This window comes from Oncorhynchus keta, chromosome 27 (genome assembly GCF_023373465.1).
Source record: "Oncorhynchus keta strain PuntledgeMale-10-30-2019 chromosome 27, Oket_V2, whole genome shotgun sequence".
NCBI lineage: Eukaryota > Metazoa > Chordata > Actinopteri > Salmoniformes > Salmonidae > Oncorhynchus > Oncorhynchus keta.
In genome coordinates, this window is record NC_068447.1 from 44,332,246 (window position 1) to 44,458,834 (window position 126,589).

Genomic DNA, 126,589 nt, shown 5'->3' on the forward strand with positions numbered 1-126,589 from the left:
GGGTGGAGGGACAACCAAAGGAAACCCTTATCCGTAACTTCAAAGCGAAATGCAGGTTAGCTTTTGTCATTCTGTCTAGAATTGTCAAATAGTGCTCTTTCTGTGATATTTGCTTTAAAGGAATGTGATTCTTCCTGATTAATCAAGGATTCCTGCTATTTCTCCATTCATGTTATTGAAATGCCCCTGTCCCCTAGCCAAAATTCTGATTCTGTTGTCCTGGTCACATTGCTGTTTTTTTTTTTTCCAGTAAAAGAAGATGTAGTTTCTTCATGCGTCATGGATGCTGTCCCTTCAAGACTGAGTGTCTCTATTGGCATGACCTGCCTCATGGCTACCAACCACCTCGCCGACGCAGATCAGCACATTCTGTAAATATTTGGCATCGCTTTTGCTTCACACACATTTGAACATAGATGCATGTAAACGGGAACAGACATTTGATATTGTGACCACTCAATGCATATCTAAATTTCAGATTTTTTTTTGTTGTTTCCTCTTTTCCAATAGCACCATGCAGCGAGTCTGGATGACTTGGGCAGCCTACAACTTCTTGACTATGTCATTGCTATGACTCTGCTGGATGACTTGCTGGATGATGAGGATGACGATGAGTTCCCCTTGTACCTGAGTGAATATGACGATTATGACCTATTCTGAGCACCACCCTGCTCCGAGGATTTGGTATGCAGTGATTGGCTAGGTCATCTACTCTAACCCAATTAAACAAGACTGCCATTTATTCACTCACTGTCTCTCAGAACTGAAGACCCTATATATATGCTGCATATATCTGCTTTCCTGGTGGGCAAAATAATTGTTTGAGGTATAGGCCCAGCACTTGCAGACCTGTTGCTTGAAGAACTGTACCGAAGGCTAGGATTACCACTGGTTCGCTTACTACGATTGTTAAGCCTCCCACACTTGATATGAACAGTCCTAACAAACCGCTAACCTTTTGGTTGGATCCAGGGCTGGTTGTTAGACAGGAAGATTGGTTCTTCTCTTGCTGTTGATGGCGTTGGTTCATTGCAAGTAGAGGCTGGGTTAATTGATTAGTTGGTCAATTGATGTGGTGCTCTGCTTTGGATTGCCCTCTGTTCCATTGGTTGGTCCTGTTGAAAAAAAATTAAAGTGTTACTTGCCATTTTGCACCATTTAGAAAGTGAGATTTATTTTTTATTTTTTAGAATGTGTAGTTTATATATTTTATATCTAAATTGGAAGTATACATTGCCTTGACCTAAGATATGGCGAATACTCCTATAGCATCATACAAATCTTGCCATGCCTCCGGGCAATACCTTGCCCTGCCCTGCTATTTGTCACCTGTCTGCTATACTTGAGTGGAGGCTGCTGAGGAGAGGACTGCTCATGATAATGTGCGGGGATGGTATCAAACATATGAAAACCATGTTTTTGATACCATTCCATTTTAGCCATTATGAGCCATTGTCCCCTCAGCAGTATCCACTGTACTTGAGATGCTTTACTGTACTGTTGACAGGGCATGACACTCCTGTTGACATGCTGATTGAAGACTAATGTCTGATTTTTATTACTTCTAACCTGTTTGTATTTGCACGCACAGAAAAGAGAATAAAACATAGTTTCACAGTTTGCCTGTTTTTATTAATTGATTTAGCTCATTCTGTCTAACCTGCTTCGGGGAATGGCCGTGTCTAACCTGCTTCGGGGTTTGATGACTACCACTGTATACTGTCTTGCCTTCAGTATGAATGTTGAACACATACACCAGTAACCAAATTTGACTTTAAGCCAATAAAGTTTGTTTACACAAGCAGCCCAAATTTGATGTTTTGACCGCTCTGATTTTGAAAAGATGTGACTTGGTAAAAACAACATCCCTATTGGGCTGCCTGTCTAAATACAGCCATTGCTGGCTTCATGTCACACTTGGTCATTGGGTTGATTGTTTTAACCTTTTCATACTAAAGCCACAATCCTATAGTGGTTGTCATCAAAACAGCTTGGGGTTGATGACTTGCACGTTTTCAAGTGTTTTGTATTGCGAAAGAGTGACTCACTTCTAATACATACAGTTAAATGGTTCCGTAGCCCCAGCCAGCCAGCAAGGGTTTGATGGATTCTCTTGGTTGTTGCTCTCTTCATGGGGGGCTACCAGTGCCCTCCAGGGTCTGTGGGTGTTCCGGCGACTGTCAGACCCGGCTCGCTGCATCCACACTCTTCTCGACACTTTGCCAGGCAGAAATATGCCGAAATGATGGGAAATTGGAGAAATGCGGTGATAGAAAAAGTTACCAATTGTCATACTTGCGTAAAAGTAATGCCTTAACAGAAAATGACTCACGTGAAAGTCGCCCAATAAAATACTAGAGTAAAAATATTTGTTTTTAAATACTTGTGTAAAGAAAGGCAATGTATAGAGTAAAAGTACAGCATTTCAAGCAAACCAGATGGCACCATTTTAAAAATATGTATTTTTAAATGGATAAAATAAATTCTGGACTGCCATGGTCACAGCATCACTCAGACATTATTTACAAACAAAGCGTTTGTGTTTAGTGAGTCAGCCAGATCAGAGGCAGTAGGGATGACGAGGGTTGTCCTCATAAGTGCATTGGAGCTTTTCCCTGTCCTGCTAGCCATTCAAAATGTAACCAGTACTTTTGGCTGTCAGGGAAAATGTATGGAGTAAAAAGTACATTGTTTTCTTTTGGAATGTAGTGAAGTAATAGTCAAATATTAACAGTAAAGTACAGATATCCCCAAAAATACTTTCAAGTGCTTTACACCCCTGGAGGAAATTACATGTCAGTTTGTTCCACTAAATCTTAATGCACATGTGAACAGCATTGAGTGGGCCTATAGCTAATATTTTCATTGTAGCTGTACACAACTATAGTATACTGTTTTACATTCACAACGAACAATCACCCTTAGCTATGGTCTTCTCCTCAGCAAACCAGTCACCTTCCAACTGAGCCTTTTATCCTTCCTCCACCTCGTACTTTACAGGACCAGTATTCTCCTTCTGCTAGAATGTCTCACGCAGGGGGAGCCTGCTCTGATTGTCCAGCTCCTGGGAGTCCCTGGCCCCTCATCACACACCAGTTCAGAGACAGACTGAGGGGACTATGCAAGCTTCTGAGGGGTGGTGTTAAAGCAATAGGATGGTGAACCTATAGATCCACAACCACCCTCACAGAGTGGGCTAGAGTTGGTGGTTGCACAGAGCAATAGCTGTGTGGCTCTGGACTCAACCTGAGGGGGACTCCGGATAGCAAAGAGGAAGATGAGTCTCTTCCCTGCTGTAGAGACCGAGAGGAGCAGCAGCAGTGTGGGGTCGGCAGTAGGAACGGAGGGTTTGAAAGGCCAGATAGTTAGTCGACAATCTCATCACAGAAGCCAGCAGTAGCAGTGAGTCCATGCGATGCCCTGCCTGAGCATGTAAAGGTGAGAGAACAAAAGGGCATTACAGCGTTGTAGTCTATATTCAGTCACATCAGCATTCTATTATCGTAGGAAATAGAAATCACGGATTAACTGAAGTTGATAGAATTTTCTTAGTTCATAAAACCATGCATTTGTTTTTTAATGCCTTTACCTCAGCTGTGTAGCTGACTGCTGGCGCCCACTCCTGATCTCAGTCACAGCACAGCAGCCACACTCATCAAGAACCCCCCCAATGAGAAAGGTCATGTTCCTCACCTCACAGTTCATTCAACATGGGGTGTCGAGCGGAGTTCGCCTCATAGCTGCATGTCAGGCTTAAGATGTTTTTCTGATGAAGGCCAATGGCTGGCAAAATGTCATGCTTTAAACTCTGAACTAATACAATCTACAGATTTGTAATTGTGTCTGAGAGAGTTGCACCTGTATTTTCGAGTTTTGTTCCACTGGTTTTCGGGCTGCACCTCAAATCACATTGGCTGATGCCAAATATGTATATAATAATAATAATACATGGGACTTAAATAACGTTTTTCAAGGACCTAAAGTTGCTTTACAATAAAACACAAACAACCAGAGATCAAAACAACGACAGACTAAACAGCATTTAGAAAAAAGACAAAAGAGAGAAGGGGGTACCAGTATAAGTGAATATGTACTGTATGTCTCAAATCCAATCCAATTCTAAATAACTCATTTTAATCTAATTTGTCACATGAGGATCTGAGGACCCATGCCAAATCATTCAGTTTCCTGAGGGGGAATAGGTTTTGTCATGCCCTCTTCACGACTGTCTTAGTGTGTTTGGACTATGATAGTTTGTTGGTGATGTGGACACCAAGGAACTTGAAGCTCTCAACCTGTTCCACTACAGCCCCGTTGATGAGAATGGGGGCATGATTGGTCCTCCTTTTCCTGTAGTCCACAATCATCTCCTTTGTCTTGATCACGTTGAGAGAGGTTGTTGTCCTGGCACTGTACGGCCAGGTCTCTGACCTCCTCCCTATAGGCTGTCTCGTCGTTGTCGGTGATCAGGCCTACCACTCTTGCATCATCGGCAAACTTGATGATGGTGTTGGAGTCTTGCTTGGCCTTGCAGTCATGGGTGAACAGGGAGTACAAGAGGGGACTGAGCACGCACCCCAGAGGGGCACCTGTGTTGAGGATTAGTGTGGCGGATGTGTTGTTACCTACCCTTACCACCTGGGGGCGGGCGTCAGGAAGTCCAGGACCCAGTTGCAGGGGGAGGTGTTTAGTCCCAGGGTCCTTAGCTTAGTGATGAGCTTTGAGAGCACTATGGTGTTGAACGCTGAGCTGTAGTCAATGAATAGCATTCTCACATAGGTGTTCCTTTTGTCCAGATGAGAAAGGACAGTGTTGAGAGCAATAGAGATTCTTCTGTGGATCTATTGGGGTGGTATGCAAATTGGAGTGGGTCTAGGGTTTCTAGGATAATGGTTTCTAGGATAAGCCTTGACCAGCCTTTCGAACCACAGAGACTATGGTGGTCTGCTTGAAACATGTTGGTATTACAGACTCAGTCAGGGACAGGTTGAAAATATCAGTGAAGACACTTGCCAGTTGGTCTGCGCATCCTCGGAGTACACATCCTCTATGTTTGAGGTGCTGCCCCTCCTGTGTCAGACTACTTCTCCCATACTGTTTCCTCTGGCATGTCTTTTCCCCCTATGAACCCGCCTCACACTGTCTAGTCACAGCTGTAACGCTACTCCAGGCCTACCTGCCTCGGTTCTCTGTCATTTTTACTAGGTACACCAATCTAGAAACAGGTCAGACCCCCTTAGCCTTCAGAACAACCTGAATTCTTTGGGGCATGGAAACATTGCTCAATTGGTATTACACCACCCAGCCTGTACCATTGACACCAAATAGGATGGGGCCATGGACTCATGCTGCTTACGCCAAATCCTGACTCTGCCACCAGCATGACGCAACAGGAACCAGGATTCGTGGGACAAGGCCAATGTTTTGCCAGTACTCAATTGTCCACTGTGATCACGTGCCCACTAGAGCGGCTTCTTATTGTTTTTAGCTATGAGTGAAACCCGGTGTGTTTGTCTGATGCAATAGCCCATCCGTGACAAGGACTGCCGAGTTGTGCATTCTGAGATGCCATTCTGCACACCACTGTCGTACTGCACAGTTATTGGCCTGTTTGTGGCCCGCCTGTTAGCTTGCCTGATTCTTGCCATTTTCCTTCGACCTATCATCAATGAGCTGCTTTTGATCTCAGGACTGCCACTGACTGTTTTTTGTTTGTCGCCCCATTCTCGGTAAACCCTAGACACTGTCGTCCGTGAAAAGCCCAGAAGGCCAGACATTTCTGGGATACTGGAACCTGCACGCCCGGCACCGACGATCATTTGCACATTTCAATCGAACAGTAACCGAATGCCTCGATGCCCGTTTGCCTGCTTTATATAGCAAGTCACGTCCACGTGACTCACTGTCTGTAGGAGAAAACCATTTTTGTGATTGGGGTGGTGTACCTAATAAACTATATATGTATATAGACATACAGTACCGGTCAAAAGGTTGGTCACACCTCCTCATTCCAGGGTTTTTCTTTATTTTTTACTAGTTTCTACATTGTAGAATAATAGTGAAGACATCAAAACTATGAAATTACACATGGAATCATGTAGTAACCCAAATAAGTGTTAAACAAGCTAAATCTATTTTATATTTGAGATTCTTCAAAGTAGCCATACTTTGCCTTTATGACACCTTTGCACAAAGAGAGAGGGAGAGGTGTCAGTCACTAAACCTTGAGTCCCCTGTGCTCGTGTCCGAGTCACCAATGGTCGAGTCACAAGTACCTATGGCAGAAGTGCTCGAGTCCTGGTCCATGTCTCAGTCACTGCGTCCACATTAACTCAAAATAAAGTTATTTACACAGTCGGATATATTGTAGTGGCAAGAGGAATTTAGTCAATAAATAGTTTGGTATCCATTTTCCTTTCTTTCTGTGCCGACAAATGGTAATGTTAAAAAGGTCCCGTTCGTTGCAAAAACGTTCTCGAATGTTGCATATAGAAATTCCATGAATGGAGCCAACGTTATTCCTTACTCTACATGTCAGAGAGGCATGTTTGTTTTACATAGCATATATCTATCTGAACGTTCCAAGACATTGCATCCAACTGAACGCTCCCCAGGTTGTTAGCTATAGCCTTCCAACGCAGGATAGAAAGAAAAAAACATAGCGCCTGTATTATGGGCCATATCTTTTGAACGGTAATCTCTCTATCCGTTTTGCTACAGAACCTGGATATAAAATGCAGTGGGGAAAGTGGAAGGGTTGAGTGAGACTACAAATTCAAGGACCGCCTACTTTTCTATACTCAAGGTAGAGAAAAACATAGCTTGACCGTTGTTTTATCATTGAACTCAATGCTGCTATTGTTTTTAATTTCATAAAGCAACTTGTGTTTCTTAACCAGACAAAATGTAACTAACTAGAAGGCTGGTGGTGACTGGTTAGCTACGGGTAAGCAAGAGAGTTGCCAGTGTGATGTGCATAATCGGAAGTGGAGCCAAAAAGCGAAGCCTGTCTGCCCAACAACATATCATACTCATTTGAGTGTCTTGGATTTACATTTACTATGTTATTATGTTACTATGTTTACTATGTTAGTCTATGAGACCAGGCTGCAATGCCCACACTCATTGCTTGCTCTCCTGCAGCTCCCCAGCTGACAGCCCTGATTGTTTGTTTTTACGTAACAACGCACACACGCCTAAGCAGTGATTGTGTGAGCTGACACACACACACACACACACACACACACACACACACACACACACACACACACACACACACACACACACACACACACACACACACACACACACACACACACACACACACACACACAGAGCTGGTTTAGGTAGCACCTAATAGGTACTGTACTTATCCTGGTCTACTTCCCTGACTGAGGATCTCATAATAGGATTACTGACGTCCTGAGTGTAGTCCTCTGAGACTGACAGAGCGAGTGAAGAGATCAATGGAGTAAGACAGATGGTAAGGAATTCTACTCTCTTTTTTTTTCTCTCGGAGTGATATGCAGATATGCAGTCTTGTTCTTGCCTTCTTGATTATTTGACATGTATTCTACTTTCTTACTTTGGCTTTGGTCCAAGGGACAGGGAACAGCTGTCTTTGGTCCCCATTCTCCAGTAGCATCGTTCTGCTGCTATGGTGCCGATCCATGCTATGCACCCTCAGGTGAGTCAGAGCATCTCTCTTCTGGCTATACAAACCCTCTGCTAATGATTCAGACTGTACCTAACACAGTGGGCTCATAATGTCCAAGTGAGTCAGGGTTTCTATTCTTCCAGCCTGATGAGGGGACACCTAAACAAAGTGACCAGCCGACCAAGATGCTAATCGTGCTAGACAGTGAGGACAGTGAGGACGGTATAGTACCTTAGTGTGCCCTCTCTAGCATTATGTCATTGTTGTTGTTGGGCGGATATCGTGTGTGCAATTATCAAAGAATACTTTTCGTAAAAAAGGATGGAAACAAGTGTTTTTGTAAAAATAGTGACGTGATATGAACGATAGTTTGAGCATCAACAGATCTATTGGGGACCATCCTAATGTTGTATCACTGTGAAGCGCAAGGCTCTGATCTGAGAATAACTTGGCATGTTGGTGTCTTTCATACAGAGGCCAGTTAGGAAGAATAACTTGACACGTTGATGTCTTTCATTCATAGAGTCCATTGAAGAGCAGCAGCCGGTTACGCCATGGAATGACCTGTGTATTATAGATCGCGTAGGCTTCACCAGGTGAGGTTTTATCCGTCAGTGTGACTGACGATAACCATCACTATATTGGTAAGGATCAAGAACAGATCGTCTCATCCCTAATCCAGACGTGTTGTTAAAGTCCTGCAATTGCCCCAGATACGTGTTTGGTAATGTGTTTGGTTGTCTTGAGCCGTTTCATTGTGTCTCTCTCTCCCTCTCCATCTGTCTGTCCCTGTCTGTCCCTCCCTCCCTCTATCACAGTGCTAAGATGTCAGAGGAACAAGTGGAGGTAAGGTAATCCGTCAGTAGTTCTCATTAACATGATGTTATGATGCATTGCAATCATAGGGATACACCTTGTGTGGGTATTGTGCGTACTATCGGATTCCCCCAACCCCAGTCCCCCCTTATGATGTTGTATGGTAAGCCTGTAACACCTTTGTTTCCCATTAAGGATCTATACAATTCTATTCTAATTTATTTGATTATTTAGTATTCTACTGTATTGTATTGTATTCTACTATATTATCTTCTATTCCCTTCTATTCCATTCTATTCTATCCAGAATGCGTTCTCCCAGATTGCGCTGGCCTTTCGTAGTGACCAGTACACCCTGAAGCAGAGGCTGCAGGCAGAGGAGCATGCTAGGAACCTGGCTGAGGAGAACATCCAGCTGGAGCTGATGAGAGGCCGGGAGACACTGGAGGTATTGGAGGAGGAGGGTGGATGGATGGGGTCACTGCAATGACGAAAGAGAAGTAATGGACGTTTCCCCTCTAGCCTGTTCCACTCACCAATCTCTGAGACCGTCAATCATAATAAATTATGTTTGAGCCAGAGTGAGTGTGAGTTAGTACCTATGAGTTAGTGTCTTATTTTTTCTAATGAATATTATGACAAGCGTCAGCAGCACTGTGTCCCTGACATTGAGACCAACTTTTTTATTGGGGGTGTAAGGCCTACAGCATACAATGTGTGTATTGTATATGAGGGTGTTTGTAACAGAATTTTGACTTGTCTCACTGTGTTGTCAGACTCTAAAGGCTCTGTGTCTGGACAGTATACGCAGTAAGATCCTCCAGAGACTAGAGCTGTGTCTGGATATACTGGGAGGAACAGTGGAGAGAATCTCCAACACAGCAGAGGTGTTGGGAGCTGTACATCAGGTAGTCTCTCTCACACAGACATTACTGTACAGTCTATCTAGCTCAAGACTTTGATTATGGATTGGATCAGCCACACATTATACCCCAATGACTGAATCAAAGGGAAAGGACACAATCATCACACTCGTCACTGATACTTTGAGACTTGAGTAGAATGAAGCTGCTATTCTTTGTGGTTCAGTACATGTTTATATACTCTGCCTACACATACTCAATGTAGCTGTACTCTGTATGGTAGGAGGCTCGTGTGAGTCGAGCGGTGGAGCTGATGGTGAGCCACGTTGACAACCTGAAGAGGCGTAATGAGAGAGACACAGAGCTGGACGAGACCAGGAAACTCAACAGGAAAATCCTCTGTAGGAACTACAGCGACCCTAGCGGTAAGTACCACCAGTGTAACTGTCTGGGTTCAAACTCTGATGTCTCGCACGCCACAAGACTGTGGTAGCCCGCTGTGCTAAAGCCTAGACTTAGATTTCAGGTCTAGGTTGTCGATGAGGTTACTTATCACGTAAGCATGGTTCACTGAACCATCAACGGTCTACCTGAATATGGCTTGGTATGTGATAGGCACAGATGCTGTTATCTGACTGGTGTATCTCTCGCTGCAGATGAAGGAGAGTTCAGGCAGAAGGACAATAAAACCTCTCAGCAGGTAGGAGCACTTCCCTGTCTTCATTCAGAGGATATTAAGAATTTGTTCTTAACTCACTTGCCTAGTTAAATAAAGGTCAAATAAAAATCAAATAAAAATAGATTCACTATGTATAACATTGTGTCATAATTGTTTTTATCTTGTTTTAACCTTTCCTGTCTCTCTTCCTTCCTCTCGTTCTTCTAGTTGCACATTGGTGCAAGTCGTCGAAGGGTCAGCATAGCAGTGATCAACAAACAAGCCCAGGTCTGCGCAGTTCAAGTCCTTCCTCTCCAAAGGCATGCACTGCACCCACGCACACCAACTATCTGCCTATTCTTTTGCCCCAGGAAAAGAGAAAATTGGAAAGAGGGCTGCGGAAGTCATTCTCATTAGATCATGGGATAGGCAAGAAGTCCCTCTCAACCCCATCTCCATCAATGGACTTCATCACAGAGTCCAACCCTTCAGTCATGGTCAACACAGAAGAGATGGATGTTCCCTTACTGGATGGCAGGTAATGTGGGTGTAAAGGACTTCACGCTGCTTGCTTAGCGAGTACCACTTCCTCCCGATTCGGCCCATTCCTGGCGCAAACTCGGGACCTCTGCCTCACAAACACACATGAACGTCCTCCCTCAAGCATATTAGCCTGATCGAGCCACCTCAAAAGCTAGTAATGAGGTGACCCAAGCGGGACACTTCAGGCTGAGGAGTACATTTCACACATCCCCGTGTGCTACATAGGAATATACATTATCTACATGCAAGGGTTAAAGGAAATTAGAATTTACTTCAATTTTCTCGCTGTAATTTTCATTTCATTTCATTAAAATTCCAAGTCAGTCTTTGAATTCAGAGAATTCAATTCCATTCAATCCCAATGTTAGGTCAAATCCAAGAATTCAATATTATCCCCAACAATTCCACAAATTCAAATGTAATTCCGTCAGGCTTTCAGGCTGATCAAGTCATTGTTCAGACAGCTTAGCTATACCGGAAATGAAATATAGAAATACAAGTTGAAATGATTTAAAACAAATACTATAGTCAATGTTTGATGCATTAATTCAATTACCTGGGATATGTAGAAATACTCAATTCCAATTCAATTCCAAAGATGAAATGTTTTACAATTCTAATTCCATGACATGAAGATTGTTGAAATTCAAATTGAATTTAACAAATTCTCCACTTCATGAGTGAATTCAAGAATTGAATTGAAATTTCAAATTAAATTGGAATTGACCCTAACCCTGCCACCAACCAAAACTTTTTTGCTGATTCAAGACCACATGAAGCCCCTGATGATAACAAACAAGCAGTCGCTGCTGATGTTCAGTCACCACCAGAACCAGACCCCACTCCAGTCTATACAGCACCCTGTCCCACTCTCACACACAAGCCAAACGAAGTGGACACCAAGAAAAACACGAGGTACAGTATAGAATTTACACATAAATAACATTTCCTGTAGCCAATTCTACACCTTATTTATATGCAAGGGGAAGTCCTCAGGACTAAATTATACTGAACAAAAATACAAACGCAACATGTAAAGTATTGGACCCATGTTAAAAGATCCCAGAAATGTTCCATACGCACAATTGTTGTGCCCAAACTTGTTTACATCCCTGTTAGTGAGCATTTCTTCTTTGCCAAGATAATCCATACACCTGACAGATGTGGCATATCAAGAAGCTTTATATGATTAAACAGCATGATCATTAAACAAAGGCGACTCTCGAATGTGCAGTTTTGTCACACAACACAATACACACGTTTTGAGGGAGCGTGCAACTGGCAAGCTGACTGCAGGAATGTCCATCAGAGCCGTTGCTCGTGAATTGAATGTTAATTTCTCTACCTTAAGCCACCTCCAACATCATTTTGGAGAATTTGGCAGTACGTCCAACTGGCCTCACAACCTAAGACCACGTGTATGGTGCCGTGTGGCCGATCAGTTTGCTGATATCAACCTTGTGAACAGAGTGCCCCATGGTGGCAGTGGGGCTATGGTATGGGCAGGCATAAACTACGGACAACGAACACGATGGCAATTTGAATGAACAGAGATACAGTAATGAGATCGTGTGGCCCATTGCCATGCCATTCATCTGCCACCATCACCTTATGTTTCAGCATGATAAATACACGGCCCCATGTCGCAAGGATCTGAACACGATTCCTGGAAGCTGAACATGTCCCAGTTCTTCCATATCATGTTCTTCCATACTCACCAGAAATTTCAGCAATTGAGCATGTTTAGGATGTTCTGGATAGATGTGCACGACAGCCTGTTCCAGTTACCGCCAATATTCAGCAACTTTGCACAGCCGTTGAAGAGGAGCGGGACAACATTCCACAGATCCCAATCAACAGCCTGATCTACTCTATGCAAAGGAGATGAGTCGAAGATACTGACTGGTTTTTCGATCCATGCCCCTACCTTTAAAAAAAAAAAAGAAAGGTTTCTGTGACTAACAGATGCATATCCCAGTCATGTGATATCCATAGATTAGGGCTTAATTAATTTATTTCGATTGACTTTTTGACTAATATGAACTGTAACTCAGTAAAGTCTTTCAAATTGTTGCATAAAACACCGGTTCTTTGCGTCAGTGAGTGGAGCAAAACTAGATTTTGTTTCCCAATAGGACTCGTAAAAAGCTTAGGCCTCAATCACACCGACAGCGTCATTGCATTTGGTTCACCAGAAGTACATTCATGAGTCAAACTGTATGCATAGACGGCTTGACAGAAATGGTAGCAGAATGTGAATGTTGAACTTTTGTTGCACATACATCCAGATGATGCTGCATCACATTTTGCCCAATGACACTAAGTGTGATCAAGGTGTTAGATTTGGACAATATCTTCAGGGCCTAGCGCTCAGCACAGTGTCTGCTGACAAATAAATCATAAACTCAGCAAAACAAGAAACGTCCCTTTTCCAGGACCCTGTCTTTCAAAGATAATTCGTAAAAATCCAAATAACTTCACAGATCTTCATTGTAAAGGGTTTAAACACTGTTTCCCATGCTTGTTCAATGAACCATAAACAATTAATGAACATGCACCTGTGGAACGGTCGTTAAGACACTAACAGCTTACAGACGGTAGGCAATTAAGGTCACAGTTATGACAACTTAGGACAGGCCTCTTTAGTAGAGGCCTTTCTACTGACTCTGAAAAACGCCAAAAGAAAGATGCCATGGGTTAGTCACATGTCTGTAGAACTTGTTCAGTTTATGTCTCATTTGTTGAATCTTGTTATGTTCATACAAATATTTACACGTTAAGTTTGCTGAAAATAAACGCAGTTGACAGTGAGAGGACGTTTCCTTTTTTACTGAGTTTAGTTATTGCAACAATCATTGTCTGATTATTCAATAATCACGTTGAAATCTCATAATATTCCGATATTCCGAATATTCTGATAACGTTCCAATCATCTGGCCAACACACAATAAATAAATAAAATAAATAAAACCAAACCAATATCGAGGAAGGCGTGCCAAGGGAGGAGAACAGCTACCAGCGAAGAGGGGCACACCTTGCCATAGACGGTTACAATTTGGGTCACAGTAGAATTTAGATTACACCACAGCCACTGCCCCTGTCCTCCCAAGGCACACCGGCCAGTACAATCATGAAGGGATCCCTCAAAACAAAAGGTAAAGCACAGCTTTTATAACTGGGCATGGCAGCCCTGCCATTAATTGACAATTGCCTACACCTGGCCCTGAGAGGGACAGCATTTTAACACATCAACAGTTAGACCCTGTTATACACATGTTCAGAGGTACAATAATAACACGACAATGGCACAATAACACAACAAGGAATTGGCTAAACAAGGGCCTTTGTTGTTGTATTCTAACATGGCATGTGTGTCTGTGAAAGTTCACCTTTGGATACTCTAATAAGGTGCAGACATAAAGGCAAGGCTGCGCTGGAGAGGACGGAGAGGAGGAAAGGGAACAGAGAGAAGACAATGACACACACCGACCAATGCATCACCGGAACGTAAGTCACTTATAATCAAATCAAATTGTATTTGTCACGTGCGCCCGAATACAACAGGTGTAGTAGACCTTACAGTGATATACTTACTTACAAGCCCTTAAAAACTTCTTCGGGATAGGGGGCAGTATTTTCACGTCCAGATGCCTGTTACTCAGGCCCAGAAGCTAGGATATGCATATGCGTGATAGTATTAGATACAAAACACTCTAAAGTTTCTAAAACTGTTAAAATAATGTCTGTGAGTATAACAGAACTGATTTGGCAGGTGAAACCCCCAGCACAATCCATCCAAGGACTTTTTTGTTGTTGAGGTCATTGTGTTTTCCAATGCTTTTCTATGGGAAACCTGATTTATTAGGGCCCAGATTGCAGTTCATATGGCTTCCACTAGATGTCAACAGTCTTTAGAAATGTTCGATGTTTTTCTTTTGAGAAATGAAGAAATAGTCCTATTCTTTCCATGTGTCACTCTGAAACAAATGTGCCAAATAAATTGACATTTTTGGGATATAAAGAAGGAATTTATCAAACAAAACGACCATTCATTGTGTCACTGAGGCATTTGTGATTGCAAAAAGATGAAGATCTTCAAAGGTAAGGCATTTATTATACCACTATTTCTGACTTTCGTGTCAAATTAGCCTGGTTGAAAAATGGTTTTCATGTTTTTGTATGCGGGGCGCTGTCCTGTAGTTTGAATTTGGTGCTCTGCAATTTCACTGGATGTTGTCAAATCTAATGGGATTCGAGCGTTAAGGGATCCCTATTAACCATCAATGCAGTTTTAAGACAAAGTAAAAAATAGATAAGTAAAACATTATTTAAAAATTTAAGTGCAGCAGTAAAATAACAATGGCGAGGCTATATACAGGGGGTACCGGTACAAATCAAATCAAATGTATTTGTCACATACACATGGTTAGCAGATGTTAATGCGAGTGTAGCGAAATGCTTGTTCTTCTAGTTCCGACAATGCAGTGATAACCAACAAGTAATCTAACTAACAATTCCAAAACTACTGTCTTATACACAGTGTAAGGGGATAAAGAATATGTACATAAGGATATATGAATGAGTGATGGTACGGGGCAGCATACAGTAGATGGTATCGAGTACAGTATATACATATGAGATGAGTATGTAGACAAAGTAAACAAAGTGGCATAGTTAAAGTGGCTAGTGATACATGTATTACATGTATTACATAAGGATGTATTACATAAGGATCGATGATATAGAGTACAGTATATACATATGCATATGAGATGAATAATGTAGGGTAAGTAACATTATATAAGGTAGCATTGTTTAAAGTGGCTAGTGATATATTTACATCATTTCCCATCAATTCCCATTATTAAAGTGGCTGGAGTTGGGTCAGTGTCAATGACAGTGTGTTGGCAGCAGCCACTCAATGTTAGTGGTGGCTGTTTAACAGTCTGATGGCCTTGAGATAGAAGCTGTTTTTCAGTCTCTCGGTCCCAGCTTTGATGCACCTGTACTGACCTCGCCTTCTGGATGATAGCGGGGTGAACAGGCAGTGGCTCGGGTGGTTGATGTCCTTGATGATCTTTATGGCCTTCCTGTAACATCGGGTGGCGTAGGTGTCCTGGAGGGCAGGTAGTTTGCCCCCGGTGATGCGTTGTGCAGACCTCACTACCCTCTGGAGAGCCTTACGGTTGAGGGCGGAGCAGTTGCCGTACCAGGCGGTGATACAGCCCGCCAGGATGCTCTCGATTGTGCATCTGTAGAAGTTTGTGAGTGCTTTTGGTGACAAGTCGAATTTCTTCAGCCTCCTGAGGTTGAAGAGGCGCTGCTGCGCCTTCTTCACGACGCTGTCAGTGTGAGTGGACCAATTCAGTTTGTCTGTGATGTGTATGCCGAGGAACTTAAAACTTGCTACCCTCTCCACTACTGTTCCATCGATGTGGATAGGGGGGTGTTCCCTCTGCTGTTTCCTGAAGTCCACAATCATCTCCTTAGTTTTGTTGACGTTGAGTGTGAGGTTATTTTCCTGACACCACACTCCGAGGGCCCTCACCTCCTCCCTGTAGGCCGTCTCGTCGTTGTTGGTAATCAAGCCTACCACTGTTGTGTCGTCCGCAAACTTGATGATTGAGTTGGAGGCGTGCGTGGCCACGCAGTCGTGGGTGAACAGGGAGTACAGGAGAGGGCTCAGAACGCACCCTTGTGGGGCCCCCGTGTTGAGGATCAGCGGGGAGGAGATGTTGTTGCCTACCCTCACCACCTGGGGGCGGCCCGTCAGGAAGTCCAGTACCCAGTTGCACAGGGCGGGGTCGAGACCCAGGGTCTCGAGCTTGATGACGAGCTTGGAGGGTACTATGGTGTTGAATGCCGAGCTGTAGTCGATGAACAGCATTCTCACATAGGTATTCCTCTTGTCCAGGTGGGTTAGGGCAGTGTGCAGTGTGGTTGAGATTGCATCGTCTGTGGACCTATTTGGGCGGTAAGCAAATTGGAGTGGGTCTAGGGTGTCAGGTAGGGTGGAGGTGATATGGTCCTTGACTAGTCTCTCAAAGCACTTCATGATGACGGAAGTGAGTGCTACGGGGCGGTAGTCGTTTAGCTCAGTTACCTTAGCTTTCTTGGGAACAGGAACAATGGTGGCCCTCTTGAAGCATGTGGGAACAGCAGACTGGTATAGGGATTGATTGAATATGTCCGTAAACACACCGGCCAGCTGGTCTGCGCATGCTCTGAGGGCGCGGCTGGGGATGCCGTCTGGGCCTGCAGCCTTGCGAGGGTTAACACGTTTAAATGTCTTACTCACCTCGGCTGCAGTGAAGGAGAGACCGCATGTTTTCGTTGCAGGCCGTGTCAGTGGCACTGTATTGTCCTCAAAGCGGGCAAAACAGTTATTTAGTCTGCCTGGGAGCAAGACATCCTGGTCCGTGACTGGGCTGGGTTTCTTCTTGTAGTCCGTGATTGACTGTAGACCCTGCCACATGCCTCTTGTGTCTGAGCCGTTGAATTGAGATTCTACTTTGTCTCTGTACTGACGCTTAGCTTGTTTAATAGCCTTGCGGAGGGAATAGCTGCACTGTTTGTATTCGGTCATGTTACCAGGCACCTTGCCCTGATTAAAAGCAGTGTGTAATATAGAGTATGTAAACAAAGTGGCATAGTTTAAAGTGGCTAGTGATACATGTATTACATAAAGATGCAGTAGATGATAGAGTACAGTATGTACATATATATGAGATGAGTAATGTAGGGTATGTAAACATTATATTAAGTAGCATTGTAAGTCAATGTGTGGGGGGGCTATACTTTGACTTTCTCTGATGTAACTACTATGGAAGTATATTGCAATTCAACATTTATTCTTCCATACCTTATTGCCATGACAGTGACACCCAGCTTCTCTTTTTAGGTGTGGCCCTATGTGCAGAGGGCGCCCCCTGGCCCCCTGGATGTGGCACTGCCGCTGGGTTGTCCTCAGTGTGTATCTGGTAGTGCTCTGCTGTGTGATACTACTGATCATCCTTTTCTGGCTCGGTCCTGAACGTCTGCTGAGAGCTGATGAGATTTAACACAAACACTTCCTGAAGGAGACAGACAAAGCACTTCCTGGTTCTGACCTGGCTTCTGATTGGTCATTGAACAGCTTCACCCAATAAACATTCCTGAAAGAATCACGTCTCAATTCTGTGATTAATCCGTTTAAGTATGACAATGTCACTGTGTTGTCTTTTTTGTGTGCAAACTTTCACATGGTGAGTTTTAAAATATGTTAATGATATTGTTATTGTGATATTTTATATTGACTAGAAACAAATGCCTCTCCAAATGAATCTCTCTAAAAAGAAATTGCACTTTGAGAATCAGTAATATAAAGCCTTTTTATTATAAATATACAAACAATATCAAAACTGATATAATCAACTGGTTAGTACCACAACAAAACCGCAATGCAGTGAAAACATCCAACACAATCATGCTTCAAACCAACCACTTAGAAACAAAGGCCTCTTAGATTAATATAAATGAATAGTTTAACAGGTTAACATTCAGCTTATTTCGTGTTATTGTTAGTGCACTACAGCTTAAGGAGAAACAGCAACTTTCTAGCATTTTCTAACACTATTTTCAAAAATAATATGAAAAATTATGTAATAAAATTCTAGTGAGAGTTACAGGAAACTGCCCCCCAAAAATCTATGCCAAGACGCATTGAAGCTGTTCTAGCGGCTCGTGGTGGCCCAACATCCTATTAAGACACTATGTTGGTGTTTCCTTTATTTTGGGAAGTTACCTGTATATTGTGCCTATACTGCTTGAGGAAAACTTCCTGTTACTCAGATATGCATGATAGTATTGGATACAAAACACTCTAAAGTTTCTAAAACTGTTAAAATAATGTCTGTGAGTATAACAGAACTGATTTGGCAGTTAGAGAAAGATAGAGAAAGAAAACAGTCTAGACATTTTATTTAAGAAATAAATGATTATATTAGGAAGGCCGTAATTTAATTTGGAACCTAGGTGAACCTTGTTGTGCAAATATGTGTACCACACACAAAGAGATTCTACAGTAAGCAGTAATCTTGAAATGTTATAGCCAGTTAAAAATCTATGAAACTTGTTACAAAAACTTAGCATATTTAACCTGTAGAAAATAATCAAATTGACTCACAATATCAACTTTCTTTTCAAAATAAAATAAATAAACTGGCAAAGCTCCTTACATAGAAATGACAAACTTTCTTTACATAAAGATTAAATAAAATACATACGTCACAAGTGGTAGAGCTAGGTGCTTATTATGGTACCCAACTATCCATGGAGCCAAGGTCGTCTTCTGCATTTTGTCAAGGACAGTTGTCCCTCATCAGGGACATACAGTATAATCTCACAGAGTCCATTGATTCAATAAATACAGACATACTCAATAGTTTAGAGGGTCCTTCGCTCCTCGTGTGTAGCATAGCATACTGCAGTAGGGCGACTCCCCCTGGTTACAGCCAGAGACATATACTGTATAGATATACACATATAATAATGCACCGTATGCAGTATATATGGCTGTGGTTACACCTGGCTAACGATCTCTAAGTCCTCTTCAACAAACCACTGCACTGGAGTTCCATCTGCAGCCCTCTGGAGGATCACCTTTTGGTGGGGACCCTGAAACACAACAACACATTCACGTTCCTTTAGTTCCATATCGATATGTGTTATTATATAAATGGGGGATGCTAGTTATGCTTAGATCAATGTGTGTTATGCTGGTGGATGTTAGAGGGCATTGTCACCTGCATGTAGGGCGGGAGGCGAGGGGACGTGGGGCTCTTTACTCTGAATGACCCCTGCCGCTCCAGGGAACCCGGGCGGGACTTCTGGAGCTGATTTTGGAACTGGTTCCGCTGGTGCCAGGATTTGAGCTCCTCTGACACCATCTCCCTGGGCTGCACCCGGGCGAGGTGTTTGGGGTACTCCCTCAGTGACGGGGTACGTACGAGGTGGGTGTAGGGGAGTGGGAGCTTCAGAACTCTCCTGGGGGATAACGGTGGGGGGCCCTGTCTCTCCTGCTGCCAGTGCCTGTGCTGGGGCTGGGGGGCCTTGGAGGGGGAAAGGTAGAGATCCCTCCCCAGGGGACTGTCCAGGTCCTGCGGGGAAAGAGGGGAACAGTGGCCTTCCTCCGCCAATCTCCTTCTCAAGCTGGGAGAGGACTGGTGCTGGTTGTTGTTCTTGTAAAATCTGGGGCTGTTGCAGCCATTGAACACAGGGCTGGTGGGACTTTTAGCTCCGTAGTGGAAGCCGTAGGGAGGAGGGCAGAGCTTGGGGATCTCGGTGGGTGCGGGGCCCTCCCTGTCTGTGTGATTGTCCCGGCTGGGGGAGCTGGTGTAGGAGGGGACAGAGTGTTCAGAGCTGCTGTCCTCAGAGCTGGACTGGTACAAGAGCTGGGGAGAGTACTGTGGAGACCGAACCAGGAACTCCGGCCGGCTGCGTGGCAACCTGGCACGCCCACGTCCTTCACTCAGGTCATGAGCGGGCTTACTTTTGGGAAGTCTGAGAAGAGGAAAATAGACATGGGAGAAAAAAAGTTAACAACTGTGATGCAATTTGTGTATGTCTCTCTCCCTATAACGTGCATTAATACAGCAACTTCATTATTACATGTATTAGTCCATGTATTTTATGAATATAATTGATGTTACTTATGACAAATCTACAACCAAAGTCCACAACAACAGACACATAAGAAGACACAATTAAGCTAATCAACACAGTCATGTTGCTATTGGTTTTGACATTCGGTGTTATGGTGTTGACGTTGTGTGTGCTGGTGATGACATTCTGCGTTATGGTGTTGACGTCCTGAAGCATTGGTTGTTTACCTGAAGGACTGTGAGTACTGTCTGCGTACGTTCAGCTCTGGAGTAGAGGGGGCGCTGGAGGAGTGGGTTTGTCCATGTCTCAGAGCCAGGTTCTTAATGGAGGGGAAGTGGGAGGGCAGGACTCTACTGTCTGCAGGAAACACTGGGGTCCCTACTGGACTGCTGCTCCGAAAAAGAAGGAGATAGAGATGGGGGCAGGGCAGGAGTATAACAACTGCTAGTTCAAAAGTACATGTAGTCAAAAGCAAATCACTTTTTATGGGGTTCTGAGCAGAATAAATATTTTAGCAGTGAAGTAGGGCCTGCACAGTCAGCTGCTCCACCTTTCTCAGCTAGCAATGAGGAATCAGCCCAGAAGCGTCCTAGTTCCGGGGGGTCGGAACTGATTGAATCGGCCCGGAATCAGGTGTTGAACTATATCGGGCCGTTTCTGTCTACCGGAATTCATCCGACTTTGCCGGCATCTTACCAGAATCCTCCTAGAAGCGGCCTGATGCTAATTTAAATGAATGTATACAAAATGTCCCAATTTAGTCATTTAACTATTATACATTTTAAACACACAAACATACAAACATCCACACATTTGTTTTTTTACAACTGTCTAGTCCCTTCACTGCAACTTTTTATTATTTTTTAAATATATTTATTTTACCTTTATTTAACGAGGCAAGTCAGTTAAGAACACATTCTTATTTACAATGACGGCCTAGGAACAGTGGGTTAACTGCCTGTTCAGGGGCAGAACGACAGATTTGTACCTTGTCAGCTCGGGGGTTTGAACTTGCAACCTTCCGGTTACTAGTCCAACGCTCTAACCACTAGGCTACCCTGCCGCCCCGTACCAAGCTGCACTGCTTGTTGACACAATGCATGCTTAAGCTGGAAGCCAGCCGCACCAACGTGTCAGAGGAAACACCATAACACCTGTTGACCGTGTCAGCGTGCAGGTGCCTGGCCCGCCACAGAAGATGCTACAGCACAAAGTATCAAAATACTAAAATACCACTTAAATAGGACTCTTAAAAAATGTCATTTAAATGTTCATTTTATTTTTTGATCACAGAAACAATGAGAAAACATGGAAAAATAAATAATGAAGTGTTAATTATATAAAGCAGCTCGTGTCATCATCTGCCAGAGAGTAGCCCCAATCGGCCCGAGCCCCAAGTAATACATTTGGGCCAGATGATAACTCACACAGGAATCGGCCCGAGCTCAATCCCGGCATGCCAGCCATAAGTAATACTGCCAAAGGCGGCCCAAACTCGGGCCACTTGACGTCGGCCGAGTCTGACTCTCAGCCGGAATCGGCCCAGATCCACTGTGCTAGCTGGATTATTAGTCCACAGGGTTTCAATCCAAAAAGGACGTGGACTCTTACCTGGACCTGCTGCTGCAGGCAGAGAGGGGTTTGTTGGGTCTTAGGTAGGGCTGGTCCAGGCTAGACTCTCTCCAGGGGGAGTTCTGGATGGGGGAGCGTTCAGGGTACTCCACACTGCAGTTGGAGCCCATACTGAAGCTCTGGGTCTGGGTCTGCTCCACACTGCAGCTGGAGACGAGGCTCTGGCCAGAGGAGTGTTGGAGACTGCCCTGGGAGGAGGAGGACTGGAGGGACAGGGAGCCCACAGAGGATTGCAGGAGAGGGTCTACAGACGCTGAGGGAGAGAGAGGGCCAGAGTCGACGTCTATGGATAGACAGAGGAGACATAATAGTAAGAGTCAGACATGATGACACTTTGGAGGTGTTGAATTGTATTGGCATTTCTACCGTGTTAGTTGATAACTCACCATCGTCCAAGGCCACTGCATCAGACAGGGAGCTGTCATCAGAAATGCACAGATCTGGCGACAGAAAGAGGATTTATTCAAGACTTTATTCAATTGGGGGATGGGGTTGGGCAAATTATCAAAATTGTAGCGTAATTCTTATGAAATGTACTGCTTATGTGATTCAATAACAAAACAATTGTGTATTAAAAAAAAGAGAATCCATCCAACCTCCATCGGACTGAGTGAGAAAGGCACCTAACCTGCCTGCAGATTGCAGAGCCCAATGTGTCCAGATGGGGGCAGAAGTAGCAAATGCACAGCACTCACCTCCGTGTTTGGCTGAGTTATTCTTCTTGTTAGTTGGTGGAGAGGAGCACTCCTTCCTGATCCTGTGCTGAAACACAGCTTCCTGTAGATCCTTGACTTTCTTCTCCTCCCTCTTGTACTGCTGCAGCCTGCTCTTCTTCTGTGGTTTAGACAGATGATCCTCCACTGAGAGTCTACGAGCTGCCTCAACGATCTGGAGCTGCAAGGCCAGGTCAGCTTCTAGGGCGTGGAGTTCTGAATCCTGGGGAGAGGGTTTTTATCTTCGATCAAGGTCAAGAACCCAAATAACAGGATAAAAAAAATCCCCTTTATCTCCCCAATTTCGATCTTGTCTCCTCGTTGCAACTCCCCAATGGTCTCGGGAGGCAAACCGCATTTCTTAACACCTGCGCGCTTAACCCGGAAGCCATCCGCACCAATGTGTCAGAGGAAACACCGTTCAACTGACGACCGAACGAGGTCACCCTGCAGACGACAGAGGCCCACCACAAGGGTTGCTAGAGCGCGATGAGTCAAGTAAAGCCCCCCTGGCCAAACCCTCCACTAACACAGACGACGCTGGGTCAATTGTGCGCCGCCCTATGGGACTCCCGATCACGTCCGGTTGTGACACAGCCTGGGATCAAACCCGGGTCTGTAGTGGCGCCTCTAGCACTGCGATGCAGTGCCTTAGACGGCTGCGCCACTCGGGAGGCGCAGGAAGAGCAATTATTTACATTTTTTACAAAAAACTTAGTGGAAACTGCAATACATGAACTTCGTACTGAACCTTGCAAGACATTGAGAGATGTTGCTACACCTGGCTGCATTTCAAAAGAAACCAAACCAAACCAAACTGAGTAGCCTATACTGTACCTCTCCATCCTGGTGTATGAGTCTGTCGTCCAGTTTGAAGGACGCTCCTATTCTCCTGCGAACGCGAGGGGGCTTTTCATCAGGCAGTAAAGGGTAGTCTGGCGGCAGTTTTCCTGTCAGCTCCTGTAAATAAAGCAAATCCCAAATCAAGTCGATTTGTTCGTAAACACACACTTCTTATATCTTAACCATCAACTCTAAATGTAGAAGAGGTGATTTGGAATCACATTCTCATGATCACGTTCCCAAATATCACCTCAAACTCTGAGGATGTCCTTTTGTTCTAATGGGTAAGACGCTGTGTTGACTAGATCCCTAATTCCAGTGTGACTACTCACAGCCTCTCTGATGCAGAGTTTTTTGATTTCCAGTAGACACAGTTCAAGTTTCTCCTCCAGAACCTGATGCTTCAGCCTCATGGCCCGGGTGTGAGTGGTCAAGTCCTTGACCGGCGACGTGGGGCTGTCGGGACCTGCATCACACATAGGAGATGATGTTAATGGGGCGTTTAAACCAGAGCACAGGCCCCCATTATAGGCATCACATGGTGCCACATTTGGAGCTTATCTCACAAAATGAACGATCATTATGAATTATAATGTTTTTTCTACAGATGTAGGATCTTAATTTGATCACTCGGTTGCAGGATAATTTTTATGCAATTTAGGAAATGTACAATTTATAGCTTATTTGAGGTTAAAAAACGCTTCTAAAGTTTGTCATTTCCATTTTGACATTTCAGACTGATTTTACCCTGTGAAAAATGTATCAACCTCTTCAAAAATGGTTAATGCATTATAATCCATATAATAATTCACATTTCCTGTTGCTGCAGGATTATTTTCATGCTGTAGGAAACTGGCTCAAATTAAGATCCTACATATGTAGCTAACCTACTAGATGCAAGATGGCGCCGACAGAGATGGTCGACTCGCTTCAAGTCCTTAGGAAACTATACTATCACTAAACTTCTAGCTCCTGAATTTATCTCTAAAGTTCAATATTTGCACATACAATTGTAAAAACATCTTAAATATTTAGGTCTCAGCATTAATAACATGTTCAGTGCTTTCCATAAAGTTTATATCTGCACCTAGACCTAAAGTTCAGCATTGTTGATGTGTTAAGCTCCTACCAGAGTTGAGTATGATCCCACTGTCAGTGTCACTGATCTCCTCTTTATCCATCATGGCTGTTGGAAGGTCTTCTTTACAGTGTTAAAACAACACCTGTTGGAAAATAGTTAAATAGTTTCATCAGATTGTATAAATCATCATTATTCACACAAAAAAACAGATCCAATGTTTAGATCACTCAGGAAAGTGAAAAATTGCTTCACCTAAAAACTATTACAAAATATTGCACAATCATCCGTTGCCACCCCTGATGCTAAATGGCTCTTTAAACACTGATTTAGTCCCCACTCGTGCTACCCCCATCTCCCTCTTCTCTCTGCTTCCATCCTCTTCTCCCCTGTTCTCCTATTACAATAGGCAGCAGCCTCCATGCTTGACTCGGCACATGTGCGAGGGGTCCAGGGGTTAATCCAAAACCGGGTGCCATGGCGACGGTCACAACACCCTTCTCCGGGAGGGTGTGTGTGTGTGTTGTGTGTCGCCGTGAGGTATGTCAGAGGGTGTTTAAAGGAACGGACCCGCAAAAAGCACCCGGAAGAAAGCAGATGGCTGCAAGGCAAGGAAATTAACCCTCTCATGGACTGCACCTGTTCCCCCCTCCCAAAGTTTCACACACACAGACGCACACACACCAGCTCTCCATTCAATCGGTGTCCAGAGAAACAACCCTCAAGGGGCTTTTGAAGTGGAAGAATGTCTCAATGCTTAGCCTGTCTCTGTAGCATCAGACCGCTCACTTAAAGCCACTGGAGATTCATGATTTGGCACATCTCTGATTTCACTGACACATTCTCACACTGTAGAACACATAAAAAAATGTGTATGTGTGCAACTCATGTTTATGGACGATTCAATAATCTGCCACTTTATATACTGTAGGTCGTCCATGAAGCTAACCCAAGAGTCTAAAAGTGACTTATAAAGCCCAGCACAGGGGGCAGAATAGCAAGTTGAAAATCATGTTTGGGTTCTACAGATGTAGGATCTTAATTGGATCACTCTTTTGTTTCTGATCATTTTCCTGCACATCCGGAAATGAAAACTTGTCGTCTATTCAAGGTTTAAAAAAGCTTCTAAAGTTTGTAATTTTCACTTTAAAATGTCAGACTTGCCCTAACAAAAAATATCCATGAATTATAATCCACATAATTTCCAGTTACTGCAGGATTATTTTCCTGCTGTAGCAAACTGCCTCAAATGGAGATCTTATATCTGTATAGCAGGAGAGTAAGTGAAGGCTGACTCATTGACAGACGTGATTCTCATGTCATCTGACATGAGTTGGGGGGAGTTGAGGAAGTCAACTAAGGATAAGACTAGAAAAATCTATATTTAGTTTCTAGGTGAATAACTTTATTTTCATTCACGTGTCTGTCATCAGTTGTAGCTGTACCTTTCCTCTCCTCCACATTGCAGCAGATCACAAAGGACTTCTTTATGGCAGCTAACGAGATTATAAGATATCATTGCCATCCCTTGTAACAGGTCAGTAGTACAAGTATGTGTAGGATGGCACCCTACTCCCTGTATAGTGTACATCCTTTGACCATAACTGGTCAAAAGTCATGCGCTATCTAGGGAATAGGATACCATTTCGGACACACCAGAAGACGTTTATAACACAGGAAATAACTTCCTTCAGACCGAGCAACTATTGGGGCTGCTGACATGCATCTTCTGTATCTATGTCTAAAAACACAACTTCAGTATGTCAACGGACAGAAGGAGCTCATGTAGCTCATGTCTCTATTCACATTCAGGTCATGTAGACTTACCCGCTGTGTGTGACCAAGTCCAAGTAATCCACTGGTCCTATCTAGAGCAGTGATGTTTAGAGATGGGTATCAGGCCTGTTCCTGTAGGGATCATGAGAAACCCCTTGCCAGGATGTTATGGTGTTGAGTCCCACTGGCTGGGTAGGCCTATATCGCCCCATCCTCTGTCCATTCAGCAGAGTAACTCATGTGGACTGATGCAGCTTTGAGAAAGCCAGAGCAGCACAATGAGTGAACAGCATGCTATAGTCTAGCGCTGTTGGCTGAAAACACAGAGGCAAACAAAGGCTCCACATCCCCTGTATCCAGCCACCAGTCTGCATAATCTACTGTGGGTTCAATAACTGCTGACACCTCTGGATGGGCTGGATCCAGCTCCAGCCGAGGAGGAGTGGTGGTTTGCTTGGCCCAACAGTGAGACAACAGAGCAGGAGGAGCGGGGAAAGGAACAGAGCAGTGGCTGAGATAGGGGCCTACAGTGAGACAGTGGAAGGAAGAGGAACTCTAGCCTTGACTGTCAACTGATATGAGCAGAAACAGAGCACATTCAGAGCATGTGATTTTCGATTCCAGGCTAGAATACCTCCTTTCAAAGAGAGGAAATGAACAGGTCTGAGTCTGAGTGGGTGAAGTGAGGTAGGGAATTTAGACTCCCTGACGCAGCCACATGAATAATATAAAACTGAGACGGCAACAGGAACACAGGAACTGGCTAATCAGACGCAGGCAGAGGCAGGGTAATGTGGTATTTTGCCCACTTACACCCCATAACTCTCCTAAGACATTCACAATGTCTGTGGTTACCTGGAGCCTATATCTACTGAGTGGGTGGGTGGAAGAGTTGGGTTGGGATACAGCATCATTCAGGACCTTCTAGAAGTTGTAAACTTATGCCAAAACATACAACATTTCCCATATAATCGTTGTATGTGAGCACTGACAACATAGGGTGGGGAAAGAGTGCAAAACATCGGAACTCTTTTTTTTGTCACATGCACCGAATACAACAGGCGTAGACTTTCCCGTAAAATAATTTTACTTAAGAGCCCTTTCCCAACAATGCAGAGTTAAAAAGTAAGAATGTTTTTAATAAAAATGCGCTAAATATAAAAAATAGGAAATAGTAACACAATAAATTAACAATAATGAGGCTATATACAAGGAGTACCGGTACCATGTCAATGTGCAGGGGCACGAGGTAGTATAGGTGATTAAGGTAATACCCCAACATGTAGGTAGGGGTAAAAGTGGCAATCAGGATAGATAATAAACAGGGGTCAATGTAAATAGTCTGGGTAGCCATTTGATTTACTGTTCAGCAGTCTTATGGCTTGGGGATAGAGGCTGTTCAGGAGCCTTTTGGTCCCAGACCTGGCGCTCTGGTACCACTTGCCCTGCGGTAGCAGAGAGAACCGTATATGACTTGGGTGGTTGGTCTTTGACAATTTAGGGCCTTCCTATGACACCGCCTGGCATAGAGGTGCTGGATTGCAAGGAGCTCGGTCCCAGTGATGTACTGGGCCATACGCACTACCCTCTTTGCGATCGGATGCCGAGCAGTCAATATGCTCTCGAGGGTGCAGCTGTATAACGTTTTGAGGATTTGAGGGCCCATGCCAAATCTTTTCAGCCTCCTGTTGAGAATAGGTATTGTAGTGCCCCCTTCACTACTGTGTTGGCATGTCTGGACCATGATAGGTCTTTAGTGATGTGGTCACCGAGGAACATGAAGCTCTCGACCCGCTCTATTACAGCCCTGTCGATGTGAATGTGGCATGCTCTGACCTCCATTTCCTGTAGTCCACTATCAGCTCCTTTGTCTTGCTCACGTTAAGGGAGATATTATTGTCCTGGCACCACACTGCCAAGTTTCTGTCCTCCTCCCTATAGGCTGTTTCATCGTCATTGGTGATCAGGCTGTCGTGTCGTCTGCAACCTTAACGATTGTGTTGGGAATTGTGCGGGCCACGCAATCGTGGGTAAACAGGGAGTACAGGGAGTACAGGAGGGGACTAAGCACACACCCCTGAGGGGCCATGGTGTTGAGGGCCAGCGTGGCGGATGTGTTGTCGCCTACCCTCACCCGCTGGGGGCGGCCCGTCAGGAAGTCCAAGATCCAGTTGCAGAGGGAGGTGTCCAGTCCCAGGGCCCTTCGCATAGTGATGAGCTTGGAAGGAACTATGGTGCTGAACCCTGAGCTGTAGTCAATTAACATCACTCTTACGTAGGTAGCCTTTCCCAGGGCATTGACATCCTCATATTGACCTTAAATATTGCCATAGTCTTCATACTGTATACAAGTATGATTGTTGAAAACATAGGGTGAGGACTGAGGAGGGGTGAATTTGAAAATCAACAAATCACTCCATTGGGTCAAGAATAGCCAATTAGCTCAGCATTTCCTGTAGCAGTATTGCCATTACCTTATGCTCCACCCTATAGCACATGACTTCATTGCTGTTGTCATAACAAGCTAATTACACCAGTCCTGTGATGATGATCACAGCAAACGATGACAGCTATCTAAGGAGTTTCTCAGGATAGTAGCTTACGGTTACACCCATCCTCATTCCCCTCTGCTCGCTGGACCATGAAAATGAAGCATCTAACGGGAAACAGTTTGTTTATAGGAGGACAGGATGATGGCGAGGATTCACTGTCTGTCTCCCAGACTTTCCCTGTTATCCACCATCCAATCCCATGAGCCTCTGGAAGAGTGTGTGTGTGTGTGTGTGTGTGTGTGTGTGTGTGTGTGTGTGTGTGTGTGTGTGTGTGTGTGTGTGTGTGTGTGTGTGTGTGTGTGTGTGTGTGTGTGTGTGTGTGTGTGTGTGTGTGTGTGTGCCTCTGGGATTCTCCTGGAATGTAGCCCACCACCACCATTGCATTACCACTGTGGTCGGGTCTAGGCTGCTGGAATTACCAACGGGGGCTAGCTACCCTAGGAAACAGTGAGGGATGCCTGTGTGTGTATGTGTGTGTATGTGTGTGTATGTGTACGTGCGCATGTGTGTTCAACTGAAACTAAACCAGGCCTATGTGAAGCCTGTAATTAAGATTCTCTAGGGTATGCTGATACTATGGAAGAAACCAAACGACTTTACAGTATGTCTGATTTCAGAGGCTGGTCAACAGCCAACATCCATTCAGCAAAATAGATCCATTCTGTTCTGTCTGTATATATATACAGAGGGAATGGAGATAATGAATCAGCAGACTGATTATTGATCATCATTGATCTAAATGAAACTCCAATCCAATGCCCATCAATACTATATATAGTTAAGAACAAATTCTTATTTACAATGGCGGCCTACCCCGGGCCAAACCCGGACGACGCTGGGCCAATTGTGCGCTGGCCTATGGGACTCCCAATCAGGACAGGATGTGATACAGCCTGCATCCGAACCAGGGACTGTAGTGACGCCACTTGCATTGAGATGCAGTGCCTTAGACCGCTGCGCCACTCGGGAGGTGTCAGAAGGGTGTCATCATTATTAGAGGCTTAGTTTTCCAATGGAGACAATAATAAAAGTTACAGTAATGAGCAACACATACTTTCCTGGTCCCTGGAGGTGGAGGCCATATTCTAGCCAGACACAGCACCTCTGTTGCAGACCAAAGACAATATAAATACAGAGACCTAAGCAGAGATCCTCCATTGTTCTCCAAGATCAAGACATATGGCTTTCTTTGACTCTCCGGGCCTCAAGACGAGTTAATAGTGGTCAACCCCTGTAAATGATGGTAACAGGATGTGTGACTGGCTGACTAAGCTTCTTCGCCCTTTCATAGTATCTCAGGTTCTTTTCCTTTACCCTACAGGTAATTTTGTCAAATCATATGTGCTTGTCACAAGTAAACAATTCAACTTTGCAAGTGCTGAAGCAGAATTAACACTGAGGTGTTACAGGTCAGTGGGAGTTGTTTGTCAACAATTTCAAATGGACAACATTCTTGTGTAGTGGCAATGGATGAAAATGACACCATTAAACCTTTTTCAGACAAAAGGCTTGTTATGTGAGACCATTACATTAGCTACTTGTGTCTCCTCTTCCTGTGTTAAATAGCCTTCAACATGTGGCAGGATCTACTCATCATTGTGTCATTGAAATGACTAGTGTGTTTAGACTCGACACACTCTCGCTGAGTAATATTCCAGGACTATTGCAATTTTTATTCTGGGAAGTAAAACGTTTAGCATTTGTTTAGCAATTGTCACGACTCACAGTTTATCAGACAAATAATAACCACGTAAAATAACAGGATGTCTGAGAGTGATTCATCTAAAGTAAAAAAAAAAAAAAGTTTGATGTCTGAAATAAAGCACACTTTTCAGAGTTGAAAAAGTCCTCCTCAGTCACTCAGAACTGCAATATAACATGCAATATAACATCGAATTATACTTTGTATACTTTGTATCAGTGTATCAGTGGCCCATAGTTTATCCCCGTCTACATCGTTTCATACCCTGTCACTGTAACTGTATTCTCATTTTCCCATATAACAACAATACGTTCATAAAATGCGAATGTTTTTACCTTCTAAACGCGTTGGTCCAGCAATCCTGAGGACTTCACAGCATGTCGAGTCTTTCTCAAGTCAGATGTGTGATGGGCATTGGGGGGCGGCGTTCCGTTCTCTGGTGGGACATCTGTCCTCAGATCATACCATTATCTGGAAAGAGAGAGGGTTGTCTCATTTCAGCTGCGGGTTCAGTTTCCCAAATGCAAATGAGGTGTACGTGGATCAACTGTTGTGAGTTGTGAATTTGACAGACTTCTTATTTTACGTGGTATCGTTTCTTAACGATTAAATTTTTTTAAATAAATGTAACTTTATGTTGGTTAATTCCCCCTATCTACAAGGAACATTTTCAATCGAGAGCATTTTTTTCTTCAGACACGCTTTGCCCCATTGACACAGCACACGACACTCGGAGGGGGGACATTTATAGTAGAGAATGATAGCTGGAGGAAAGAAAAGTTTGGGGGAGAGGCAGAGGCGAGTGCCGGTGGACAGCTGGCTGGTAGGAGTGTGATGGAGCCTGTCGCTTGAATAATAAATAGCATTAGACTTTACAGCCCACTGACTTGAATGCGTGACATGCATCCAAAATTTTACAATGCTGAATTTAGACTAGTTGTTTTCTCAGATAGGCTATTAGCCAGCCCTACAGTTATAAATGAGTAATATAAGCATTTACTTAGTCACCCAAGGAGAATTATGGATTGTAGAATACATTTAAATTAAATAAGCAACCCATGTTTACCCCACCCCCAGACCCGCGGACATCCCTTTACTGCCGGGAGGGGAGAGGAAGAGCACGTCGTTATAGCTACCCCTCCCCCACCCCTCCAGATGGCCAGTTTTTTTGCTCATCCCGTGATGGAATGAAAAGATCAGCTAATTAAGTCCTATTGCCATGTGAAAGACCGCAGTGAGAGGGAACTGTTGAACCCGGGAGAGCTACCCAAGTATCGATTCTCAAAGTTGTTTTCCCTGTAGATTCTAGAACAAGGGTTATTGAAAAAGGAATCATTGCAATCCTGGAAATCTTTATTGTCTTCTTGATAAACACATTGCTTAAAAAGAAAAGGAGCAACAAGAACAGGCAAACAATTATTTCAAACGAATAGGACTAATACCATCTGTCATTGGTGGTTTAGCTATGAGTGACAATGCTTTAACGACAAAATCGAGAGTTCCAGTCACTGTCATGTGTCCAATAGTGGAGTAACCTATACTTAATTTATGGACTTTGAAAGAAATAAACAAACCCAAAAATGAACACACTTAGACGTTGACACTATGCTGCTGTAAACCAAGTGATTGACTTGAATGCAGATTTCAAAACAAAGTGTTCCTAGTAAAATAATACAATATACTTAGAAAAATAATGACTCTATTCATAAAGAACAAAATATTTGTCCTGAACATACACATAATTTACAGTAGACCTATGCGCTTTCACTCACATTCTCTACATGAAACCTTTCACTCACATTCTCTACATGAAACCTATTGACCAGTTCCTACATTGCTTTATATTTCACACGTTTTCTTATTTGATTCTTTATTAGCTTTTTTCACAAAGTATAAACAGTCCAGCAAGAGATGCATATCAGTCCTAGTAGTAGTCTTTTCAGTAACTTGCTGCAGTGAAGTTGACCCTCATCATATAGCTGTAGGTTATGGGGCACAGTGGAGGTTGGTGGAGGGTGAAACAGGAGGGTGGTTGCATTGTAATGGCAGAACCATTGTGGTGAGGGAGGCGTAGAAGTGCAGTCTTTGGACTCTTGGGTGTAGAAACGGGCCCCAGCCAGAGCCTTTGTGGTGGGAGGCTGCGGGGGGTGATGGGAAGGGACAGAGCATCATGTGGCCTTCATTGCCCAGACACCTGTGTGCGCCTCAGGTTGTCCTTCACGCGAACAAACTCAGGGACACCTTTCTCCTGCTCCTCTCGACGCCTGATCTCCTCCTGCTCATACTGAAACACAAAAGTAGACTCATTTCAGACACTTCATTTGACATTTTATTAATTGAGCAGATGATCTTATCCAGAGCGACTTACAGTAGTGAGTGCATCCATTTTATAACAACTTTTTCATACTGGTGCCCCATGAGAATCGAACCCACAATCCTGGCGTTGCAAGCGCCATGCTCTACCAACTGAGTCACACTGGATCCAGTAACTTTTTTCTTCTCACACATGGTCATAGCCTATTTTTGTAAATACCCCATTTGTTTATCCTCTTACTGTTAACTACATAGTGTGTGTGTTTCTGTGTGTGTGTCTGTGTACTACCTCCAGCAGTATCTGCTGTCTCTTGCGTAGTTCAGTCTCCAGTTCTAAAGGAGGCCGTAGAGCCAGTTCCTGCTCTCTATGCTGCTCCAGCCTCCTCTGTTCCAGGACTCGCTTCAGCTCAGGCTTCTCTCCCGGTAACAGGCCTCTAAAAGGAGGCACAACAGACAACATATTCACACTACTGAGCCAAGCAGAGGTGTACTGTGCCGGCCTGGTTTGCATCCGACATAGTTGCGAGACCATGCAGGCACAGCTTGCTCTGTGCTGTGCCAAGCGGTGCCTGCATTTCTGTCTACAATGTGAAAAGAAAATATCAAAGTCAGAAGAGTACGGATCGAGTTGGGATGGTTGCGTGACAAGGGTATGACATACACCATCCTCAGGCCTCAGTGTATAACATGTGAACTGTAATGTCACTGTAATGTCATTACAAGTATGCATGAGCCATGCCATGAGGCAGACAGAGCCATAAATATACATTAAAATGAATACACACACTACAACTGGGAATAAAAGCACCATCATTTAGTTACCAATATGGTTTTATCCCACACACACAATTACACTACATGGACAAAAGTATGTGGACAACTGCTCTTCGAACATCTCATTCTAAAATGAGGGGCATTCAAATGGAGTTGGTCCCCCTTTGCTGCTCTAACAGACTCCACTCTTCTGGGAAGGCTTTCCACTAGATGTTGGAACATTGCTGCGGGGACTTGCTTCCATTCAGTCACAAGAGCATTTGTGAGGTCAGGCACTGATGTTGGACGATTAGGCCTGGCTTTCAGTCGGCATTCTAATTCATCCCAAAGGTGTTTGATGGGGTTGAAGTCAGGGCTCTTTGCAGGCCTGTCAAGTTCTTCCACACCGATCTCGACAAACCATTTCTAGATGGAACTTCCTTTGTGCACGAGGGCATTTTCATGCTAAAACAGGACAGGGCCTTCCCCAAACTTGCCACAAAGTTGGAAGCACAGAATTCTCATTGTATGCTGAAGCGTTTAGATTTCCCTTCACTTGAACTAAGGGGCCTAGCCTGAAACCATTAAAAACAGCCGGAGAACATTATTCCTCCTCCACCAAACTTTACAGTTGGCACTATGCATTGGGGCAAGTAGCATTCTTCTTGCATCCATCAAACCCAGATTCCTCCGTCGGACTACCAGATGTTGAAGCGTGATTCGTCACTCCATAGAACGCGTATCTACTGCTCCAGAGCCGATGCTGGGCATTGTGATCTTAGGCTTGTGTGTGGCTGCTCGGCCATGGAAACCAATTTCATGAAGCTCCCGACAAACAGGTATTGTGCTGACATTGCTTCTAGAGGAAGTTTGGAACTCGGTAGTGAGTGTTGCAATCGAGGACGATTTTTACGTGCTACGCGATTCAGCACTTGGCTGTCCCGTTCTGTGAGCTTGTGTGGCCTACCACTTCGCAGCGGAGTCATTGTTGCTCCTAGACGTTTCCACTTCACAATAACAGCACTTACAGTTGACTGGGGCAGCTCTAGCAGGAAAGATATTTGACTGACTTTTTGGAAAGGTGGCAATATGACAGTGCCACGTTGAAAGTCCCTGTGCTCTTCAGTACAGGCCATTCTACTGCCAATGTTTGTCATGGCTGTGTGCTCAATTTTACACAACTGTCAGCAACGGCTGTGGCTGAAATAGCAGAATCCACTAATTTGGCCATGTAGTGTATCTGCACCATTAATTTTGTTTATGCATTGGCAGATGTGATCTTTCTTAAAACTATTGAGATGTACAGTGCATTCAGAAAGTATTCAGACCCCTTGACTTTTTCCACATTCTCTTACATTACAGCCTTATTCTAAAATTGATTTAACATTTTTTTTTTTACCCCCACAATTACAAAGCAGTGTCGCTGCACAGCTATTTTTAGGTCTCTCCAGAGATGTTTGATCGATTTCGGTGCCTTTTGGCTAACTCCAAGCGGACTGCCTTTTACTGAGGAGTGGCTTTCATCTGGCCACTCTACCATAAAGGCCTGATTGGTGGAGTGCTGCAGAGATGGGAGAACCTTCCAGAAGGACAACCATCTCCACTGAGGAACTCTGGAGCTCTGTCAGAGTGACTATCAGATTCTTGCTCACCTCCCTGACCAAGGCCCTTCTCCCGCGACTGCTGAGTTTGGCCGGGCGGCCAGCTCTAAAAAGAGTCTTGGTGGTTCCAAACTTCTTCAATTTAAGAACGATAGAGGCTGCTGTGTTCTTGGGGACCTTCAATTCTGCCAACATTTTCCTTACCCAGATTTTTGCCTCGACACAATCCTGTCTTGGACAATTCCTTCAACCTCATGGTTTGGTTTTTGCTCTGACATGCACTGTCAACTGTGAGACCTTATATAGACAGGTGTCTGCTTTTGCAAATAATGTTCAATCAATTGAATTTACCACAGTTGAACGCCAATCAAGTTGTAGAAACATCTCAAGGATGATCAATTGAAACAGGATGCACCCGAGTTCAATTTCGAGTCTGAGTGAAGGGTCTGAATACTTATGTAAATAAAAATGTCTAAAAATCTGTTTCTGCTTTGTTGATATAGGGTATTGTGTAGATTGATGAGGGGGGGGACAATTTAATCTATTTTAGAACAATACTGTAATGCAACAAAATGTGAATAAAGGGAAGGGGTATGAATATTTTCCAAATGCACTGTATAATATAACCTTTAGTCTATTTCTGTGTATATTGTAAGTATATGCGAGTCTTTGTTTCAAGTTGGTCCTTTGTAACTCGGTAGAGCATGGTGCTTGTAATGCCAGGGTAGCCGGTTTGATTCCCGTGACCACCCAATCGTAAAATGTATGCACGCATTACTGTCGCTTTGAATAAAATTGTCTGTTAAATGGCATATATTATTAACCAACCGTTTGGTGCTGAGCAGTAGTTCGCGGTGCAGGTCGTGGTGGCTGGGTGTCTCCACAGTGGAGCCATTCAGTTTCACCCTGGGCGGCTGCTGGGACTGGGTCTGAGTCCCCTCCGGGACCTCACTAAACTCTGTAGATTGCCGGGACAGGGGCTCTCGGCACACATAGTTCTCTCCAGGAGAGGAAAGTGTTCATTATTTTTCATATGATTTGGCACAAGTCTAGCCTGATTCTTGCCAGCTCTGTTGCTGTCAGAAAATTCCATAAGGAATTGACAAGAGAGCAAAAATGGACAGGCACTCAGGTTAGCACAAGTCAACTTGTACCATCAAATCTAGATCATATAATTCATGAATTGAATCAGTACTAGGTTTTACTACAGATATACCTTTTCGGTGGTGTCGAAATCCTGGCCGCTGAGGAAGCACCTGAAAGGTGAGGGAGAAAAGAGAGGAAATCATTCATTAACTCAAGCAGAGTATAACAAACATTGCACTGCATGTGGTCCTGTGATATGATGCAGTAGGGAACAACAGCCACACCACATGGTACCAAGGATACGGGTGTAAAACAGAGAACTGATGAAGACACTGTCAATGAGCCACATAGTGGAATCTCTTTCAACGTTTGCTCCACATGCTATTTGATCACCATCTCCAGAATCTGCTATGAAACAGTAGGTGTGTGTGTGTGTTATTTTCCTATAGTGCAAAACAATATCCATCATAGAACACCTTTTAATCAAACAATATGCTATGTAATCAAGTCGTCCCTTGGTTAATCAAGCTGCTTGTTGATTTGCCCTGTGGGATCTAGGTTGTGTAATTACATAGGTGCTACAAGAGGAAGTGCCATCCTTGGCTCTTAACGCATGTCGTCTGTATTTACTCAAAGCGCTATCGCACAGAGGGAGCCGATGGCTGACGACTGAATCATGTAACGCGTCTAATCACCCTTTCAGATCGTCAGGTCTTATCAAATGTTTGGCTCCACCCTCAAGGTTGCCAAGGTTTCCCTGGCCCATTCTCAAGCTCATCATCACCACAGGAGCTTTAATGTCATCGTGATAACAATGCCATGTTAACTATTTTATGGCAAAAATAAACAAATATGAGAGATCGTGGTACATAACGATGGATGAGTCGTCCTTCTCATTATACCCTGGAGGCCGATGAAAAGAAAACACCAAGCTATTAGAACTGAACAACTTTTGCACCTTTTTAAACCATGTAATAGCCTTATTATAAAACTTGTTTAAGTCTTTATGAAGGTGAATGTATCGTAAAGTGTTACGATTGGAAGTACAGAAATGGCTACCACAGCTGGTGAGAGAGAATCAACTCATCATAACAGACTGTCCCTTCTAGTACGCACACAGCAGAGCACATGCCTCTGCCAGCCACACCCAGTAGTTGAAATCAACTCTTGTTTGGAAGTATGCCTCATGGATAGTATCATATTAACCAGAGGGCAGATGGCAGACTGCAGTTGTTGTGACTGGCCTTTCACTAAGACAGACAAAGTCAAAACCCATCTTGTTCCAGGCCACAGTAATGTCAACACTGCAGGTCTAGATTGTCTTGCGTGCTGGACTGATGGCTCTGCACACATATGTTGGAGACAAGGAGGCTGTGGGAAGTGACTGCTATTGGTCCTGCAGCCCATCAACTACCCAGCATGCCCTATGCTGTGCCAAGTTGTGCCTGCATGTCTGTCTATTGCTGCTTTTCAACTTTAACGTCGGTGTTACAATAGTGTATACACCCTTATGTTATACTACGGAAATTGTGTTTCCATAGCTAGGGCTGACAGTGAGGACCTGTGAAGAGAAGAGTCAACCTCTGCATCATCAAAACAGTTGCTTTGTAAGGTGTTAAAGTTCTTAAAGTTCACAGTTAGCCATTGTTATGTAAATTCCAGCTGAAAAAGAATCAGTGGCCTGGCTTTTGCCCCAAGTGAGAGCATGTCTGACGGAGCTATGGCCCAGTGCGACACGGTTGCAGGTCCACGTAGATGGAACTAGAAAAGTCTGAGCCTTTTGGGTGAAACACTGGTGTAAATCCTGCATGGAAATGTGCCATATAAGACATGTCACTCTATATTAAAGACGGTATGGTGCCAAGAACTATCCTCTCTCTCGCTCCCCCTCCCTCCCGCTTGGAGCCAGGTCCCAGCAGGGTGTTGATCTGGAAATGGAGGATTAAGAGGACAAAGCCAGGGACGGAGACTGGGACAGATCCAAAGTTAAGGATTGCGTGAATGCCAGTCGCCATCCAGACCAGTCCAATCTGGTCTACTGGTCTGTTTTCTCCCAAACCATTCAGGCACCGTTGCCGAGGGGGCATATGTGTTCTGGAGTCGGGAGATTAGACCGCTACATCAAACTCTGACACACATCATTCCATTTCATATCATTGTGCTAAATCACAACAACTATGTATTCATTTCTTGAGGGGACAACCTCTTAGATTGAATTTGTATCACTATATCATCAGTTTATGGTCAAACCAGTTCAATAAGAAGTTTGTCCCTTGCTAGATTCAGATGACCCATTTTTGACAGCCCACTTGGCCACCTTGTGGCCATTAGTGGTAACATTATTTTTTATTGTATTGTTTAATTTAACCTTTATTTAACTAGACAAGGCAGTTAAGAACAAACTCTTATTTACAATGATGGCCTACCCTGGCCAAACCCTCCCCTATGCCGGATGACGCTAGGCCAATTGTCCTTCCACACACTGTCTGTAATGGTCTATTACTGACTAAATATAGACACTGTAAAGTTTTGCTCTGCCTTGAATATAACCCCATAAAACATTTCAAATCCAGAAAGCAATGCTGTCCATCCATTGGACTAATGCATAATGAACATGGAATCCAATCTGTAAAGGACATTATCAATCATCATCATCACAGATCAGATACTTTTCTGTGTTGAACAGAATCAGCTGTTAACCATAGAACTAGAACATAATTATATTTCTGTGGTCACCACCACCTGTGACAGGTTGCCAACAGACAACCAGACATGACCGTTGAGCCTCCAGTTCAGACAGGAAGACGATAATTCAGGAAGACGATAATGAATAGACTCACTTTCTTTGTGCTGTATGACCCTTCCATGGCACGATCGCCACAGTCCCCCATTTCTATCAAGCTACAAGATCCCCCTCTCTCTTATTCAATAGTCCATTGTCAAATGCCACACACCTCGAGACAGACGGGTGTCTGCTTCTTTCTGGCTTCCGAATCCAACATAGTAGTGTGGTCGCTGAGTAGAAGACTGTCTGTAGGTTACAGTTCAATGTCTTAACCTACCAGTTGTCAACACACAGTGGTAGTAGGAAACCCCTGTAATCCCGTTACGCTATTCAAGATTATGGTGCATCCCAAATGACACCCTTATTCTCTATATAGTGCATTCCTTTTGACCAGGGCTCTTGTCAAAAGTAGTGCACTACATAAGGAATAGGGCACCATTTGTGACGCAAGCTAAGCCTCACCACAACCCCCAGGGAGTGGGACGTCAGATTAGCTAATTGCCGTGGACATCAATGCTGCTTTTAACCACTCCAAATTACAAATGTAATGTAATGCAGAATAAACAAGCAGAGTTGCTCTGCTGCTTTTAAACCAAGATAACATGGCAGTCCTCTCAGCATCTTTGGGAATCTACTCCTTGACAGCTGAGCCCTTTAATGCTGTCTAGTAAATCTGACAACATGGTCTAAGGCCTTTATGCTTTCAAGTAAATTAATTAATATATGGTTGCTATTACTGTAGGGTGTTTTCAATAAGTCTAATACTGGAATGTTACACGAACCAACAGGCCGGGGGAGTAAAAGAGTGATAGAGTATGCTTGCTTGCTACTTTAGATTATATATAGGATTAGACATTCGATTTCCCAGACACAGATCAAGCCTAATCTTGGACTAAAAAAAACATCACAAATTGAGATTCTCCATTGAAAGCGCTTTTTAGTCCAGGACCAATCTGTTAGGAAAACCATTCCTAAATGTAAATAGAGAGAGGTGGATTTTCCCACACATGGGGTGCATTTTAATAGTCTAAAGTGGCTTCCTCTTATTGTCTCCTTTCCTCACAGATCTGGAAACATCACATAGGTCCAGTTTAGCTCTTCAAATCAGTGCAGAATGCAGATGGAAGTAGAAAAGGAAAAGATTCCACTTAGAGATGCACCATTATTGTACCAGATATGGAATAGAATGGTTTTGCAACTGGCTTTCATGTACTAGTATGTCTCAAAAGCCATCAGATCTTCCTACTACTCAGATACATGTAAACAAAACAAATACAAATGTCGTAGCTGCCTACCTTTGCTTCCAGCATTCCTTCTGTTCCTGTGATGCTGCTTGCTCGTCGATCCATTAGTCCTTCCTTTCCAGTAGCACTCAAATCGACGTATTTCGAGCTCCACTGATCAGCCTGTTTACAGAAGTCGCTCATGTATAACTACTAAACAAACGACAAGAAGCATACAGATACGTTACTGATTTTAAAAGCTTTGGCAGTAACCACAACCTGTGAAAATGGCAAACGGTATGCGACGCTTATTTCGGCATCATGAAACAAATGGAAGTACAGTTGCTTACTAACTTTAGTTAGCAAACTAACTTTAGCCACCAGGAAGTTCAGGTGTTGTTAGCAAGACAACTAGCTAAAGTTAGCTAATGTGGAGACGTGGCTCACAGCACAAGCCATTAATGTCAAAAGCCCTAAATGATATTCAAACTTGCTTGAAATGCACAATTCGGTAACTTTAGCTCATTTCAAAAACTGTACAAAACAAATATGTGAAATGTATACATCAATTTGCTATAATGCCACATCTACTATATTTCTCTGAACAGTGTATTCATTCGATGGTTTACTGGTGTTCGGCTTGCTGTTCATCTGCACGTGTGCTTACCTGAAGAAAGTGCCTCGAGTGAAGGGCTGGCTGCTGGCAGAGAAGAGAGGGGTCTGGGGGGTGTTCTTCAAAGGTATTTAATAGGAATAAGATGGTGCCTCCCAAAATAACATGCCAGAGATTGATAATTAGTCAACAGCGTTAAATCAGACACCCCTAAACGTATGCTTTCTGAAAGAGAAAATTAAGCATGATTTCATTAAAAGTTAATGTATATCACTTGTGCATTTTGCACAGACACCTCCACTGGCTTTTCTAATGAGTGTGAAATGTGATGTTTTTTACAACTTGATATCACCTTGATTGTCTTTGTTATTGGCTCAACAGCATCTGTGATTGGGACCAGACTTCACCTGACAGTGGCTCTATCCTGTGTGACCATGGCGTTCTATGTTCTCTTTCTAAAATGACCAAATAGGAGTCTGGACTGTCGAGTCTGGTCCCAGATTTGTTTGACAATGACAACAATGGATTTGGCAAGACCGCACAAACAAATCTGGGACGAGGCTACATGGACACTGCCGCTGAGCTTGGAACCAATGAACAATGTGGCGAGAAAAGAGGACGGGGCTACACGCTTTTGAAATGTGGTCTTCTGTCTGTCAACACGCCACACACCCTTCACTTTCTGAAGTGAGATGTTTATTTTATTTGGAACGGTGATGAAAAAGACACGGACTGACACAGAGATCAACAACACGAGTGTCCCCCTGTGTGCAGTCAATGGTCAAAATGGGGTGGTTGATTTATCTCTTTTTGTTAATAGAGTTTTGAGATTTTATGTGGGGGGTTTTTGCAAGACAAATGGTACTGGTGTAAATATATTCCAAGTGCCTTGTCTTGTTGAATTTACTGGCAGTTACTTGAGTGAAGAGTGAGGCTTCACCATTGTGTGACTAGTGTTGTTGGGGTTCAGGACTTTGGACTAATGTACCTACACAGGACCAATGTATAATATAGCCATTCATTTGACATGAAACATGACACTAATGATCTGAACCACATCTTAACATTTGCCAGTACTTTGTCCCTTATTACAGTGATGCAAAGTGTATATTTTTCTAAGATGTGGATGAGGGTGAACATGGAAACAAAGTGTTTCAAATATATCACAGTAAATAAATGCATTTTAACAATTTATAAGGTATTTATATATATATGTACATTACCAGTCAAAAGTTTGGACAGGACAAAGCCTTTATTTGAGTTCTTTATTTTTTACAATTGTCTACATTGTAGAAGAATAGTGATGACATCAAAGCTATGAAATAACACATGGAATCATGAAGTAACCAAAAAAGTGTTATTTCATAGTTTTGATGTCAATACTATTATTCTTCAATGTAGAAAATAGTTCAAATACAGATTTTTTTTTTAAATGAAGGCTACTGTACTTGAAAAGTTCTTGACATTTTCCGGATTGACTGAACTTCATGTCTTAAGGTAATGATGGACGGTCATTTCTCTTTGCATATTTGAACCATAATATGGACTTGGTATTTTACGAAAAAGGGCTATCATCTGTATACCACCCCTACCCTGTCACAACACAACTGATTGGCTCAAACGCATTAAGAAGGAAAGAAATTCCACAAATTAACTTTTAAGAAGATACACCTGTTAATTGAAATTAATTCCAGGTGACTACCTCATGAAGCTGGCTGAGAGAATGTCAAGAGTGCAAAGCTGTCATCAAGGCAAAGGGTGGCTACTTTGAATAATCTAAAATATATTTTGATTCGTTTAACACTTTTTTGGTTACAACATGATTCCATAAAGAAAAACCCTTGAATGAGTACTAGTCAAAATGTTGACTAGTACTCTGTATGTTGTGTGGTTTATTATAAACAAGCTAATGTAGGCCTACTCATTACAAGGCATGCCCACATTACCATTGATGGCCACACGAGGGCACGCTATTATTTTACTCCAACCTTTCTTTCCTCCGAGTTCCCATGATTCTCTGCGCTCTATAAATTCAACAACGCGGTAGTACTGTCAGTTTTATTTGAATGGTGTTATGTTTGTACGTGTTGTGTGCCTGTGCGACTGAATGAGTGTGTGATTGTTTTAGGTTTATAGTTCTACACAGTGGTCTGATTTGATCCGGTTGGGGTTTGACCTTGCCCCGATTCTGAAATGATAGAACCCGACATGCGAGCTCCTGAGGCAATGAGCATGTCATAAATTGTGGTCAGAAGTGATGACTCGATCAGATATACTAGTGCCGAGGAGTTTTGTAGTTTTACCTCATTCTCCACACTGGCCAATGAGTATAACAGCGATTCTGATCTGCTATAAATTACTGCCTGAGACGATAATTAACACTGTTGTAGCTTCTTAGCCAACGTTTTCTGGCTAGCTCGCAAGCCAACCCTTGTCCAGGCAAGCTAGATCAAAAGTGCACAATTATTTTAGCCAGATAATGGAGTTAAGGACAAAAGTATTGAGCGTTTATGGAGAGAAGGGAAACACGTGTGCCAGGTTAGTTTTATAACAGAAATTCAGTGGCTCTACTGCTTCATCTCAATTTTTTTTTAAAGCCTGGGTGGCAACAAACATTTGATCAATGTGCAACCAAACAAACATTTTGATGTTATAAGGTTCATACTTTCACACAACTGTTGGCTTCTGTGCTGAAAATGCAACCACCACTCAACTATGCTGTCAAAGTTAAGGAATGCTTATATTTTAAGATGTTTCAGCGACTTGAATACTTAAATATAGTAATGATCTTGTGTAGGGGGGTAGTTCACTGGAAGTTCAGTGATGTCCATCGCCCACTGAGTGAGTTGTGTGACAGTATTATTAGGTGGAGTAGAATCCTCCGTCGTGCTTCCTAGAGTATCCCCTGTTAGTAGAGGCGTTGTGATGAGATTCTGTGGAGACAAAAAAAAATACATCTTATCATACATTGTTAGGGAAAATGCCCTGCCTAGGCTAGTAGAGAACTGATTTCACTCATACCTGGCCAGGCCCAGGGCTTTTACAATTAGCTCAGAACTAGGACAACAATCTTTTAGGAGTCCCAGTAGTTATGGCAATGGTCAAAAAGCTCTTAAAATAACCAGTCACAAGAAGTAGCTGAGATGACGATAGATGTTCCTTTCACAGACTACCTGATTATAGATTGGATTTCAGTCCTACTCATCCTCTTCTTGCCTGCGTGTATTCGCTAAGTATTCGCTAATCAATTATTTATTGAACAAGTCATTAGGGTTGTATTGAAATCTTACCGATTGTTCCCTCAATGCTGTAGATGGAAGACTTCTGTGAGTTCATCCATACTTTAACTTCTGTCTTGGTTTCACACAAGGGCGCTTCATGTTTTGCACGGTTCTTCAGAGTCCTCCTGCAGAGTTAGTTTTACATTAGTTGAGTTAATCTCTTCCCGCAGCTTCTGTTCGGCACCCTATTCCCTATATAGTACAATACTTTTTGACCAGAGCTCTCGACTACAGCAGCACCACAGTTGAGCATCCCCCCCGTTCCATCACACTCACCCATGGTCGTCAGTAAAAGTCTCCCTCTGGTATAAGGTCTGGTTCTTACTACTGAGGAACTCTTGGTGGTGGTCATAGGTTGATTTCAAATGGAAGTCTAGGCTGTCTTTAGGTGCCTTGGTTGGGAGAGAGTGCAGTAATGTGATAGGTGATTGTTCTGTTTGTACATGTAAATTCTGAATTTCTTCAGTTTCTGTAAAATGTGTGCATGAATCAGTCAAGTCAAATACGTTTATATTGTACTAGCTAGCTGAATTTGGCTAGTACAACTTATTTTCATGTTGTCCTTTGTGACAAGCTAATAATAGGCATAGGCCTATTATAGATAAATAATATTAGCCTACCTGCCGGTCATGATACCGGACATTCCTCCTAATGCTGGCTAGAGTAGTCCTGTCATTTAGACGACTCCACGGTTCGTCATTTTGAGCTATGTGAGTTGGTTTATCAAATGGCTCTTTCTGTTAATTTGGAAGGAAGAATGCATAGGCTGATCAAATAGCGGAAATCACGTAGGCCTACTTAAAAGTAAAAACATATATATATATATATATATATATATATATATATATATATATATATATATATATTTAGGCAAAAAAATAGCTAAATATCATGAGTGCTAGAGCTGCAATTTAGGCCTACCTGACATTGCCTTGCCCCAGTCAATGAGTAGTCGTTCTCAGTTTTAGGAAAAGGAAAGGGATCTCTCGTTCGTGGCATTATAAAAGCTCGAAATGTTACAATGTTGAGGATGATAAACACATGCTCTTGCCGAATTGTATCCCCTTGTTTGTCACACTAGAATGTTGACTAACTCACCATGGTTGCTAGGCGATTCATTGTGACATCTCACATCCACATATATAATTTATTATATTATTCCTTATCCTTTGCAGAAATGTGAGTTTACGAAAGGTTTAGGTTTGCCAATTTTGACTAATGTAATTTATTGAAGGTATATAGCAAGCGCTATTCATTTACACAAAGCCATCTCAAAGCGATGTGAAGCATCAACAAAAAAACAAGCATTTTAAAAACAACATAATTGATAATGAGTTGATGATTAATGACTAGGATATTATTTATGGCAAGCAATATTGTAATGAAAAATAAATATAAAAAATGAGTGTACCCTGTAATATCACGTTCATGTTTCCTACTATGTAAACCCAACCAATTGCCGTGTCTTGCCAGGGGTTTCCAGTCCACTAGTTACAACAGCCACAAAGTCACAATTGGCTATATTTCATATAAACAAAAATGTGAAAAAAACAATTGCCTAACATTTTTTGTCTAATCCCTGTTTACCAAACAAATGGGGCCGAATAAAAATGCACAAGGCCTAAATTCAGTTGACAATATCGTGCACTTGTCAAAAAGGGCCGCGCTATCCGGATTCATTGGGACGTCCAAACCTCCCATTGAGGTTGACGTTTAAAAGGGTTAAGGTAAGGGTTAAGCCGTTAAGGTTAGAGTTTGATAAGGGTAAAGGGTAGGGGTTTAGCATATGGACGTCCCAAGGATCCCAGATAGCACTAATCATGTCAAAAAGCACCTGTGGAGTGCGGTAATGCCTGCAAATACCCCGGAATTTTTGAATGAGAAAGATAATTGATTGTGTCAGTAAAATATACACAATCATGCTGACCATTAATTGAATAATAAAAATGTAACGAGCATTTTATTTAATTATTTTCAGAGCGCTATCTAGAGAGTGAAAGCGCCTGCGCCTCATAGGTAGACTGCTCGAGGATGCTGCCAGCTGTCGTGGCATACATTCAACCTCCGCCCCGCATGAGTTTCACCTCCAGCGTGGAGTGGACCTGCAAGCTGTTAATTGTAGCCTACCTGCTGCTCAAGAAAGATGACAGCTTCACACAGTTTTCTTCACCTTCTTTGGCTATTTTTTGTTCAAATTTATGCGTCCAGTGATTTGCCCATATGCAAAGAGGTAAGGAGCATGGAACGATAAGTTGCCTTTTTAACATAATTGTGACTAATTGACTGTATTTTCACCCATATGGCTTAACAATAACACAAAGTGCACTTCATTAGGTAACCTAAACAAAACCTGTTGCATTGCTTGACATAATTGTACATTTATTTTGTATAACTCGGATTTCAGATAACTTAACTAAACTGTAACGTTTCTATTAACTAGCTGGCATTTTCTACAGAATAATTGCAAACATTTTCCTGTAGTTTTCAATGCCGTCTTTTAAAAATACATGATCCATCATTTTATGGTCCATTATGAAAAGCATATTGACTGATCAGTTGGAGCAGAACTCATTCATATTGACATACACGTTGTCTGATGTAGCCTACGTCTCAGTTAGTAACCTCTGAATTTGACCTCCATAAATGCACTACACTGTTAACAACGAGCCATCATAAGTGAAGATGATCTAGAAACCTGATCGTATTTGAAGAAGTACCCTTCACACAATTAGTAGGAATATTTTATGAGTAATAGACGTTTGCTATTGTAGGCTTTATGGAAATATGATGCAAAAAGCAATGAGTTATCAGAACCATAGAATTCAAAACAGTCACACATGGCTGAATGGCCAGTTATAGGACAGAATAAATGCAAAGCTGTTGGTATGTCTGTTAGAATTCTGATGTAATATTATGGTATTTCAAGATAGTGGGGGTCAGGTGTTTTTTTTAAACTGTTTTATCACACTTTAAAGCATGGGGGGTGGTGGGAGAAGGAGTCTTGGTGGTAAGAGGTGCTGAACTGTACCCCTAGACCTAATCAACAGCCCAACTGTTCTCTATTTATTTTATTTTAAGTGCTGAGGTCAAATGTAATCATTTTAAAACTATGTTGGAACAATCATCAACCCCACACACACATTCACTCTGAGGAAGCCTATACAGAAATGAACCGGAAAAACAATAGATGCCTCATTTTCTACTTTCCTAAAGAGTTTGTCAATGTCATGTTAACTGAATTCAGTACTGCAGAGCTCCCGTACTCAACAGACAGACTGCAGGCCGGATCTGGACCAAGAACGAGGTCAATACGGACCATGGGTCCCAAATAAAATTAAAATTAAATAAAAAATGTATTTGTCATACACACGTATTTAGCAGATGTTATTGCGGGTGTAGGGAAATGTTTGTTTTGGGGGGGCGAACTCAATCGGGCTTCCACCCCAGTATCATATGAACACACATAAGACGTGGCGAAATGTGTAGAATTGTAGGAAATTAGCATTAAAACTACAAAATGTTCTCTCTGTCAACAAGAGGGGTGTGAACAGTTTGGGGTCGCATGGGTTGTGAGGTGGGGGTTTGTTATCACACTGATGAATGACAATATCCATTCAGACCGTTCTTTTCCACCTAGGAAATCTGTGAGACCGGACTGTCTCAAATAGTACTTGAGTACCCCTGCTGTAGAGGCTTCTGCTAGCAGCATTTCTCTTATGGACATGTGTTACACTGGTATGGCGTCAGTTAGTTTGGTGTTGCTTACATAGCCTTTATTAGTCATAGTCAGATGCCTGTGTGTGTTCAACAGTTTTCTGCCGTAAGCAAGTCCTTAGTTCTCCAGTTAACAGCTCTCCTGGCTGTAATCTACTTTCTCTTCTTACTATTTGCATAACTACTGTGGTGTTTGATAATGCCTAGGCATTTCTTGTATCAATAGCGTTGTCGCTGGGGTGTGAATGGAGAGCTGATATGCACCATGCTTGCTGGTATTGGAAGTTGTCACCATATATATGACCCATACATTATTCCTTGTTTGGGTTAACAAGGCTACATAAAGACTTCATAACACATTCTTAAGTCATACGTAACACATTCATAAGCTGTACACATTTCATGAATGCTTAGCAAAATCAGCTGGAGCAAAAACAGTTTATAGTAGAACTAACATCCCCAAGTGACTTGGCATCATGATTAGGCCCATGTAAGGACAATGTGTTCCAGGAAACCTACAGCCACCTTTACCTCAAGGTGAGAGAGCTTAGAGGCAGATTAAGTTGAAGGGACACCATGGCTGACTGATTCATCAGAATTATTTGTTTTCTGACAGAACCTGTGTGTGTGTGCCTGTGAGACCATGAGGAGACAGGGTCACAATGTCCCGTTGCCACGGTTTACTCATGTTTTTATGAACAAGGAGTATCAGATTCGAGCCAGGCAGAGCACATCTTCAATTCATGAATTTTCATTTTATCCATCAACGGTTCACTTTCACTCCCTCTCCCACTCTGTCTCTCTGTCTCTCTCTCTCTTCTCCTCCCACTCTGTCTCTCTGTCTCCCTCCCCCTCTCTCTCCCTCTCCCACTCTGTCTCTCTGTCTCTCTCTCTCTTCTTCTACCTCTCTGTCTCCCCCCCCCCCTCTCTCTCCCTCTTCTCCTCCCACTCACTCCCCTTATCTCTAAAACAAAAGCTAATGTAGCTGCACTAACAAAAAACAGAAGTGTGTTAGAGGGAACATTTGTCTGCTGGTTGTTAACTATTAATCCTACATGGTCCAGAGTGGGGGTTAGGCTTACTCTGCAAAGTGGTCTTGTTATACAGTGCAATACTATTGAACAGAGTCCTATGGGCCCTGGTTAAAAGTAGTGCACTAGGTTGGGAATAGGGTGTCATTTGAGACGTAGCCCAGTAATTCTTGACATATGTGGCCCAATGGCCTATTTAGATGCCTTGACTTTCACCCCTGTACTAGCCTTGCTTGTCAGGACTCACGCCACTCCACAGTGGCTATGAGAAAGAGCCTGAGTGCCAGTCCCATTTCTGCTGTCTTGCCAACCCCTTATGGAATTATCATGTCAGTGAGTGACAAGGAGTTGGAATGATAGTACAAACATACTCTATCTGGGACCAGGCTAGGAAGAGACCGTACTCTTCTGTATATTCTCAGTATGCATTTTATATTCTGCTTACTGACTCACTGCTTACATCTTCTAAGTAAAGAGTACTCCTACGATGACGTTATGATGGGAGGGCTACACCTACAGCAACCTTTGTCGAAGGAAGACTTAACGTTTACTGTTTCTTGTTGGCACTCTATCACACCTATAGCAAAGCCACTTGAAACAAACAAGACATCTTATGTTTCCTGCCCTCTGTCTGTAGTTGTAATGACTCACTAAGAGATGATTGCGATGAGTTGTTGACAGAAGGGTTGGCCTGGTCTGTAGCTTTTCCATATTTTTCCTTGGCTACTAAACAAGTCAATAACCCCAAGGTGAGGGAGATTAAGACAACAGGTGAGGCAGCAGCCTCTTTCTTGACTGCGCAAATATTGATCCGATCCTTCTATTTGGAAAGGGGGTTGGTCTAGTTTAGAGGGAAATTGGGCTTAAGGTAATGCATTATGTTGAGAAATCATGTGTATTGGCCAGTTATAACATTTTTAAGTCAGTTAAATCAGTCAAAATGTATTATTTCACACATTTTAGACTCTCTGAGCATGATTACAATGGTAAAATGGTCCATCAAAATGAATGTGAGTTTATTTAGGAGTTGACTTGAATATACTCTGAATGGATATCTGTGAATTAGGTCATAACCTGTGTGATGTCATCTTCCAGAAAGTCCCAATACACTGATCTCCAACTAGTACACTCCACCTACTTCTCAAAAACTAGTGTCACCATTAGAGGACTACCTTGTGAGCATTTCATCCATTGTTCAGGCTCTATACACAAAGTATATATAAATACCTGAGAAGTGTGAGTCTGGGTGTGTTTTTTCTTGCAGTCCGACTACCACTTTGAGTATACAGACTGCGATGTGCTGGGGTCTCGATGGAGGGTGGCAGTGCCCAATAAACCAGACACATGCACAGGCCTCCCTGACCCTGTCAAGGGCACACAGTGTAGTGAGTACCCTACCTACCTACCTACCTACCTGCCTACCGACCTGACCTACCCTACCCTACCCTACCCTACCCTACCCTACCCTACCCTACCCTACCTACCCACCCTACCTTGCTCTACTTTCATACCATGTACTAACTATACTATATAACACCCATCCCTCGATCCAATATCACAGTCATAAGTATACCCTTATTACAACTCTCTACATGCAGTACACAGTTTCAAGGTAATTCTCAGTCTTTCTCTTGATACTTCACCTTCTCCCTCACCTCCTTTTCAAAACGTCGGAGTTAAGTAAGGAGACCATTGGAGGACGTTTTCTCCTCAGAACCTATGACGTTTTGAAGAGGCGGGGAGAGAGGACGTGAGGAGCAAAGAAAGGACTATTGAGATGCACCCACAGTGTCTTCCTGGCCTGCACTAGTCTCATCCCTCTCTTCTCCCCCCCAGCGTTCTCCTGCAGCGAGGGGGAGTTCCTGGACATGAGAAGCCAGGAGTGTCAGAAGTGTTCTGGTGGGACCTACTCTCTGGGGACAGGCGTGGCCTTCGATGAGTGGGACAGCATGCCGGCTGGCTTCATCTCACACGGGATGAACATGAACATAGCTGACATCTACACCAACTGCTCAAAGTCAGTATCTCTCTCTGTCTTGCTTACAGCTGGTATGGCAAGAGAGTAGTAACTCTTCATCTCAAGCTTCGGTTATTTTATGGCCATTTACATCAGCCTGGTCCCAGATCTGTACAGCCAATTCCTGTTGGCAAGACAGTACAAACCGATCTGGGACCAGGCTACCTTTCTACACAGCCGCATACTGTTTAGTGCATTGGAAGCCACCCCTATTTTGGTTCCTATTTATCTCAACCTTTAGAGCTACTGTCTATTTCTAACAGTATTTGTCTCTTTTGTCTTCCACTATAGCTCGACCTGGATACCGAAAGGCGACTACATTGCCTCGAACATAGATGAGTGCACCTCTACCTTGTCCTACGCGGTGAGCCTGAAGAAAGCAGGCACTGTGTCCTTTGAGTACTTCTACCCAGACAACACCATCTTCTTTGAATTCTACGTGAGTGTTGCATGTTCTATGTTTTAAGTGTTCTATGTGAGTGTTCCATGATGATACTCTTCATTCATTCCAATGGACAGGGCTACGTGATGTGCTCCTCAATCGATCTCCATCATCTCCGTGCTATCTAAACGAGTAACTGTAATGAACTCAACTGTGTGTCAGGCAGCAATGTTATATTGATCTCCTCGCACTGTCTTGTCCTCCGTCCAGGTTCAGAATGACCAGTGCGAGTCCACAGACTCTGAGGGTCGCTGGATGAGGACCTCAGAGAAAGACTGGACTCCCCACAATGTGAGTCTTACTAATACAGCCCCCACATTTCCATACACTGAGCATGGTGGGGTGGGTGACCCTAATCTCAGAACCTTAAACCAAATCTTATCTGCGTGAGCTACGCTAATGTCTATTAACAAATTAAGGGAGTTTATGTATGACCCCGACGGTTTCTCTCACTCTCTGTCCAGTTGAAGCTGAATCGAGGCAACAACGTGCTCTACTGGAGGACCACGTCTTTTGCACTGGTGGGCAGTGCTGTCAAACCTGTGCTGCTTCGCAACATTGCTGTCTCAGGTACTATACAGCAGTCATCAATGTCATCATTAGCAGATTGCCCTCGCTTGTTTATTTAGGCTTGATTATGATACCCCGGCAGGAATATTTGAATCATTAGTCAAAACATTTGAGCAATTTGTAGACCCAACACCTAGCAAACTCGTCAAGAGATTAGGATCTCTTGGTGTAACGGTTTGACAGTCGCTGGACCGAGGTTTATGTCCCGGTTGGGGCCACCCCTCAAAAGTGCTGCAATGTGAAAAACTGTAAAGCTAAGATGCACACCTCTTCTTACTCTCGTTTCTGTTAATCATTACTGATTGGTAATCGTCCTTCTCCTCCAGGGGTTGCCTATACGTCAGAGTGTTTCCATTGTAAACCTGGGACCTACAGCGCCAAGCCAGGCTCTGCTCACTGTACCCCCTGCCCTGCTGACTCCTACTCCAACAAGGGAGCCACGGTGTGCCAGCAGTGTGAAGTAGACAAATATGCAGGTATGCTTGCATTCTAGCACCAACTACGGTACCAGTCCAAAAGTTTAGACACACCTACTAATTTTTTACAATTTTCTACATTGTAGAATAATAGTGAAGACAAAAACTATGAAATAACACATATTATTGAATCATGTAGTAACCAAAAACGTGTTAAACAAATTAAATATATTTTAGATTTGAGATTCTTCAAATAGCCACCCTTTCCCTTGATGACAGCTTTGCACACTCTTGGCATTCTCTCAACCAGCTTCATGAGGAATGTTTTTCCAACAGTCTTGAAGGAGTTCCCACATATTCTAAGCACTTGTTGTCTGCTTTTCCTTCACTCTGCGGTCCAACTCATCCCAAAACATCTCAATGAGGTCGGGTGGTTGTGGAGACCAGGTCATCTGATGCAGCACTCCATCACTCTCCTTGGTCAAATAGCCCTTACACAGCCTGGAGGAGGGTTTGGGGTCATTGTCCTGTTGAAAAACAAATGATAGTCACACTAAGTGCAAAACAGATGAGATGAAGTATCGCTGCAGAATGCTGTGGTAGCCATGCTGTTTAAGTGTGCCTTGAATTCTAAATAAATCACTGACAGTGTCACCAGCAAAGCACGCCCACACTACCACACCTCTTCCTCCATGCTTCACAGTGGGAACTACACATGCCGAGAATATTCACCTACTCTGCGTCTCACATAGACACGGCGGTTGGAACCAAAAATATCAAATTTGGACTCATCGGAGCAAAGGACGGATTTCCACTGGTCTAATGTCCATTGCTTGTGTTTCTTGACCCAATCAAGGCTTTTCAGGTTTTGTCGATAGTTTTGTCGATATAGGACTCGTTTTACTGTGGATATAGATACTTTTGTACCTGTTTCCTCCAGCATCTTCACAAGGTCCTTTGCTGTTGTTCTGGGGTTGATTTGCACTTTTCGCACCAAAGTACGTTTATCTCTAGGAGACAGAACGCGTCTCCTTCCTGAGCGGTGTGACGGCTGCGTGGTCCCATGGTGTTTATACTTGCGTACTATTGTTTGTACAAATCAATGTAGTACCTTCAAGTGTTTGGAAATTGCTCCCAAGGATGAACCAGACTTGTGGAGGTCTACAATTATTTTTCTGAAGTCTTGGCTGATTTCTTTTGATTTTCCCATGATGTCAAGCAAAGAGGCACTGAGTTTGAAGGTACTGCTTGAAATACATCCACAGGTACACCACCAATTGACTCAAATGATGTCAATTAGCCTATCAGAAGCTTCTAAAGCCATGACCTCATTTTCTGGAATTTTCCAAGCTGTTAAAAGACACACTCAACTTTGTGTATGTACACTTCTGACCTACTGGAATTGTGATATAGTGAATTATAGGTGAAATAATGTCTGTCTGTAAACAATTGTTGGAAAAATGACTTGTGTCATGCACAAAATAGATGTCCTAACCAACTTTCCAAAACTATAGTTTGTTAACAAGAAATGTGTGGAGTGGTTGAAAAATTATTTTAACGACTCCAACCTAAGTGTAAGTAAACTAGATATTTCTCCCTGTTACAACCACTTGAATAGTGGATTGCTCATTTGCAAGTCACCACACACATTTGTAATTTATGCGAATATACTGTATATGCTCTTGGTTCAGTTAAATGCACAGGCTGTGTGGTTGGTTGACTTAGTCTAAGTGTGTATGGTATCTCTGGATCTTAATGGTGGTTGTGTTTTTCTCCTGCCTCCTGGCGGTTTTCCCCTGGGTCGTGTTCAGTAGGGTACACCGTAACAAAAATTTTAGCAACAGAACACAAATATCTGTTTTGTTATTGGACAAGTTCATGCACTATACCACTCTGTTTCGAAATGTGACTGAACACAACCTACTGAACACAACCTTTGTTTCCTTTGTTCAAACTCTTCTTCCAGAGGCCGGATCAGGGAGCTGCAAGCGGAGGCCTGCATGTACCACCAGTGACTACTTCTACACACACACCCCATGTGACTCCAAAGGACAGGTAATACTATGGGAAAAGTAAATGAGAAAGTAAATGAAGCTGACTGACAATGCTGTTCTTATGTGAGCAGTCAGTTGGTTTTTCATGGCTCGGGTCACTGCAGTGACCACCAGCTGCAGTTGGTATCAGCTTTCCTTACATATTAATTTCCTGTTTAGCCCTGACAGGTTCTATTCAAGCAGTATGTGCTCAGTCATGATGATTATCCATAATGTAGCATATATACAGTACCAGTCAAAAGTTTGGACACACCTTCTCATTACAGGGTTTTTCTTTATTTGTAAAATGTTCTAAATTGTAGAATACGAGTGAAGACATCAAAACTATGAAATAACACATATGGAATCATGTAGTAACCCAAAAAGTGTTAAAAAAAATAAAAATAAAAATTATATTTGAGATTCTTCAAAGTAGCCACCCTTTTCCTTGATGACAGCTTTGCACAGTCTTGGCATTATCTCAACCAGCCTCATGAGGTAGTCACCTGGAATGCATTTCAATTAACATGTGCCTTGTTAAAAGTGAATTTGTGGAATTTCTTTCCTTAATGCTTTTGAGCAAATCAGTTGTGTTGTGACAGGGTAGGGGTGGTATACAGAAGATAGCCCTATTTGGTAAAAGACCAAGTCCATATTATGGCAAGGACAGCTCAAATAAGCAAAGAGAAATAAGGGCAAAGAGAAATGACAGTCCATCATTACTTTAAGACATGGTCAGTCAATCCTGAAAATGTCAAGAACACAAAAACATGAGGACCGCCACAGGAATGGAAGGCACAGAGTTACCTCTGCTGCAGAGGATAAGTTCATTAGAGTTACCAGCCTCAGAAATCAGCAATTAACTGCACCTCAGATTGCAGCCCAAATAAATGCTTCAAGGAGTTCAAGTAACAGACACATCTCAACATCAACTGTTCGGAGGAGACTGCGTGAATCAGGCCTTCAAGGTCGATTTGTTGCAAAGAAACCATGACTAAAGGACACCAATAAGAAGGAGAGACTTGCTTGGTCCAAGGAACATGAGCAATGGACATTAGATCAGTGGAAAGCTGTCCTTTGGTCTTATGAGTCCAAATTTGAAATTTTTGGTTCCAACCGCTGCCTTTGTGAGACGCAGAGTAGGTGAACGGATGATTTCTTGCATGTGTGTTTCCCACTGTGAAGCATGGAGGAGGAGGAGGTGTGATGCTGTGGGAGTGCTTTGCTGGTGACACGGGCAGTGATTTATTTCGAATTCAAGGCACACTTAATGGCTACCACAGCATTCTGCAGCGGTACGCCATCCCATTTATTTTTCAATAGGACTATGACCCAAAACACATCTCAAGGCTGTGTAAGGGCTATTTGACCAATAAGGAGAGTGATGGAGTGCTGCATCAGATGATCTGGCATCCACAATCACACTACCTCAAGGAAAAGCAGCTAACAAGTGCTCAGCATATGTGGGAACTCCTTCAAGACTCTTGGAAAATAATTCCAGGTGACTACCTCATGAAGCTGGTTGAGAGAATGCCAAGAGTGTGCAAAGCTGTCATCAAGGTAAAGGGTGGCTACTTTGAAGAATCTCAAATATAAAATATATTTTGATTTGTTCACCACCTTTTTGGTTACTACATGATTCCATATGTGTTATTTCATCATTTTTATGTCTTCACTATTATTCTACAATGTATAAAATAGTACAAATAAAGAAACATTCTTAAATGAGTAGGTGTGTTCAAACTTTTGACTGGTACTGTACATTGATGTGATATGTGGTTATTTTACCTCACTTAGTTGATTACACCTATTATACATGAATACGAGTGTCTTGCTAAATGAGTCAAATGTAAATGTAATTCATAACTCTTGCTGTGTTTCTTAGACCCAGCTGATGTACAAGTGGATCGAGCCAAAGATCTGTAGTGAGATCGTTGAAGGGACCGTGGATAACAGTACTGGAGGAGCGGTGAAGCTACCAGCCTCTGGACAGATGGAGACCTGCCCTCCCTGTAACCCTGGCTTCTCTGTCACCAACACCTCAGGCTGCGAACCCTGTCCTCACGGATCCTACTCCAATGGAACAGGTGGGAAAACCCCTCCTCAACGATTGATGAAATGTATTCACGGAAATAGACATTATTGTGCTATGTTTTGTGCTAGGTGCTAACTTACGCCAATGTTTTTATGCTGTCTGATCTTTTGTCGCATTAATTATTTACTTAATCCTCTATGTCCCCTTTGGGACATAAGACCACTTTGGCACAAATGTAAACCCATTTTAACTGTAGCTCTCAATCCCTCATGTCCATATCCAGCCTGTGCTGATTGCTTGAGGGCCGCTGGTGGGCAACAAACCCTCTACTGTCTCTTTATCCAACACTCTCTATCCAACTCATACTCTATGTGCAGCCTGTGCAGAGTGTCCTGTCGGAACAGAGCCGGTGGTGGGCTTTGAGTACAAGTGGTGGAACAAGATGCCTGACAACATGAGGAGCTCTGTCTACAGCCGGGAGTACAGCGACTCAGCCAGGAGCACGGGCAAGGGACTCGAATACCTTTTTCGCTCTACTGAGGCAAACCAAGCCAAGTTGTAATGGGCTGGCCTAGTTATGAATAGGCAATAGTTACAGTGGACTCAGGAGCACTGGTACATATGTAGAGGACTCTAATACCCTTTTTACACTGTCACGCTGACCCGAACCGCACTGTGGTGATTTTGGTGTGTAACCAGGACAACTGGTACAGCTCTGCTTGGCTCGGTTTGGCTAAATTCAGCAGTGTGAAAAAGGCCTACTTTTGAATGAGCAGTAATTTACTTGATCCTGAGTGTTGCATTGGACGTGATGTGCACTCTCTGTTGGTGGTCTGTGAAGTTATTGATTGTTGATCTGTTGTTGTGACTGGCAGGATGGGAGGTGGCAGGAGAGTACATCTACACCACCCAAGGGGATCTGGACTCTGACTACATGATGCTCTCACTCACTGTCCCTGGATACAGGTCGGGCTCACAGGGTCAATCTGTGGAAGTTACAACAAACACCTGAATGAAACTGCTTATGAATGGGTTATGTATGAGTTATGAGTTATGAATGTGTTATAGAGTCATTTTACATAGGTACCCTTCTAAAAAAAAGGGTTACCCTTGAATTGAACATATTTGCATAATTACTGTATGTGTATTGTTACAGTATATGTGTTGTACAGTAGGTGTCATTGATGCGGCTGTAGTAAAAAATAAAAAATAAATGTAAATAGAAGTTACCTTAAGTGTTTTCTGTCTCCCTAGGTTGCCTCACTCGGTGGCTAAAGATGAGGAGAGGAGTGAACTGTCACGGATCTCCTTTGTCTTTGAGACCCAGTGCACCGCTGATTGTACCCTCTACTTTATGGCGGTGGGAGAGAATATCTAATGCCACACTTCATGCAACAATTTAAAGTATTTGTAGTCACATAGTGCATTTTGGTTCATCCGTATTCAAGACCTACAGAGTTGTAACATTGATGTAAACAAAAATACATATTCTGTGGCCCTTATGGAAAATGGATGAAATATAAGGGTTCTTCTTGTTCTTTTCCCAGGGTTACAGTGAGAGGACCAATGACATGGTGGAACACTGGAGTGGCACGACCAGGAAACAGTCCTACTCCTACCTAGTGAAGAGCAACAGCACCGTCAGCTTTACCTGGGGCTTCCAACGCACCCAAGCCTACAGTGAGGTGAGATAGATGGACACAGACACACTCAACACACTTAGATCCATGGAAATTTCAGCCGTTTCATTGCCGAGCTTTCCATCACAGAAAGTGGACCTTTACCTGAGGGTCAACACGCCCCATGTCTTCCGAGACACTAACACATCTCTGCCGACAATGCATCTCTGCATGACTCAACTCCGCAATAACATTTCAGCCCCTTACGAAGGAGTGATGTGTGTGTTTGACTAGTGTGGCATAGCCTTCCATACTCTGTGAGTACTGTCCCTAACTTCTCCTCAGGTGAGGCAGTACAGCGGCGACTTTGCCAAGATGTACACTGTCCAAATCACCAACGTGGTGGGTGGTGTGGCCTCTCAGTGTCGCCACTGTGCCTTGGGCTCCGGGTCGGCCTCCGAATGCGTCCCCTGCCCTCCGGCCCACTACATGGTCAATGGGACAGGCGTGTGTAAGAGCTGCCCTCCCAACACCTTCATCAGGGCTGATCAGACTGTAGGGGAGGCAGCCTGTATCCACTGTGGACCCAATACGCACAGCAACAAGGTAAGGAAAGGGATCGACGACAAACTGAAGAACTGTTGTATTCGTGCATTGATCAGATAACGTAGGCCTGCGCGTAACGGTTTATAGCTGGGAACGGAACACAAATCAAAGTACTAATAAAGATCAATGCATCATTGTTGCATTTTTAAAGCCTGTGTTACACAATACTTATTTATTGTGTTTTGAAGGTGTGCCCATGATAATGCATTTCATTGTTTCCCCGATAATGGTATTGCATTTGTGTCCATGATAATGTATGGTAATAATGTCCCCCCCCCCCATCCCCTCACAGGCCCACTCAGCCTGTGTTAGCGACTGTAGACTGGACCTGCAGTCCACCGGCGGAGGAGAGGTCCTCCAATATGACTTCACTCCCCTGGCTAACATCACCAGCTTCCAGAGCAGCCCACGCTTCACCAGTAAAGGCCTCCGATACTTCCACCAGTTCAGGGTCGGCCTCTGTGGAGAAGAGGTACGGGCTGATGGATGCATATGGTTATATTTAGAATACACCTTTGGTCAATCTCAAAATGATTTTCCTCGCTTCTTTGCATCCTCTCTTCATACCTGATCAAAATGTCAGAGGAGAGCTTTGGAGAAGATCTCATCTTTCTATCTCCTCGAATGCTCTTCTCGCTTCCCTCTGACGCAAGGAAATAGGACGCAAGGAATGAAGAAAAATACCTTTGAGATTTACCCCTTGAAAACAGTAACGATGGCTTCACAGAAACTCACATTAATGGTGATTCTCTGTTGTGACCCATGTAGGGCAGAGAGGTGGCGGTGTGTGTGGACAACGTGACAGAGAGCAGGAAGGAGGTCAGAGGTTACGCCTGCCAGTCCACTGTGGTGCCCTCTGAGGTCAGAGGTCAGAGTGTGGTGTCATCACAACCCTTCACTATCGGTGACACACTCATTGGTAAGAGATCAAGCTTTACTCCATGGTGCATCCCTCTCAAATAGCAATGGATACACACCAAAAATCACCTAGCTGGGCTTGGGGACAGCTTTGCATGAAGCCAAGCATGCACATTAAATGACTATTGTCCATTTGCTTTGTTGGGTAACTTTACCAACTGATCATGATCAACAGGGTGGTGTACAGAAAACGCTGTCACCATTTCTCCTCTCTTTCTTTAACATGTTCTGTTTCTGTCTGAAGGGGTTACCTCTGACACATCTCTGGATAGCATTGCCTCCCTTGAGAGCTCTTTCATTACCAAGTCCAACCTGCCTGATGTCATTTTCTACTACAGGTATCATCATCAATCTGGGTTTTCAAATCAAACTAATCTGTTAGTGTTCCAGGGGTGTTGTATACTTTCAAGCCAGTACTTTTGAAATGTTAATGCAGAGACATTCTAGGTGTTCTAGTGGTGGCTATTTTGCTGTTCTACAATAGAGTACTATCCCAACTCAGTACTATATAACCTCTCTTTATCTGCCACTGAACTCTGTATTTAGAAGTCATATTATGTCCACCGCAGGTCCAGTGAAACAACACAGGCATGTAAAAAGGGAAGGACGACTACCATCAGACTGAGATGTGATCCTACAGTGACAGGAAAAGACCAGATTACACTCCCAAGGTATGGACTACTCTACATGACGAACTGACTGAAGGAAGCTATGGGGACTCTCAAAATGTGGCTGAACTGACAGACATGCTGATATTTGTACAGAGAGTGACTTCCTGTGGAATAATGGTGGAACTACAACTACTACACCACCTCAAATAAAGACTTGCTATATTACAGCTTAGCCTTGACCCCAGCTGTACTGTGTGATGTCTGGCAGACTACAGTGTGCTAAGCTCTCCCAACCCCGAGTAAGAGCAGAGCGCCAACAGTTGCTAGGCGGATTTTAACATTTGATTCGGTCTTTGTTGTCCTGTCCAGTAAATGTTCAGAGGGGACGTGTGACGGTTGCTCCTTCCATTTCCTATGGCGGTCTCTGTATGCCTGTCCACTCTGTACAGAGAGCCACTACAGAGAGATAGTCAGCGCCTGTATTCAGGGAATACAGGTAAGATAGTACATTATTACAGAGTCCTTGCTTTCTTACACTCTTCTTTTCTGGCTTTGGGGCATACGGCTACAAAAAGCTTCTACATCATGCCAGACAGTCCTTTGCAGCTTTTCGATTCTTAACTAGGCACGTTGTCTAATGTAGACTTGCGATAACACTATCAAAACAGCCAAATTGTACCAATGTGTATGTGTTTGTGTGTCTCTCTTTCGCTCTCTATTTCAGAGAACCACCTACGTGTGGCAGCAGCCCCTACAGTGCACTGGTGGTGTGTCCCTTCCTGCCCAGACGGTCAGTGCCTGTGTGACCCTGGACTTCTGGCTGAAGGTCGGATTGTCCACAGGGACGGTCGCTGCCATACTGCTCATCAGCATCAGCTGCTACTTCTGGAAGAGAACTCGCAAGTAAGATACAGTCTGTCTATGTGTGTGTGTGTGTGTGTTGTGTACACCTGTACATGCATGTGAGGAGTGACAGGAGTCTATTTGTGTGTGTGTGTGTGTGTGTATCCGTGCACCAGTGACGGTGTGTGGTTTTTCTCCCCTCCACATGCAGGCTGGAATATAAGTACTCCAAGCTGATGATGACTGCTGGAGATAAGGAGTGTGAGCTGCCTGCTGCAGACAGCTGTGCCATTATGGAGGGGGAAGATGCAGAGGACGACCTCATCTACCTCACCAAGAAATCCTTCTTCACGAAGATCAAGTCCTTCTCCAGAGAGGTGAGGCCAAAAAGGTGGTGATGTGATGTTTTTTTTTTTTAAAGACAGGAGTCCTCCTTATACAGGGAACTGGACACAATATCTATATCACTGTATGTGGTTTGTATACATATTTTGCATTGCAAAGATTTTTTTGTTATAAAATGCCTGACCTGTGTCTGTAATTCTGTAACTCAAAACTCCAAGAGACATTGAAATGGCAATGGAAAGTAGTATATAACTTAGTTACTATCTTATCCATGAATGTTTTGATCACTCTAAAATGAGAACACCTGTATTTGATGTGTTTCCACAGAGATCATCAGATGGATTTGACTCTGTTCCCCTGAAGTCATCATCAGGTTTGGAGATGGAGATGAGCTAGAGCGAGGATTCCCAAATGTTTTTTTTTTATGCCGCAGCGCCCTAACAATGATAAGGCTCTGGTGGACCCCCCCCCCCCAATTTGGAAACCCCTGAGCTAGAAGAGTACCTGAAACCTCATTCAACCTCTGGATGAAGGAACACATATGGGATGTAATAATTATTCATTGAGTTGAAATGTAAAGAGCGTTGCAGATAGAAATGTATTAAATAGAGCTGACGATTTCCTGGACCCCATTCTACCTGTTCTACACAATTAGGGTTACAAAATTCCCAGGTTTTCCAGAAATCCCAGGTGGAAGATTCCTGGAATCAGGAAGGAATAAGCAGGAAATCTGGGATTCCTCCAACCAGGATTTCTGGAAAACTTGGGATTTCTGGAAAATATGGGGAAAGTTACCAGAATTCTGCAACCCTATACACAATACATTTCTATTGCAATGTTCTGCAATGTTGCACCATCCTGAACAGTATGAATGTGGCTCCCCTCACTGCATAGCACCAATGGACAAGAAGCATATATTCTAAACCAAACAGAAAGGAATGAATGGAACAGCCGGAACATGATGGAAGTCTTTATAAGTTCAGAGAGTGATGAACAGAGCAAACATTTTGTTCAGAAACACTCAATTTAAACCCTCAACATCTCTGGGATGTTGCAAGGACTAGATAATGAGAATATGTTTTTTATCTGAAGTTATGTATTTGGTCATATCAAAACAAATGCTTGTTTCCAGGGGGAGAATGCATTTCTAATGAAATCGTGTTGGTGTTTTGGTGCTAATATGGACCGATTTGTTGCTCTGCTAATAGCAATACAGTTTGCAGCCATGTAGTGGGTACCTGATCTTTTATGGTGAGATTTATTTTCCACAATATTTTAGATATATTTTCACGAAACATGTGAACCTGTGCTTTTGTTGAATTAATTATGTCTTACAGTAACGTGTGCATTTTCATTATTAAAGGCCATTATGGGTCTTCCTTATGACAATACAACATCTTTAAAATATATATATTTAAAAATAAATCCAACTGTCTGTTGCCAAAATTACTGTATTTTATTTCTACTCCACTACTGGGGTATAGTTTTATTTGATTTGGAAATAGAGCCATTTACTTAATGTTTGATACATGTTTCATTTATTGAATCTTGAAAGTAATTTTCTTAGCATTAAATTCACTGTTTGTCTATGCTCTTAAATAAACTTATAAAAAAGGTTCTGTGAAAAAAAGACGTTTGTCCAAAGACATTACAGTATGAAGATATGCAGAAACTCCATCTCCCCGATAACGCGTGTAAGCGATGTCATGGCGACGTTGGATGGCTAAGCTCATGCGCAGAATCACGTCACCGTCTAACGGTCTCGCGCCGAACTTCGCATGTGTAGGCCGTCAAATCAACGGCACTTTTTTCCATACAAAAATTGTGTCAGTTTATAACTTTCAGAGGATGGAGTAATAAAATGCTCCACTACTTAAGGCATTGGCTCGAATCTAGGTTGTGCCTTTAGATTTTGAGAAAAGTAACAACTAAGGAATAATTTTTCACTTCTCAAACCCCAAACTAGTCCGTTTGGTTTGTTTCATAAGCGTTCCCGGAAGTCTCGTAATGTTGAACCTCTGGGGTTAGAAACTCTGTGGTTTGTCCTTTGAGCGACTAGAAGGATTTGGATCTCATTTCGCGACATTTTGTTGTTGCAGCATAGGAGCACGGGCGCGCTGGGTATGTAACACAGTGAAATCCCGGGAGCCTGAACGCACATCGGAGTAGAAACGCTTTCTCGCCGTAATTTAAATAATTGTGCACCTTGCTACGAACGAACATTACATCCAGCATCTACTGAAGTTGATAGAGTTCCCGAGCGTTTTCATAAACAAGCTAGTACAGTAGTTAGCGAACTCACGTTAGTTGCACGAGTCTAGTTGACACCTTTAACCAACAAAAAGCAGAAGTCACAACTTGCAGTTTGAGGGTTGTTCTGCAGGAATGTCGCTGAAAGAAAGACCCACGTTTTATCGGCAGGAGGTGAACAAGACGATTTGGGAGGTACCAGAACGCTACCAGACGTTGTCTCCAGTCGGGTCCGGGGCCTACGGATCAGTTTGGTAATTTACACGGTTTTTGTCCAATGTTTGCGCAGAGCTAGCTATTCATTTCTACGAGGCCTGCATAGACGCCAAAGTTAGCACGCTAGGTAGTTACATTCAGAATAGAACGCTGCGCGACCATGGGCCCTTTCTATTCTCGAACTGTGTCAGCGAGAGCGGGCGGGCATGCGAACTTGCCCCAACCAGTCTGTGTTCACACAATAGAATAACATTAGTCAGACGCACCATTCGTTTATGTTGCAGCATGGCATGTTTCCATGTCCCCAGCCACGTTTACTAGCTAACTGTTACGTGCACGATTTAAATGTGTCCAGTTACTTTTATAGATAAACGTTGTAACGTTATCTGAATAGCAACATTCATTTGAAACGTATTCAAGTATTGAAAATATGATGCAAATTGATAGCCACAAAGAGTTGGAAACTAACCGTTATTGTTGCTATCTTAATTAACATCCCAATTGTTTTTCTTTCTGATGTGTACGAAGTGTTTCTGTTATGTTCTATTCTACTTCATCCAATTGGTTGGGAAATGCATTTAGACACAATGCTTTCAGTTTTGTAGTGGATCTCGTTGTAGCTTAAGTGGCTAATTTACATCTATTGTTAAACCTCCACAAAGTGATGCCACTTAATTCTGTATGAGATGGTGACTCATGTGCCCAGAATAGGTCAAACCAAACTACTTTAAGCGGGATATATGGCTAATTGATTTACTGTCTTGACTAGGTGCATATCGTACTCCAGATATCTGATAACTACGTTTCCGTTAATGGGCGTTGCAGGTTACCTTATACAAAACGCTGCATAGATGTCTCAACTATAACCTGGTCTTGGCAATGCTGTCTAAATTCTTGATTTTGGCAAAAGGGCATCTTATAAATGTCCATTGCAGGTGGTTCTACAAAAACCAGAGGAAACTACGTAAGATATTAAATCAATGTTTTGTATCTAGTGAGAAATATCTCTTGCGTGTGTGTAGTACATCATACAATGCAACCAAAAAAGATGTCATCTACTTCTTCACGTGGCAGTGTGCATAGAAACAACTAGTTCCTGCAAAGATGTGGGAAATGCTAGATCTGCAGCAGCTAAAATGGGAGGCACCACCTCTAGCGATATGAAACATAACTACAAAAGATTTGAAATCTTTCTTTGGTTTTTGTAGACGGACCTGCAACTGGACACTGAGATTTTATAAGATTCCCTTTTCCCCAAATCGAGAATGGAGATGGTATCACCAAGAGCAGGCTAGTTGAGACATCTATGCAGCGTTTTGTATAAGCTAACCTGTAACGCCAAGTCATTTAAACATAGTTCGCACACATCTGGCATACAATCTGTAGTTATCTCTTGCTCCTTAGATATTGAGGAAAGGGGATGGTGTCTGTCTGTCTTGACTTTCTTTTTAGATGAGAAAATGTTATATTTAATCTTTATTTAACTAGGCAAGTCAGCTATGAACAAATTATTATTTACAAAAATGGCCTACCAAAAGGCCAATATAAATATAGGACAAAACACACATCACAACAAGAGAGACAACACTACAAAAAGAGAGACCTAAGACAACAACATAACAAGGCAGCAGCACATGACGACACAGCATGGTAGCAACACAACATAACAACAACATGGTGCAAACATTATTGGGCACAGACAACAGCACAAAGGACAAGATGGTAGAGACAACAATACATTGCACAAAGCAGCCCCAACTGTCAGTAAGCATGTCCACGATTGGGTCTTTGAATGAAGAGACTGGGATAAAATTGTCCAGTTTGAGTGTTTGTTGCAGCTTGTTCCAGGTGCTAGCTGCAGCGAACTGAAGAGGAGCGACCCAGGGATGTGTGTGCTTTGGGGACCTTTAACAGAATGTGACTAGCAGAACGGGTGTTGTATGTGGAGGATGAGGGCTGCAGTAGATATCTCAGATAGGAGGGTGTGAGGCCTAAGAGGCTTTTCTAAATAAGCATCAACCAGTGGGTCTTGTGATGGGTAACAGATGACCAGTTTACAGTGGAGTATAGAGTGCAGTGATGTGTCCTATAAGGAGCATTGTCTCCATAATCTAGCATGGGTAGGATGGTCATCTGAATCAGGGTTAGTTTGGCAGCTGGGGTGAAAGAGGAGCGATTTAAGGATAGAGGAAACCAAGTCTAGATTTAACTTTAGCCTGCAGTTTTGATATGTGCTGAGAGAAAGACGGTGTACAATCTAGCCATACTCCTGTGTAATAACACCTGTGGGGAGAGGGATATTCTTTTTACCAAACCACGTGACCTTTGTTTTGGAGGTGTTCAGAACAAGGTTTAGGGTGGAGAAAGCTTGTTGGACACTAAGAAAGCTTTGTTGTTTAACACAACATCTGGGGAGGGACCAGCTGAGTATAAGACTGTATCATCTGCATATAAATGAATGAGTGCTTCCTACTGCCTGAGCTATGTTGTTGATGTAAATTGAGAAGTGTGGGGCCTAGGACCGAGCCTTGGGGTACTTCCTTGGTGAAGGGCAGTGGCTGAGACAGCAGATTTTCTGACATTCTACATTAGACTCTTTGAGAGAGGTAGTTAGCAAACCAGGCCAAAGACCCCTCAGAGACACCAATACTCCTTAGCCGGCCCACAAAAATGGAATGGTCTACCATATCAAAAGCTTTAGCCAAGTCAATAAAAATGGCAGCATAATACTGCTTAGAATAAAGGGCAATGGTGACATCATTGAGGACTTTTAAGGTTTCAGTGACACATCTGTAACTTGAGCAGAATCCAGATTGCATACCAGAGAGAATACTATAGACGTCAAGAAAGCCAGTCAGTTGGAAATAGGCGTGTGGGGGGTCCGTTTGAATGACATCAAATTTCTCTTTCCCATCTCTAGACTTTTGACATCTGTTTTACCATTTGAATTCACTTTTACTGAAGTGCCAGCCTGTTCTCAGATCTGTTTGTGCTTATGCCTACTCCGTTGTCAAACAAAGCATTGGCGTGACAATTCCATAAGGCGTTGGCAAGAGAGAACAAACAGACTGGGACCCAGTCTTGTGAAGTACTGGTAGGCATATGTTGTTTACTTGAAGAACAATTTAAGTACTATGACTGAGATATGTGGTTGTCCCACCTAGCCATCTTAAGATGATTACACTTACTGTAACTCGCTCTAGATAAGAGTGTCTGCTAAATGACTCAAATGTAAATGACGACATGACTGTGTTGAGGTTTATTTTACCTTGGTAGGGCCAGGTGAGCCCATGGCATTAGGTCTAATCTTCTAAATGACTAAACTAATGTTGGCCTATTTTTTTTTTTTTTTTTACACAAATGTTTCCTGTATTACTGCTGCTGCAGCATAATCCATCAAGGATAATTTATTCAAAGGTTTCCTTTCCTTTTAAAATGGGCCTAGTAGTAACCAGTATTACCTCCCAGAACCTGCTATGGCATTAGTTTCATCTGCTGGATTGTTGTTGTCTAAGTTAACATCTGGTTGTTGTTTCTGTTGTGCTCCCCACAGCAGGTTGCGGAGCACAACAACACCACTGTGCTGCTGCTAGGCAGAAAGGATTAACTGTTGACGGTCGGATTAGTGCTGTTGGGTTAAAAAAAAAAAAGTGCCCCGGATATCCGATCAAGGGACATTTTTATATTGCGTAAAATTTTTGCTTCTGTTTATTCATAACGATTTCGTCCTGTTATGTGGGCACCACAGCTCGCATACATACAACTTCATCTAAATGTTTTGCTTGTTGCGGCACTGGGACTCCTCACCTCCTTGGCCACAAGCGTTTGTGCACCTCTGCTTTGTACTATTAAATGTGTACAGCAGCTGACTAGCTTGGGTGCCAGTCTGTTAATGCCCTCTTGCCAACTTCTTATGGAATTGTCAATGGCAGCTATGGAGTTGGCAAGAGAGCACATAAGAACGCACATATCCATTATAGCAGCTGACCACTCATGACTGGTTAGCAGAAATTCAAAGGAAGAGGAAGTGAGAGGTAGGCTTCCCTCTCCCAGAATGTCTTTCAGCCAGGGTGAATCTCTAAAGTCTTTGGGTCGTCCCTCTCCTCGCCTCAAGATGTCAGGAAGAAAGTAGAGCATTGGAGGAGAAGATCCAAGGTGATTGTCTCCAATGTATTCCTCACTTCCCTCTAGACTTTTTTGGAAGGCAGCGAGGAGAGATCGACGCCACAAGGAATCGAGGGAAAGACTATTGAGATCTCCCCTGGGGAGAGACGTTTGTCCCCCAGCCTGTCAGCCATTTTAACAGAACGGCTGTGTTTTCTTTCTGGTAATGTATTAAGAAGGGGGCAGAGAGAAGGTACATCAGGACACTAGGAAACACCTATTGAGATAACCCCAGAGATCCTCCTCCTTCCCCAGCCAGACTCGCCATTTCAGGTTGTGTCCCAAATGTCACCGGTTACCCTTCATAGTGCACTACTAACCATGGGCCCTGTTTTTTTTTTTTTTTGCCATTTGGGATGCTGCCTTAGTCTGAGGGATGACATTTTCTGTTTAGCTGATGTCAGTTTTTCCTTCTTACGTCAGCACCTCTTACATCACTTTATCTGGTTTCATGCAAACTCAGCCTTTTAGTGAGCCATTTTAAAGTGTGTTTTTCTTGTCTTCTTGGAAAATGACAACCTGGCTGCAACAACTTGTTTTAGGCTGTAGCCTATATGTCTAAAGCAGGGCTGTTAAATTCTGTTCCTGGAGGCCCGAAACATCTCTGTTTTTTGTTTCTACCTGGTAGTTAATTGCACTCACTTGATGTCCCAGGTCTGAATTAGTCCCTGATTGGAACGAGATGATGAAAAACAACTGTTTTGGCCCTCCAGGACTGGAATTAAATAACTCTGATCTAAAGCCTACAGGAGAAGTTATGGGAGGAGGAGTTATGTTTTGTCACATGCTGCATGCTACTGATAATACTGGTAATTTCAAATATAGCATATTATCAGTAAGGATTGTATTTATTTTCAGATGCAACATTTTGGGAGTGATGAATAGTATCTTATCCTATTGTTGTAGCCTAGTTGTTGCAGTAACTTAAACCCCTATCACGTCTCCTCCAGCTCGTCGTATGATGAGAAGACCGGTCTGAAGATCGCAGTGAAAAAGCTCTCCCGGCCATTCCAGTCCATTATCCACGCCAAAAGGACCTACAGAGAGCTACGTCTGCTCAAGCACATGAAACATGAGAATGTGAGTTTCATCTCTCTTAACTTCTTGTGGGACGGTGGCATCCCACCTGGCCAACATCCGGTGAAATTGCAGAGTGTGAAATTCAAACTACAGAATTATAAATATTTTACTTTCATAAAATCATAAGTGTAATACATCAAAATAAAGCTTAACTTCTTGTTAATCCAGCCGCTGTGTCAGATTTCAAAAAGGCTTTACGGCGAAAGCACACCATGCGATTATCTGAGGATAGCGCCCCGCATACAAAACCATGAAAAACATATTTCAACCAGGCAGGTGCGCCACAAAAGTCAGAAATAGCGATATAATAAATGCCTTACCTTTGATCTTCTTTTGTTGGCACTCCAAAAGGTCCCAGATACATCACAAATGGTCCTTTTGGTCGATAATGTCCTTTATATCCATAAAAACTCAGTTTAGCTGGTGTGCTTCAGTCAATAATCCACCCAGTTTCCCTCCATCAAAATGCATACAAAATTAATCCCAAACAAGTCAAACAACGTTTATAATCAAACCTTGCGTACCCTAATACGTAAATAAATTATAACATTTAAGACGGAGAATCGTTATTGTCTTTACCAGAGAAAAATACCAAAGAACGCGCTCTCTTCCACATGCTTAGAAACACTAGAGCCAAAATGGGAGGCACCTAGAAAAACTAACATTTTTCTGGCTAATTTTTCCAAAAACCAGCATGAAACTCTTACTAAAGACTGTTCACATCTAGTGGAAGCCCTAGGAACTGCAATCTGGGAGAATTTCACATTATAATAAAAGTGACACCCATTGAAAACAGTGGTAGGATTAATTTTTTTTTTTGTGGGGGGATGGTTTGTCCTCAGGGTTTTGCCTGCCATATCAGTTCTGTTATACGCACAGACATCATTTGAACAGTTTTAGGAACTTTAGTTTTTTCTATCCAAATCTACCAATTATATGCATATCCTAGCTTCTGGGCCTGAGTAGCAGGCAGTTTAATTTGGGCACGCTTTTCATCCGGACGGGAAAATACTGAAAATACTACCAAGAGGTTAAAAGCTGCAGAACTGTTTTATGTTGCTGCTGCGATAAGTCTAGGAATATGTTGGTTAAAGTATTCCTCTGCTCTAGTTCCACTTCCCTCTTTGTCTTTGCTCCTCTCTCTGGAGCTCAGTCCTCTCTCTCTCTCTCTCTCTCTCTCTCTCTCTCTCTCTCTCTCTTAAAAGCAGCAGAAGTATGTTGGCTATATTAATCATAGTATGCAACTGTGCTGCTGACTGAGATCTCAACTGTAGGAATTTGTTGGCTGAAGTATTCCGCTGCTCTAGTTCCAAGTATTCCAATGCTCTACTCTGCTGAAACCAATTCATTGTGGAGTCATGAAATAATTTGGGAGAGCTGATACAATCCTCCTTACTTTGTTGCGTTGGCCTCTGTGTTTCAGGTGATCGGCCTTCTAGATGTCTTCACACCTGCTACTAGTCTGGAGGAGTTCAATGACGTGTGAGTTGAATTGAAACTCTTAAGGCCTACCGATTTTCTTTTATCTACTGTATGTTCCTTTATTATCCCTTCATAACCTTCATTCACTCAGCCAATGACTATTGACAGAGGATCAGTGCTTCACTTGAAACACAATGAGTACACAAAGTGCCTTTTCCCAGCAACAGAGTAAACAAAGCCTGCTCTGCCTCGGAAACACCAGGGGTACCTGTGGTACTATTTTCAGTAGTACTACCACATCTCCCTTCCCAACCTTGGAAATAGTTACTCACTGGGTGCCTTGGCTTCAGGCATTTACTGTTTGTTGATGTTGAAAGTCAGTGAGAAGAGGAAGTGGACAGATTGTTCAGTGAGTCAGTGCTGGCCGACTGCCTCATGTTTGTACTATGTGTGTGTGTACTGTGTGTGGGTGCCTGGCTGAGTGAGTGTCACACACAAGCCTAGACCTGTTGTTGCCTCTGCTGAAGGAAAATGTGCAGGAAAGGCCTCTCGTTTCTACACTTCCTACTATTTACCACGTTTGGCTCGACAATGAGAGCAATGGAGTTGGGAAGAACACAAATCGATCTGGGCCAGGCTAGCTCTCTGGCAGCTCCACCATCAGAAGAGGCAACTGAAGTGTGCTCTCAGCCGCCCCACTGTCCCAGATTAACAACCCGGTTCCACAGAGGGGGGAGAGAGAGAGAGAGAACAAGAGATGTTAAACAATGGGAGGGTTGCAGTGGAAGAAGTTCCTCTTACACAGAATAATAAATATTAGGGCTGTCCTGACTTAATTAAAAAAAAGTTATTGATCAACCGATAGTGGTCTGTTCTTTAGACTAATTGATTGGTCAAAATTTTAAAACATATTTTCCATGTATAGACATCCAATGTGTTTTAATATAATCAACTATACATGCATTTTGATGCTTTAAGGGCACTATTTGATGAAATAAGACACAAATGACTCAAGTGAGCCAGAGATGGAGAGAATCCTTAACCTGTCATTTAATTGATGATGACCACGATTTTGAGATTCAAAGATGTTAATCAAAATTCTATTCAAATCTAAATGAAAATGATACAAACCTTAAATAACAACTAAATGACAACTATGTAAAAATAGCCTGTAAAGCCTACAAATAAAAACAAAGCAGCCTTCAGGTAGAAAATATCCTGATTTAAAAATATATATTTAAATCCTATAACCCACTTTGGGTGTGCATGGCTTGTCTGCATGGCTTGTCTGCATGGCTTGTCTGCATGGCTTGTCTGCAAAGCTTGTCTGCAACTAACTTGGAACATTGTATCAATTGTTAACTTTGGTTCAACTGGAAGCTCACACTAGCAACATTGTATAAAATATTCTGGACCCTTAGTTTCCTATGCCAGTGAGCTCAGGACAGAGACAGCTGTAGGCTATTTGTGCAAGGGATAAGAAGTAATTAGGTGTTTTATGATGTTTGCAGTGGATCAGAGTATTACATTTTTCCCTTTCACGCTGAGTGGTTTTCAAAAGGGAGAGAGCTGGAAAGATTTTTCAAATACATTGAGGAACTATTGTCATTAACAATGGATGTAAAAACAGACTTTATTTGTTTGCTGTTAAGGATCTGCCATGCTGATCCTCAACACGGTGGCCCCTCGGGTGCATGCTCAGTCCCCTCCTGTACTCCTTGTTGACTCGTGACTGCACGGCCAGGCATGACTCCCAACACCATCGTTAAGTTTGGCGATGACAACAGTGGTAGGCCTGATCACCAATGACGGTGTAGGGGGGAGGTCAGAGACCTGACCGTGTGGTGCAAAGACAACAACCTCTCCCTCACTGTGATCAAGACAAATGATTGTGGACGACAGGAAAAGGAGGACCGAGCATGCCCCCCCCATTATTTTCGACTGGGCTGTAGGGGAGCAGGTTGAGAGCTTAAAGTTCCTTGGTGTCCACATCACCAACAATCTAACATGGTCCAAGACAGTCATGAAGAGGGCATGACAAAACCTATTCCCCCTCAGGAGACTAAAAAGATGTGGCATGGGTTCTCAGATCCTCAAAAAGTTATACAGCTGCACCATCGAGAGCATCCTGGTGGGTTGCATCACTGCCTGGTATGGCAAATGCTCGGCCTCCGACCGCAAGGCACTACAGAGGGTGGTGCGTACGGCCCAGTACATCACCAGGGCCAAGCTTTCTGCCGTCCAAGACCTCTATACCAGGCGGTGTTAGAGGAAGGCCCTAAAAGTTGTCAAATATTCCAGCCACTTTGGTCATAGACCGTCCTCTCTGCTACCGCACGGTGAGTGGTACTGGAGCGCCAAGTCTAGGTTCAAGAGACTTCTAAACAGCTTCTACCACCCCCCAAGCCATAAAACCCCTCAACATCTAATCAAATGGCTACCCATACTATTTGAAAAATTCCCCATCGGTCTACACACAAGACCCCATAATGACAAAGCAGAAATAAGGTTTTTAGAAATTGTTGCAAATGTGCTTTAAAAATAAACACCTTATTTACATAAGTATTCAGACTCTTTGCTATGAGACTCAATTGAGCTCAGGTGCATCCTGTTTCCATTGATCATCCTTGAAAAGTTTCTACAAATTGATTGGATTCCACCTGTGGTAAATTAATTTTTTTGGACATGATTTGGAAAGGCATACACCGGTCTATACAAGGTCCCACAGTTGACAGTGCACGTCAGAGCAAAAACCAAGCCATGAGGTCGAAGGAATTGTCCATAGAGGTCCGAAACATGTTTGTGTCGAGACACAGATCTGGGTAAGGGTACCACATTTTTTTTTGCAGCATTGAAGGTCCCCAAGAACATACTGGCCTCCATTCTTAAATGGAAGAAGTTTGGAGCTACCAAGATTCTTCCTAGAGCTGGCCGCCTGGCAAAACTGAGGAATCCGGGGAGAAGGGTCAGGGTGGTGACAAAGAACCCGATAGTCACTCTGACAGACCTCCAGAGTTCCTCTGTGGAGATGGGAGAACCTTCCAGAAGGACAAACATCTCTGCAGGACTCCACCAGTCAGGCCAGATGGAAGCTACTCCTCAGTTAAAGGCACATGACAGCCAGCTTGGGGTTTGCCAAAAGGCACCTAAAGTTATTTCAGGCCATGAGAAACAAGATTCTCTGATCTGATCAAACCAAGATTGAACTCTTTGGCCTGAAAGCCAAGTGTCACATCTGGAGGAAACGTGGCCCCATCCATATGGTGAAGCGTGGTGGTTGCAACAACGTGCTGTGGGGATGTTTTTCAGCAGCAGTGTCTGGGAGACTAGTCAGGATTGAGGGAAAGATGAACATAGCAAAGTACAGAGAGCCTTGATAAACACCTGCTCAGGACCTCAGACTGGGGCGGAGGTTCAGCTTCCAACAAGACAACAACCCTAAGCACACAGCCAAGACAACACAGGAGTGGATTAGGGACAAACCTCTGATTGTCCTTGAGTGGCCCAGCCAGAGCCCGGACTTGAACCCGATCGAACGTCTCTGGAGAGAACTGAAAATAGCTGTGCAGCGACGCTCCCCATCCAACCTGACAGAACTAGAGGATCTGTAAAGAAGGGGAGAAACTCCACAAATACAGGTGTGCCAAGCTTGTAGCGTCATACCGAAGAAGACTCAAGGCTGTAATGGTTGCCAAATGTGCTTCAACAAAGTACTTAGTAGAGGGTCTGAATACTTATGTAAATGTAATCTTACTTTTTTAATAAACTTTTTTTCAATCCATTTTAGAATAAGGCTGTAATGTAACATAATGGGAAAAAAGTCGAGGGGTCTCAATACTTTGAATTCACTGCATATATTTGATATTGCTTGACTAAAAACAATCTGCCAGTCGCCTAATTAGGATCTTGGCTATTTTCTTCTCATGCATATCTGTGTACACAGCACGCATGCCTGCAGGACAGAGGAGCACAGGGAGGGGTTTTCTAACTGCTGTTCATAAAAAACCCAGTATGCAGGTACTGTAGCTGTGATTTCCCCTAACCCAGCTCCAAGAATGTGACTCAAAAGACTGTTCATAGCTCCTCTTTTACCCCTAGATAGATAGATGGAGGGAGAGCAGGGGAGGGGGGAAGAGACAGTGGGAAAGTTCCATGGATTAACAGGGATGAGAGCTCACTATTTATATACCTAATTTTCCAGGCCTCAACATGAACCCTTCAGCTGGAGCCCCCCCTTCCCTCTCCCTGTTTGTGCCTTTGAAGTAGCTTGGTCTCAGATCAGTCTTTGCCAACAGTTGGCTAATATAGGAGGAGGGCACTAAGGAAAAGTCCAGTTTAACCAGGGAGTTATTTTAAGATGTTCCTCCTGTGTGGGAACAGTGCAGCATTCATCTATCAGTGGAACAGCAAACTAGCTAGACTAGAATGAAGCCTCCGTGCTCCTCATATTTTTTGGCTCATATTTTTTTCCCTCCAGAAGTGCTTACCACTATTTGGAGCTGTTTAAACAACTATGGGATTAGATTTGAATGACAAAAATAAGTGGAGTTAATGGGATGTGTGTGTGTGTGTGTGTGTGTGACATTATTTGTGGATGGCTTGCCCAGCTGGGGCTTCCAGAGGAAAGGAGTGTGTGTGGGGAAGGGGGCGACTCAACCAGTATCAGCTGACTCCGTGGAGACATATGGGAGAACATTGACATGGTGGTAAATCCCTTGACGTATAGACCACGACAAAAACTGATGGGGTTTGGCTTAACTTGTAAGCTGTATTTCGTCTGCAAATGTTTATTGAAAACAAGTTGTTCCCAATAAGCACATCTCTCAAATACATTGTTAAAGTTGAAGAGAAGAAGTAGCAGGAGCGCTTCAGGCATTCCACAACAACTAAACGTGCTCTTAGAGGAGAATTGTAATTGAAACGGAAAAATTCTAACCACAAATGGGTGTTTCAAAGTTAAAATGCCTTTAATGTCAGACCTGATGAAAGGCGCAAGCCGATGCGCGTCGGTGTATTTCAATGTCTTAGCCCAGACATGAATGGTGTTTATACTTTCAAACCCACTGGACTTGGATTGTTTATGCCACTTCGCACCAATTTGTGGTTATTTTTCCTTTTGCTTTTCAGCATTGCTACAGTTGTTGGTTCGCTAGCTAGCTACTTTTGGCCATATTAGCATTGATGTGACGTGTCAAAACGAGATGGTATCAAGAACAACGTACAACTGGCTGAAATATGGAAACGTGAGAAACAGATGCATGTCGTATACAGTGGAGTAGTTTTGTTTGAGCTCCTGTCTGGTTCTGATTGGCAGGTACCTGGTGACCCACCTGATGGGGGCAGACCTCAACAACATAGTCAAGTGTCAGAAACTCACAGACGATCACGTGCAGTTCCTCATATACCAGATCCTCCGGGGATTAAAGGTGAAACGCACAGACACATACAGACAGACAGATCCTCTGGGGGTTAAAGGTGAAACCACAGACTTCGACTTTTTTAATCATGCTTTAAGTAACTCAAAATAACTGAAAGTAACTGCCATTCACAGTGTTGTGTACATTCCCAGCAGACAAACGTATACAATTTAAGTCGTAATTATGTCATTTAAACCAGTTGCTGGTCATACAAATGTCATTTTACCCAGTTTCGCCTGTTGTGATGTACCTCAGAACCACAGACCTCTCAGTTTAAACTTGTGATTTGTGTCTCCTAATTATTGATGTAATCTAAAGCCTTTGCTCTTCTTTCCCTCTCTCTGTCTCCTCAGTATATCCACTCAGCAGATATCATTCACAGAGTGAGTCTCCTCCCTTTTTAATTCAGTCCGCTCTGCTATGATTGAGCCCACAATGGAAAAAGTCCTTCTCTGTGTCTGACGCTGTGTCTTGTTAATTCATATAATATTATGAAATATATGCCATTTAGTTGACTCTTGTATCCAAATAAACTTAGTCATACGTGCATACATTTTACGTACAGGTGGTCCCGGGAATCGAACCCACTATCCTGCCGTTGCAAGGGCCGTGATTTACATTAGCGCATGTCCGGGGCAAGTAAAAAGATATATATAGTTGTACAAGTAGAATATGGATTGAAGTAAATAGAAATACAATCACAATATCAAACAATTAATCCCATCAGATTTTTATTAGTGTCCCCCGCATACTGTTCTCAATCTCTGCCGAGCGCATCGGAGTGGATTCGTGCCTTGTATTGACAGGCACCGCTTTGGCTGGCGCAAAATATATTGTAATAATGATATTCTGTAGTCCTATATAATTGTTTTAAAAAGTTTGTTTATTTTATTACCTAAGCTGTTAATGAGCTATGCATTTTATTTATCGCACGCACGCGCACACAGCCCAGTTGAAGCGGAATATCAACTGTTGGGCGTCAAGAGCGTGCAACTCCTCATACAGCTTTGATTGCTGCGTGTAAAAAAACATGTTATAATAAGCCCAGTCACCGCGCAAACATTCCTAAATGCAATTTCAGGAAAAGTCCACAATCACAGTTTTGATGGCAATTATTGAAAAGAGCGGGATTCCAGCTTTCCAGTGCTGTACAATTTATTTCTCAACTGCATAATTGGCAGCGTTTTAGTCTGTCTGGTATGACGATTTAAAACAAAATAGTTACGCGTGAAACTCGTCCATTCGATTGCGTAAACGGTAGGCCCATATTCACTGTAAAATTCACACAATTAAACTGACTTTATAAAAGCACAGTGAAAATCTATAATTTATTAGTGTCAGTGGGAGTTTTTCTTTTATACATTAAACAAGCGACTAGATGATATTTTAAAGTCTGATCTAGCTAATGATTAGCCAACAATGCAGATGTTTTTTAGATTCATTTGGGATCCCCTCGCTTTAGCCATGTAGCCACTATGCTGCGTCAGGCGATAATGCTTAATTGCTAAAATGGCACACCAGCCTGATAATATGGACGAAGTATCAATATGTTTTTGAGCTCATTTCTGTAGGGGAATATTACATTTGAAACGGTTTTGTATGTTAATTAGGCTGTATGTCATCAACAAGGGGGAGGATTTTATTTAATTTTTCCTAACAATCAGTGAAAATATAAGACTTGATGGTTGGTTATAATATAAGGTACTTGCCTACTGCAAATGAAACATGAAATATATATATATATATATATATGCCATTTAGCAGACGCTTTTATCCAAAGCGACTTACAGTCATGTGTGCATACATTCTACGTATGGGTGGTCCCGGGAATCGAACCCACTACCCTGGCGTTACAAGCGCCATGCTCTACCAACTGAGCTACAGAAGGACCGCGTGCATAACACGCTTTCTTGTGATCCTGGCCCGTGCCAGTAGTTTTGACTTGGTACTGGCCTTGTGGTGCCACTGGTAAATGTACCTGAATGTCAAGCCCTGCTGTCAATCGATCTCTTCTGAAACTTTAATATTTAAGCCTTACAGGGTTAAAGATAAACATGTCTTAGTTAGGTACCTTGCTTTGATGTGTCTTACCTTAGCCATTTGATCCAGGATTCATTGAACGAGGGAATTATTTTATAAAGACAAAGCATTTTGTTGGTATTTGTAACGTTGCAATATTTTACATCCTCCAGGAGAGCTACTGGGTGTGCAGGCTTTTATCTGAACCCAGCTCTAACACACTACATTGTAAAAAGTCAGCTGCTCAACATGACCTTGATAAGCTGACTCGGGTGTTTCAGTAGGGCTGGATGAAAACACCCAGTAGCTCTCCAGATGGAGGGTTAACCACATGTTTATATAGTAGCCCAACAGTGCAGTTATTCTACTTTGTGGGGGTTTAGTGCCTTGCTCAAGGGTACAATGGCATGGGATTATACCTGATTAGACCAGTAAGTGGTTCCTTGCATTGTACAACACAATTATCAGTCACCATGTTGGCTCATGGTGTTACAGACCATTTTATTTTTGGACAAGTGACTTGAGCTTCCAGACAAGTAAAAAAAAAATCCATCATACTTGTCAGAAGGAGGTACAGTTTATAAACCAGTTTTAATTGCTTCGCTTTCACATAGAGGATTCGGGCCCAGGCTCAATCCTTAAGCAAACACCCTAAATGGCAGAGGAATTCAAATCATAAACAGGACCTCTGATTTAGATCATGACTGAGTCGGTGATTCAGGGCTGCTGTTCAGAAAGAACTGATCTGAGAATAATATTAGAGTAGATCAATTAGAGATGTATTCGTCCTGAAGAAGCACTGTAGACGGCTCTGCAGAAGCACTTCTACAGATCATGGTGGTTTGGTTTTAGCGAATCTAGACTCAATTGAGAAAGCCCATTCAGATCTGGCCTCGTCATATGTAGCTCAGCTGTAATACGTCTTTATCTCCCATCACTCTAGGACTTGAAACCCAGCAACTTGGCTGTGAATGAGGACTGTGAGCTGAAGGTAAGGGAGTTTATTATAGGTCCGCTCATTCAAACTGGGTTCATCATAAATAGTCCAGACAAGAGTTTCAGTATGCCTGAGGGGAGTAACCAAGCACTATCTGATGTAACATTGGCGGTGACGTTTTCTGCAAGGAGAGAACAGTGTGTGCCTTCTGTGTAGTTTCCTCAGGGTAACCATCTTGCCAGGACCACATGGTTTTGTTTTGTCTGTCCTCCTCAGATCCTGGACTTTGGGCTGGCGCGGCACACTGACGACGAGATGACGGGTTACGTCGCCACACGCTGGTACCGGGCACCAGAGATCATGCTGAACTGGATGCACTACAACATGACAGGTACAGTCGGTAGAGCCTCTGAGTGGTTTAGACAGCCTGCATCTGCTCACTGCAGACACGTTTACCAGTTACACATTTAGGTTACACATTGTTGATGTACTTGTGATCCTGGGCCAACGATCCTACCATGTGGATGTCATAATAGCAGAACACTGTAAATGGACACACCGAACATCTTTCTCCTATATGTTATAGTAGACATTTGTTATTACTTTATCTGTTATATGGACATAATGATCACCTATATGTTACAGTGGATATTTGGTCTGTGGGATGCATCATGGCTGAACTCCTCACTGGCAGAACGCTGTTTCCCGGTACTGACCGTATCCTTTCATTGCCCTTACCTCAGTTACCCTACTATGGGTCTAATATGAGTGCCTATGCCGAAGCCCACTCCATTCGTGAGTATGCCTGGCCTACCCACTCAACCACTGTTTCTGTCATTGACACAGTGTTAGTGGTTGGTGGTGAGATTCCCACACAATAATATGTCCTTGCTGAATCACATCGGATAGGACCAGAGTACACACAGAATCATGCCACTGTGTTTGTTTGACATATGCATTTCGAACAGCTTTTTGCAGGTCCAGACAGTAGCAGAAGATTGCTGACAGTGCGTGTCCTAAACTGTGTTCTAAGCTAAAGCTCTTCTATGTTCCTAATTTGCTCTGCACAACTAATCCCTCTATGGTGCCTCAGGTGCTTCTTCTCCTTTCAGCTCTGTTCTGCCGCTCTCCCTGCAGCATGTATTGTAGAGGGTCTCCTAGTTCGTCAGTTTCTGTGGCCACACTCATTTCTACCTCTCTGAACTTGGTCTCTAAAACTCTGTTTTCTCTGGCGTCCACGCCTGCTTCCATTGTCTGTTAGATGCCAGCCACCTCCTCTTCTTTTACACAGTAACCCTAGAAAAGTCTGGCCTCGTGCACCTTGGAGCAAATGAGAAGTATTTTTAAACATCAACGTTCTAATAAATACGTTTCATATATGCTATCAGGAAAGTTATCCTTTGGTTCTACTTCAGACCGTCAATACGGTTGACAGTATGGATTATATCCCGCACGCTCCACGCAGGTCGAGTAATAATAACAGCACGGTCACGCCGGTGACGTGACGCCATGGGAGGACGGGCCCCAGAGGTTCATATTAAATCGTAGGTCAGACCACACACGGTCTATTATTATTTTCTCGCAAAGTTAGCTTTAGCGGTATTGCGCAAGTTGACTGAGCTGCTGTTCAGTTTTTTTGGATCTTCTTAGGTCCCGGTAGGGTAAGCTAAACTCGGTGTGACTTGTGTGTATTGTCAGTCTGTTACCAACAGAAATATGCGCCCTCTAAGGCTGTGTGACAGCTCTCGCCCACCTATCCCTTTTATCGGAGGATATCGTGCTTCCTTGTCTTGTACTGACTTAGCCCACCAGCTATTGTGTGTTGGCCATCATACTCCGGTGCTAACAGTGTCAAGATATCCTCAATTACCATGCTCGTTATCGAGGCCACCGGGCACTAGTCGTCCCTCGACTATTACATGGGTCATTTTCCCTAGATAACCGCGTCTCATAGCGGTTCAGCCCTGTGGTTGTAGCTCGGCTCACCAGAAATTATTTTGCGGTTGCTGTACAGCTCTCTACTAGTGATGCACCAATATGACATTTTTGACCGATTTTAAAAATTCTAGTACAGTTAAATAGTTAACACACACACATGGATGCAGCGGTCTAAGGCACTGCATCTCAGTGCAAGAGGCGTCACTACAGTACCTGGTTCGAATCCAGACTGTATCACATCTGGCCGTGATTGGAGTCCCATAGGGCGGCGCACAGTGGGCCCTGCCACGTCCAGGTTTGGCCGGTGTAGGCTGTCATTGTAAATAAGAATTTGTTCTTAACTGACTTGCCTATTTTAAATAAAGGTTACACACACTACACTGACCAAAAAGTTATTTTGTTGGTATTTGCGTATGTCCCCATTACCAGTAAAACATAATCAAAACCTATTTCTTTCACTTACTTGCTGTGCTGTTTCGTTCTTCATTTGTTCAGTCATTTCATTCTCAACCAGGATTTCATCATACATGTCAAGCAGTGAAGTTTCAGCTCTGTCTGTCCGTGGCCTCTCTTCCTCTGTGCGCACTGTCACTGTGTCCGTTTCCATCTTGTCCAGCTGTGTATGTAACATTTCACATAAACCCTGTTTCTTGTCTGCATCGAAGTAGCGGTTCTTGTACGTAGCATCTAGCATGGCGGCGACACAGTAAAGAGAGAGTGCCCCGAATCGCTTGTTCACATCCTGTCTCGGCTGTTTTGTTGAGCAGGTGTTTCAATGCCATGACAGAGGGTATCACATCTGCTGCAGGCACAGTTGATGAGCTTATTTCGATTCAGTTGTTTGAATGGAACTAGCTAGTGTGTTCAAGTTTCAAACATGTTCTCAAATTCCTTTGAAATGGAAGCCGCGGTATGAGAACCAGCACATTCCTGAGCATGCAATAAGACTTCCCTCAGTGCGAAATCCTCGTCGACCCACTCTGCTGTCAACTCCGCATGCTCATGGGGCTGACATCGCTGGTCCAAATGTCAGTTGTGAAGCTAATAGCAGTGACGCTATTACTGTGTAACTCCGGGAAGGGCAGCATCTGAAAAATAGCGCACTTGGTGGTGTGTACCAGTGCTCTACCCATCAGCGAAAGCCAACATCACCCACGACAGAGAACGGTTGATTGTCAAGGGCAATGAATTGGGGATAGTGAGACGCTAGCGTCTCAAGCGGCCAATAGCCTCGGGAAATGCAGAGCGCCAAATTCAAATAAAACGCTATAAAACTCAAACTTTCATTAAATCACACATGCAGGATACTCAATTAAAGCTACACTCGTTGTGAATCCAGCCAACATGTCAGATTTTTAAAATGCTTTTCGGCGAAAGCATGAGAAGCTATTATCTGATAGCATGCACCCACCTGAACCAGTTGTAACCAAAAGAACTAGCGTAGCAGGTGCTACACAGGTGCTACACAAAACACAAACATGTCCTAATACGATCAGACAATACAAGCCATTCATCTCCCAGGTAAGGTGAACGAGGTGGTGGATTCCTTGTCACGATAGAAACTGGCCCTGGGGGAATGGAGACTTCACTCACGAGTAGTGAAGATGATATGGCAGCGGGTTGGAACAGCACATGTGGACCTGTTGGCCTCAAACTTCCCACTGCTCCATCTACGAAGGAAGGCAAACGACCTAGGTGTGACCTTATGGCCCAATCCAGACTTTTTGCCTAAGGTTTTATCACCCCATATCAACCAAGCCATTGAGCTGGCGGCCTAGTGCCCCCCTCCTTTCCAGAATGCGAAGGAGGAGTGAGCAAATCTCCTGTGTCCAATCCGTTCCCTCCAACGCTATATGCAAGCCTCTGAGCACCACAGGAAGTCAGACCAGGACTGCGTTTCAAGCTCATAAAAGACACACCCTCCTCCACTTACCCTCGCCTTATGCCCTTGGAGGAATCCCCGTGGCCATCTTAGTCGTTGGTCCAAATGATTAGCCAAGCAAGGGAAGTTTGCAGCGTGAGACCCTCGGCCCTCGTTTTTTTGATATAGTTTGCAAGTGTACAATTGATTGTACATCCGCTAAGAAAAGTCAGCTAAACTTAAAACCAACATTTAATATGGAAAGTCAACAAACAAATGTAAATAAGAGAAATTGTGCTACTAATGTACATGACAGCTCAAACACGTATGATAAAAGTAATGATATCTTTTGGAAACGTTAACTTGCGCACACAGCTTTCCCTGACATCACGCTTATACATTGTCATTTTCCATTTACCTGATATAGTGGGATGGCTAACATGCGTTACTACCATACCCTGTTCAAAGGCACTTAAATATTTTGTCTTACCCATTCACCCTCTGAATGGCACACATACACAATCCATTTCTCAATTGTCTCAAGGCTTAAAAAATCTTATTTAACCTTTCTCCTCCCCTTTATCTACAATGATTCAAGTGGATTTAATAAGTGACCTCAATAAGGGATCATAGCTTTCACCTGGCTTCACCTGGTCAGTCGGTCATGGGAACGAGCAGGTGTCCTTAATGTTTTGTACACTCAGTGTAGTTTATACAAGTATGTTACATTTGATTTATTCAATGTCCCAGGGTGGTTTTTATGACTGTTCTTGGTTCCGGTGTGCCAGGCTAGCTCAATCAAGCACAGCTCAGTTATTTTTAAGACGACAAATACTGACCTGAAGACAGGTCAGTAGTTCTTGCCGGTTCCTCTCCCCTTCCAGCTCCTGTTGTTCCTTTACACGTGGTACCTGTTAGACATTGATCAGTTGAAGCTAATAATGCTGCTCGTCGGGATGCCAGAGCCTGAGCTCTTGCTGAAAATCTCTTCAGAGTCTGTGAGTTATACACACAGTTACTATACTGCAAGGTCATTTGTTGCTTAATTTACAAACATTTGATTATTTTTTTATTTTATGTATGAAGTGTGTTCTTATAAACTTCAACACCAACTACCATTTTTAAAGCATGTTATGTTTGTTCTCATCCTCTCAAATCTTTCTTTGTGAGATGGGGTCAAATGCAAGACCCGTTTTGGATTTGAATACTGATTCTTCACTTGCATAAATGAGCATACTATGTTCAAATTTCGCGTTTTACTGCTATGATTGATTAACTTGTCTTTTTCCTGACTAATTGAAAATATTCTCTTCTCTACCATAACCTGAAGCATGTTACCAATCTGCCTTACACACGCCTATACAATCTTACCCTCTTTTTTTGATTTTCTTACCTTCCCCTCCAAAGATGGGACCTTATTGCAGAGCCTCTTAGGAGTTGAGCCATACCATATAACTCCTATAGGAAACTGTGTTAGACCGCTGAGCTAAAGCCTAGGCCAGAGAGCCAGGCCTTAGCTCAGGGAGCAAACGCAAGTCTTCAGGTCTTCTATTGACTGGGAGACTGTTGGCCCGCTGAGCTAAAGCCTAGGCCAGAGAGCCAGACATTAGCTTGGGGAGCAAACGCAAGTCTTCAGGTCTCCTATTGACTGGGAGACTTAGCCCCCTGAGCTAAAGACTAGGCTATGCATTAGCTTGTGGTGCTAACGTGAGTCTTCAGGTCTCCCACTGACCAGCTGCTTGTTAATGTCTCTGCTATACTGCTGTCTGTACTGATACCCTTGACCCATACCTGATAGATATAAACCAGCTTCAGCAGATAATGCGTCTGACAGGAACGCCCCCAGCCTCTCTAATAAGCAGGATGCCCAGCCACGAGGTGAGCAGGACCAAATTATTCAATACATTCTCTATGGGGCCAACCCAGGATTCAAACCTGGGTCCTCGAACCTGCACGCCACAAGACTGTTAGCTCCGGGATTGGGGTAAATTCAAAGGCATTTCAGGAAGTAAACTGAAAATTGCAATATGAGTTGACCGAATTGACCCCAACCCTGATTAGACCAAACCACCTCCCTTACATCTTGCCGAGAGCAGAGCCACACGCCCAGGGCCACAATATTATAACCTCCTAAGAGGATATTTGCCTCCACAGGAAGTAGACAAACATACAATACATGTTGCATTTGATAATTTGGAGTCATATCTTTTTTTTTTTTTTTTTAGAGTTGAAGTTTTCTATTTTCTACTACCCACACACCTTTACTATAACCACTGAGTGGTTGCTGCACGTGAATGAAAGTCCAGCAGCAACTACTCTCTTGCCTCGTAATGTTTGGTTTGCCAAAAGAGTGTTATAAAGCATAAATATACCTAACATTGCATACTAACAAACATTTTGCCTGATCCAGAATTGGTTTGAATTGAAACACTCAACTGACTAGTGGTAAGGGAAGAAGGTCCTGAAAATAGCAGAATTGCAGTTGCTACATTACATAAAGCTACATAAGTACTGCAACCAAATAAATAAACACTACTCGGTTATAAAACTCTTTCTTCTCCTACTGCTTTCTTTCAAATCTGCAATTAAACCCTTGTTGCTTATAATTCATCCACACTTGCCAATGTTGTCATGATCAAGTGACAGGACCAACATGGTTCTGAATAAATCTACTCACATTTCTTCTGATGAGGGCCTCTCTAATCCTTGTTCTCGTCCCAAATAGCACCCTATTCCCAGTGAATAGGGTGCTATTTGGGACATGCCTGATATGGTACCAACTAGTGCTAATTATAATTATATTCATTATTACTTTCTGAATACAAAATGAGTGGCCACTTTCCCAAACCAAGATTAAGACAACTTGATCATGATTTTTTTGCCCAGAATAAGTAGCATTAATCTGAGTTGGGAAACAGGTCCTATTAACCAAAAATAAAGGTGGGCATCTTGTGGCTCCCTATTCCCTACATAGTGCACTACTTTTGACCAGAGCCCCATGGGACCTGGTCAAAAGTAGTGGATTATATAGGTAATGGGGTGCCATTTGGGGTGAAGCTGTGCTTGTGTTTAATCACCCTTAGTGGAGTTGTCAACAACCAGATGCATCCAGTTTTAAGCGATCTTTAACCTAGCTTCCTTTTCTGCTGAGAACTGGATGTGGGAACTATGCTCAGGTGTTTATTTTACTGTTGGTACGCTAGGTTAGGGTTCTATTGACCTCTTCCTTCCGATCTCTTCACACCCGTTGGTTGACAGGCGAGGAACTACATCAACTCCTTGCCACAGATGCCCAAGAGGAATTTTTCTGACGTGTTCATCGGTGCCAACCCACAAGGTAATGTTGGAATCATGATCCTACACTCAAAACACTTGGTCACATATAAGTTAGACCTGAAGATGTAATCAATTTGTGATGATAATGAAAGAAAGGAGTCACCACCTGATGACCTCTTGTGGCCATATTCAAAAAGCATCTTACAATCTTTATTCAGTATGATCGAAAAGGCAAAACTGGTCCTGTAACAGCACTCCTTCACTGAGACTTTGAATATAACAGCATTCCTACACTTCCACTAGTCTGGCTGACATCCAGCTCTTAGAGTCTTCCTGACCTGAGACGCTGCTTTGATGTGTCAGCTTGAAACGTTGATAATGAAGGGGCTGTACCTTCAGACTTCAAGGCGGCACTCTATTACGCTGGTTGGATATCACTGCTTTGAATTAAACAAATCATAATCTTATTGTTTTACATAGGACTGCACAAGCCCTTCCGCGTCCAGTCGGCCCTTCCGGGATAAGCAAACACACAGCTAGCTAACGCAAAGCTTCGAAGTAGGAAAACATTTTCAAAATGTTATAACAACCCTTCTACACTAAAACAAATGACATTAGAGAACTGCAACCTGGAGTTTTGGCTCAGGTACAGCAAACTAGCTCAAATTATATTGCGATATTGTTAAAACGGTACTATATACTATATATAGTCAAAAGTATTATCCCTATATGTAACTAGTGATGGGGGGGAAAATTATCACTATTAGCTAGTATCGCTAACATTAGCTAGCTTGCTATCAACACGAATTCAGTTAGCTAATCAAATGTATGTTTTAATGATACATAAACTAGTTATCTATTTATAGGCTTTACATTACCGTACCCCACTGAAGTTATTCATTTTTCTTCTTGGATGTCCTCTGTTGACATACTAGGGCAATGATGTGAATCACCCATGTATTCTTGGGTGTAACGGTTCACCAAACCCACATTTCGGTACATATTGTGTTTTTGGTTTAAAGCAATGTTTAGCATTCACAATGTTCCTCGCATTTTCTGTTGTGCCAGGATTGTTATCTTGGGCCTCTCAAGTTTCCACTCTGATGCATTTATAACCATGTGTGAGTTGGGAATTTACCAGCAAATACCAGTTGGATCAATTCATGTAATTTGCATGGATTGCATTTTCGAAATTATGTTTTGTTGCATTTAACTGCAGAAAATGCTGTTAAAGGTAATTTCCTTAGTGACAACGGAGGCATGTGGGAGCAATTTCCTCAGGATGATATACGAGTTGCCCGCTAGTAATTACTAGTTGGAGGGCCATTCTAGTGGATTCTTCCTTCAATGCCAGATGGGCACTTGTGACTCATAAAGGGGGTGTGTCTGTAGCATGGTACTTCTCCCACTCTGGTGTGATGTGATGGGCTGTCGCTGTCACATAAGCGCAATACAGGGTGCATTTTTTTTTGGGCCTGGTCAGAATCAGCTGCTTGAATGCAGTGGGGAGAAAGTTAATTTGCTTTTCTGTCTTGCTCCGGTATGCGGGGTGATGTCGGCGTAAATGTGTCAACATATGTGTGTTGGCAGCTGCATAAGCTATTCTCGTTGACTGTGGTGACATACTGGTAACATTTAATCCTTAAACACTCTGTCCATTGCCGTTGTAATCTACTGGGAAACCAGAATGTTCCCAAACTGGAGATTTTAAACAATGATGGAGGATCGACGAGTTGTGTGTTCCGAGATGCTGTTCTGGGCACCACTGTTGTACTGCGCTGTTATTTTCCTATTTGTGGCCCGCCTGTTAGCTTGCATGATTCTTGCCATTCTCCTTGAATTGTTTTTGCACACTAGACTTCTGCTGAGTGGACACTGTCGTGTGTGAAAAGTCTTCATCGATCTACACACAATACCCCAATAATGACAAAGCGAAAACAAGTTTAGAGATTTTTGCAAATGTATAAAAAATTAAGAGCTGAAATATCACATTTACATAAGTATTCAGACCCTCTACTCAGTACTTTGTCGAAGCACCTTTGGCAACTATTACAGCCTTGAGTCTTCTTCGGTATGACGCTACAATCTTGGCACACCTGTATTTGGGAGTTTCTCCCATTCTTTGCAGATCCTCTCAAGCTCTGTCAGGTTGGATGTGGAGCGTTACTGCACAGCTATTTTCAGGTCTCTCCAGAGATGTTCGATCGATCGGGTTCAAGTCCAGGCTCTGGCTGGGCCACTCAAGGACATTCAGAGACTTGTTCCTAAGCCACTCCTGCGTTGTCTTGGCTGTGTGCTTAATGTCGTTGTCCTGTTGGAAGGGGACTCTTTGCCCTAGTCTGAGGTCCTGAGCGTTATGGAGCAGCAGGTTTTCATCAAGGATCTCTCTGTATTTTGCTCTGTTACTCTTTCCCTCGATCCTGACAAGTCTCCCTGCCTCTGAAAAACATCCCCACAGCATGCTTCACCGTTGGGATGGTGCCACATTTCCTCCAGATGTGACGCTTGACATTCAGGCCAAAGAGTTCGATCTTGGTTTCATCAGACCAGAGAATAAGAATATTGTTTCTCATGGTTTGAGTGTCTGTGCCTTTTGGGGAAAACTCCGGAGCTCTGTCGGTGACCATCAGGTTCTTGGTCACCTCCCTGACCAAGTCCATTCTCTCCCAATTGTTCAGTGTGGCCCGGCGGCCAGCTTTAGGACGAGTCTCGGCGGTTCCAAACTACTTCCATTTAAGAATGATGGAGGCCACTGTGTTCTTGGTGACCTTCAATGCTGCAGAAATGTTTTGGTACCCTTCCTCAGATCTGTGCCTCGACACAATCCTGTTTGGTAGATCTACGGACAATTCCTTCCACCTCATGGCTTAGTTTTTGCTCTGACATGCACTGTCAACTGTGGGACCTTATATAGACAGGGTGTGCCTTTCCAAATTATGTCCAATCAATTGAATTTACCAGAGGTGGACTCCAATCAAATTGTAGAAACATCTCAAGGACGTTAAAAGGAAACAGGATGCAGCTCAATTTTTGAGTCTCATGGAAAAGGGTCTATATACTTATAAGGCATTTATTTTTGTAAACCTATTCGCTTTGTTATTATGGGGTATGGTGTAGATGGATGAGGAAAACATTAATTTGATCAATTTTAGAATAAGGTTATAACGTAACAATGTGGGAAAAGTCAAGTGGTCTGAATACTTTCCGAATGTACTGTACATACACTATATACAATCTAACATTTCACAACAATACACACATCTAAAAGTTTAAAAAATGGAATTAAGAAATACATAAATATTAGGATGAGCGATGTCTGAATGGCATTGACTAAAATACACTGTTGTCGTGACCCTACTTTCATTAATCTGATGACTGTTTGTCTAATCAACTAAATTTGTTTAATTGTTACCTGATTTTAAGTTTTTCGAGAGGGAAAAGGAGACCCCTATCGTTGATACATTTTTAAACTGTTCTCACAGTAATCATATACTTTGCACAAGAACCGCCCCCGTTTAAAGTAAAATCATGAAAGTATTTACTTGTGAATGCCTTCGTTCACCGTTTTATTTCCGTCGGATCCAGCCCTCCTTAGGAAGGGTGATGGGTTGGCCTTTCAGCGGCACGCTTGTAAGGCTCCCGATTGTCCAAAAGGAGTCCTGTTCTCCCCCCTTCCCGTCTGTTGTTCACTCTGGAAGATGCTCCTTGGAAGATAGGCTAGCCAGCCGTGTCGATGGTTACCACTGGGTGATGAGAGTAACGTACTACAGTGATTTGAGAAGAGTAGTACAGAGCACCCACTTATATATTTGCTTTTCTAGATACTTAGGACAGCTAATCAGCTGTACCAGTAATTGACTGAGAGGTGAGCTTCTCGTCTCTTCCTCGTGTTGATATTCATATTTCAGACCATTTTAGACATGGGCTGCAGCTCCCTGTCTTTCCTGGTCTGGGAGGTGAGTTTATTTTCTTCACCTCGTGTTGAGGTTCAAAGTTCCAACCATTTCAAACGTGTAGGTACTGCTTCACGTTTTTCTGGTCTCATGTTAATTTCTTTACCAATACTTTTATGCACTCTGAGAGACAAGGACGGTTCCATCAGGCTTACCTCGGTGTGGCTCCCTACTGAGTTTATAAGAGACAAATTATTTTATGGCTCCTAAAAATAGTTTTTCATATTTCATATACAATGTTAAGGACGGCGACTTCGTACATGTAGTGTAAACTTTTCAATTTACATTATTTCCTTTTTAACCTTTTTAATGATATCACAAAATTACCACCTATATGACATTAGTTTTCAATAGATCATCTCTGGCCATTCCCCACGTTCTTATGTTAGAAATATGGCTCCTAGTAAAGTAGCCAGCCGACATGGGCTACAAGGGATGCCTTCGCAACATGGGTTATGTTTTAACTCTGTCACTCAAATAATGTGGCCCGATGCCACTTTTGAACATCATGTGCTCATATATAGTAATCTCATCTTCTTTCACCAAGGAACACACTTCTCTAAGCTTGCTGAAACTCGCCTGAAAGGTTTTCATTTTGAGCCCTAACCTCTACAGAAAGATGTTAGCGCTGACTGTTGTAAAAGGCTATAAATTCTTAATTCCCATTCAGAATAAATGTATAATTGTTAACAATATAAAGATTTTGAAGCACATTTGATTACTATGCTAGTTCTTGTATAAGAAAATGTTGAGGTTCCCATAGTTTAATCCAATAAAAGTACTTTTTGTAGTGTCTCTTTGGCAGTTATGCTTCCTGTCACCCAGTCATTCATGATGCTGTTCCATCACTTTATTTAGAATATTCGATATCTTATAGGCCTATTATGCGAACAGTTCATGCAAGCAAACACTTCTTATTCATTACATTTGTTCAAATACAAAACGTTCATTCACTGGTGCATCATTATGATTTTACATTCCGACATTACATGTATTCATCTCAGTGCCATTCTATACCGTATAAGTACAGTTCTTGGTCTTCTACATACCATATGTAGGTCATATGGACTTCATCCACAACAATTCCAACGGTTTTGGAGTTCTATAGGACTGAGGCCAAAATATCTCTCCCCGTCTTCCCCAACCAGCTCTCGGGACTTTCGAAAGACAAGGTCGCATGCACCATTCCATATCACATTCTTGTCTTCCTCCACAACCAATGCTCTGAGACCCAGGGCTTCTGCCTCGTGGATTTGGTCCTCCATCCACCACAGCCTTTAGCGGGGAAACGACTGTCAGAATTGGACACTGTTTTCCTAGGTTCTTGAAGACTAGAACTAGCTAGCTAGTGCTGGTAAATGAGGCTTTCCCCCTTGGCAAGACTGCCAATACACCCTCCCTTTGCACAAATGCAAACATTTTAAAGTTGCTCCTATTAAATCACTAAATTGGCTGTTACTGTGGCAGTGCCGTCTCTTATCTCCCTGTAAGAAGGTGCCATCAGAGTTTTTAGTTAGCTACCTAACTTTAGCTTGGCTTGTTTACCTTTAGTGGGGGCGTTGCAAATTGACGAGGAAGCGTGGGGGACGTTGCGCATGCATAGAGAACCAATCAAAAAGTTACTTGGTAGTGAGTGGAAACGCCAACCCGGATGCTTCACATTTATACATCCGTTGAAATATCGGGCTCGTTGTTCTATCGGTGTCCTTATGCTCTCCATTCATGGTCTGTCTGTAAAAAAACACCTTTCCAGCAGAGGGCAGGCCATGCCTGTCACTGATCCTAATCTGAACTGACCATATTGATGTTGTTCTTCTGCCTGTAGCTGTGGACCTGCTGGAGAAGATGTTGGTTCTGGACACAGATAAGAGGATAACGGCTGCCGAGGCTCTGGCCCACCCCTACTTCTCCCAGTACCACGACCCCGATGACGAGCCTGAGGCTGACCCCTACGACCAGAGCTTTGAGAGCCGTGAGCTGGAGATCGAGGAATGGAAACGTATGTAGAATTAAATGTACAGGAATCATTATGAGATTATTAACGAGGTCATACATGCTCAGCAAGTGCATTGCAAAGGCATCACAATGCATTCATTATACCTGAATGCTTTCAAGGATAATTGAGCTTTTTTTAGGACCATCTGTTTTATGTAAATGGAATGTTATAGAAGGGTACAGACATCATTTTTTGCGATTTCACTTGTTTTTGAGAAAAGTACCCCAACCATCGACTCATTTCTTTGTTGTGCGGTATGGGGCTCTAAAAAAAACATGAACAAAGGCTCCAAAAACACCCAAGTACCTCCTTTTAGAAACAAAGGCTCTCAGTATAATGATGCAGATCTTAAGATGTTGATAACATGAAATTGTCGTTCTGAACTTTATCCACCACATTGTTTCATTTTGTTGTGGAATAAGTTCGGAATGACACAATTTCATATGTACAACATATTAAGATCTGCATCACTATACAGAGTGTTTCTGTTTCTAAAAGGATGTATTTGGGTGTTTTTGGAGCATTTGTTCATGTTTTTTTCAGAGCTTACTTACTGCCTGACGAGGAAATGAATCACTGTTGCAGTAAGTTTCTCAACAAGTTAAATCTCAAAAAAGGTGTCGAGACCCTTCTATAACATTCTATTTACATAAATTTTTGTTTAGGTTTGGTTGTAAAAAAGCGAACTTCTCCTTTTTAAGAACACTGTTACAAAATGTTTTGTCCATCTTGCAAAATGTATTTTTATCTGCTCTGTTCCCAACACCACAGACGGAACAGAAACACCCACAACACACATTTATCTCTCTTCTCTCTCGTCTCCTCACAGGGTTGACCTATGAGGCCGTGTGCGATTTTGAGCCACCTATCTTTGATGGAGACAACATGGAATCGTGATTGGAAGATGTGATTTCTACAAGCCCCTCCCCCTCAGCCCCTACAACTTTATATCACTTTGAGGTTCCCGCTTATCATACGACCTTTGGGAAAACAATATCATCCGAGTGCCTACAAACATTTGTCTTTTGTTATATTTTTTAAGCTGGCGCTCTCTCTCCCCCCAATCTGACTTGTAAATGTGTTGCAAGGGAAAAATAACTCAAATGGCCTGGTCCCAGATCTGTGTTGTGGCATGACACGGCCATGGGAGTTGGCTATTCAGCACAAACAGATCTTGGAACATGCAAAAACTAAAATGTAGGAAAGGAGATTTTCAAGGACTGAATATCTGTATTTACTACAATTGTATTTTCAAGGCAGAAACAGAGGCAAGCAACAACCAACCACTAATACCATTATTTGTCCATTGCTGGAAAATGTCATGCTTCTGTTATTATTCTGTCTATATGTATGTTTTAATTGGCACCCTATTTACTATATATAGGAAATAGGGTGCCATTTGGGATGAAACCTATATTTCAACTACACGGATCAAAAATATAAATGCAACATACAACAATTTTAAAGATTTTACTGAGTTACAGTTCATATAAGGAAATCAGTCAATTGAAATTAATTCGTTAGGCCCTTATCTATGGATTTTGCATGACTGGGAATACAGATATGCATCTTACTTTTTTATATATAGTGTATGCGGACACACCCGTTGCTGACGGGTGTATAAAATCAAGCACACAGCCATGCAATCTCCATAGACAAACATTGGCAGTAGAATGGCTTTAGTGAAGGGCTCAGTGACTTTCAACGTGGCATTGTCATAGGACGGTGCCACCTTTGCAACAAGTCAGTTAGTAAAAGTTCTGCCCTACTAGAGCATCCCCGGTACAACTGAAGGGGCTGTTATTGTGAAGTGGAAACGTCTAGGAGCAACAACGGCTCAGCCGCGAAGTGGTAGGCCACACAAGCTCACAGAATGGGAGTGCTGTAGTGCGTAAAAAACTTCTGTCCTTGGTTGCAGGACAGACGAGTTCCAAACTGAGTTTGGAAGCAACGTCAGCACAAGAACTGTTCTTCAGGAGCTTCATGAAATGGGTTTCCAAGGCCGAGCAGCCACACACAACCCAAAGATCACCATGAGCAATGCCAAGCATCGGCTGGAGTGGTGTAAGCTCGCTACCATTGGACTCTGGAGCAGTGGAAACGCATTCTCTGGAGTGATGAATCACGCTTCACCTGGCAGTCTGACGAACAAATCTGGGTTTGGCGAATGCCAGGATGACGCTAGCTGCCCCAATGCATAGTGCCAACTATAAAGTTTGGTGGAGGAGGAATAATGGTCGAGGGTTGTTTTTCATGGTTCGGGCTTGGGCCCCTTAGTTCCAGTGAAGTGAAATATAGCATACAATGACATTCTAGACGATTCTGTTCTTCCAACTTTGTGGCAACAGTTCGGGGAAGTCCTTTCCTGTTTCAGCGTGACAATGCCCCCGTGCACAAAGCAAGGTCCATACAGAAATGGTTTGTTGAACGTTGTGGAAGAGCTTGACTGGCCTGCACAGAGCCCTGATTTCAACCCGACCGACCACCTTTGGGATTAATTGGAACACCAACTACGAACCAGGCCTAATCGCCCACATAAGTGCCCGACCTTACTAATGCTCTTGTGGCTGAAGGGAAGCATATCCCTGCAGAAATGCTCCAACATCTAGTGGAAAGCCTACCCAGAAGAGTGAAGGCTGTTACAGCAGCAAAGGGGGGACCAACTCCATATTAATGCCCATGGTTTTAGAATGATATTGTGTCCACATTTGCCACATTCTTTTGGTAATGTAGTGTAGGGGCGTGGATCAGAACCAGTCAGTATCCGGTGTGACCTCCATTTGCCTGCAGTGCGAACACATCTCCTTCGCATAGAATTGATCACGTTCTTAATTTTGGCCTGTGAAATATTGTCTCACTCAATGGTTGTGCTTGATATTGGCGGGAACATTTTCAGCCTCCAGGAATTGTGTACAGATCCTTGTGGCATGGGGCCGTGCATTATGCTGAAACAAGAGGTGATGGCGGCAGATGAATGGCATGACAATGGGCCTCAGGATCTCGTCATGGTATCTCTGCATTCCAATTGCCATTGATAAAATGCTGTTGGGTTTGTTGTCCGTGGTTTATGCCGGCCCATACCATAACCCCACCGGCACCATGGGACACTTATTCACAACGTTGACATCAGCAAACCGCTCTCCCACACTATGCCATACACGTCGTCTGCGGGTTGTGAGGTGTGTTGGACGCACTGCCAAATTCTCTAAAACGAAGGAGTGGCTTATGGTAGAGAAATTCTGGCAACAGCTCTGGTGGACATTCCTGCAGTCATCATGCCAATTGCACACTCCCTCAACTTGAGACATCTGTGGCATTGTGTTGTGACAAAGCGGCATATTTGAGAGAGTGGCCTTTTGTCTCCAGCACCTGTGTAATGATCATGCGGTTTAGTCAACTTCTCTATATGCCACACCTGTCAGGTGGATGAATTATCTTGGCAAAGGAGAAATGCTCACTACCAGGGATATAAACAAATTTGTTCACACGATTTGAGAGAAATATACCTTTTGTGCGTATGGAACATTTGGGGGGGGATCTTTTTCAGCTCATGAAACATGGACCAACACTTTTTACATGTTGCATTCATATTTTAGTTCAGTGTAGTTTTTTTATATTCCTCCTTCAGAAGTTTTTGATATTATTTTGAGACTTCTATGGCTTATCACTGTGACATTCAAAAGAAATGAGATGCTGAATTAAACGTCCGGAAAAATATAGCTGTGTACTATATGATTGAATCATTTTAATAGTGTATATCAATTGAAATGTGGAATACAGACTGTCAGTCCCGCAATGCCAATCGCAGCATTAGTGTCACAGATTTACAGGCGCTTCAGAAATCCGCTTTACTCTATCAGACAGGCTGGGTCTCAAATGGCACTTTAATACCTATATAGTGTAGGACATTTAGTTTTATTTAACCAGGTATGTTGACTGAACACATTCTCATTTACAGCAACGACCTGGGGAAACGTTTCAATGGGATGAATGAGCCAATTGGAAACTGGAAATAGTTGGTGACCATGATGGTCAGAGTGCCAGATTGGGAATTTAGCCAGGACACCGGGGTTAACACTCTTACCATCAGTGCCATTGGATCTTTAGTGTCCACAGAGTCAGGACACCTGTTCAACATCAGTTCCAAAAGATGACACCGTACTCAGGGTAATGTCACCTAGTCACACACTTTTTAGACCAAAGGAAAGAGTGCCTCCTCCTGGCCCTCCAACACCACTTGGTCTTCCATTCAGGGACCGATCAGGACCAAACCTGCTTAGCTCTAGGGTCAATCCAGCAGTGGGATGCAGGGTGTTATGTTGCAGGGCACATAAGGTTTTGGTCAAAAGTAGTGCACTATATAGTGAACAGGGTGCCATTTGAGACCCAGCTAGGGATTTCTTCTTTTATTCAACATTGTTATGAGCTTTAGGAAATGTTTTAGCTGTGAAGAAAAATGGCTTTAGATCTACCACATTGCAGATGAATCTCCATCCCCCACGCCCTATAGTCTTACAACTCTTCAGTTAGTGCGACATTTGGTTAAATGCCAGCAGCCAGACCACGATGTTTAGTACCATTTTTAGTGCTCAAACCCTAAAATCATTATTCAGTTAATTTAATACCCAAATAATTTAATTCTATCATTCAAATTTTTGAATTTTAAAGTGGCTTCCTCATGTCCTTTCTGCACTCAGGTGAAGGAGCTACGTAGATTAAAGCGAAAGCCTGGTATGGGTCAACCATATTGCTTTCTGCTGTTCTCAAAACAACAGTACAGACAGATGAGGGAAGTTACTGTTGGTCATTGATGTAGCCCCAGTCTGCCTAAATAAAATGGCCCTGGAAATCTAGCCTGTTGAACCAGATTGATTGCTGGACTCTTGAACACAGAATTCAATCTGGTTTAACCAGGCTAAGGATTCTGAATACCACTTTAAATATTTACACTTTGAAACCAGATGGAGTTCCTTTGAGCCACTGTAGGTAATTGAATGTGCCAAATAATGTGGCATTAATTAAACCAGGAAAAGGTGTTTGTGGGTACAAAATCTATGTACATATCTGTTCTATTTTAATTTTTAATCTTCATTACTTATTTTCTGTGGTTTGTTAGTGAATTCAATTCAACCAATCTTCATTATCAGCATGTTCATCATTTTACATGAGTGATTTTTGAATAGGTGTGTGTTTACAGGAGTTTGAAGTGTCATGCTTAAAGCCACAAAAGAGAAATATGAAATTAATGTCAAAAATAAATGAGGGAATTTCTTAGATATATTTATACTTTGTTGGTGTGGTATTTATAAACTGGAGAGGGATACTGTTGTTTATTTCAGCCAAGCCCCATAGAATACGTATCTAACAGTCTTAACAGCAAAGCAACTATTAGAATCATTAATGCCTTTGTTAATAAAGACAGTATTTTTCAGAGCGCAAGACTCCGTTTTTTTTCTTTGTTTCCTCAAGTCTATATAGTACATAGCATCTCCCGGTGACCTGGCCAAACGTCTAATATTGCAGTGGATGTATCTGGTGTGATCTGGCTGGTATCACAGCTTAGTTAACCACACTGAGCATCATCAAATAACAGCCTTTAATAGTCCACAAGGGGTCACACTTCACAAAGGATAGGGTCTTTACAAAGATTTTAAAATAATGGTTTTGAAAGACCAGTTCTTATTGGCTTTTGGCTGATTTGTTTTATGATGTGTGACACATTAAGGATTATATTTACAGGCATATGCCATAAAGATGGCACAGTATGGGATGGCTTCTGTTTTATGGGCGCTCTTAATTAACTATGCGATTATGTTCGTTTTTCAGCATTTTTTTTGTCACTTATTTTGTATAGAATGTTGCTGCTACTGTCTCCTATGACCGAAAAAAGCTTCTGGAAATCAGAACAGTGATTTCTCACCTTGAACTGGATGAAGAATGTCTCTTTAATGAGTCGTGCGAGAGGAATTTACTCCAGACACCCGAATAGACCCTCATCCCTGTCATTCACAGGAGAAAAAGAACGACTGCGCAATCTCGCTCTCCGCAGCCGACGTAAGACCTTTTAAACAGGTCAACATTCACAAGGCCGCAGGGCGGGAAGGATTACCAGAACGTGCACTCTGAGCATGCGCTGACCAACTGTCAAGTGTCTTCACTGATATTTTCAACCTCTCCCTGTCTGAGTCTGTAATACCAACATGTTTCAAGCAGACCACCATAGTCCCTGTACCCAAGAACACTAAGGTAACCTGCCTAAATGACTACCGACCCGTAGCACTTACGTCTGTAGCCATGAAGTGCTTTCAAAGGCTGGTCATGGCTCACATCAACACGATTATCCCAAAAACCCTAGACCCACTCCAATTTGCATACCGCCCCAACAGATTCATAGATGATGCAATCTCTATTGCACACCACACTGCCCTTTCACACCTGGACAAAAGAAACATTTATGTGAGAATGCTATTAATTGACTACTGCTCAGTGTTCAACACCATAGTGCCCTCAAAAGCTCATCACATTGACCCTGTACTGGTATACCCTGTATATAGCCTTGCTATTGTTATTTTACTGCTGCTCTTTAATTATTTGTTACTTTTATATGGGTCTTCCAAATGGACAGTGACCCCAAGCATACTTCCAAAGTTGTGGCGAAATTGCTTAAGGACAACAAAGAGTGGCCATTGGAGTGGCCATCACAAACCCTGACCCCAATCCTATAGAAAATGTGTATGCAGAACTGAAAAAGCCTGTGTGAGCAAGGAGGCCTACGAACCTGACTCAGTTACACCAGCTCTGTCAGGAGGAACTTATTGTGGGAAGCTTGTGGAAGGCTACCTGAAATGTTTGACCCATGTTAAACAATTTGAAGGCAATGCTACCAAATGCTAATTGAGTGCATGTGAACTTCTGACCCTCTGGGAATGTGATGAAAGAAATAAAAGCTGAAATAAATCATTCTCTCTACTATTATTCTGACCTTTCACATTCTTAAAATAACGTGGTGACCCTAACTGACCTAAGACATGGCATTTTTACTGTTATTAAATGTTAGGAATTGTGAAAAACTGAGTTTAAATACAATTGGCCAAGGTGTATGTAAACTTCTGACTTCAACTGTACCTACCTCATCCCCATATTTTTTTTCTGCTCTTTTGCACACCAGTATTTCTACTTGCACATCCCCATCTGTGCATAGATCACTCCAGTGTAAATTTCTAAATTGTCATTTCTTTGTCACTATTGGCCTTTTTTATTGCCTTACCTCCTTCATTTGCACACATTATAAAGATTTTTCTATTGTGTTATTGACTGTACATTTGTCTATCCCATGTGTAACTCTGTGTTGTTTTTGTCGCACTGCTTTGCTTTATCTTGGCCAGGTCGCAGTTGTAAATGAGAACTTGTTCTCAACTGGCCTACCTGGTTAAATAAAGGGGAAATAAATCAAAAACATGGTTGGCCAAAATGGCTGACATTTATCCCATCATAAGAAGGTTCATGCCCGTTCTAGTATTCTAATTCTTAATTCTATGGTGGCCACTTTCAGGGGGCCACTAATCCCCTCCCCCCTATTGTATTTTTTTTATTTTGGGGGATGGGGGCTGCCAAATCCTGTCCCCCCTTGCGTGTTTGTGTGGTAGGCCAGTGGGCTACTCCACTCTCAGATAACTCCAAGCACTTTTTTTTTCATAAATTGAGAGCGACATACAGAAGATAATCTTACTTATATTCTGACTGATTGATTTAGTTCAGTGTTTAAAGTCCAGTGGTTTTACAGATTCAAACCGTCCTTTTAAAACACAGGCAAAAAAGGTTTCCCTCTCTGTCAACATGCTGTGCAATATTGTGTCACAATTTCCCAAAAACAGTGCCTTCAGAAAGCATTCACACCCCTTGATTTATTCCATGTTTTGTTGTCTCAGCCTAAACTCAAAATGGATGAAATAGATAATTTTTCTCACCCATCTACGTACACACAATAACGACAAAGTGAAAACATGTTTTTAGAAATATTTGCAAATGTATTGAAAAAATAAATACAGATATCTAATTTACCTAAGTATTCACACCCCAGGGTCAATACTTTGTAGAAGCAACCTTGGCAGCAATTACAGCTGTGAGTCTTTCTGGGTAAGTATCTTAAGAGCTTTTCACACCTGAATTGTGCACCAATTGCCCTTTATTATTTTCAAACTTCTTCAAGCTCTGTCAAATTGGTTATTGATCATTGCTAGACAACCATTTTCAGGTCTTGCCATAGAGTTTTGAAAAGATTTATAAAAACTGTGACTCAGCACTCATGAACATTCACTGTCTTACTGAAAGGTGAATTAATCTCCCAGTGTCTGGTGGAAAGCAGATTGAACCAGGTTTTCCTCGAGGATGTTGCATGTGCTTAGCTCCATTTGTTTATTTTTCATTGTGAAAACTCTCGTCTTTAACAATTAAAGCATACCCATAACATGATGCAGTCATCACTATGCTTGAAAATATGGAGAGTGGTACTCCGTAATCTGTTGCACTTTACTCATGCGCTTATTTAGGCTTGCAATAACAAAGGGGTTGAATATTTATTGACTAAGATAATTCAGCTTTTAAATTTGAATGAATACAAAAAAAATATATAAAAAACAGAATTCCACTTTGACATTATGGAGTAGTGTGTTTAGGCCAGTAACAAAAATAGTTTAAATGTAATCCACTTTAAATTCAGGCTGTAACACAACATTTGGAAAACGTCAAGGGGTGTGAATACTTTCTCAAGGCACTGTAACTGCAGTATTTCTCTATTACAGACCACCAAGGAGCTGACAGTGCAGTTCATAACCCATTAGTGTGAACTTGTATGACTGAAAAAGGGTTTATTAATAACCTCAGCAAAAAATAAACGTCTTCTCATTGTCATCTGTTTATTTTCAGCAAACTTAACGTGTGTAAATATTTGTATGATCAAAAGATTCAACAACTGAGACAAAAACTGAACAAGTTCCACAGATATGTGACTAACAGAAATTGAATAATGTGTCCCTGAACAGAGGGGTGGTCAAAATCAAAATCAAAACTAACAGTCAGTATCTGGTGTGGCCACCAGATGCATTAAGTACTGCAGTGCATCTCCAAATTTGCCCATTCTTGCTGTGAGATGTTACTCCACTCTTCCACCAAGGCACCTGCAAGTTCCTGGACATTTCTGGGGGGAATGGCCCTATCCCTCACCCAACAGGTCCGAGACGTGCTCAATGGGATTAAGATCCGGGCTCTTCGCTGGCCATGGCAGAACACTGACATTCCTGTCTTGCAGGAAATCACGCACAGAACGAGCAGTATGGCTGGTGGCATTGTCATGCTGGAGGGTCATGTCAGGATAAGCCTACGGGAAGGGTAACACATGAGGGAGGAGGATATCTTCCGTGTAACGCACATTGCAGGCAATGACAACAAGCTCAGTCCGATGATGCTGTGACACACCGCCCCAGACCATGACGGACCCTCCACCTTCGATTCCACTCCAGAGTACAGGCCTTGGTGTAACACTCATTCCTTCTACGATAAACGCAAATCCGACCATCACCCCTGGTGAGACAAAACCGCGACTTGTCAGTGAAGAGCACTTTTTGCAAGTCCTGTCTGGTCCAGCGACGGTGGGTTTGTGCCCATAAGCAACGTTGTTGCCGGTGATGTCTGGGGGGGACCTGCCTTACAACAGGCCTTCAAGCCCTCAGTCCAGCCTCTCTCGGCCTATTGTGGACAGTCTGAGCACTGATGAAGGGATTGTGTGTTCCTGGTGTAGCTTGGGCAGTTGTTGCTGCCATCCTGTACCTGTCCTGCAGGTGTGATGTTCGGATGTACTGATCCTGTGCAGGTGTTGTTATACGTGGTCTTCCACTGCAAGGACCATCATCAGCTGTCCATCCTGTCTCCCTGTAGTGCTGTCTTTTGCGTCTCACAGTACGGACGTTGCAATTTATTGCCCTGGCAACATCTGCAGTCCCCATGCCTCCTTGCAGCATGCCTACGGCATGTTCACGCAGATGAGCAGGGACCCTGGGCATCTCTCTTTTGGTGTTTTTCAGAGTCAGTAGAAAGACCTCTTTAGTGTCCTAATTTTTCATAACTGTGACCTTAATTGCCTACCGTCTGTAAGCTGTTAGTGTCTTAATGACCATTTCACAGGTGTATGTTCATTAATTGTTTATGGTTCATTGAACAAGCATGGGAAACAGTGTTTAAAAGTTAGTTACTGTAAGGTGCTGTTGTCTCTGTGGGTTTAACCCAAGAAGTTTAGGAAAACGGTTAAAGACCTGGAGCATAAACACTCCTCCTTACAGCTGCCCATGTCCTTTAATGTTGATGATGTGGTTGTTACTGACAGGAAGCACATGGCTGAGCTCTTTAATCACCACTTTAAGTCAGGAATCCTATTCGACTCAGCCATGCCTCCTTGCCCGTCCAACATTTGCCCGTCCAACTCCTTCTAATGTGACTATCCCCGATGCTCTTCTCTCTTTTTGCCCTACCCCGCTACAAAGTTTCTCCCTGCTGGCAGTCACTGAGTCTGAGGTGCTGAAGGAGCTCCTTAAACTTGACCCCCAACAAACATCTGGGTCAGATGGTTTAGACCCTTTCATCTTTAAGGCTGCTGGCCCAATCGCCAACCTTTTTAACCTGTCTCTCCTTTCTGGGGAGGTTCTCATTGCTTAAAATGCAGCCACGGTTCGTCCTTTATTGAAAGGGGGAGATCAAGCTGATCCTAACTGTTATAGGACTTTTTCTATTTTGCCATGTTTATCAAAAGTTTTGGATAAACGTGTCATTAATCAACTGACTGGCTTTCTTGATGTCTATAGTATTCTCTCTGGTATGCAATCAGGTTTCCACTCAGATTATAGATGTGTCACTGAAACCTGAAAGGTCCTCAATGATGACACTATTTCCCTTGATTCTAAGCAATATTGTGCTGCTATTTTTATTGACTTCGCCAAAGCTTTTGATACTGTAGACCATTGGTGTCTCTGAGGGGTCTTTGGCCTGGTTTGCTACCTCTACTTCTATGAAAGAGTGCAGTGTATAAAGTCAGAAAATCTGCTGTCTCAGCCACTGTCTGTCACCAAGGGAGTACCCCAAGGCTCGATCCTAGGCCCCACGCTCTTCTCAATTTACGTCAACAAGATAGCTCAGGCAGTAGGAAGCTCTCTCATCAATTTATATGCAGATGATACAGTCTTATACTCCCCTCTCTGGATGATGTGTTAAATGCTTTACAACAAAGCTTTCTTAGTGTCCAACAAGCTTTCTCTACCCTTAACCTTGTTCTGAACACCTCCAAAACAAAGGTCATGTGGTTTGGTAAGAAGAATGTCCCTCTCCCCACAGGTGTGATTATTACCTCTTAGGGTGTAGAGCTTGAGGTAGTCACCTCGTACAAGTACTTGGGAGTATGGCTGTCCATCTCTCAGCACGGTACACTGTCCATCTCTCAGCACATATCAAAACTGCAGGCTAAAGTTAAATCTAGACTTGGTTTCCTCTATCGTAATCGCCCCTCTTTCACCCCAGCTGCCAAACTAACCCCGATTCAGATGTCCATCCTACCCATGCTAGATTACGAAGACGTAATTTATAGATCGGCAGGTAAGGGTGAGCTCGAGCGGCTAGATGTTCTTTACCATTCGGCCATCAGATTTGCCACCAATGCTCCTTATAGGACACATCACTGCGCTCTTCTTGACCAGGTTTGCACACACTGCAGCAGGGATTTTGGCCCACTCCTCCATACAGACCTTCTCCAGATCCTTCAGGTTTCGGTGCTGTCGCTGGACAATTACAGACTTTCAGCTCCCTCCAAAGATTTTATTTTGGGTTCAGGTCTGGAGACTGGCTAGGCCACTCCAGGACCTTGAGATGCTTCTTACAGAGCCACTCCTTAGTTGCCCTGTGTTTCGGGTCGTTGTCATGCTGGAAGACCCAGCCACGACCCATCTTCAATGCTCTTACTGAGGGAAGGAGGTTGTTGGCCAAGATCTCGCGATACATGGCCCCATCCATCCTCCCCTCAATACGGTGCAGTCATCCTGTCCCCTTTGCAGAAAAGCATCCCCAAAGAATGATGTTTCCACCTCCTTGCTTCATGGTTGGGATGGTGTTCTTGGGGTTATACTCATCCTTCTTCTTCCTCCAAACACGGCGAGTGGAGTTTAGACCAAAAAACTAAATTTTTGTCTCATCAGACCGCATGACCTTCTCCCATTCCTCCTCTGGATCATCCAGATGGTCATTGGCAAACTTCAGACCGGCCTGGACATCCGCTGGCTTGAGCGGGGGAACCTTGCGTGCGCTGCAGGATTTTAATCCATGACGGCGTAATGTGTTACTAATGGTTTTCTTTGAGACTGTGGTCCCAGCTTTCTTCAGGTCATTGACCAGGTCCTGCCGTGTAGTTCTGGGCTGATCCCTCACCTTCCTCATAATCATTGATGCCCCACGAGGTGAGATGGATGGAGCCCCAGACCGAGGGTGATTGACCGTCATCTTGAACTTCTTCCATTTTCTAATAATTGCGCCAACAGTTGTTGCCTTCTCACCAAGCTGCTTGCCTATTGTCCTGTCGCCCATCCCAGCTTTGTGCAGGTCTACAATTTTATCCCTGATGTCCTTACACAGTTCTCTGTTCTTGGCCATTGTGGAGAGGTTGGAGTCTGTTTGATTGAATGTGTGGACAGGTGTCTTTTATACAGGTAACGAGTTCCAACAGGTGCAGTTAATACAGGTAATGAGTGGAGAACAGGAGGGCTTCTTAAAGAAAAACTAACAGGTCTGTGAGAGCCGGAATTCTTACTGGTTGGTAGGTGATCAAATACTTACATGTATGTCATGTAATAAAATGCAAATTAATTACTTAAAAATCATACAATGTGATTTTCTGGATTTTTGTTTTAGATTCCGCCTCTCACAGTTGAAGTGTACCTATGATAAAAATTACAGACCTCTACATGCTTTGTAAGTGGGAAAACCTACAAAATCGGCAGTGTATCAAATACTTGTTCTCCCCACTGTATATATTATTATTCTTTATCCCATCCCCCATCCTTGCAGGAGGCCTTTCTCCGTTTGGTAGGCCGTCATTGTAAATAAGAATTTGTTCTTAACTGACTTGCCTAGTTAAATATTGGTTACATAAAAATAAAATGAGTAAGTTGGTTTGGTGTTTCTAGCTTGAACTGTTCAAGAGTTCTATTTTTGTTGGTGCATTATTATATGCTAATTTGAATTGTTATATTTAAGGTTTACTTTTTTTAATGTGGTCTTAATGTTTGTAGTTGAAATATTTAAAGCGCATTAGCATTTCAAATGTTTACCAGTGTGTTCTTATGCTTGGCATTGAATCACTGAAGTGAAGGTAGCTTAATTGGCCAAAAAGCAGGAGAATTTTCAGCAGCTAACACTCTATTCCTACGGTTCGCATTCAAAATCATGTTATTTTATGTACATGTAAAATCATTATAGTTGAAAAAGTATAAATAATATAAAATATCTGAATGAAAACAATCTAAATTGGGTCAGTCTGAACATCTCAAACATGTCAAACACCCCTGCATTCAATCTTCAACGAAGTACGGAGGGCCTTACTGAAAATTGGTTGTATTTCTTCGCCGTCAAAATTTGATGGCTTTAAACGGTAAGAGGAGTAGAGTGCCCACATTTTCTCCATGTAAGTCTATGGCATATTTATGCCATTGAAAGCTCATTTAAATATTGTTGTATTTTATTTACTTTATTGAACCTTTTATTTAACTAGACAAGTCAGTTAAGAACAAATTCTTATTTACAATGACGGTCTACTCCAGCCAAACCCGGACGACGCTGTGCCAATTGTGCGCCGCCCTATGCGACTCCCAATCACGGCCAGATATGATACAGCCTGGATTCAAACCAGGCCTCTTGCACTGAGTTGCAGTGCCTTAGACCACTGCACCACTCGGGAGCCCGAGTAGTTCAAAAAGTATAAATGTGATCAAAAATGAGTCCATCCGCATGCTTTAAAGTTGGTTTCGTGTTAATAGCTAAGCTATAGAGCGGGATAACTTAATCTAATAATAATAAGACTAAGAAATATAGAGTGGCCTTGCCTTGGGCCTTACCATGAAGAGGGATAGAGGACTCTATAGTGCCCAAAAGCCCATTTTAGCATTGGCAGCGCCATTAAGGACTTTCACCATTTTTAGGTAGTCAACTGGGTGGGACTACCTATGTGTTCAGGAAGGATAACATAATTCCATCCAGGTCATCAGGAGGGATCATACAATGAAATTATACTTGTGAGAAAACATTCCATAACTGCAGGTGGCACTAAATTGCCAACCTTGGCTTTATACCTGTTCAAACAACATAATCCAGGTGGCAGAATGCACCCTTTCGGTTTGTTCAGCAACTCATAGAAGTAGTAGGAAAAGAAAATTGACTACTTCAAAATGGAGATGGCCTCAATGGTGCTGCCGTGCGCTCACAGACACCATAATGGTACAGATCCAAAAATATTAATCTATCATTCTTACCAGGAGCATTACCATAGGTTTGACTTCACTAGCCAGTTCACTCTTCAACCACTAGAGAGCCCATATTTCTCTGGGGAAGATGAGCTGTAGGTAGGGTAGAGGCTTTTTTCACTCTCTCTCCAAAACTGTCTGTGTGTACCAATGTATTTTTGGTTTTCTCTCTAGTACTCTAAGTCCAGTGTGGATGAGGTGTTTCATTCCCCCTCCCTGACCTACTAGTTCCTGCCCAGTCCCACCTCCTCTCTGTTGTCCCTTTCCTTCAGAGCCCGCTACTCACTCCTGGACTGTCCACCACTGACCTCACAGAGTCAATGGCAGGCAGCTTCTAGTTATATTTTTAATCATTTGTAAAAACCATTCTAATATAAAGAATTCATATCTTGAATTAAGAAATCTTCTGATTTAGATCATGTTTGTGTATAATTCATATTTCAATTAGCTTAAATGATCTTTTAAAGGTGTATTTGACATATTTAGACTAGGGTCAAACTATGCTTGCGCTCTCCGCTTATGAGTCATAAAAGGACACTTTAATGATAGCCCCATGCCTTAGCATTGATGTGGTACAGTAGAGAGTTCCCAAAACATGTGCGCAAGCCCAATGCTATCATTAAACTAAACCTCAGGAAGTTTCCCAGACCTCCAGCATGTGGAACTACTCCCCACTGGCAGCACTACCATCAGTCCATCTACAACGCACCAATTAGGTAGTCAGAGATGGGTGTGTAATTGTGCACCATAGGTACAGCTGTGGAGCTGTGGAAGACACCAGCATACTTTTTAATGTGTTGTTAGGCACTTTGAAGTTAAGAAACATAATCATGAGAAAGATGAATGTTTGTTTACGGACATTTGAGTGTTTTCCCCCTGTAGTATCAGATCTGCTACTGAGGCAGTAGTTGCCTCAACTTGCTGAGTCCACCCCAGAGTTGATCAAATCAGAGGATTGATTGCATCAACTCACTTAGATAATTCCTTTGACGATACAGCAGTAGCAATATAAGGATATAACATCTATAGAAGAGACAGGAATGCGTATGATGGAGCTGTTGCTGTATGTTCAGAGCCATATTCCTGTAAAGCTTAGAGAAGACCTCATGTCTAATGTTGTTGAAGTGTTGTGGTTGCAAGTTCACCGGCCTCATCTAAAGCCTTTTCTTTTGGGGTGTTGCTATAGGCCACCAAGTGCTAACAGTCAGTATCTGGGTAGCCTCTGCTGAGTGCCTCACAACCGGATGTTCTGGTTTTCAGGGGAAATGGAGAGAGAGCCTGTGACATTACTTCCACTTTTGGAAGTTAACAAGGCAACACTCCATCTTCACTCCTCCTCCACATTTACTGGATTGGGTGAACAGTGCAGAGGAGAACCTCCCATGACAGTTTTTTCCCCTTCTCGTCAAGACCAGTATGTAGGGGATCTAGTTTCAGGCATTTATTTTATGCCGGCTACATTAGGTTAGTATCTGGATAATTTGAGTGAAATGCCAGATAATGGTTGTCTAAGAGAGAGGTCAATTTTCTGGGTGACCTGAATATAGACTGTTTTTCATCAAGCTGTCCACTCAAGAAAAAGCTTCAAACTGTAACCAGTGCCTGTAATCTGGCTCAAGTTATCAGTCAACCTACCAGAGTGTTCATTCACATGTATTGATTACATTTGGACTAATGCTGCAGAACTTTGTTCTACGGCTGTATCCATACCCATTGTATGTAGTGACCATAATATAGTGGCTTTATCCAGAAAAGCCAAAGTTCCAAAGGTTGGGCCTAAAATAGTGCATAAGATATCATACAAAATGTTTTGTAATAATTCCTATGTTGAAGATGTAACAAAGATTTGTTAGTCTGATGTGCGTAATGAGGAGCATCCAGAAGCTGCACTAGATGCCTTTATGAAATTGTTTCTTCCAGTTATTGATAAGCATGCACCTATTAAGAAACTGTCTGTTAGAAATGTTGAGGCTCTGTCTATGGATGAAGTATTGAAAAATGTTATGCTTGAGAGAGATGAAGCAATGAGTGGCTAATAATGAGTGGCTAATAAGTCTGGCTGCACAGCTGATTGGCAAACTTACTGTAAATTGAACAATTGTGACTAAACTGAACAAAAATAAGAATAAACTGTATTATATTATAAACTAAGGTACATTTAAAAAAGTATGATGGGAAAAATCTTTGGAGTACATTAAATGAAATTATCGACAAAGACATTCAAATCCATCTTTCACTGAATCAGAAGGCTTGTTCATCACAAAACCTTCTGATATTGCCAATTATTTGAATGACTATTTTTGGCAAAGTAAGCAAACTCAGACATGAAATGCCAACAACAAACTGTGAGCCATCATATTCATACATAAAATACCAAATAATAAAATAAAAACTTTGTCATTTTGAATGATGTGAAGTTAGTGTGGTAGAGGTGGAAAATTGATTGTTGTCCATCAATAATGAGAAACCACCTGATATTGGCAACTTAGATGGAAAGCTACTGAGGATGGGAGCAGACTATATTGCCACTTCTGTTTGTCATAGTATCTTTAATCTGAGCCTGGAGAAAAGTGTTTGTCCTTTGACCTGGAGGGAAGTCATTCCGCTATCCAAGAATGGTAAAGCACCCTTTACTGGTTCTAACAGCATGCTGCCGGCACTAAATACATTTTTGGAAACAATTGTGTTTGACCAGATACAATGCTATTTCACTGTGAACAAATTAACACCTGACTTTCAGCATACTTATAGAGAAGGGCACTCAAAATGTACTGCACAGACACAAATGACTGATGATTGGCTGAAATTGATAATTCGAAGATGGTGGACGCTATATTGTTAGACGTTAGTGTAACCTTTGATATTATTGACCATAATCTGTGATTGGAACAACTTTACTTCCTCTACGATATCATGGGTTGATAGCTATCTATCCAATAGAACACAGAGTCTTCTGTAATGCAAGATTATCTCATGTAAAACAGGTAGTGTGTTATTCCGCAAGGCACCTGTCTTGGTCCTTTACTGTTCTCTATTTTTATTACTGATCTACCACTAGCCTTAAACAAAGCGTGAGTGTCAATGTATGCAGATGATTCAACATCAGCAACCACAGCCAAGGAAATCACTGTAACCCTAAACAGAGAGTTACAGTCAGTTTTGGAATGGGTGGCCGGTAATAAACTAGTCCTGTACATATCTAAAACTAAAATGATTGTATTTTGAATGATGTCTTTCATTAGATTGTACGTTGTTGTGGTCAAGGCATGTTGATTCAATGATTGTAAAGATTGGGTTAGGGCTGTCTGTGATAAAGAGTTGCTCTGCTTTTTTGACACCACACTACACAAAGCAAGTCCTGCAGGCTCTAGTTTTATCTTATCTTGATTATTGTTCAGTCATATGGTCAAGTGCTGCAAAGAAAGACCTAGTTAAGCTGCAGCTGACCCACAACAGAGCGGCATGTCTTGCTCTTCATTGTAATCAGAGGACTAATAAAATAATATCCACTTCTGACAAACAAACATTTTATTTTATTTATTTATTTCACCTTTATTTAATCAGGTAGGCAAGTTGAGAACAAGTTCTCATTTACAATTGCGACCTGGCCAAGATAAAGCAAAGCAGAACGACACATACAACAACACAGAGTTACACATGGAGTAAAACAAACATACAGTCAATAATACAGTAGAAAAGTAAGTATATATACAATGTGAGCAAATGAGGTGAGATAAGGGATGTAAAGGCAACAAAAAAAGGCCATGGTGGCGAAGTAAATACAATAAGGCAAGTAAAACACTGGAATGGTAGATTTGCTGTGGAAGAATGTGCAAAGTAGAAATAGAAATAATGGGGTGCAAAGGAGCAAAATAAATAAATATATACAGTAGGGGGAGAGGTAGTTGTTTGGACTAAATTATAGATGGCTATGTACAGGTGCAGTAATCTGTGAGCTGCTCTGACAGCTGGTGCTTAAAGCTAGTGAGGGAGATAAGTGTTTCCAGTTTCAGAGATTTTTGTAGTTCGTTCCAGTCATTGGCAGCAAAGAACTGGAAGGAGAGGCGGCCAAAGGAAGTATTGGTTTTGGGGGTGACCAGAGAGATATACCTGCTGGAGCGCGTGCTACCAGTGGGTGCTGCTATGGTGACCAGCGAGCTGAGATAAGGGGGGACTTTACCTAGCAGGGTCTTGTAGATGACCTGGAGCCAGTGGGTTTGGCGATGAGTATGAAGCGAGGGCCAGCCAACGAGAGCGTACAGGTCGCAGTGGTGGGTAGTATATGGGGCTTTGGTGACAAAACGGATGGCACTCTGATAGACTGCATCCAATTTATTGAGTAGGGTATTGGAGGCTATTTTGTAGATGACATCGCCGAAGTCGAGGACTTGGTAGAATGGTCAGTTTTACAAGGGTATGTTTGGCAGCATGAGTGAAGGATGCTTTGTTGCGAAATAGGAAGCCAATTCTAGATTTAACTTTGGATTGGAGATGTTTGATGTGAGAAGGAGAGTTTACAGTCTAACCAGACACCTAGGTATTTGTAGTTGTCGGTCAGAACCGTCCAGAGTAGTGATGTTGGACGGGTGGGCATGTGAAGGCAGCGATCGGTTGAAGAGCATGCATTTAGTTTTACTAGTAATTAAGAGCAATTGGAGGCCATGGAAGGAGAGTTGTATGGCATTGAAGCTCGTCTGGAGGGTTGTTAACACAGTGTCCAAAGAAGTGCCAGAAGTATACAGAATGGTGTCGTCTGCGTAGAGGTGGATCAGAGACTCACCAGCAGCAAGAGCGACATCATTGATGTATACAGAGAAGAGAGTCGGTCCAAGAATTGAGCCCTCTGGCACCCCCATAGAGAATGCCAGAGGCCCGGACAACAGGCCCTCCGATTTGACACACTGAACTCTATCAGAGAAGTAGTTGGTGAACAAGGCGAGGCAATCATTTGAGAAACCAAGGCTATCGAGTCTGCCGATGAGGATGCGGTGATTGACAGAGTCGAAAGCCTTGGCCAGGTCAATGAATACGGCTGCACAGTATTGTTTCTTATTGATGGTGGTTAAGATATCGTTTAGGACCTTGAGCGTGGCTGAGGTGCACCCATGACCAGCTCTGAAACCAGATTGCATAGCGTAGAAGGTACAGTGGGATCTGTTTGTTGACTTGGCTTTCGAAGACATGGGAAAGGCAGGGTAGGATAGATATAGGTCTGTAGCAGTTTGGGTCAAGAGTGTCCCCCCCTTTGAAGAGGGGGATGACCGCAGCTGCTTTCCAATCTTTGGGAATCTCAGACGACACGAAAGAGAGGTTGAACAGGCTAGTAATAGGGGTTGCAACAATTTCGGCAGATAATTTTAGAAAGAAAGGGTCCAGATTGTCTAACCCGGCTGATTTGTAGGGGTCCAGAATTTGCAGCTCTTTCAGAACATCAGCTGACTGGATTTGGGAGAAGGAGAAATGGGGAAGGCTCGGGCAAGTTGCTGTGGGGGGTGCAGTGCTGTTGACCGGGGTAGGGGTAGCCAGGTGGAAAGCATGGCCAGCCGTAGAAAAATTCTTATTGAAATTCTCAATTATCGTGGATTTATCGGTGGTGACAGTGTTTCCTATCCTCAGTGCAGTGGTTAGCTGGGAGGAGGTGTTCTTATTCTCCATGGACTTTACAATGTCCCAGAACATTTTTGAGTTTGTGTTGCAGGAAGCAAATTCCTGTGCATGAAGCAAATGTCCAAAACATATTTAAGGCAGCACACAATATTGTATAGAGCCATGGTTACATGGAATGCCCTTCCATCTCAAATTACCTACGCTTTAAAAAACAAATAAAACAACACCTCACAGCACAACGCCTCTTCCCTTGCTGAACTAAGTATGTGTATGTAAAGTAATATGTTTTTCCTAAGTGTTTTGTCAGTACAAGAGCTTGGATCTATATACAATTCTAAATCCTAAACAGAATCCTGGGAGTTCCAATCAAATATCCTAGAGATGGCTGCTGCATGGAGCGTCCAATCAGAGTGCGTTAGAGACCGCTGCCAGTCCGAAAGAGGAATAACCTCCTACATTCCTCCAGTCACCAGTCACGGAACTGACTAATGATCATTAAATAAAACTATTCCTTAATGAGGGAGTATTGTGTAATCAGATGTGTCAGATTTCTCACACTCCATGTTAAATTCTTTTGGCACTGTTAGATCCTAGTCTTAGGGGCATTGGCCTGTGTGTGGAGCAGAGTTGAGGTAATGTTTGGCCTGACTTACCACAGCTGATATCTCCACCGCCAGCAGTTGCAGTGGAGTACATTGTGCTGATATTTGTGTCATCCACATCACTACCCCTGACTTCCCCAGACCCAACGTGAAGATTGCTGCCTATTGTCCTCTGTTTCAAGGCTGTCCATCAACATATGTCCTAAAGGTTTAATTGCGACACTGAAACGCTAACAATTACAGTCCTTGTTTTGTCCCACAGCTTTTCCCAGACCTCCACCTCCTTCTGCTCCAGGAGCTGCAGAAGCCAGTCGGCATCCTTCTGAATCTCCCCGGTCCCGGCCACACAGGTCAAATCAACACCCTGGTCCTTTGTTATGGTTATTATACTCTACACACAGTCATTGAACGTGTTGCTAATCATTGACATTATGTTCAAGGTTTATGGCAGGTATTGTGTTTTGAGATTGGTCTTCACAAATCAAATGAGCGGGTGCAGCAAAATGCTTGTGTGCTAGCTCCTCAACACTGCAGTACAATAACCTAAACCAATGATAAAGAGTCAAAACAAAAACAACAAGTAATAGAAGAGGTAGTATGCATAGTAATAGCCTGAAATGTACAAAATAGGATATATAGTATAAATAATGAATGTGCTATGTCAAGTATGACTGTATTGGTTGCGCAGTTGAATAAATAGTATATAATAGAACAGCAGTGTTGACTGTGTGTGTGTGTGTGTGTGTGTGTGTGTGTGTGTGTGTGTGTGTGTGTGTGTGTGTGTGTGTGTGTGTGTGTGTGTGTGTGTGTGTGTGTGTGTGTGTCTGTGTGTGTGTGTGTCTGTGTGTGTGTGTGTGTGTGTGCGCTTGTGTGTAAGGGTTGGATGTATGGAGAGTCAGTGCAACTAGTCTCTACGGTACAGGTCTGTGCAGGGAGACAGCTGTTCAGCAGTCTCAAGGCCTGGTGGTAGAAGCTGTCTCGGAGCCTGTTGGTCCGAGGCCCCGATACCGCTTGCCAGATGGTAACAGTGACATTACTATCATCTGGTCAGGTTCCTCAGAAAGTTAGGCAGCCAGTGGTGTCTCGTCCCCATACCTCACCAGGGACAGGCAGAGGGAGGCGGACCGCTGTTGTCTCTAAAGCCCCATCTATACCTGCTGCTAACATGCATCCTTCGTCCAGATCTTGTCCTGATCTTGCCCCTTCACACTTATAAGATTTAATCAAAGATCAGTTCACAATGTGTCTTTTAATTGTCTACACCTGACAAAAAATGTGTTCACAATCAGAATGTGGACAAGATCAGGACAAAGGTATAAACAGGGCTTTAAAGCAGTTTCAGAGAGAGCTCATCTGACCGCAAGCAGCCCTCCCAGGGGCCTCAGAGGAGGGCCAGCTCTCATACCCCACCTGCAGCCAAAGGTTAAAAGGTCAAGGTAGAGTATATACAGCACAGGCAATAATTATTCTAAAATGACATGAGTTGGTAGTCTCATATGCTAGCTGGGTGTACATGATCAAATGTAGTTTATGTATGTAGTTCTGTCCTTGAGCTGTTCTTGTCTAATGGTGTTCAGTATTATGTCATTCTGTTTTATGTTTCATGTTTTGTGTGGACCCCAGGAAGAGTACTGCTGCTTTTACAACATCTAATGGGGATCCTAATAAAATTCCAAAAACCCAAAAAATGTTTTAGAGAGTAGAGTTAAATACAGTTCAATATATTCAGTCAAAACATTCATATTTACAATTGAAAACTGTAACATGAATCGTCTCACCAGTGGAGTACACCTGGGGATGTATGCATGATATGTTTAGTTCAGCGAATTTCTTTGCATCAGTAAATGCTTAACAGCAGAGAGGGAACATGAGTCATCCTTTCCATGGTGTTGCTAATGGTCAATAAAACAATTTTCACACTCCAGTAATCTATCCATGGTTTACACTATAAAATGACTAATCACACTAGACAAGTGCTTCAGCTGTAACATTGAAACAAAAGACCAAACATAGTGTATTTATACGTGAAGATAAATGAGATTTGTTTTCTGTATTCCTACAGCATGCAGACGATTTCTCTGTCCTAGATGTGGAGTCAGAGGATGTCAAAGCTCAGGACTATTTCTCAAGAACTGCCAGATACCTGCTAAGTAAAATCATCCATTATTATTATTACTACACTGACTGTAAAGGGGTTGCCATGAATTTGACAGTAATTTACAGGCAGCTCAGTGGCAAGAAAAATGTGGTATTTCATATTACAGTACATCTATATAAATATGGTATCAAAGCTGTGTAATGTGTATTAATGACACACGGTACAATACCATACAATTGACTGTATTATACTGCAAAGGAGGGGTTTGTATTTCACAGTATTTTACTGCACAAGGAATTGGTACAAGCAGGTAGACTGTTTAGTTAAATGTGTTTACACATTACAGCCTATGAATGAATATTTTGTGTTTTATATCACTTGTCTTCATAAGGGCACAGGGCGAGACCCAGATGCAGACACGGGAGGCAGACTGTTCGAGTCTCTGATATTTATTAGTATCCAAGGGGCAGGCAAGAGAATGGTCATGGACAGGCAAAAATATCATAACAAAGTCAGAGTCCAGGTGGTACAGAGTGGCAGGCAGGCTCGGGGTCAGGGCAGGCAGTATGGTCAGGCAGGCGGGTTCAGAGGCAAGGGTCAAAACCGGGAGGACTAGCAAAAACAGAGAAAAGGAAAAAGCAGACGCACGGAGTAACACGCTGGTTGACTTGACAAAACAAGACGAACTGGCACAGACAGACAGAAAACACAGGTGTAAGTACCCAGGGGATGGAGGGTGGAGACAAGCACAGGACAGGTGAAACAGATCAGGGTGTGACAGTCTTTCTAGAGGCCTCAACAAAGGCATCCAAACTGGCAACAACTCCAAGGCAAAACAGACCAAAAAGACATGGAAAAATTCTCAACTGTTTAAGGTTTAAGACTTGCTGCCATTCCAATCTGTCCCCTATAAATGTTAAATTTATGGGGCACTATAACCACCTAGGAGTAAAATTGGTACAGCATACTTACTCACAGATGCAACAAAGGCATGCCTCAAAATATGTTAATTAGCCAGAAACAACAATACCATGCACCCACTACTGGTCAAAAGGTTTTTGTGCTCCAAAGATATGGTACAGTACTGCATTCTGTGGGGTGGAATTACAGTACCACTAGAAATACAGCAATTATTTCACAGGTCACAACATTTCCCCACAATGCACCATAATTTAGAGTATGCTGCAGTAAAACGTTTCAGAGTATTTTACTGTTGATAATACCCACAATTATTGTGTAAATGATAGTTTTTCCATAACAGTGTACTTACAGTCATAATCATGATTTACCTCCGTCCGTCATTTAATTAACACCGATATGTACTTGGTATTAGGCAGGAGTGTCAGGTCTCTGAGTACCTTTGAAGACCCAGATGTGACCACAGTGGATGAGTCTTTGCTTGCAAAATGACAGTCATTGACCAATCCAGGGATGAAGGTGAGAATCCTTTACCTAATCTATGTAAACTGGTATTGTTCCTAAAATTATCACCCTCTATAAATCTGGGAATCCAAGATCTTTTACAAATTATCACCCAATATCTGTACTAACATGTTTTTCAAAAATCGTAGAAAAATTGGTGTTTAATTCTTAAAGATCCGCCCCTTAATTTAAATTTTTGCATATGTCATGACATATCCAAATCTAACTGCCTGTAGCTCAGGCATTAAAGCAAGGATATGCATATTCTTGATACTATTTGAAAGGAAACGCTTTGAAGTTTGTGGAAATATGAAATGAATGTAGGGGAATATAACACAGATCTGGTAAAAGAAAATACAATGAGAAAAACTACTGTTTTTTTGTATTTGTTTTGTACCATCATCTTTGAAATGCAAGAGAAAGGCCATCATGTATTATTCCAGCCCAGGCACAATTTAGGTGTTGGCCAATAGATGGCAGCAGTGTACGCACAACATTTTAGACTGATCCAATGAACCATTGCATTTCTGTTCAAAATGTTGTATCAAGACTGCCCAAATGTGCCGAATTGGTTTATTAATAACTTTTCATGTTCATAACTGTGCACTCTCCTCAAACAATAGCATGGCATTATTTCACTGTAATATCTACTGTAAATTGGAAAGTGCAGGTAGATTAACAAGAATTGAACCTTTTTGCCAATATCAGATATGTCTATGTCCTGAGAAATGTTCTTGTTAATTAGCTCAACCGTTCCGTGAAGGACCCACCAATCCTGAAGATGTTTTAAGAGAATGTTAAAATATTTAAATAATTCTATAAGAGCATCAATATAGTTTTTGTAAAAATTACTCCACAGATATGGCTCTTTACAAGGCTTTACAGCCCCGAACATCAATGAATACACTCTTGGCTTCTTTTTAGTTTATCCAAAGCGTTTGACATGGTTGATCATTAAATATTACCTTCTAAATTGCATTATTACAATTTTCATGATTATACATGTGACTGGCTATATAGTTTTTTTTACCCCTTTTTTCTCCCCAATTGGGTACAGTCTCATCTCTGCAACTCACTTATGGACTCGGGAGATGCAAAGATCGAGAGCCATGCGTCCTCCGAAACACAATCCAACCAAGCCGAACTGCTTCTTGACACAATGCACATCCAACCCGGAAGCCAGCCGCACCAATGTTTCGGAGGAAACATGCACTGCACCCAGACCGACACAGGAGTCGCTAGTGCGTGATGAGACAAGGATATCCCTGCCGGCCAAACCCTCCCTAACCCGGATGACACTGGGCCAATTGTGCACCGCCCCATGGGCCTCCCAGTCATTAGCCAGCTTTGACAGAGCCTGGGCTCAAACCCAGAATCTCTGGTGGCACAGCTAGCACTGCGATGCAGTGCCTTAGACCACTGTGCCACCCAGGAGGACCATTGGCTATATAGTTATGTTTATGATAGAGAACAATGTGTTTATGCAAATGACTGTGCATCTACCAGGGCCAAGACATCCTGTGGTGTGCCACAGGGTTGAATGATTGGACCTTTGTTGTTCCTAATCTACAATGCATTCGGAAAGTACTCAGACCCCTTGATTTTTCCACGTTTTTTTATGTTACGGCATTATTCTAAAATGCATTAAATTCTCCCCCCCTCGTCAATCTACACATAATACCCCAAAATGTCAAAGCAAAAACAGGTTTTTTGAATTTTTTGCCATTTTTAAATATTTTTTTAATATAAAATGTACATAAGTAGTCAAACACTTTACTCAGTATCAAATCAAATCAAATGTATTCATATAGCCCTTCGTACATCAGCTGATATCTCAAAGTGCTGTACAGAAACCCAGCCTAAAACCCCAAACAGCAAGCAATGCAGGTGTAGAAGCACGGTGGCTAGGAAAAACTCCCTAGAAAGGCCAAAACCTAGGAAGAAACCTAGAGAGGAACCAGGCTATGAGGGGTGGCCAGTCCTCTTCTGGCTGTGCCGTGTGGAGATTATAACAGAACATGGCCAAGATGTTCAAAAGTTCATAAATGACCAGCATGGTCAAATAATAATATCCACAGTAGTTGTCGTGCAGCAAGTCAGCATCTCAGGAGTAAATGTCAGTTGGCCTTTCATAGCCGATTTTAAGAGTATCTCTACCACTCCTGCTGTCTCTAGAGAGTTGAAAACAGCATGTCTGGGACAGGTAGCACATCCGGTGAACAGGTCAGGATTCCATAGCCGCAGACCATTCCATAAAAATTGAGCTCTATAGGAGAAAGCCCTGCCTCCAGCTGTTTGCTTAGAAATTCTAGGGACAATTAGGAGGCCTACGTCTTGTGACCGTAGCGTACGTGTAGGTATGTACGGCAGGACCAAATCAGAGAGATAGGTAGGACCAAGCCCATGTAATGCTTTGTAGGTTAGCAGTAAAACCTTGAAATCAGCCCTTGCCTTAACAGGAAGCCAGTGTAGGGAGGCTAGCACTGGAGTAATATGATACATTTTTTTGGTCAGGATTCTAGCAGACGTATTTAGCACTAACTGAAGTTTATTTAGTGCTTTATCCGGGTAGCCGGAAAGTAGAGCATTGCAGTAGTCTAACCAAAATTTACAGTTGATTTGTCAGAGGACAAACCATTCACAGAGACAAACTGATATCTTTCCGACAGATAAGATCTAAACCAGGCCAGAACTTGTCCGTGTAGACCAATTTGTGTTTCCAATCTCTCCAAAAGAATGTGGTGATCGATGGTATCAAAAGCAGCACTAAGGTCTAGGAGCACAAGAACAGATGCAGAGCCTCGGTCTGATGCCATTAAAATGTAATTTACTCAGTACTTTGTTGAAGCACCTTTAGCAGCGATTACAGCTTCTAGTCTTCTTGGGTGTAACGCTACAAGCTTGGGCCACCTGTATTTGGGGAGTTTCTCCCATTCTTCCTCTCATGGTCTGTCAGGTTGGACAGGGAGTGTCGCTGCACAGCTATTTTCAGGTCTATCCGGAGATCGGAGATTGGGTTCAAGTCAAGGCTCTGACTGGGCCACTCAAGGACATTCTGAGATTTGTCCCAAAGCCACACCTGTGTTGCCTTGGCTATGTGCTTAGGGTTGTTGTCCTTTTATAAGGTGAACCTTCGGCCCAGTCTGAGGTCTTGAGTGCTCTGGAGCAGGTTTTCATCAAGGATCTCTCTGTACTTGGCTCTGTTCACCTTTGCCTCGATCTTAACTCGTCTCCCAGTCCCTGCCACTGAAAAACATCCCCACAGCATGATGCTACCACCACCAGACCATAAGTTCTTGGTCACCTCCCTGACCAAGGCCCTTCTCCCCCGATTGCTCAGTTTGGCCGGGCAGCCAGCTCTAGGAAGAGTGTTGGTGGTTCCAAACTTCTTCCATTTAAGAATGATGGCCACTGTGTGCTTGGGGACCTTCAATGCTACATAAATGTTCCCTTCCCCAGATCTGTGCCTCAATAAAATCCTGTGTCAGAGCTCTACGGACAATTACTTTGACCTTATGGCTTGTTTTTTGCTCTGACATGCACTGTCAACTGTGGGACCTTATATAGACAGGTGCGTGCCTTTCAACAAAGTTGGATTTTTGAACATAATTTGCTTACCTGGAACCATTCAGAAAATTTGGCCATGACTGAGTTGGGTAAATTCATTGAATCAAAATTATTGTTTGATACATCTGCACAGTTTACCTAAACCTTTCAATGGATTCTTCCAGGTTAATTCTGAAATCCATCTATATAACACAAGACACTGCAATAACCTTCTATCACGGCTAAGGCTAAGACCCCGATGCAGACACAGGAGGCGGATAGTATGAGTCTCAGAGTTTATTACAGTACAAGGGGCAGGCAATCGGTAGGTTGCCTGCCCCTTGTAGGCAAAAGCATCGTAATCCACATCAGAGTCAGGCAGGTACAGGATGACAGGCAGGATCAGGGTCAGGACAGGCAGAAAGGTCAGAACTAGGAAGACTAGGAATAGCAATAACTAGAGCACAGAAAACACGGAAACACGCTGGTAGGACTTGACAAGACGAACTGGCAACAGACAAACGGAAAATGCAGGCATAAAACAGGAGGGCTGTAAAACGGGTTTAATTCTAGATACATGGAAAGTGGGATGTATACGGAGGGTGCGGAGCAACATAATTCGTTGTTTTTATTAGGATCCCCATTAGCTAACACCGTAACGCTAGCTAATCTTCCTGGGGTTCAACACCAATTAACAAGACATTACAAACAACCACTATCAAGACTTCACAAACATTCAACAAATATACAATACAGATCATTAAAATACCTGACAGGAAACACATTTAACATTCAGTTGATGCTTTCTATTTCCTGTCCAGTCATATGGTCTTTCGCATTAGATGTTTTTTTCCCCCTTGAAGGTGGATTTACTTTTTACCTGAGAAATATGGATTGGTAAAGAGTTCCATTCAGCTATGGCTCTATATAAAACTCTAGATTTAAGGTGATTTGTCCTTGGCTTGGGTTGTTTTAGCTGCCCTGAATTTGCCTGTCTGGTTTGGTGGTTATGCGTGTTGCTATAATGTACTAACTGGACTGAAAAATACTGTGTTTTTAAAAACAAATATAACATTCCTGAAGAAAATCATAAGACTAGATATTCATTTGTTTTTAACGTGAAGCGATGAGAGATTCTGATGTGGGTACTGTTGCAGGGCAACAGAAGTCGAACAGCAGAGGGGCTAAGGACCTTATAGATGGGGAAAGGGATGATAAAATGGGGGGAAAGTTTGCGGGTAGCAGAACAGGGAAGGGTGTTGCGGATGTATTCCACCCACATGAGTTGCTGGCTCCAGGTGGTGGGATTGGTGGAAATGAGGCAACAAAGAGTCGTCTCCAGGCCCTGATTGGCCCGCTCCGACTGGCCGCTAGACTAGGGATGAAAGCCAGAGGACAGGCTGGCCGACTACCCAATGAGGGTCCAGAACGCCTTCCAGAACCGGGATAAGAACTGAGGACTGCGATCAGAAACCATGTCGACCGGACATCCATGGATCCGGAAGATGTGCTGCACCATGAGCTGGGCCGTCTCCTTAGCTGAGGGAAACCTAGGAAGGGGGATCAAATGGGCGGCTTTGGAAAACCTAACCACCACCATAATGATGGTGGTGTTGCCATCTGACGGAGGGAGACCCATGACGATGTACAAGAATATATGGGGCCAGGGGCGGTGATGAACAGGGAGTGGTTGAAGGTCGTTTAGCCAGAGCTTGCTGCTGAGTCTTGTTCTGCGCACACACAGTGCAGGCGGTAATGAACGTTGTCAGGAACCATGGTGGGCCACCAAAAATGTTGTCGGACGAAAGCCAAGATCCGATGGAGCTAGGATGACAGGTGAGTCTCGAGGAATGTGCCCATTCCAGGACCGGAACATGGGCAGAATTCGGGTCAAACATATGGTTAGCCGGGTCCCCCTCCCTGGGAACACGGTGCCTTGCGGACCTGACTCTCTATTCCACAGATGATAGCAGTCACTAAACAGGAAGTAGGAAGGATGGTCTTGGAGTCCGATGGTAAAGTAGCGGGGCTGTACATATGTGAGAGTGCATCAGGCTTCACATTCTTGTACCCCGGGCGGTAGGAGATAGTGAAATGGAAATAGGTAAATAACAGGGCCCATCTCACCTGCCTGGAGTTGAGGCGCTTGTCAGTGCAGAGATATTCCAGGTTCTTTTTGTCCTTCCACACCAAGAATGGATGTTCCGTCCCTTCTCCACTCCTCCAACGGCATCTTAACTGCTATTAATTCTCAATTTCCAACATCATAGGTCCTCTCAGCGGGGATAAGACGATGGGAAAGAAAGGCGCAGGGATGCAGCATCTGGTCCTGGACAGAATGCTGGGACAGGACAGCCCTCACTCCGATGTCCAAGGCATCGGCCTCCACCACGAACTGACGGGGCGGGTATGGATGTATTAAGATAGCTGTAGTGAATCACTGGAGACCATATGAACAAAACTTGGGAGAGGTGAGTGCAAAGACTGTGGAAGCAAGGGTGCTGTAAACCCGTACAAAACGACGGTAGAAATCGTCAACGAAACGATGGCAAACCTCAGGAAATATTGCAGCTTCACTCTGGATATGGGTTGAGGCCAATCCACCAGCGCTCTCAACTTCTCAGGGTCAATCTGAATATGCCCTGCAGTGATGACGTATCCTAGGAAGGAGATGGTGGAGCGATGGAACTCACATTTCTCCGCCTTCACGAAACGCTGGTTCTCCAAGTGATGCTGGAGGACCTGTCGGCCATGGAGGATGTGCTCTTGAGCTGACCGGAAATAGATTAGGATGTCGTCGAGGTAGACAAACAAAAATCGGTACAACATGTCATGGAGCACATCATTGACCAGGGCTTTGAACACTGTGGGAGAGGTGGTCAGTCATAACGGCATCACTAGGTACTCGTAGTGCCCGCTATCCATGTTAAAGTCTGTCTTCCACTCGTCTCCTTCCCGTATCCGAACCAGATGGTAGGCGTTCTGAAGGTCCAACTTGGAGAAGATGACCGCCCTCTGGAGAGGCTCAAAGCCGAGGAGATGAGTGGTAGCGGGTAAAGGTTTTTAACCGTAATGGCATTAAGACCCTGGTAGTCGATACATGGACGCTTGTCCTTCTTGTCTTTCTTCTCCACAAAGAAGAACCCTGCGCCATCTGGGGAGGCAGATGGATGCATAATCCCTGCAGCGAGAGAGCCCTCAATGTACCCTTGCATTGCTTTGGTCTCCGGACCCCACAGGGAATAAAGTTGCCCCGAGGCGGTGGGGTGCCCGGGAGAAGGCCGATAGCACAGTCATAGGGCCAATGCGGAGGAAGAGATATAACGCGGGCAGTGTTGCAAACCTCCCATAAGTTCTGGTACTCTGCGGGAGGGGAGGAGAGATCCGAGGTTTTACCCAAGCCCGCAGGGAGACATCCCGGGGCACGCTACGCCGACTTCAGACAATGTTCATGGCAAAACGGACTCCAACCTATGATGGAACCCGTAGCCCAGTCGATTAGGGAGTTGTGCCGCTGGAGCCATGAAAACCCCAAAACCATGGGTACATGAGGAGACTCCAGGGGCAGAAACTGTAGAGACTCACTGTGGCTGCCTGACACTCGCAGGTTGATAGGAACTGTATTGTAGGTGACTCTGCCAATAGAGCGCCCATCCAGCGCTCTGACATCCATCGGGATGGAAAGGGGTTGAGTGGAGATACTCAGCTCCAACACCATGGTAGTATCCATAAAGCTCTCCTCGGCCCCAGAGTCAATGAGCACCCGGATGGATTTGGACTGGTCTCCCCACAACAGGGTAGCATAGAGGGGTTTACGAGTAGTGAGAGATTGGAAACTCCAGGTACGGCTCACCAGTGTACTCATACCTACTGATGAGCCTAGCCTTTGAATGGGCAGGTAGATAAGAAATGTCCTGTCGCTCCACAATACAGACAGCTCTTGAGTGCTCAGTTGGAGACAATATAGCCCTGCCCAGTTGCATGGGCTCCGGAGGAGGCGAGTAAACAGGCCTCTGTGATTTCAGAGGGAACTCGGGTGACACCGGATTCTCTCAGAAATGTAGACTTCCGGGATTTCCGGGATTCCTTGGAGGCGAGATGGAATTAGAGGACGAGCGAGGGCGACAAGGAACAGATCCCCTCTCCCTCCTATGTTCCCGTAGCCGCCCATTGATCCAGAGCGTCAAGGATATGAGGGAGTCGACATCCATGGGCAGCTCCCGGGCTGCGAGCTCATCTTTAATCACCTCCGATAATCCGTGAAGGAACATGTCGACCAGGGCTTCCAGTTTCCAGGCACTCTCAGCTGCCAACGTGCAAAAATCCACCGCATAGTCTGCCACACTACAGGAATCTTGATGGAGTTGGAGCATCTTATGATCAGCTTCTCTCCCGGACAATGGAAAATGGAACACTTTACGTAGCTCTTCCACAAACTTCTCCAGACTGAGGCAAACGGTGGACTGTTGCTCCCACACTGCTATAGCCCAGGCAAGTGTCCGCCTTGGAAGGAGACAGCGTTGCGGAGCTGGTCCGAGTCTGCTGGGTCGGTCATGGCCAGTTCGTACTATCACGGCTCAGGCTAAGACCCAGATGTAGACACAGAAGGCGCATAGTACGAGTCTCAGAGTTTATTACAGTGCAAGGGGCAGGCAATTGTCAAGGCAGGCAAAGAGTCGTAATCCAAATCAGAGTCAGGCAGGTACAGGACGGCAGACAGGATCAGGGTCAGGACAGGCAGAAAGGTCAGAACTGGGAAGTTGTCTAGAGCACAGGAAACACGGGAACATGCTAGTAGGACTTGACGGGACAAGACAAACTGGCAACAGACACACAGAAAACGCAGGTCTAAATACGGTAATGGGAGACACCTGGTGGGGGTTGGAGACAATCACAAGACAGGTGAAACAGATCAGGGTGTGACACCTTCACCCTCCCCACTGCCGCACCTCACATCGTCAATTCTCTATCAGATACAGGGGTAACATACTCTGGAATTCTCATCTTCACTTTGCCAAAACAATCATCCCTCAATGACTTCAAGCGAAAACTGGGGGTCAGCCTGAAGAACCAAACTGCTCAGTAATCTCCTCCACATAGCCTAACTCTCACACACTCACATCACTGATCAATTAATTTATACATTTATAATTAGTATTTTTTAAAAATCTGTTTTAACCAACCTTTAAAATTTGTGTACTTATGTGTTGTGTATTGTTTTTTTGTGATGTGGTTTTCATATAAGACCTTGTGCTTCCAACCACACCTGCACACCATTTTTAAAAATTACATTTTTCTTTCTGTTGTTGTCTATCACTTGTTTTCTTTGATCTAAATAAATAAAGCTAAAAGTAAATCCAACATCATAACTTGAAGAAAGGCTACTGAGGGACTGCTTTCCCAAACATCATAACTTGAAGAAAGGCTACTGAGGGACTGCTTTCCCAAACATCATAACTTGAAGAAAGGCTACTGAGGGACTGCTTTCCCAAACATCATAACTTGAAGAAAGGCTACTGAGGGACTGCTTTCCCAAACATCATAACTTGAAGAAAGGCTACTGAGGGACTGCTTTCCCAAACATCATAACTTGAAGAAAGGCTACTGAGGGACTGCTTTCCCAAACATCATAACTTGAAGAAAGGCTACTGAGGGACTGCTTTCCCAAACACTGCAGAGGCTCTATCAGCTAAATCTACTTTCCCCACATTCCTACTGTGATGACATCTACTAGGTCAAATGCACACCATATCAGTCAAACCTACCTCCCCAATAAGGCCCCAAAGTATACACTGGATGCTGTAGACCTAAACATGCAGTAACTCTCTTCGATAAACTAACGTTAACACCCGGTCTGAGCTATCAACTCATATTTTGACTACAAGAACTTAAATATTAAAGGTAGATGAAGCGATATGGTGTATGCAGAAAGTAAATTGTATAGTGGGTCAATTTCTGCAATAATTAAGACCGTTGAAGTGAGAGGCTCAACTTCTCTGCTGTTTTGGTCCTGTGGCTACCACGCTGTAACAGCTTGTAGTGAACATGCACAGATACTGTGTGAAAGCGAAGTCTTGCATCTAGCCCATCTCAATATGGACAGTGTTGATCTTAGCTGAGTCTACCTTTAAAGTAAATTGTAATGTACAGTAAAACAAATTGTAAAATAAAAATGTTTTCCCTGTAATCCGTCATACCAACAATGGCAGAAATTCATCAGATTTGTAAATTTTCTTTGTAAACATTGTAAGAAGTAGTCCACAAAATATTTTTGGATACATTTGTCACAGGGAAGATTGGTGACCAACGTGGTCTTAGGGCAATTGGTGTTATTCTGTGAGTAAATCTACTCCACTCCATTTAGTACTTTATATCATGTCACATTTGGTTACATTATGAGTGGAATAGCCGTCATACAATATCATACGATTTACAAGACGTATTGTATCATACATCTTATCCTGTTGTCCAATAGCATACCAATTGGATGATGTAACGTATTATATGTTAGTGTAATGAATGAAATTTACTTTGTGCATCTTATCTTTGGTGTCATAAACAATCCTTGGTTCCTGCCTGTGTCTGGTCAAGAGAGGAGAGGCTCTGGAGGAACATCTGGCAGAATGCCCAGAATATATTCTTTATGTTGAGATGGAGCCAGTCACATGTGGAAACCGTTCCAATGAATCATGTTTATGTAGGTTTAGATAGCAGTATATAAGGCTCTATGTAAGGAACACCCTTTAAGATGCCCACTTCAGACTGGTGCTTATGCATCTAAGTTTGACTTCCTTTAATATTGACTTTGAGTGTCCTGTCTAAGAATTTCCACAACATTGGTATTATACGTCTTTTTCTGAGACCACATTGCTTAAATTACATGGAGAATTTAAATTGGTTGTTAGTG

At 43.0% G+C, this 126,589-nt stretch overlaps 8 protein-coding genes across 11 annotated transcripts in view; 5 read left to right on the forward strand and 3 right to left on the reverse strand.

The window, feature by feature from the left end:
- The window catches only part of mkrn4 (makorin, ring finger protein, 4), a 5,955-nt gene extending 4,335 nt beyond the window's left edge, over positions 1 to 1,620 (forward strand). For both annotated transcript variants that reach the window (XM_035739376.2, XM_035739377.2), the window contains exons 6-8: positions 1 to 55; positions 251 to 371; positions 511 to 1,620. The exon at positions 1 to 55 is cut by the window's left edge and continues 53 nt beyond it. In XM_035739376.2, the coding sequence (XP_035595269.1) occupies positions 1 to 55; positions 251 to 371; positions 511 to 660 (326 nt within the window). In that variant the 3' untranslated portion in view covers positions 661 to 1,620. The remainder of the gene's footprint in view (positions 56 to 250; positions 372 to 510) is intronic.
- Positions 1,621 to 7,313: 5,693 nt separating this feature from the next.
- On the forward strand, positions 7,314 to 17,686 carry si:ch211-163l21.11 (inositol 1,4,5-triphosphate receptor associated 1). 2 transcript variants are annotated; one of them, XM_035738008.2, is made up of 14 exons: positions 7,314 to 7,483; positions 7,603 to 7,687; positions 7,801 to 7,879; positions 8,181 to 8,253; positions 8,476 to 8,503; positions 8,780 to 8,920; positions 9,249 to 9,380; positions 9,619 to 9,760; positions 9,992 to 10,035; positions 10,222 to 10,281; positions 10,365 to 10,531; positions 11,305 to 11,451; positions 13,945 to 14,043; positions 17,438 to 17,686. In XM_035738008.2, exons 2-14 carry the CDS (start codon positions 7,658 to 7,660, stop codon positions 17,595 to 17,597), a joined length of 1,302 nt encoding a protein of 433 aa, XP_035593901.1. In that variant the 5' UTR covers positions 7,314 to 7,483; positions 7,603 to 7,657; the 3' UTR covers positions 17,598 to 17,686. The 2 variants fall into 2 exon arrangements, with proteins under 2 accessions (XP_035593901.1, XP_035593902.1); XM_035738009.2 differs by lacking the exon at positions 7,801 to 7,879.
- Positions 17,687 to 17,892: 206 nt separating this feature from the next.
- inavaa (innate immunity activator a) lies at positions 17,893 to 31,072 on the reverse strand. Its single transcript, XM_035739378.2, has 10 exons — positions 30,810 to 31,072; positions 24,496 to 24,589; positions 23,699 to 23,832; positions 23,361 to 23,483; positions 22,506 to 22,746; positions 22,197 to 22,250; positions 21,790 to 22,093; positions 20,406 to 20,567; positions 19,320 to 20,076; positions 17,893 to 19,191 (listed from the first exon to the last, which is right to left on the reverse strand). Exons 2-10 carry the CDS (start codon positions 24,548 to 24,550, stop codon positions 19,096 to 19,098), a joined length of 1,926 nt encoding a protein of 641 aa, XP_035595271.1. The 5' UTR covers positions 24,551 to 24,589; positions 30,810 to 31,072; the 3' UTR covers positions 17,893 to 19,095.
- Positions 31,073 to 32,267: 1,195 nt separating this feature from the next.
- On the reverse strand, positions 32,268 to 40,439 carry zgc:195245 (uncharacterized protein LOC565483 homolog). Its single transcript, XM_035739381.2, has 5 exons — positions 40,308 to 40,439; positions 36,358 to 36,397; positions 35,970 to 36,141; positions 33,077 to 33,221; positions 32,268 to 32,758 (listed from the first exon to the last, which is right to left on the reverse strand). Exons 1-5 carry the CDS (start codon positions 40,437 to 40,439, stop codon positions 32,654 to 32,656), a joined length of 594 nt encoding a protein of 197 aa, XP_035595274.1. The 3' UTR covers positions 32,268 to 32,653.
- LOC118360162 (protein kish-B-like) lies at positions 40,384 to 42,029 on the forward strand. The gene is made up of 3 exons (XM_035739382.2): positions 40,384 to 40,532; positions 40,844 to 40,975; positions 41,230 to 42,029. The coding sequence occupies exons 1-3, from the start codon at positions 40,523 to 40,525 to the stop codon at positions 41,310 to 41,312; spliced, it is 225 nt and encodes a 74-aa protein (XP_035595275.1). The 5' UTR covers positions 40,384 to 40,522; the 3' UTR covers positions 41,313 to 42,029.
- On the reverse strand, positions 41,666 to 45,230 carry cfap276 (cilia and flagella associated protein 276). The gene is made up of 5 exons (XM_035739383.2): positions 45,051 to 45,230; positions 44,750 to 44,866; positions 44,406 to 44,521; positions 44,139 to 44,254; positions 41,666 to 43,781 (listed from the first exon to the last, which is right to left on the reverse strand). The coding sequence occupies exons 1-5, from the start codon at positions 45,126 to 45,128 to the stop codon at positions 43,711 to 43,713; spliced, it is 498 nt and encodes a 165-aa protein (XP_035595276.1). The 5' UTR covers positions 45,129 to 45,230; the 3' UTR covers positions 41,666 to 43,710.
- A 908-nt stretch (positions 45,231 to 46,138) lies between these two features.
- Positions 46,139 to 62,945, forward strand: elapor1 (endosome-lysosome associated apoptosis and autophagy regulator 1). The gene is made up of 22 exons (XM_035739385.2): positions 46,139 to 46,359; positions 50,139 to 50,259; positions 50,711 to 50,891; positions 51,183 to 51,330; positions 51,544 to 51,624; positions 51,798 to 51,903; positions 52,230 to 52,379; positions 54,286 to 54,374; positions 56,238 to 56,439; positions 56,765 to 56,893; positions 57,263 to 57,353; positions 57,642 to 57,747; positions 57,935 to 58,072; positions 58,352 to 58,612; positions 58,905 to 59,084; positions 59,381 to 59,531; positions 59,775 to 59,868; positions 60,100 to 60,201; positions 60,511 to 60,637; positions 60,866 to 61,044; positions 61,196 to 61,361; positions 61,657 to 62,945. The coding sequence occupies exons 1-22, from the start codon at positions 46,273 to 46,275 to the stop codon at positions 61,723 to 61,725; spliced, it is 2,958 nt and encodes a 985-aa protein (XP_035595278.1). The 5' UTR covers positions 46,139 to 46,272; the 3' UTR covers positions 61,726 to 62,945.
- A 221-nt stretch (positions 62,946 to 63,166) lies between these two features.
- Positions 63,167 to 97,292, forward strand: LOC118360165 (mitogen-activated protein kinase 14A). 2 transcript variants are annotated; one of them, XM_035739387.2, is made up of 12 exons: positions 63,167 to 63,833; positions 68,910 to 69,039; positions 70,463 to 70,521; positions 75,776 to 75,887; positions 76,232 to 76,261; positions 78,841 to 78,888; positions 79,111 to 79,225; positions 79,480 to 79,551; positions 83,552 to 83,631; positions 85,892 to 85,970; positions 91,688 to 91,861; positions 92,688 to 97,292. In XM_035739387.2, exons 1-12 carry the CDS (start codon positions 63,715 to 63,717, stop codon positions 92,753 to 92,755), a joined length of 1,086 nt encoding a protein of 361 aa, XP_035595280.1. In that variant the 5' UTR covers positions 63,167 to 63,714; the 3' UTR covers positions 92,756 to 97,292. The 2 variants fall into 2 exon arrangements, with proteins under 2 accessions (XP_035595280.1, XP_035595279.1); XM_035739386.2 differs by lacking the exon at positions 83,552 to 83,631 and adding an exon at positions 84,432 to 84,511 and having other exon boundaries at positions 63,172 to 63,833.
- The last annotated feature ends 29,297 nt before the right edge of the window (positions 97,293 to 126,589 follow it).

What these genes read in the sequence shown, in the direction of transcription:
- LOC118360162 (XM_035739382.2), top strand. An exon ending in CTGGGGGGTGTTCTTCAAAG is followed by an intron (nt 40,976 to 41,229) that starts GTATTTAATAGG and finishes TTGGCTCAACAG; the next exon opens with CATCTGTGATTGGGACCAGA.
- zgc:195245 (XM_035739381.2), bottom strand. Translation starts at nt 40,439, where the DNA reads ATGAGCGACTTCTGTAAACAGGCTGATCAGTGGAGCTCGAAATACGTC. An exon ending in ATTTCGACACCACCGAAAAG is followed by an intron (nt 36,142 to 36,357) that starts GTATATCTGTAG and finishes CCTCTCCTGGAG; the next exon opens with AGAACTATGTGTGCCGAGAG. An exon ending in GACAGCAGATACTGCTGGAG is followed by an intron (nt 32,759 to 33,076) that starts GTAGTACACAGA and finishes TTTGTGTTTCAG; the next exon opens with TATGAGCAGGAGGAGATCAG.
- cfap276 (XM_035739383.2), bottom strand. Translation starts at nt 45,128, where the DNA reads ATGCCACGAACGAGAGATCCCTTTCCTTTTCCTAAAACTGAGAACGAC. An exon ending in TCCGGTATCATGACCGGCAG is followed by an intron (nt 44,522 to 44,749) that starts GTAGGCTAATAT and finishes CTCCCAACCAAG; the next exon opens with GCACCTAAAGACAGCCTAGA. An exon ending in ACTTTTACTGACGACCATGG is followed by an intron (nt 44,255 to 44,405) that starts GTGAGTGTGATG and finishes CTAACTCTGCAG; the next exon opens with GAGGACTCTGAAGAACCGTG.
- si:ch211-163l21.11 (XM_035738008.2), top strand. Translation starts at nt 7,658, where the DNA reads ATGGTGCCGATCCATGCTATGCACCCTCAG. An exon ending in TCCATGCTATGCACCCTCAG is followed by an intron (nt 7,688 to 7,800) that starts GTGAGTCAGAGC and finishes CTATTCTTCCAG; the next exon opens with CCTGATGAGGGGACACCTAA. An exon ending in GACACCAAGAAAAACACGAG is followed by an intron (nt 11,452 to 13,944) that starts GTACAGTATAGA and finishes TACTCTAATAAG; the next exon opens with GTGCAGACATAAAGGCAAGG.
- LOC118360165 (XM_035739387.2), top strand. Translation starts at nt 63,715, where the DNA reads ATGTCGCTGAAAGAAAGACCCACGTTTTATCGGCAGGAGGTGAACAAG. An exon ending in CTGGAGGAGTTCAATGACGT is followed by an intron (nt 70,522 to 75,775) that starts GTGAGTTGAATT and finishes TCTGATTGGCAG; the next exon opens with GTACCTGGTGACCCACCTGA. An exon ending in ATGAGGACTGTGAGCTGAAG is followed by an intron (nt 78,889 to 79,110) that starts GTAAGGGAGTTT and finishes TGTCCTCCTCAG; the next exon opens with ATCCTGGACTTTGGGCTGGC.
- elapor1 (XM_035739385.2), top strand. Translation starts at nt 46,273, where the DNA reads ATGACAGCTTCACACAGTTTTCTTCACCTTCTTTGGCTATTTTTTGTT. An exon ending in TCGCAACATTGCTGTCTCAG is followed by an intron (nt 51,904 to 52,229) that starts GTACTATACAGC and finishes CTTCTCCTCCAG; the next exon opens with GGGTTGCCTATACGTCAGAG. An exon ending in TCAAGTCCTTCTCCAGAGAG is followed by an intron (nt 61,362 to 61,656) that starts GTGAGGCCAAAA and finishes GTGTTTCCACAG; the next exon opens with AGATCATCAGATGGATTTGA.
- inavaa (XM_035739378.2), bottom strand. Translation starts at nt 24,550, where the DNA reads ATGATGGATAAAGAGGAGATCAGTGACACTGACAGTGGGATCATACTC. An exon ending in AACTCTGCATCAGAGAGGCT is followed by an intron (nt 23,484 to 23,698) that starts GTGAGTAGTCAC and finishes CTTTATTTACAG; the next exon opens with GAGCTGACAGGAAAACTGCC. An exon ending in TAACTCAGCCAAACACGGAG is followed by an intron (nt 22,251 to 22,505) that starts GTGAGTGCTGTG and finishes TTCTGTCGCCAG; the next exon opens with ATCTGTGCATTTCTGATGAC.